At 40.6% G+C, this 144179-nt stretch overlaps 3 protein-coding genes and 1 pseudogene across 5 annotated transcripts in view; 3 read left to right on the top strand and 1 right to left on the bottom strand.

Annotated features, from left to right (window-relative positions):
• Nucleotides 1-7976, top strand: part of PTGR1 (prostaglandin reductase 1) — a 23003-nt gene extending 15027 nt beyond the window's left edge. Inside the window, exons 8-10 of the mRNA XM_081104046.1 lie at nt 96-204; nt 4233-4348; nt 7570-7976. Coding sequence (XP_080960172.1) covers nt 96-204; nt 4233-4348; nt 7570-7680 — 336 coding nt within the window. The 3' untranslated portion in view covers nt 7681-7976. The remainder of the gene's footprint in view (nt 1-95; nt 205-4232; nt 4349-7569) is intronic.
• A 3591-nt stretch (nt 7977-11567) lies between these two features.
• ZNF483 (zinc finger protein 483) lies at nt 11568-24799 on the bottom strand. 2 transcript variants are annotated; one of them, XM_081102929.1, is made up of 6 exons: nt 24728-24799; nt 22499-22983; nt 20492-20574; nt 19833-19959; nt 19354-19446; nt 11568-15733 (listed from the first exon to the last, which is right to left on the bottom strand). In XM_081102929.1, exons 2-6 carry the CDS (start codon nt 22884-22886, stop codon nt 14166-14168), a joined length of 2259 nt encoding a protein of 752 aa, XP_080959055.1. In that variant the 5' UTR covers nt 22887-22983; nt 24728-24799; the 3' UTR covers nt 11568-14165. The 2 variants fall into 2 exon arrangements, with proteins under 2 accessions (XP_080959055.1, XP_080959056.1); XM_081102930.1 differs by lacking the exon at nt 24728-24799 and adding an exon at nt 24660-24701.
• A 12424-nt stretch (nt 24800-37223) lies between these two features.
• Nucleotides 37224-139223, top strand: ECPAS (Ecm29 proteasome adaptor and scaffold). The gene is made up of 49 exons (XM_081103897.1): nt 37224-37570; nt 58420-58550; nt 64786-64902; nt 69509-69627; nt 70578-70727; nt 73848-74016; nt 76587-76726; nt 82093-82174; nt 84300-84419; nt 85717-85802; nt 86040-86118; nt 88187-88236; nt 89265-89331; nt 89421-89543; nt 90379-90482; nt 90901-91024; nt 92281-92361; nt 93441-93666; nt 94066-94157; nt 95826-95960; nt 96702-96864; nt 97562-97734; nt 99612-99713; nt 102558-102681; nt 104858-105003; nt 105448-105502; nt 106176-106290; nt 106966-107034; nt 108276-108393; nt 108685-108852; nt 111437-111516; nt 112130-112235; nt 113502-113549; nt 114257-114378; nt 115863-116013; nt 117757-117822; nt 119009-119098; nt 120411-120477; nt 121025-121116; nt 121195-121261; nt 123371-123562; nt 124182-124390; nt 125135-125178; nt 125275-125467; nt 128122-128260; nt 133645-133750; nt 133945-134033; nt 137313-137384; nt 138939-139223. Exons 1-49 carry the CDS (start codon nt 37531-37533, stop codon nt 139076-139078), a joined length of 5541 nt encoding a protein of 1846 aa, XP_080960023.1. The 5' UTR covers nt 37224-37530; the 3' UTR covers nt 139079-139223.
• On the top strand, nt 52521-58212 carry LOC308528408 (phosphatidylinositol-glycan biosynthesis class W protein-like; annotated as a pseudogene). The gene is made up of 5 exons: nt 52521-52635; nt 55497-56111; nt 56574-56752; nt 56911-57525; nt 58202-58212. The product of its transcript is annotated as a phosphatidylinositol-glycan biosynthesis class W protein-like (transcript).
• Nucleotides 139224-144179: the final 4956 nt, after the last annotated feature.

The raw sequence follows: 144179 nt of genomic DNA, 5'->3' as shown, positions 1-144179 counted from the left end.
GTGAAATGATGATTTTAAATGAATGATTTTCCTGAATCTTCTAGTGTTTAGATTAAGGTTGTTATTTTTTGTTTCTTTGTTTTTGTCCTGTTTAGGTAGGTGGAGAATTTTCAAACATTGTTATCCCCCAAATGAAGAAATTTGGAAGAATTGCTATATGTGGGGCCATCTCTACATACAATAGTACTCGCCCAATTCCCCCAGGTAATGAGCTTATGCACATGGTCAAAGCTGTAGGAAGACTAGACAAGGAGAAGATTCACATATATGGCATCGGATATTAATAAGATGTTAGTGACTATCAAAATATTTAAAAGACTTTGTGGTATTCTTGATGAAATAGTATTTATCAGCTAACATAGAGAAATAACAGGATCTGAACATATGGAACAAACATTATTATTATTATTATTATTATTAAATATATTTTTATTGATTTCAGAGAGGAAGGTAGAAGGAGAGATAGAAGCATCAATGATGAGAGAGAATCATTGATTGGCTGCCTCCTGCACACCCTCTACTGGGGAGGGAGCCGGCAACCTGGGCATGTGTCCTGACCAGGAATTGACCGTGACCTCCTTGTTCATAGATTGACAGTCACTGAACCACGCCGGCCGGGCCAAACACACGTTATTAAAAGTTTTAGTTTTTACCTATTTCCTGAAAAAATGTAAAAAGACAGCCATGATTTGATTTAGAAAGAGAACATCTTGGTCTGGGTGGTAAAATGTCAGGGTTCTTCAGGATCTTCAGGATATTGCTGGAGGTGTGGGTATGGGTAGAAGGTGACTTGAGGTGGGTGAAGGGGAAAACAGGTTGCCATTTCCTTCAGACAGTCATGGGCAGTGCTTCCTAGAGCAGCTGGCCACCCTGGCCTCACCAAACTGACAATTTCCTCTAAAAGGCAAAGGAGCATGCATGTCCCTCCCTCCATTCCTTGATGGTCCACGTTTAGTTTCTCCTGTGCCCTGCCATGCCTTCCGTCCCCCACTTCCTCACTCTCTTATGCTGAGAGAGCCCCTCCCACCTCCATGCCTATAAAGGTCTACAAATAGTGTCAATTAGAGAACTGGATTCATTAGGTCCCCATCTCTGAGAGATGTACAGGCCTCCCATTTTACGCATGGGGAATAAATGGCTGAGAGGACCAGAGACTCCTCAAATCCTATTATCAACACACTCAAAACAAAGACAGGTTTTCTGAACAATGCATACAGCATCCTTTTCTGCTACAACAATTCTGTGTTGTTGGTGAGATTACAGGTTTACTGTGGTCAAAACAAAAGGAGAAAGAACAAGAAAGAATCTTCTAGATTATCATCATGATCTACGCAACCATACATAAACATTCTATGATAAGCTTGACTCCTGGGAATGAAACCGTACACCTCTGCTAGTTAACAACATGCAACTTGCCCTGAGACAGGTGGGCGAGAGTGAAAGGGGCCATGGAAGGACAACCTATATATTCCCTCTTGAGCTGTGAAAAATCAAAGACACTACCTTCTCCAAGAAGGAAACTCCAGGTTCACTCGGCAGTCTTATTGGTAGGGACCTTTTCCCCCCTATATTTTCCTAATTGATGCTTAGCTAGAATCATGAGACATCTGCCTGCCAACTGAGCAAAGCTCCAGGATGTATTTCTTGACCACAGTCCAGATTGTCCAATTAGGACTCACAGGTGGGGAATGTCCAGCCTGAGAAATCATTTGGTCTGGCCCTGCCAAGGCATTAGGGATGAGTTAATTAAATGTTTGCCCAAATATAGCAGGCTAATTTTTAAATTGGCAATTGTTTATGGAGATGATGTTATAAATATCCACATGGCCCTTGGCAGAAAAGAGTTTCCCCACCTTGATAGGTGTAGCCAAATATTTTAGATAGAGTAACTTGATCTAGTTCTTTTTTGCAATTACTCTTTGGAAGTTCAGCTGCTCAGATAGGTCTTTGAGATGTCAGCTGGCCTTGTCCATTCCATTTCAATCAGATGGGATTCTGCCCTGCTTCTGATTTTCAGAAATTCTAACATATTTCACTATTAGGATAGCTCAGAGGCAAGTAACTGTTTCTCCTAACTTTAAACTTTTTTTTTTTTAATTATTACCCAAGGATATTTTTTTCCCATTGATTTTTTAGAAGAGAGTGGAAGGAAGAAAGGGGAGGAGAGGAGAGAGAAATATCGATGTGAGAGAAACACATCAATTGGTTGCCTCCTGCTTACACCCCAACCAGAGCCAGGTTGGAACCTGCAACCAAGGTACATGCCCGGAACCAAACCCAAGACCCTTTGGTCTACGGCTGACATTCTAACCACTGAGCAAACCAGCCAGGGCTATTTTTTGTTCTCAATAAAGAAACCCACATTCCCACCAGAGTGGACAAGCCCAGAAATGGTATTTCATCCTCTTCCAAATGAGGATTCCAACCCATAACCCAAAAAGAACTATATAGTTGGTGGGGGTCTTTTGAAGAAGCACCCTTTCTGTGACATCAATCTAGAATTTGGGTGTATCACTCTCTTACGTCACCCTGGTGTCTCACTCATTTTGCATCAGTGTTTTTTAGTTCAGGATGAAGCCCTATTTTTTCTGACTGCTAATATTACTTTCTTCAGAGTAGTAAGTGGGAACTTTTAGGCTTGAGTGATGGCATTTATCAAAGATGCTGAAATAGACCGTTGCTTCTAACTGAACCTGACTTCCTGGAACTTGCAAGACTATACTCAGGTGTCATTCCGTCAGTGTCTGGTACTTAAGATCCTCGGGAAAAGAAACCTTTGCTCTCTCACACAGAACAGCACTGTCTTACAGGCCTCAGGGTAGCCTTGTGCGTTTTCTAGGCCAGGGGTCGGCAAACTCATTAGTCAACAGAGCCAAATACCAACAGTACGACGATTGAAATTTCTTTTGAGAGCAAAATTTTTTCAACTTAAACTATATAGGTAGGTACATTGTTATTAACTTAATTAGGGTACTCCTAAGGCTTAGGAAGAGCCACACTCAAGGGGCCAAAGAGCCACATGTGGCTCGCGAGCCGCAGTTTGCCGACCATGGTTCTAGGCTGGTGGTTCTCAAAGTGTGAGCCCAGGACCAGCAGCATCGCCGTCTCCTGGGAACGTATTAGAAATACAAATTCTTGGCGCCTATTCCATAGCCACAATCAGAGGTTGGGGGAGGGACCCAGCAATTTGACAAGCCCTGCACCTGATTCTGATACACACCGAAGTGTGAGACCCCACTGTTCAGGCTAACTCTTGGTTCCTGAAATGGCGGGGACAAAGGCAGGCATGGGAGCTGTTGAGCCTGTCTCTTTTGTTGGCTCTTAGTCCAGGCGTGGACACTAGTTGTTTTGCATCTCCTCTGAGTACAGAACAGAAGGAGATGGCTTTATGCCATAGAATGACTGCATTAAGCCACCAAGAAGAACCGCTAAGTACTGGGAATGTGAGGGTATTCATTTTTGAGTGGTGCAGAAATGTGTCCATCTTCAGGACCTCTTTCCATTCTATAGAACTGTTTGGGAAGTTTGGGGTGGGCCTTGCTTCTGGCATGTCCAGAATGACCATTCTCTGGCTTCGTGACCTGTGCGAGGACTCCACGTGTGTTTCCTATTGCTGCTGTAACAAATGACCACAAACTTGGTGGCTTAAACCAACACAAATTTATTGTCTTATAGTTCTGGAGGTCAGAAGTCTAAGATGAGTCAGCAGGGCTGTGTTCCCTCTGAAGGCTCCAGAAGAGAGTCTGTTTCTTTGCCTTTTCTAGCTCTAGAGGCTGCCTGCATTTCCTGGCTCCTGGCCCCTTCCTCCATCTTCAAAGCCAACAGCCTAAAATCATCAAAATCTCTCTTTCTCTCTGATCTCTGCTTCCATCATCACATTTTTTCCCGGACTTTGAGTTTTTTTCATCCTCCTTTCCCTTATAAGGACCCTTGTGCTTATTCTGGGCCCACCTATATACTACCCCAAAATTCCCCCACCTCAAGTTCTTAATCATATCTGCAAAGTCCCTTTTGCTCTGTAAGGTAACATCTTCACAGGGTTCTGGGAATTAGGATGTGGACATCTCGGGGCCATTATTCTGCCTACCACAGAGTTGACTGGTGGGCAGCGCTGTGGGTCAGAAAAGAGTGAAGGAAATGGAAGGGGGAGCAGTAAGAGAACAGTCAGTACTTGTTTTCACCATGACCATCTTCCTGGATCCTGTCGCCCCAATGTGCCCTGTTCTTCACAGGTCCCTCCCCAGAGGCCATTATCTATAAGGAACTCCGCATGGAAGGGTTCCTCGTCAGCCGCTGGAAAAATGACCACCAGAAGGCTCTGAACGAATTGATGAAATGGGTCTCAGAGGTAAGGGGCTCCAGAGCCACTCCCTCCAATTGTACACCAGATCCCATTCCCCTGTGATGCTGTAGATACATCTTCACATACATCTCGCTGCTCCCTATTTCATTGCAAAATACCCGCAAGTGTTGTCTGCAGTTCCTCTCTTTCCGTTCTTTCTTAGATCCACACATCAGGCTTTTGCACTGGTCACTGGGTCTCTTTTCTTCTCTGTCCGTCCCTTAGTTAGCTCATCCAGGCTCGTGGTTTTGTTTGTTTGTTTGTTTGTTTTTTGTGGGGTTTTGTTGTTGTTGTTAATCATTACCTGAGGGTATTTTCCCATTGAGGATATTTTCCCATCTCCCACCATGAGAATATTACCTCTATGCAGAGAGTGGAAGGGAGAGAAAGAGACAGAGAGAGAAACATCAATGTGAGAGAGACACAAGGACTGGTTGCCTTTGCCTTCACACACGCCCCAACTAGAGCCAGGAATCGAGCCTGCAACTAAGGTATATGCCCTTGACCGGAATCGACGCTCTTTCCACTGAGCCAAACCGGCTAGAGCCAGGCTCACGGTTTTACATGTAGGTAGGCTGACAGTTCCTGAATGTCTGTCTCCTGCCTGCACTTCTCCCGAGCTCTAGACTGCTTGACAGCTGCACTTGAATGTGGGATACACACCTTCGACTTAACATGTCGAAAACGAACTATGTTTTGATCTTTCCTGCCAAACTTGCCCCCTTGATAGACCTCACCGTCTCAGTTATGGCAGCTTTACCCTGCCAGTTGCTCAGTCCAAAAACCTTGAAGTCATCTTTGATTCCTTTCTTTCTCTCATTCATATCCATGTCTCACCTGTTGCAAAATTCTGGTGGCTCACATACAGAATCTGACCACTCCTCCCACCTCCTTTGCTACCGCCCTGGTCCAGGCCACCACTTGTCTAGGATGTTGTGTCAGCTTCCATCTGGTGTCCCCCCTTTGTGCCCTAACAGACAATTCCCAACACAGCAGCCAGAGTGATCTTTTAAAGCACAAATCAAGCCATGTCATTCTTATGCTCAAAACCCTGCAGAAGGCCCCATTTCACTTAGAATAAAACTTACAAGGCTATCAGCCATCTAGCCCCCATCACCTCTCTAATTTCATTTCTTAGTGTTTCCTCACTTTGCTCATCTACGCAATCCCTCCCCTTACCTCTCTAACCCTCTGTAACTAACTGCTCAATTCTCGCACCTCCTTTAAATCTTTGCTAAAAACTGCCTTCTGAATGAACTTCCACAGTGACCCTATTTTAAAAGGTAATCCCCCTTCATTCTTGCGCCTCCTTTTCGTTTACCCATACAATTATCAACTTTCAATGTGACTTATATTACAATTCACTTCTTTAATTACTGCCCGTCTCCCACCATGAGAATATAACCTCTATGCAGACAGCAGTGTTCATGTATTTTGTTTGCTGATGTATCCTTAGCACCTAGAGTGTCTGCATCAATGTAGGCATTAGATGAATATTGCCGAATGGACAAGGGGCATATATTTGTGCCATAGCACTCCAGGTCCTACAGTAGAGCCTTCTGACAGCCATGCCTTTAGACGAGGAAGAGGCCAGCCAATCCTTGTCCTGTGCTGTGATCATTTTCCCGCCATGTAGAATGTTAGTCAATAGAGATCTGAATAAACAAGGTACATTATTTTACCTTTTAGAGGGGGAAAGTGCTATCACACTTCCTAATTCCTGGCTTTACGATCATCCCCCAATTCAAAGAAATAAATTGCTTCTCTGGCAACCATTGGAGGTTGGCATTTTTCCCAGCTAACACTTGTAGTGCTGGGCTGGGCTCATTCCAGGAAGCTGGGAAGTGCGAAATTATTTTTAAGTTCCCCGTGTGTAGCGGCTTTATCCCTGTTGGTGAAATTGAATCTAGCGCTACCTCAGTCACAGCTGACAGCAAGAAACCACCGCGCTGATGCCCCTAATGCGACCCTCTAACAAAGTCAACTAATTATAGTTTTAAGTAACTAGTGAATGAGCCTAATTTCTCATCTACATTTTTTCCTCATCTCTCCCTTTTAAAATATTTTATTTTAGAATAATTTTAGATTTACAGAAAAATCAGAGTTCCCATATAACCTATTATTAACATTTAATATTAGTATTCATCCTCTACTTTTAACATTTATTTATTTATTTATTTATTTAAATATATTTCCATCTATTTCAGAGAGGATGGGAGAGGGAGAGAGAACCATCGATTAGCTGCCTCTTGCACGCCCCCTACCAGGGATCGAGCCGCAACCCAGGCATATGTCCCTGACCAGAATCAAACCTGTGACCCCTCAGTCCGCAGGCTGACACTCTATCCACCGAGCCAAGCTGGCCAGGGCTACTTTCAACCTTTAAACCGGATTATAGCTTTCAACTCTTTCCAGGTTCTTTGCCTCTTCAAGAGCATGAATGAGCTTGGACTTTCTAGTCAAGGGTGCAATTCCCAGTTTTCCTACTTAATAGTTGAGTGACCTCAAGCAAATGGTCCCTCCGTAAGTCCATAAAGGGTGCTACACTATCACTGGAATACATTAGGGTAAAAATGGTATCAGTAACTCAGGTCTCTACATAAGACCCCTTAAAAAATCTTAAAAATGTGAATTAGTCCCACTCAGTAGCCTGTGTCTTGTAGGAGAAAGAGAATGAAAATCCTTCCTCACTAAATGAACCCTTCCCTCCCAGATTCCTAAATGAATGTTAAGCACACATTAACAGAACCTTGGCTGGAAGAGAAGAGAGATCATCAGAGTGCCATGATACTTACATTTCCTGAACAGTTTCTGCCTCCTCAGGGTTCAAAGAAAAGCAATGAAGCTATGTCTTAGGAAGGATGAGCGCAGATCACACCCTAAAGGGTGCACCTTTCTCCAGCTACTTTCACCTCTTCTGAGATCATTACATTATAAAACTTTTCATGTAACTTAGAGATTGCTTAAGCCCTTCCTTGTGACATTTCTCCTATTGCTGGGCTGTGATCTGGTGCCTGTTATGAAATGCCTATTGTACTTTGTAATCTGTCACATACACTGTGTGTGTGGATCATGCCCCAAGGTGACGCAAGTTCAGAGTGGAGGGATTTCCAGCTATCGTTCCCAGTGTCCTGTGATGTACCTGATAAATTTGTTGCTACAATGAGCAGAGTATATCATTTAGAATATGATATTAATCTATTACATTTGTTGTTGTTTTGATGCAGGGTAAAATCCAGTACCAGGAATACGTCACTGAAGGATTTGAGAACATGCCAGCTGCATTTATGGGAATGCTGAAAGGAGATAATTTGGGGAAAACAATAGTGAAAGCATGAAAAAAAATGACACATAGAACCTAGGAATCATTTGATTACTTAATTTCTTTTTAACCATTTAGTAAAAATGTATGCTGCCCTCTTTATCTAATAAATAGTGGTTGTTGCCCTAACTGGTTTGGCTCGGTGGATAGAGCGTCGGCCTGCGGACTCAAGGGTCCCAGGTTCGATTCTGGTCAAGGGCATGTACCTTGGTTGCGGGCACATACCCAGTAGGGAGTGTGCAGGAGGCAGCTGATCGATGTTTCTCTCTCATCGATGTTTCTAACTCTCTATCCCTCTCCCTTCCTCTCTGTAAAAAAATCAATAAAATATGTATAAAAAAATAGTGTTGTGATGAGTTTGATCTACCTAATAAAGTACATGTAAATAGTATGTGATTAGCAATAGAGAATGGACATTTCATAGTGAACAGCAGCCAGTCACCGCACATCAGATAACGCTCCAGTTCTTGCTTTCCCTGCTTCAGGGACCTTGGAGGTGGTATGTTCCAGATGGCCTCGCTACAAGTATTGGAAAGCAATAAATGTTGGAAGGCTGCCAAGGAAATAAGCTTTTATTGAATTAAGCTACTTTGATTTTGGGGATCTCTGTGGCTAGCATTGCTTACCCGAACTCTGTACTGTCCAATATGGTAGCCATTTAAGACTACTGAGAACTGGAAATACGGATAGTACTACATTTCAAGATTTTAAAAAACAACAACAAAGCACAGTTAATATTTCTCCATTTAACACAACTTTATTGTTTTGGTAGAACTACAATTCATTGTAACTTGTGTAGCATAGGACATGATTGTTGTAATACTTGTACAGGAATGTGCATTATTTCTAGCATTACAGATAAACACTTCACAATCTAGCCAGTAGTAACAGACAGATTCAGTTCAGATAACTTTTCTATGCACTGAAGTAACATCACAATGTCTTTACGTGCATATTTTACGTACACAGCACAAGTTAAGGTACACCTATGCAGACAGCACAAGTTTTAGCAATACCGATGTAAATCATAATCGTAAACTGAGACACTTACTACTTTAATTCTAATTAAATTGTTTTCTAGTTTAAAAATACAGAAAAATATTTAATTTTTAAATGAAGGCAGATTACTAAGCAGAATTCAGTGCAATACAGAAGCTAGTACTACAACTAGTACAGTTAAAAAAGAGTGGAAGAGGGCATAGTACACATTCAATGATGAAAGGCAACTGCAATTTACTGCAGGCATAGCAAATGGAAAAGCTATTTGCTGTATACCGAAGTGTTAAAGATACCATACTAGACAATATTTAAGACAATACCTAATATTAGTCACTTTTCAGCAACAATCTAGTGAGTTCGATAAGTACACTCCTAAGTCAAGAAAGAATCCAAGAAATTAGTCATATGAGATGAGAACTAAATTTCCAACAAAATATTAACTTTTTAACAGGATTTGAGTTTGTAAATTTAGCCAGCTCTAAAATAGTATGAATTCTCACACACAAACAAAAAGAATCTTAGATGGAGAGATGATGAAAAGAAATTATTTTAGGTTGATTTAGTCAGAAGTTTATGAGGAAGAGACTTAAAAAGATACTTATAAATACTGAAAACTTCAATCCTTTAAATAATTTTGCTCATAGAATACAAGAAGTTTCTGATGATATCAAAGACCAATTGATTCAAAATTTGAAAAATTGCAAGAATTTATCTTCAGCTTTAAATGAGTTTTGTATCAAAAGACACAGCCCCGTGAAAACTTTGGGTATATTCCATCTCAAAGAACATCCAAATTTACAAAGAAATGTCAATTCACTACCTAAAGATTCACTCAGAACAGAAATTTTTGACAATTTTCCATCTATCAAAGAAGAATTTCAGCTAGAGATAGAAAAATTTGTTTCCATTGTAAGAGGAACTCTAGCTATATAAAGTCAAAAGACCAGCCATATTGGCATTTTAAAGCAAGAGAATGGTGTTTACCTCTTTGCTTTGTTCCACTGTCTCATACTGAATATATTTGTGCTCAGTTTTTTGAAGCAGACTCCAAAAAAGGAGTTATAATGCTAAGATTCTTCAGTATATTGGTGGAAATGCTATACAATAATAATTGCCAGTTTATGGGACTGTACTGAAACTATGGAACTCCGAAAAGAAAACATGGGGGTGGGGGTGGAGATTTCATGACATTGGATTTGAGAATGATTTCTTGGACATGACACCAAAAGCACAGGAGAAAAATAAGCAAAAATGGCAAATGGGACTACATCAAACTTAAAACCTTCTGTGCAACAAAGGAAATAGCGCCAAGAAAATGCAAAATGTTCCAATGGAACCAATGGAATGGGAGAAGACACTCAAAAATCATAAATAAGGGGATGATATCTAGAATAAATAAAAACAGCTGAAATTCAAAAACAAAAGCTTGATTAAATAATGGGCAAAGGACTTAGACAATTCCCTTAAGATATTCACATGGTTAACAAGCATATAAAAAGATTTTCAACATCACTAATCATCAGGGAAGTGCAAATCAAGAACACATCTGTTAGAATGGCCACTATCAAAAATATAGAAAATAATATGGGTTGCTAGGATGCAAAGAAACCCTTCTGCATTGTTGGTAAGAATGTAAAATGGTGCAGCTGCTATGGAAAACAGCATGGAGGTTCCTCAAAAAGTTAAAAATTGAATTACCAAATAATTCAGCAATCCCACTTCTGGGAATATATCCAAAAGACTGATAATAGATTTTGAAGAGATATTTGCACACCCAAATTCATAGCAGCATTATTTACAATAGCCAAGAGGTAGATGCAACCTAAATGTGTACTGATGGATGAATGCATAAAAAAAAAAAAATGTAGTGTATCCCTAGTCGGTTTAGCTCAGTGGATAGAGTGTCAACCTGCCGACTGAAGGGTCCCAGGTCCGGGTTGCAGACTCAATCCCTGGTGGCGGGCCTGCAGGAGGCATGCAGGAGGCAGCCAATCAATGATTCTCTCTCATCATTGAGGTTTCTACCTCTCCCTCCCTCTCCCTTCTTCTCTGAAATCAATAAAAATGGTTTTTTTTTTAAAGTGGTTTCAACATACAATGGAATATTACTCAGTCTTAAAAAAGGAAATCCTATCATACACTACAAGGATGAAACTTGAGGACATACAGCCAATTCCACTTCAAGAACTGAAAGCAGGGATTCAAATAGGTATTTGTACACCACTGTTCATATCAGTGTTATTAAAAATAGCCAAAATAGTAGAAATAACTAAATGTTTACCAAAAGAAGAATGGGTGAACAAAAAACTGTATATACATACAATGGAATCTTATTCAGCCTTAAAAAGGAATGAAATTCTGACACATATTACATGAACCTTAAAAACATGTTAAGTGCAACAAGCCAGGCACAAAAGAACAAATATTGATGAATCTATTTATATGAGGTACCTAGAAGAGTCAAATTCATAAGAAACAGAAAGTAGAATAGTGGTTCCTGGGGGCTTGGGAGAGGGAAGAGTGGGGAGTTACTGGTAAATGAGTAGAGTTTCAGTTTGGGATGATGGAAAACTTCTGGAGGTGAATATGACGACTGCACAACAATGTGAATGTATTTTATGCCACTGAACAGTACACCCAGAAAGGATTAAAAAGGTCTTTTTCACATTCTGTATTTTGACCACATTAAAAACAATTCTAAAATAAGTTAAGAAAGGAAACTCATTGACAGGAGAAGCCTCGTCTTGTGGTGTGACTTTAAAGAAATGCCTTCAATAGAAAGCCATTAAAACCTTTTTTAAAGCAAGGTCGTCATTTTAAAGTAAACATCCTGAACAAGCCTCTTCTCAAGAACTTTACACATTTAATTCTTTCTGTAAGTTACTTTTTTTTTTTTTTACAGAAAAACAAGCTAGGGTTTAGATAAACAAACTAGGTTTTATATCACTAAAAGAAAAACTAACAAGGGTTTATATCTTTTCAGAGAAAAACCAGGGTTTTTATCTTTAAAAACACACACAAATAAACCAAAAAAACAACAACAACCCTAAACCAGGTAAATGATTCTCATAAGCCATAGTCCTTTAGGGCTAAATGTCTCTGGTTGGTCTCTTTAGCAATAAGTATGCAGATCAATTTATCACACAGCAGTATTTGAACTACAAGCTTTGGGGGAGGGCACAAGGAAGAAACCAAACATTATCCAGAGGTAGCAATGCACACCTAAACCCACTAAATCACAGCAAATACTGCTGCATCTCAGATGAGCATGTGGATCTCTTTGCTTTGATAAGTTGAAAGGTTTTTGCTTTAGCTCTGTTTTTATACACACTGCCTCCAATTTCAACTTTAGCAGCTCTGCACCACTGCTGAGTCAGTGGGGCTCCTCTAGAACCTCATGACCTGAGACCCAAATCTAACCGACTTAGGGTTTTTATTTCCCTGTTAACCCATTGTACGCCACAAGCATCTGTAGACACAAGTGGTGGACCTTCCCCTACACGCCACCTGTGTCTATAAAAAAAAAAATGTTTTCCCTAAGTGGCAGCCCTGACCAACTTTAAAATAATTTTTTGTGAGAATTTTCAGCTGAAAATATTCAAGAACACCCGAATTGTGAGTAACATATTTATTTTTATAATATTCATTGCAAATTTATTCTTTAAATTAAATTTAAAACGTGGCATGTGGGGATGGTTTCCGTTTTGGACACATGGTAGTTAACTGGCTACGTTAGGAACTATTATTCAGACTCCACCAATGAAATTAGTAAGGAATAATCCACTAATATCTGTATTCTTCATTCCTTTCAGGTCTAATTTCACAACAGAAAACTTAAGTGAAAATTTGTTATAATTTCTACATTCCTTTTCTCAATTTTATTTACTATCAATGGAGTCTCTTTTGATGATAGAATATGTATTCTCCAAATGGTAGGGAATCAGAATATCAAATTCCTACTGTGGGCAAGTCAGGTTGCGTGACTGAGAGAACTTGGCAAGTAGAAGAATAGATTCGCTACCTAAAGGTGGACGCGGCTGGCCCAAACAACCTTTCTTATGAAATAAGGCCTTAGTGTTGTCATCCCTTACATTCTTCAAGACTAGCCTTTTTTAAGTATGAAATTTCCTATTTTAAACAATGATGGCAACTAATCACACACACACACACACACACACACACACACACGCTTACCATGCAGACCAACTATGACATCTCAAGGGCCCAACTTTAGCTTGTGACCTTTGCCATACAGAATATTTATACTCTACTGACAGGAAGCTGTACTTAGTACAGGCAAAAATTAAAAAAATAAAACTATTTTGCAAAAGGCAACCCGTTCAGAATAGCTGTTTCCAGCACCCGTTTCCTCTCACCCTCACCACCCCCAATCTATTTTCCTAAGATTGTAACTCTCATGTCTGAGATGGCTCAGGTGCCTGTCCCTAGACCCCAATCCTCTCAGCCAATGCTCAAAGGAAAAACAAGTTAGGTGTTTTGTTCAATTAAAACATTCCCTGAAGGCAATCTTGTTTCAGCTTCACTGACTTGTTCCTGTTTACAGTGTTCTAGCATCAAGTATTCAAGGCATCCCGTATTCAAAAAGGGTACTATATTCTCACTGCCAGAAGTTTAGTATCCTAAATCATTTTCTACGACAGAAACTTGAAAATTCCAATGAATCAAAAATATTTAACTTATGCCCTAGCTGGTCTGGCTCAGTGGATAGAGTGTTGGTCTGCGGACCAAAGGGTTCTGGGTTCGATTCCCATCAAGAGCACGTACTTAGGTTGCAGGCTCCTCCACAGCCTGAGCCCTGGTCAGGGCACATGCAGGAGGCAACCAGTCGATGTGTTTCTCTCACATGGATGTTTCTCTCTGTTTTTCCCTCTCTCTTCCACTCTCCCTAAAAATCAATGGAAAAATATCCTCGGGTGAGGATTAACAAAATAAATAAATAAATAATTTTAACTTATGTCTACAGCTTCAGAAAATATAAGGTACAAAAAACAACAACCCCAACTTAGAAATTATTAGTTCCAACCCTTCATTCTATCAGTTCAAAAACAAATTCAGAAAGGTTATATAGTAGATTGGTTGGAAACTGGGACAGAACCCAGGTTATCTGACTCCAACCAAGTTTTCTATTACACTACATGGGAGTGGAGGGGGAAAGTAGAAGAGAGGGAAATCTTCTGAAATGGTTAAAAAGGTAGGTTCTGGGTACCCCCTCCCCTGCTATTTAAATTCATATTTGACCTTTTACAATAATTTCACATCTCGTACTATTTTCACTTTCCACATGACTTTTCCAGCCCTAACTACTATCTCCCAAAAATTAACATTCTTACAAAGAAGGATGAATGGGGGAAAGTCTATTTTTCCTAGCTGCCAACCCATCAAAGTTGCAGCTACTAATCAATGTGGTGGCAATTTATATCCAGGTTTCTAATAAGGAACAGTTTTGATTAACTTTCCTCCCACCTTGCTATAGTTCAAGAATTACTCTCCAGAGTGAAATCCCCGATGTCTGATGAGGCCTGAATTACTTTTGAATGTCTTCTTACATTCCTTACATTCATATTCTTTCCTTCCAGTATGAATTTTTAGGTGCTCTACAAGGATTGAGCTTCTACTAAAGGTTGCTCCACAATAGTCACATTCATAGGGTTTCTCTCCAGTATGAGTTCGATAATGTTCATTAAGAGATGAGCTCTGACTGAAGGATTTTCCACATTCTTTACATTTATAAGGTTTCACACCAGTATGAATTCGCTGATGACGACTAAGGAGAGAATGGGTAGGGAAGGCTTTCTCACACTGACTACATTTGTAGGGTTTTTCTCCTGAATGAAGTCGCTGATGATAAATTACAGATGTAAAATGGCTGAAAGTCATTCCACAATCATTACACAGGTATGGTTTTTCTCCAGTATGAATTCTCTGATGTCGGGTAAGGCAAGAATTCTGTCTAAAGGCTTTTCCACATTCAGTACATTTATAGGGTTTCTCTCCAGTATGAATTCTCTGATGCTTGGAAAGGGATGAGCTATGACTAAAGGATTTGCCACAGTCATTACATGTATAGGGTTTTTCTCCAGTATGAATTCGCTGATGTTGAATAAGAGATGAATTGTCACTAAAGGGTCTCCCACATTCTTTACATTTATAGGGTTTTTCTCCAGTATGAATTCGCTGATGTTTAATGAGGTGGGCAGTTAGGGTGAAACCTTTTCCACAATCATCACATTTGAAGGGTTTCTCTCCACTATGAGCTCTACGACGGGGTGTGAAGGATACACTCTTACTGAAAGCTTTCCCACAATCATAGCACATAGAGGGTTTTCCACCAAGGTAAAGTTTCTGCTGTTTGCTCAGTGTGGTACTATAATCAAAGGATTTTCCACATCTGCTACATTTAGGGGATTTTTCTCCAGTCTCTGTTCCCTCATCTTTATTCGAGGTTGTATCCTGGTATTTACTTTTCCGACATTTCTCACATATAGGGGTTTTTCTTCTCTTAACAAGGGATAAGCTTTGAGTGAAGTCTATCCCACAGTTACTGCACTTCTGGGGCTTGGTACCCATATAAATTTTCGGATGTTTCTGATGTTTAGTAAGAGATGAAGAGTGACTTAAGATTTTCCTGCCTTCCTTACGTTTCCGTGGCTTCTCTCCAGTGTGCTCTTTGCGGTTCATAACAAGGTCTGAATGAAAACTAAAGCGTTTCTTGCATTCATTATACTTCCGAGATTTCTTCCGTAAGTAGACTCTCAGATGCTTAACTAAATCCGAAGTTTCCTTGGCATTACTTGCAGAGGGGCCCTTTTCTGAGTCAAATTCCTCACCCTGACTGCCTCTCCCATGAGTTTTCTTTTGTGTGCCTGCTACTTGCGAACATTCCTTATTGCTACGGCCCTTCTCTAATCTGCCACGTTTGGAGGATTCTCCCATTAAGCCATAATCACCACACATTACGTACCTATCTATTGTTTTTTCTAAAGTCGATTCGTCCATAAGAACATCTTGATTTTGAACAGATTCCTCCAATTCACCTCTAGGTTCACACTCTAAAAGAAATAACACAGAATATTTCCTGTTTGCAATAAAGGAAGGTGCTGTATTTGGGACTAAAATAGGAATAGGGGCAGTAATGACTATGAGGATTATGACTTGGACAATTCTCAAATACACTCTATAAAACAAGGAAGGGAAAGTGATATAAAGAACATAGGTAAACATAGGGGTTAGGAAAAATATTGAGGAAGATGAAAAGTTTGTGCTTTATCGTTAGAAATGCAAGTTTTAACCTCCATTTCAAATTTTGAAAACAGGCTCAAACTTATTCTTCCTGTACCCAATATTCCTTTTTCAAACAATAATAATATTAGTGCAAACATTTATTGAATACTTACCAAATGCCAGGTCAAATATCAAACACTTTACTTGTATTTCACTTAATCTTCACAACAGCTCTGTGAAATAAACCCTATTATTATCTCTGTCTTGTGAATGTGACAAGTAGGTACATAGACTATAAGTAGCTTGCCCAAGGCCACATGTATTATAAGTGGCAGTGCCAGATTTTTAACCTAGTCTGACACTAAAGCCCAGGCTTTTGATCCCTATACTATGTTATTTCTTCTCAAAGCAGTCAAATAGTACTAAGTTTATAGGTATGCTATGCAATAACACCTATGCTAGACTTTCAAAGGTAACCACAATCTGGCCCTATCAACCTATGGATCCTTTAATCAGGCATCCATTTACTGTCCCTAATATACTACAGCATTTTCAATCCTATTCTTTTATTTTTTAAAAGAAATTTTACTGATTTTTAAAGAGAGAGGAAAGAAGAAGAAGAGAAAGAGAGAGAGAAACATCGATGTGAGAGGGAAACAATGATCAGCTGCCTCCTGCACACTCCCTACCAGGGATGGAGCCACAACACAGGCATGTATCCTGATCGGAAATTGAACAGGTAACCTTTTATGCATGGGATGATGCCCAGCCAACTGAACCACACCAGCTAGGGCTCAATTCTATTCTTTTAGTGTTAACATTTCACACTACTTAGAATGTAATTCCACGGTACCTTCACTCTCACAAATAGATAAATTTGACAGGGTCTAGGGTTCAAGTCGCACAATCTCCACAGGGCCTTTTCTAGTACTATACTCTTTATATCCTTCTCCAAACTTTGAATTCATTTATTAACCATATCATCATCCTGACTCTTAATTATGAGATTACACTGTCACTTTTATAAAATTGTAAACAGAAAACTATAAAACACAAAATTCTACTACCCCAAAATTAACTATTATTAATAACTCTGTGTATTTTCTTCTAGAAATTGCTCTATATTTTAGATAGAAAAATATGCATAATATGTAGGCTTACTTTTCTTATTCAAAATTCTTTCCCATCTCATTGGTCAGTCTTCATAAAAATAATTTTAATCAGTTACATAACAACTAATTCTATATTATATTTATGTGTTAATATAACATATATTAGCTTATTAACTTTGAATGTTTATCAAACGATTAATATTTCCTCAAAAGAGGAATCATAAAAATAGAATTATTGAACTAAAGGGTAGAAAAGTTATACTATCACATGAAGTATGACGAGCAGAAGTACCTCAGTACTCATCTCCAGTCAAATGATCTTTCTTTAAATCTTTGTGAATGATTTATAAAAAATAGTATTGCTGCTTTAAATGTGTATTTCATCATTGCTCAGCTGGTTGGGCACTGTACTGTGCAGAGGGGTTAAAGGTTTATTCCCAGTCAGGTCACATGCCCAGGTTGATGGCTTGATCTTAGGTAGGGGGTGTGCAGGAGGCAGCCAATTGATGTTTTGCTCTCACATTGATGTTTCTCTCTTTCTCTCTCCCTTCCTCTCTTTCCAAAAATCAATTTTAAAAAATCTTAAAAAGAAAAATATGCATACTTCATTCTTGACCAGTGACTTAGAGCATTATTTTCATGTCTATAGCTATTTAAACTTTAATTTTCTCGGTTATTTTTAATTTTATCAGCTATCTGCTCAAATTCTTTGCTCATGTTTCCAATAGACTCAGTGTTTCTTAGTGTTTTACATGAGCTTTTAATAAATTATGGCTATTGACTCTGCTTTGCCTGTCAAAAACTTTTTTCCTCCGGTCTGTTATAAAATGACTTTTAGACAAGTTGTACATTTAAATGATGCTTCTTTTATATAAGAGGGAAGGACATATATTTGTACCAATATAGACTTTTACCTGCTAGATTTTTAGAATACAAAACATTTTTAGAATCCATTTTTGGAATTACTCTCCCAAATGCTATTTAAACATAAGGCAATTGCTGTCCTTATGGAAACAGCCAATAGGTTGTCTAAAATGAATGGTTAAGAAGATGGAATAGCACAAAGTGAGTCTTTTTTTTTCTTTAACATAAACTAAGGTATTGATATATAAGTAATTATTTTTTAAGTGTAAAATAGGATTATACTATACATGATGTCCTCTGGATAAATTCACATTGATCCTTCAAGATTCAATTCAGCCCTAACTGGTTTGACTCAGTGGATAGAGCGTCGGCCTGCGGACTGAAGGGTCCCAGGTTCGATTCCAGTCAAGGGCATGTACCTTGGTTGCGGGCACATCCCCAGTAGGGGGTATGCAGGAGGCAACTGATCGATGTTTCTCTCTCATCGATGTTTCTAACTCTCTGTTCCTCTCCCTTCCTCTCCGTAAAAAATCAATAAAATATATATTTTTTAAAAAGATTCAATTCAGCCGAAACCAGTTTGGCTCAGTGGATAGAGCGTCGGCCTGCGGACTGAAGGGTCCCGGGTTCGATTCCGGTCAGGGGCATGTACCTGGGTTGCGAGCACATCCCCAGTGGGAGATGTGCAGGAGGCAGCTGATCGATGTTTCTCTCTCATCGATGTTTCTAGCTCTCTATCTCTCTCCCTTCCTCTCTGTAAAAAATCAATAAAATATTAAAAAAAAAAGATTCAATTCAAATGTTAATTAAGCTGTTGCTCCTAATAGTTTTCCACTGTTCCTTATACTTGCCATTATAGCATAAATCCCATTACGAAGTTTTTGTTTTGCCATCTGTATCTATCGTGTCCATAAAAATGCCCTTTTCAGGTCTTTTCTGTGGCACTTAACTGGCAGCTAACAACAGCTGCTGCTGCTCTATGAATCCACCACGGCATTCATGCCTCGGCCACTTTCCCACAGCTGGTCACAGTCAATGACAAGTAGAGCAGGGATACTCAGGCCCATTTCTGTGAGACACAGGACTCTGAGAGGAGACTTGCCAGAACTTCCTTAAACTGCATTTTTGTCTCAGACTCTTCCTACCCACCCTTCCTTCCCTCTCCTTTCCAGGCGTTATACCTACATCACACTCTGACCTCACTCCCAGCCTCTTCCAGAGCCTACCCCGTTTTTCACTGCAATTTTTCCTAATAAGTCTCTGGCAAAGCTAATCATGTCTTGGCATCTACTTCTCAGAGAACCCAAACTAACAATCTGTTAAAATGAACATTCCAGGAAGACAACGTGTATATTCTAATCGTCATTCTATTTTAATTTAGCAAGATGGCCCACCCAACATTTCAAAAGGTCTTCCCAAATGACTTGGCAAGCAACTGGTTTAATTTCCTTGTCTACTTTTCACCAACTCACCTGGTATGGAGCCTTCTGAGACTTCTTTTTCCAGAAGCCCTGGTTCAACCCACGGTAGCTGGGAAATCACATCTAATTTGGTAACTGGAAAGCCTGCTCATAGAGAAAAAAAACAAAACACGAAAAATGTCTGTTTTCCACAGAACAAAGTCAGTCAGCATCCACACACAGAGTCTGGTTCTCCAAGGAAGAGAAGATACTGTCAAATACAGACAGCAATACTGAAATTTGAAGAGAACATGGGGGAGGTTTGGTCTTGATGAGGGCAAAATGATTCTCAACATTTCCAATTCAATGAAGCAAAGACTCTTTTTTGGAGAAAACTCAGCGGAAAAGTACATTTTCAGGACCTATTTTTAGGGTTAATCATATCATTCCTGCATGCCCAGCCAAAACAGTAGCAATTGTCTTTTTTCAAAAATAGTGGCCAAAAAGATACCCAGGGTTGATGCTAAATCATAAAGAGAAGGTGTCTTTACCCAGAAATTCTAGGTGCCTACAGTTCTCCAGTAGCACTTCCTTATATATCTCCTTTTGAAAAGGTTCCAGCTTCCTCCACTCTCCTCTGGAAAAATTCACAGCTATATCCTTGAATGTCATGGGTTCCTAGAACACCAAACACAGTCTTTTTGCATTGGATTATTCCTAAAGAGATCCTAAGATTTCAGAAAATATAAACTATTAGTTTTGGTAGTATTTAAATTTCTAAGGATTCCAAAGCAAGCTATCAATACTTACCTATTTCTTTCTTATCGTACTACACTGGCTAAAATATTCAGAAAATACTCATTAATAGCAGTAAGCTTAAAACATTCTTATCTTTTTTGTGGGCATTGTAAGAGCTGCTTTTGATTTTCCAGCTGGGGATGTTTTTTATCATGTTAGGAAATATATTTGTATTTTCACCTGGCTAACTGTATCAGGAATAACTGTTAAATTTTAGCCAATATTTGTTTTTATTAGAGTCAACCTTGTGACAAATTCTCCAGACTGAAAAAAAAAAAAAGAATGTGAAGAATAACTTTGAAGAATGACAACAGGAGACTGTCTTACTTACTCTATCTAGTATTTTTATACCACTCAGTAGGAGGTCAGTAAGTATTCACTTAAGAATGAAAACCAGTGAAAGGAAACTTACCCCGGACTCAGTACTTGGAAGGACAGAAACCGTTGTATCTTCTTCAGGGTTCTCCTCTTGGGAAATAACAGAATCTTGAGAAACTGGAAGGGAAGAAAAAAATACAGTCCAGGCTTTCAAATGAATTCCTCAGACTAGAAATTCCTATATATGTCTCTGGAGAAAAAGGTCATAAGAAACAGAAAAAGTTTTCTCCTACTCTTTAAAACAGAAAAGAGAGCCACAGATATAGATTCCCATTAAAACCCAAGCTTACCCCCTTAGCCTGTAAAATGTCCTTTCAATTCCTAAGATCACAAAAAACTGATTTCATTTATTCTATACACCCACAGTTTAATGTATTGTTTGCATAATTTAAAATATTTACAAGATGCATTAAGGTAAAACCACATATTATGTATTAACTTGTTTTCTTCATAGTCCTTCCCTTGCACAAGAGTCACTCATTAAATGAAAGCACCAAGCTGGTCTCAAGAACTGACTCCAGCTCTGAAATCACCATCAGATTCCTGCAGACAGAATCAGGAATTTGAACCTATGAACTGAATGTGTTAAATACCCCAAGATGTAGCCCTAGTTTGGCTCCGTAGAGAGAGTGTCAGCCTGTGGACTGAAGTGTCCCGGGTTCTATTACAGCCAAGGGAATATGCCCAGGGCTGTGGGCTCGCTTCCCAGTAGGGGGTGTGCAGGAGGCAGCTGATCTATGATTCTCTCTCATCATTGATGTTTCTAGCTCTCTCCCTCTCCTTTCTTCTCTGAAATCAATAAAAATAATAAATACCCCCGAGATATTAACAGCTTCTAATAAGGGCAAAGTGGCTTTTCTTTTAAATCATATTTTACTTTCTTATGAAAAGTATTTTAGGCAGTTTATTGATTAGATAATCAATGGAAGTTAGGAATCAGAATTATGCAATCGAAGAGAAAAAAAGGGATTGTTATAAGGAAACTGCTCATTCATGAACTGAATGCTAGAGCAATCAATTCATGAACTTCTTGATTGCAGGGGCTCCACACAGAGGCCCCAGTTTTGTGGAAGCACCGGCTGCAGTGACAGACAAGTCGGAGAGGAGTCAGGAAGCCCAAATTTTGGATACACCAATGAGCTGTGTGACCACAAATTAAGTCTGTGGAGATAAACACCCATCTATCTCAGAACTCCTGGTAGAATACAAACTGTCACCCATATGTACTGAGAGCCTTATGGTAAATAATATACATAAATATTTGGAATATTTGTAGCATAGAGAGGGATTTTATACAAGTTGAACCACATGCTCTCAAAAGGGCTAGCCACCCTAGAAGTCTTTTCATCAATATTTTACAATGATGTAATCATGTTGTAATTCGTAGTGTACATTGTATACACTAGTATATAATGTGTAATAATGTGATTATGAAAATGTCAGCTGTTCCCAAAGGCTATGGAATTGTACTATCCAACAGGGTAGTTGCTGGCCACATATGGCTATTTAAGTTTAAATTTAATTAAAAACTCAATTCCTTATTTGCACCAGCTTGAAGTGCAAAAACAGTGCAGAACACACGTCCATCATCACAGATACTGGACAGCACCATTCTAGGAACGTGCTGCTGCACACACTGGAGTTAGAAGTTAAGGCCTGGCTGGCTGTTATGGTTGTGGCTCCAAACATTTCCAGGTAAAGTTTTTCTCTCCTGCGTTCTAAAGTCCCCCCTTGCTCAAGGGAAAGAACTTACTGTTTCTTGAGCATCCACCATGTACTATACTTGCCCTATTTATTCCTCACAACACTATAGATAAGATGGTATCCCCTTGTTACAGCTAAAAGAATTTAAAGTTCTGAGAGGTTATGTAGCTTCCCCAAGATCACACAGTAAAAGACAGGGAATTCAAACCCAATCCCACCTCCAAACTTAGTCTTATATTAGCCTCCTCTTTAGCAATATATTGCTATCTTTTGGGGAGTTCACTCTCATAAGCTAAGGAGATCTTTCCCACTTCCTCCCTCCATCTATAAATCTCACCTTCCTTTCCTTCAAGTGTTCGGGTCAAATCCTCTATTAAGGTCACCACTTTCTCACTATTCTCAGGACGTTGTGATTTTACCCAAATCCTGATCTCCCCGGGCAAAATGGACAGGAATTGCTCAAACACCAAAAGCTCTAAAATCTGTTCTTTCGTGTGGATGTCTGGCCTCAGCCACTGAAGGCAGAGCTCCCAGAGCCGATTCAGGGCTTTTCTGGGTCCAGCCTCTTCTGAGTAACAAAACCACCGGAACCTCTGTCTGAGAGACTCGGGGTCAGGAGTGTTTCCTCCCAGGATAGCGTCTTCCTCCCCAGGTGTATCCATTCTCAGGTCCTTGTTTTGTTCATCTGAAGCCAGAGTGTGAGGCTCTGAGGAGACGGCCGTCATCTTGTTCACGGGTATTACTGCTTGCCGTCTGTGTCACCAGCAGGAACTCAGTCCCCTTAGACTCCAATTGGATATCAGTACAGTCCACCAACAGGCACTACAAATAGCAAATATCAAGGGTTCAGTTTATGGTCTTGTAGGAACTGTCAAGAAATATAAAATATTAAATAAGTGAAACGAATCATTAATCCTAAAAACATTGTTCTTGGTTTGGTTCATAGATACAGATATATAGATATAGTTATACAGATATATATTCTCAGAGGCCTAAGACAGCCTTGCCCAGCTACTATATAAAAAGCATAATTTTCTTTGTAGATGAAAAGCCGAGGAGTTACTTAAGGGTAATTAAAGGTCCCCTCGAGAAAAACAGTTTCTACAGACTCAATACTCCTCATAAGCAAAAGTGATCAGAAAAGGCTCAGGGCTACAGGAAGAAACAGTCGCAAACCTATTCATCAACTCCCGCCCTCTCTCAGGGAATGGCCACACATTTCCACCAGTTGCTCAACTCAGAAGCCTGATTTCATACTTGCCTATTAAATTTCTCACATAATCAATATCCCAATTCTGGCAGCTTTAATTCCTAAGAACCTCACCATTCTATCCTACTGAAACTACCTAAGGAGAGGCTTCTCCAATCCAGTATCACACTGTAGCCTAAGCAAAATAAGATCCCTCCTCAACTGTCTCCAGATAAAATAGAAACGCAGAGGTCAGGCATGATGATCTAGAGACCCTGTCCGCATGACCTCGCCTCTTGAGCTCTACCTAGTGCCCTTGATGGACACTGCAAGAAAGAAAAAAAAAAAGTATCTCCTCCCATCAAAAAAAAAAAAAAAAGCATCTCCCATTCCCTTCTATCCTTTGCACTAGCGCCATTCCTTCTCCTTGGAATGCTCTCTTCTTTCCCTCTGCAAGCAAAGGTTTTCCATTCTTTAAAACTGTCACCTTTCTATCCTTTCATCTGTCCCCTCTGGGTGAAGCTTTCTCTAAACCACAGGTGCTTTTCTGCAGAGCCTGTCCTGCGCGCCGCATGCATTCTTTTCATTCTACAAAGAACGGATCGTCAATGAGCTGGGAACGGGGCGCTCGGGAGGCAGGCAGGATAGGTCACACAGGGACCCCACCCCCACAGAGCACCCAGCCTGAGATGTGCTACCGCGCAGCCAGTGCCAGAACACCCTCCTCCTACTGCCACTATGGTACCAGCAATTACCCACCTCCGAGCACACAACCCGGCACACGGTAGGTATGACGTCACCTATTCCTCGGCCAAATATTAGGTGCCTACTACGAACCCGGCGCCTTGCTGGGCATCTGGGGGCTCTGCGGCGACTAAGACACTCCTCTAGGTCTCCAGGGAGCTTACAACAGAAGCACCGAGAAAATGTGACGCAGGCAGAAATAAGTTCTCCAATGGGGGTGGTGGTGGGGAGGGGGAACAGGTGGGGGTTTGCCTCATCGGGAGCCTTGGCAACGCTGAAGACATTTTGGTTGGCACGACTGGGGAGGAGGGATGCTACAGGTACCTAGCGGGTAGAGCCAGGGATGCTGCTAAACATCCTGCCATACAAGGGACAGCCGTCCTCCCGCCACGCACACATAACGAGGAATCTGCCCGCTGAAAATGCAAAAGTACCTCAATTGCTAGACCCCGGGAGCAGGGAGGGGATGGGGGAGAGCTCCGTAATTTAGGAGGGTGGCCACCTCCCACCGGAGCTGCGGGATTGGGAGCGCAATATCCCAATATCCCTCGGCACCCACCCCTACCCAAGTGCATCCTCGGAGCCGGCGACCTGGTGGTGGCCCCCAAATGAGGGGCCCTGGGCAAGCACTACCTGCATCAGGACCAGCAGCCAAGACCAGCGCTACCGCAATGAGCTTCCAGAAGCTGGTCCTGCAGTAGCTGCGCGCGCAAGCCGGCGGGGGACCACTGCGCCTGCGCACGGGCGCAGAACTACGATTCCCGGGGTGCGCTCCTCTCGCTGTGCGAAGCCCTGCGCTTTCCATAGGCTCCCACCCGGGCCTGTTGCGCGCGATCATTGGGAAGCGGCCGGTGGGCTCGGCCGCAGAATTATTGCTGCGCCAGAGGCCTAAAGGCCTAGAACATTCTGAGGTTTTCAGATCTATGATGTTCTGTCTCCTTGGTAACCTCAAACCGTGTCGCCCCCCTCCCCTCCCTGTCCATCTCAAATCGAGGCTGGGAAAACCCACCGCAGAAGCGTATTAGTGATGCATTCAATGCAAGCCACGATTCATGCTGCAACTTGAACTAAACAAACATTAATTTTATGACTTTCAACCTGCCGCCATGGTCCAAAACACCATCATGCTTCGCCTGAATTATTGCAATAGCTTCTTGATTTCACTCTTCTTCACAGCACAGCCAAAGAGATGCTTAAAAAGCGCCCCTCCTCTGCCTGAAACCCTGCAAAGGCTTCCCATTTCACTCAGAGTAAAAAAATCACATTTTTACGGAGGCCTATAAGGCCCATGGAATCCGGCCACCCATGACTTCCCTGACATCTTCCCCCACTTCCCTGCTCCAGTCACAATGGCCTCCTCACTCTCCTCTCCCTCCAACCTGCCTGGCACTCCTGGCGGACATGCTCCTCACAGAGGTAGCAGTATGTTTCACACTGCTGATCCTTCCTATCTTCTCTCAGTGACGCTCTCCCACCACTAGCCCTATATTGCAACCCCACCCCTTCTCACTCCGGTTTCCCCTTCTAACAGATCATATACTAGTCATTGTCTTATTTGTTTGCTACTCATTGTCTGTCTTCTTCACTAGAATATCAGTTCTACAAGATAAGGATTTTTTTTATCTGGTTTGTTCCATGGAAGTACAGTCCCCCAAGTCCTAGAACAGTGCCTGACACATAGTAGGTGCTGAATAAATATTTGGTGCCTTTCTGGGACCAAATTACTAGGGGCTGAGGAACTCTAGAGCAGCGGTTCTCAACCTGTGGGTCGCGACCCCTTTGGGGGTCGAACGACCCTTTCACAGGGGTCGCCTAAGACCATTGGAAAACACATATATAATTACATATTGTTTTTGTGATTAATCACTATGCTTTAACGATGTTCAATTTGTAACAATGAAAATACATCCTGCATATCAGATATTTACATGACGATTCATAACAGTAGCAAAATTACAGTTAGGAAGTAGCAACGAAAATAATTTTATGGTTGGGCGTCACCACAACATGAGGAACTGTATTAAAGGGTCGAGGCATTAGGAAGGTTGAGAACCACTGCTCTAGAGGATTATTTGGAGGGTCCTAATAACTAGATGGCTTTTGGAGGGGTGGAATGAGGAGAAAAAGATTGAAGGAGCAGGATGGGACAGACCAAGCTCAACTGAAGCCGCTGGGTTTGTCTCAAGCTGCGGAGACAGGGCTGCCTCAGTCAAGAAGCAGCTACACCAGTCCCAGGTCTGAATGCATATTCTTCTCCACCTACCTCTGCTTGGGTGGCTGAAAATGGAGAGACATCAGCGAGTAGCTGGGGAAAGTAGAGGAACATGAAATGAAATCGGCTCATTAGTTTAACTGGGCAGGTCAGAGAAACGGTCGTGGTTCTCAAACTTCAGTGTACCTTACAATTACATGGTATTCTTCATTTGAATACAAATTTTGAGACCCTCCTCCCATACAACCTGTTGCAGGTGATCCTTGACTACACTTTGAGACACACTGCATTAGTTGAAATATTCTGTAATTAAATGATGTGCTACATATGAATAAATTACCAGGAAAGAATGAACCCTTCTTGGAACTGGTGGCCAAACTGTACAGTTTTATTCAAAGCAACCATCATGGTAAAGAGTGGTGGATTGTGCATCAGTAAGGAAAGAGCAAACGACAAAACAAATTAATAAGCTGGTGGGATCTCTAACCAGGATAAATAGACTTAGGAATACTTTAAGCAAATAAATGGGCTTCTTGCTTGTTTGTTGTTGGGTTTTGTTTTTTGTTTTTTTTGGGTTTTTATAGCGGTTTTGGCTGGCTTCCGTACGGAAAATAGATGGGAAAGAGGTAAGGCTGGAGACAAAGTTGATGCACTATGTGGCAAATTATATTTTGTAAAGATGGCTGCACCGATATATCCATATCCCATCTGGATATATATTCTTACAATGTGATGTTAAAGTCCTTCCATTGAGAGGAGGTGTCGATGTTTCCTCCCGCTTGATCCTGGGCTGACCTCTGGAACTACCTGAGCCAATAGAATGCAATAGAAGTGACACTGCCTGGCTTCTAAGATTGGGGACATTCATGTAACTAGCATCCAGCATCCCAGAAGCCCCACTTGCTCTTTACTCTCTTTCAGTCACCTCCCGAGGGTGACTGAAACAGAACAGAATGGTTTTGTTTTCATACCCTAGAACCTGATTCTAGAGTCTACATAACGCGAATCATATATCTCCTCTTTGTATATAGCTTCTTTCATTCACATTATATCTGTGAGATTTATCAGTATTGTGGCATGTGGTTATAAATCAATGAAAATCATTTTTGTTTTCATTGCTACACAGTATTCCCCTGTGGCCTGTTATTTCTATTAAAATTTCTCTTATTCACAATTCCTTGCCCAGCATCTGTTTGTTCCCCTATACACAGGTGGGGAGGAAGTGTGTGTATGTGTTTGTGTGTGTGTGTGTGTGTGTGTGTGTGTGTGTGTGTGTGTGAGAAGGGACCAATCTGTCTAGTTTTCCTGCCTTTCTTCAAGAATCACCCACTTTAGCCCTAACTGGTTTGGCTCAGTGGATAGAGCGTCAGCCTGCAGACTGAAGGGTCCCAGGTTCGATTCCGGTCAAGGGCATGTACCTTGGTTGTGTGCACATCTCCAGCGGGAGGTGTGCAGGAGGCAGCTGATCGATGTTTCTCTCTCATCGATGTTTCTAACTCTCTATCCCTTTCCCTTCCTGTCTGTAAAAAATCAATAATATATATATTTTTTAAAAAAGAAGGGCCACCCACTTTAAAACAAACTGAAGAGCCAAGGTCCTGCCTGCTTCTCCTCACCCATGTTGTACAGAAATGACACGCAGGGCAGGGAAGGGTCCTGCCCAAGGTCACTCGGCTGGTAAATTGGCAGCGAACTAGCTTTGAGGAGAAGCCTTCTAGGAGGGGGAAGCACATCTTCCCCCATAGTTGGAGGGAGGAGGACAGCCTAGGAGTTCAGGAGAGGAGTTTTAAAAATTGTTGTTTAAATGCCAAACTCTATCCAAAAGAAATATTAGATGAAAGAGGAGTTTTCCTGACTGAAGCCCTGTGTTTCCCACCAGGCAGCCTTGGAGATGTCTCCTTAGGACCCTGAAGGCTTCTGAACTCCTACAGTTTGAGTTGCCTCAAGGACACCAAGTCCCCACCTCCTAGTGCCTCTGGCCCTGGCTCAGCTGAGACCACCAAGTATATAATGAGGGGGTAGGGATGGGCAAAAATGGGTGAAGGTGGTCAAAAGGTGCAAACTCCCATTTATGAGATACTAGAGACCCAGTGCATGAAATTTGTGTGGGTGGAAGGGGTGTCCCTCAGCCCAGCCTGCACCCTCTCCAATCCAGTACTCCTCGGAGGATGTCCGATTGCCAGGATCGGGCCTAAACTGGCAGTCGGTCATCCCTCTCACAATCCAGGACCTCTGGCTTCTAACCACTCACCTGCCTGCCTGCCTGATCGCCCCTAACTGCCCCTGCTTGCCGGCCTGGGCGCCCCCTAACTGCCCCCCCCCCCCCCCCGCTGGCCTGGTCACCCCCTAACTCCTCCCTGCCGGCCTGATTGCCCCTAACCGCCTCTGCCATGGCCCCTGCCACCGTGACTTTGTCTGGAAGTAAGATATCTGGAAGATGTCTGGTAAACCCAGTCTAATTAGCGTATTACCCTTTTATTAGTATAGATTACTATAATCTATAACCTGGGGATGTAATGGACAGCATGGTGATTATAGTTAGTACTGGATTATATGAAAGTTACTAATGTTACTGGAAAGGAGACCTGGCCCTTAGCGGGTCTGCCTAGGGCCAGCTGGTAGTGTGTGGGTTCTTGACTTCATGCAGGGAATATTTCACAACACAAGTGCAGGTGAATTTTAGAGGATGTTTTTAAAGCTGAGACAGTAAAACAAGAAAGGGCTGGGGAAATGACCCTGGCTGGTCTGCTTTGGCTCACTGAGCCAGAGAAAAGGGGCCTTGGGGATAGGTTCAGGGGGTTTGTCTGGGGCGAACTGCCGCTGCCCATTGCTGCCCTGGCTGCAAGCCTAGTTGGCAAATGGCACTAATTGAATTTCTGCCATCTGTCTCCCTGAGTAGGGCGATTTAAGCTATTACCTGTTGGATGGGGAGAAGTGCAAATCAGTTACTCTGAAATGTCCCCGGTTTAGGGAAGATAGGATTCACGAGGTGGCTGCAAACTGCTTGGCATTTAGAATTTCTAGATGGCTGCAAACTGCTGTTTAACTATCTCTCTTAATTTCTGTATTCTGCTTGTCCTGGCTTACATCACAAGAAAAATCAAATTGTTAACTATGTGGTGATGGATATTAATTAAACTTATTGTAACTATTCTGCAACACACACATATATAGTATACCTAAAACTTACACAATAGTATACATCAATTATGTTTCCATGAAAAAACATATATATATATACCTCACTGGTAAACTTTGAGAGTAACACTTGAGCTTTATCAGGATAAAGTGAGAAGCCAGAATGCAAAGGATTAAAGACTGTTTACCGTAAGATTCCTTAAAGAAAATAGACTAAGGCAAGGTAAGAGGGGAAGTGACAGAACAGAGCCATTTTAAGGAGAATGAACATTTGCTATTTAGACTAGTGGGATGGGGTTGCTATTGTCTTATTGTTTGTCTTATTGTCCAACTTTCCCTTCCCCCCATTTCTATTAATAGTCCCAACTCCCCACTGCAAGGTGGACAAGTGATCCAAAGTAAATCAATCAACTCTTCAGTCCCGGGATTTTAATCTTGACATTGCCAAAGAAATCAAACCTGGTTTTGTGTTTGGATCAGAGATATCAGAGGTGACTTTAATTTCTACAGCTCACTGAGAGTCATTCCAAATACTCTTGATCTTACAAAAGGAACTGGGGGGTGGGGGGCGGAGAACAAACTTTCCTCTACCCTCAAGGTTCTTCTGGCTGGGCTAATAATCATACAGATGTGAGGCAGATTAGCAAGAGAAAAGAACCAAATTTAATACCCGTACGCATGGGAACCTCACATACAAGAGCGACTCAGAGATTCTTCATGAGAAGAGGCTCAGAGACAGAAAGGGAACACGGGTACATAAGACACCGTGAGCTAGGGATGACGTGAGGTGGTTTGGGGGTTTTAAAAGGTCATTGTAATGCAGGGTGATAAGAAGAGCAGACCTTTAGTCAATAGAAATTTGCCTTGCCCTATACATAGATCAAAAGAAGGTACCTCTCATAATCTCTTATGGACAAGGCCTCTAATTAAAATTCTTCTAGGTAGTTAAGGGGGTGGGGTGAGATGGACACAGAAGCTTCTCTTGAGCCTGCAGCTAAAGTTGCCTTTAGCTCAAAACAATCTGCATACCACAGAGGCACATCTTAGGGTGACTCATTCTGGACCCGCACAGAACCCATACACTATATATTGTGAATTCATTTATTGCATAAATAAGATAATTTAATTACTTAAGACAGGGATCTCTTATTCCTTATTAAAATTAAATAAGCTATAATTTTAATCACAAGAAATAGAACATGCAAATATTTAAGATTTAATCATGACCTTTGCCCCTTAAGAATTCATTGATTCATTGTGCTCCTCTGGTCATCAGAATGTAAAATTTTTCTCATCATCTCTTTTCGTTGTTATTGAGAATGGTAGACCAACAGAGTACTTTGGATTTCCAGAGAATTTGTGTCAGCAAGATGGTTTACCTCTCACCTACCATTTCAACCTATAGTTTCTTTTAATTTTAACCAAGTGTAAATCAAAGTTTGGAGCTTATAATTCTTATTCTACAACATTCAGAAATGAAAGACTCTGTTGTTGCGGAATCATCTGTTGCAATTCCCTGGGGAATCTTTAAGTTCCTGGTGCAGAGTTCTTGGAAGCTGCTCGCTTCCTATCCTTCCAGAAACCTACTTGTTTCATTTTTCTTGTTTCTGTGAACTACTCCAGTACTCTTCTATAAATATTTTTGCACGTACATGAGTTGATTTCTGTGCTAGGAATCAGAGAAACCCTAACTGATACAACTTAGTGATGATCTACAAGAATGAGTAAAAGTGAGGGAGAAAGAAGATAGAATTACAGGCTACTCCCAGGTCTCTGATTTGGTCAACTGGATGTTGGTTCACATACTCTGAGGGATGCAGGAAGTGGATTTGAGAAGGAAGATAAGTTCAGTTGGGGATACATTGAGCTTGAAGCTCATGTAGGACATCTAGGTGGAAATGTCCAAGAGGCTTGACTGGAGAGAGACATTACAGTCATTTGGTAATTGAAGATGAGGGAGTGGGATTGCAAAGCAAGAACAGATAGAGTGAGAAGTGGTGTGAGGCTAAAAAACCCAAAGGACTTAAAGGGGTGGCAGAAAAAGACAAGGCAGTGAAGGTAACTGATAAGCAGAAAAGAGTTAGGAGAAAGTGGCATAAGGAAAACCAAAGGAAAACAGAGAGTTTTGAAAGGGAGGATTTAGTCAATTGTTCAAACAAGACAGAGATGAAAAAGTGTTTACCAGAGTTTGCAGTTGGTTGTTCCTCACCCGATTAGTTTCAGGGGAGTCCAGTAGGTTGAGGAAAGAATTAAGGTGCCCCTTAAATATGAGAGTAAAAGAGGACCTGGGTAGTTTTTTTTGTTTGTTTTGTTTTGTTTGTTTGTTTTAATGACAAACTAGGTACAGAATAGGATAAGGAGGAAGAACACTGAAGATGAACTGTTCTGGAGCAAGGGTCCTCTGAGACACATGGACATTTTTTTAGGATACATGGGCATGGATAGTATTTATTATTAAGAGAATCAATCTCTAGATCATTCATATTCTTTCTTCAGATTGCGTTGGCTAAGGACACCTCCTGTTTCACAATGGTCCTCTCTCTTTACGAAGGCAAGCCTGTCTCTCAGCCATCTCCAGTCCAGCTGTGGTTGATCGCCTCCAGAGGAAGTACGCCAGGACAAGGGGACAATTTGATATGTTAAATTAGGTAACAAGGAAGTGAATTTCAATTGGGTATCTTTTTTATTTTTATGCAAAAAAAAACAAACCCTGTCCTTTTCATTAAGGAGATACATTGCCAATAAAATTTTACTTTTTATGTTAATACCTCTCAAAAATTGTAACATAAAAATATGCTAATCATTAGTTGAAGCCTTCAAAGAAGTTGTAATATATTTATGTTGTTTTGATAAATTGTGTATTTTTAATTATGATTACTCAATCATAATAATTTTAAAAGAACCATGAAAATATTTATAAATATTCTAATACGTATACATATATTTTGAAGAAAAGAATAAAGTAAAAGGTAATACTTTCAAGGTTAAAACTATATTGCATTGGTATACAATTATTATGGGGGATGGAAAGATTGCCTCATCCTCTGAAATGTAAGGTGGAGTAATATATTGTACCAGGTCAGCTTTTTGTTTTCTTTCCAGTGATATTTGGGAGTGAAAAATAAAGTGAATAGTGAGGTTCGCCTAAGGTTGGGAATTGATTGGCACTGTCTGTGAGAACCCAAGGAAAGAAGGTGCCAGTAAGAATTCATTGCCGCCCTGGCCAGTTTGGCTCAGTGGATGGAGCATTGGCCTGCAGACTGAAGGGTCCTGGGTTTGATTCTGGCCAAGAGCACATTTCCGGGTTGTGGGCTCGATCTCCAGTGGGGGTCATGCAGGAGGCAGCCTATCAATGATTCTCTCTCATCATTGATGTTTCTATCTCTCTCTCCCTCTTCCTTCCTCTCTGAAATCAATTATATATATAATTTTTAAAAAATTTTTATTATTTTTTTTTAATTCATTGCCATCTTTGGGATTTTGGCTAAAAATGGAGTAAGTGGTATCAGAAGAGGACACACAGACCAGGAAGCAGTCAAATGGTTGATGATCTAAAATGTACTCTAAATCCACAAGAATGAGGGTACAATGGAAGGATTCTATATATTGTGATCAGAGACTGATGTTTCTGAGTCTGATTTTTAGAATGTTTTGAGTCATAATATGATTTTACTAGAGGCCCAGTGCACAGATTGGTGTACTGGTGGTGTCCCTTGGCTTGGCCCATGCGGAATCAGGATCCCAAATTGTGAGAGGAAGGTTCTCAGGTGATGCACCCCAGAATTGGGCTCCCTCCTTTCTGGTTCCTGATGCATCACGGAGAACTGCAGCTTCCAAGTCACCACAGCTGCCAAGTCACCGCAGCTGCCAAGTCACCGCAGCTTGGTAGCTCCTGTGTTGAGTGTCTGCCCCCTGGAGGTCATTGTGCATCATAGCTACAGGTTGGATCATCGCTTAGGCTTTTATATATATATAGATATGCAGTGATATACTCTTTAACCAATAACTGACTGAAAAGAGCAAAGATGAACCATTATTGTTGTGAGCTCTGTTGGTAGACTGGACCCAGTCTCTAACCCTTTCAGCAACCAATATAAATACCATATGAGGCTTATTTATATAGAATTTTGGCTTGTTTGGAACTTTTTGGGAATGGATAATTGAATCATTTGGGATAGCTGGATTTTCTAGATAGAATTGTTTATTATAACCATTTTAGATGAAAAGCTTGGTAAAATATACTTCATACTCCTTTGTTTTCTGATGCTGATATACTAACATAATTTTACTATTTCTTGATGTCACGACTAAAGCCATGGACATCAATTATTCAAGTGAAATAATTTCAGGGCCTATGGGGTGGACAGTGCTTTTTGTACTATATAAATAACCCCAGCATGCGTTGCTTTTTGAATTCGTATAGTTTCTTTTCATAGTTTTCCTGTTTCTTATTTCTTAGGGTGTCTGTTAGCACTTCTGTCATCCAATGGTACCTGCCCAGAAGAGCACTCTTTGATATTCTGCTTCTAATCTCCTTAGACTATGGAAAGATTATTTACCTTATTAGAACTGTGGATACATTAAGTGTGATGAGGGCCTACAAAAGGGGGAAGGGGACTTTTAAGGAGTAAAAGGCACATTTTTAGTTCTTTGATTTTGTGATATCTTATTTTGGTTTCTCAATGGTCTCTTCTCTATCCCCTGTTCATTCCCTCTCTTCCTCTAATGCCTTCTTGTCTGTTTTTGAAAGTTGAAGTAAATTCTAGATAGGAAGGATCTCAAGGCCACTACTCAAAACAAAAGTGTGTATGTAGTAAGAAGATGAAGCTATGCCCAGCTGGTGTGGCTCAGTGGTTGACTATTGACCTATGAACCAGGAGGTCATGGTTTGATTCCCAGTCAGGGCATATCCTGGGTTGTGGCCTCAATCCCCAGTGTGGGGCATGTAGGGGGCAGCTGATCAATGATTCTCTCTCATCACTGATGTTTCTATCTCTCTCTCCCTCTCCCTTCTTCTCTAAAATCAATAAAAATAAAGATGAAGCTATGTAATGGGAAAAATAAACTATAGTTTGAAGGGAGAAGCAACTATTAAAAAAAACTAGAAATATAGTAAAGCCACTAGAATTGTAACCACCATTGTAAGCTGCTATTAACTATGATATATAATAAGTTGTTTCTGCCTGACAATTTCACATATACACATAGAAATGTATGACTTCATAAAGATATATGTATAAGAAAGTTTTACAGTAGCCTTGCTTGCAATAGTAAAAAATTGTAGACAACCTAAATACTCATTTGTAGGGGAACAATAAAATACATTAGGTCATGTATTTATTATGCAGCCATTTAAAAGAAGGAGGTAGCTCTGACATACAGATCATAGTGGTTAAGAGTGGACTCTGGATCCACACTGCCAGGGTTCAAATACTCTCTCCACCACTTTCCAGTTGTGGCACTTTTTTTTTTTTTTAAACTGATTTCAGAGAAGAGAGATAGAAACATTAATGGCGAGACTCATTAATTGGCTGCCTCCTGCAGGCCCCTTACTGAGGACTGAGCAGGCAACCTGGCAACCCAGGCTTGACTGGGAATCTAAATGAACTGTGACCTCCTGGTTCATAGGTTGACACTCAACCATTGAGCCACACCAGCCGGGCAGCCAGGTGTGGCGCTTTCGATATGTTCTTCAACCAGCTGTGTCATAAAAATCCCTACTTCATAAGATTGTTATGAAGATTAAATGAATTCATCCAAGTAAAACACTTTAAACAGCACCTGGCACATTAGTATTAGCTACTGTTACCATTACTGATAGGAAAGGACAACTGTGATATATCGTTTGGTGAAAAGATAAAGTTTCATAATATGTATAGTATGATTTCATTTTTGACAAAACAAAAATCTGTGTACACACGTATATAATTTGCGCACACATGGTCTCTGGAATTTCTATGTAGGAGGAACTTATGAGTTGCTAGCTGGTTTTGTCTGGAAGTAAACTTGCCTAACTTTTTTTCAAAACATAGTTTCTCTACTTTTTTTTTTTTTTTTAATGACTTTAGAAGGATCTATTGGAGGTTATGGAAAGTCAAAGTCTCCCCCAACCAGTACTTGGTGCAGCCACTTTATATATTCATAGAAATGGTCAGAAAAGGTTGTGTGCACCACTTTTAATAGGAATTATTTCTAGGGATGAGGGGATGGTGGGCAGGGAGGTAGGGGACAACCTTTACTTTATACACTTCAATATTGTATTCTTTGAAAATAGTTCGTTGTGTATTGACTGTCAACAAACGAAAGCGCCAAAATATCCTCAAAAACAAACAAACAAAAAAAGGCACTGGTTAATTTAATGTACTATGAAGTCATGAACACGAAGTGTGGTGGTGCACAGCTCTTTGAATTAACATGGAAGAACGTGTATGGGGGGAACTATTGATGCAGAACTTTATAGCGATTGCGAATCCCCTCCCCACCCAAGGCGTATTTGGGGCTGCACACACCTGTGTGCAGAGACAAGCCCTGCAGGCTGTGCACTCACCTGTACCTGCTCACCATAGTTTTCTCTGCGAAGTGGGGTGAGGGAAAGGGCTTTCACGTTTTTTTATGATATTCCAACTTTCTGGACATTCACTAGGGCTTTATAGATGTCCGCCCTTAGGAACAAATGCAATGTTACCCCATTTACAATCTTGATTTCTCACTCTTATTAAAAAAATGTATCTGATCTTGTACCTAATTTGTTACGACAGTACCATCACTTAAAAGCACTGCAATTATGCAACCCCTTAATTTGAATTCCATTTTGCAAGCGTTTTTTTTTTTTTTTTTTTTTCCCCCCAAGTACATGACCTCACAGACAAACTGAAGGGATACAGTGAAAATCGGTAGATCAAAAGTAAACCACTAGGGTCACCAAAAGGAACGTAGGTATGACAATCAACACATTTTAAAACGCAGCTCATAGAGACATCTATACGCTTGAATTTGAACTTTAAAAAATCGGTTCACTGAGCTCTCAGTAGGGCTCAGTGATTTCCCTTCTCTCGGTAGCCCTCGCTCCCAAAAGCACCCGAAACCTACACCTGATCGCGCCCACGGGGGGCAAGGGGCCCGGGGCGCCCGGTCCGGGGCGGCTGGCGGCTGGCGGCGCCGGGCTCGCTCGGGACTGAGTCAGCGCCCGGCGCCGGGGCCGAGAAGTTCGGCGGGAGGCGCAGGGCGGGGCTTCCTCCCGCCGACTCCGAGCCCGGCTCCCCTTGCCCGAGTCCGTCCACGTCTCTTGCTCGGACGGGCGTGTTTCTCCGGGTCGGGGCCGGCACCGTGACAGCCGCCGCGCTCTCGGAAGGCAGCTTCGGCCCCGCGGCGAGGAGCTGCCCCCGCCCGAGTCCCGGGCCCGCGCTCGGAGGAGCCCCTCGCGGGTGGGCAGCGAGCGGTCCTCGGGCCGAGTCCGCCGAACGCCTCGCTCCGGGGGCCGAGCGCCGCATCCCCGGCATGGAGACCGGCTCGGACTCAGGTCAGAGGCCCGCGCGGCCGGCCCCGCTGCAGGCTGCGCGGGGCGGCGGGGACAGGCCGCCGTGCAGGCCGCCGCGTGCCGGGTCCGCGCGGGGAGCGCTCCCGGGCCGGCTCCGGCGCGCGGGGCGGGCGGCGGCAGGTGGGCAGGACGAGCCGCGAGCGAGCGAGCGAGGGCGGGCGGCGCGCGGCGGGCCCGGCGGGGGGGCCGCTGGGAGGATGGCTCAGCTCTTTCTAAATATAAAACCGGCGTGAGTTGGGCGAGCGCGGCGCGAGCCTCCGAGCCGCCGCGCGGGCCGGGCGCACCGGACTCGGCCGACGGACGGCGGCGGCTCCGCAGGGGCGCGAGGCGGCGAGAGCGCCCGAGTCGCGACCTCGCGGGGGACGGCGAGAGCGCCGCGCGCGGGCAGGAGGAGGGCGCAGGCGGCGGGCGGGCCTCGTGGGCGCCGCGCGGCCCGCACCGAGCGACCTGAGGCGGCTCCGGGTCGCTGCCGCCCCGCGAGCCGCGAGCCCCCCGCGCCGCCGGGCCACGCGCTCCCCCTCCGGCCCCTCCCTCCCGCCGCGGCGCAACATGGCTGCGGCCGCCGCCTCCGCCTCCCAGGACGAGCTGAGTAAGTGCCACGGCGAGCCTGCGGCCGCAAGCCGGGACCGGGGCCGGGGCCGGGGCCGCGCGGGGCCGGAGGCCGGAGGGCGGGCGGGCGAGGGCTGAGCCTCGGGCCGGTGGGCAGGCGGGCGGATCGGCGGACAGGGGGCTGGGGTGCCCGGGCCTGGGCGGGCGGGCGGGGCGCCGGACGCGGCCGCCGGCGTTTGTAGGCCTCAGGTTTGCACCGTCACGTTGCGAAATTGAAACCGGAGCCCCAGGCGGAGCCACCTCTGCCCGCGATCCGCCCTGCCTCGGGGGGTGGGGGAGCCAGCCCCCTGCCCGCGGTCACCTGGGCCGGCGGACCGGCCCGAGCCCCGGGGTGACGGGTGGCGTCCGCCTGTCCCGTCTGACCCCGCTGTGCCCCGCTCCCCGACCCCAACTGTGGAGCGAGTCGTAGCCATCGCGCTTTCAGATGGGGGAGAAGATGCCTATCTGTGAAACCCCGGGAACCCGCGGAGAGGCCCGGGGCCGGCGGTGACCCTCAGGCGGAGCAGGAAGGACGGGAGAGCGGCGAGGGCGGCGGCGCCGGCCGCCCGAGAGACGGCGGGGTGACAGCGCCTGCAGAGGGGAGCGCCAGTGCACGCGCGACCTTAAACGTTGCCTTTTCCAGGGGACGGCGGTCGCGGTTCCGGAGAGCGGTGGTCACCCTGAACCCCAGGCCGCCACGCCCGCCGCCCGGGCTCGCCCCGATGCCTTGTGGGAAGTGTAGTCCCGGGCCGTGCAGGCCCACGCGGGGGGCATTCACATGGACGGTGTCTAGGACGTGTCAGAACATTTCTGACGGCATCGGGGGTGGTGAGATGAGTGCTTTGGGATTGTTTGCCTCCTCAGTGCCGCCCTTCAGTGAATGACAAAAATGAGGTGTTATGTAGGGGGATGCCTGTGAGTGTTACCTGGAATGAAGCCCGGGGGGGGGGGGGGGGCGGGGGGATGGTGTCCCCAGCTTTGCGAAGTTCCTGCTGTTTTAGCCCCTTCTGGATTTTCCACGTGAAAGTCGTGATAAACACAGTTTCTGTTTCTTTGGTGCCTGGCAGGGTAAAGGTTCTTTTATGTGCATGATCTCATGTTTGCTCTCAGAACAAGCTGATTGAAGCAGGGAGGTAGGAACTATCCTTATTTTAAAGAGGAGGCAGGTTTAGAGGGGTTACGTTCCTTGGTGTTTTAGCACAGAACTGGTGTAGCAAGGAGTAGGGTTTGCTCATTTTGAAGCTGAGATAAACGGTCGGTGTGACCCTGGGCAGGACGGAGAGGCCGAGGGGACAAGGTCTCATGCTTAGAGGTAGACCAGGGGCTGAGAGCCACTGAGTTGCTTGCTTGTCTGTCAGTTCCGAGCTGGAGCGCCTCCAGGCCTTCTGGGGAGATTAGTTTCCTGATTTTTTTTCTTCCATTTTTTGTTATTGTGGTAAAATACACATAACAGAATTTACCATCATAACCATTAAGTATACAATTCAGTAATATTAAGTACATTCATGTTGTTCTGCAAACATCACCAGACTCTTCAGAACTCTCTTTATCTTGCAAAACTGAAATTCCATATACATATTAGACCCTAACTCAGTGGTTCTCAACCTTGGCTGCACATTAGAATCACCTGGGAATCTTGTTAAAATCCTGATTTCTGGGCCTCATTCTCCGGAAATTATTTTTGTTACTAATGATGAGGCCCAGAAATCAGGATTTTAACAAGATTCCCAGGTGATTCTAATGTGCAGCCAAGGTTGAGAACCACTTGGCTGCACATTAGGGCCTAACTCCTCTCAGCCCCTGCAACCACCATTCTACTTTTTGTCTCTGATTTTGACTACCCTATGTATCTCATGTAAGTGGAGTCAGACAGGATTTGCCTTTCTGTGACTTGCTTATTTCACTTAGCATAAAGTCCTCAAGGTTCATCCATGTGATGGCATGTGACAGAATTTTCTTCCCTTTTAAGGCTGAATGATATTCCACTGTATGTATATGTCACATTTTCTCATCCATTTCATGCCAGTGGAAACTTGGGTTGCTTGTATGTTTAATGAATAATGCTGCTATGAACATAGGTATACAAATAACTCTGAAATCCTGTTTTCAGTTCTTTTGGGTATTTACCCCAAAGTGGGGTTGTTGGATCATATGGTAATTCTATTTTAAAAAATACATATATTTTTTATTTCAGAGAGGAAGAGAGAGAGAGAGAGAGAGAGAGAGAGAGAGAGAGAGAGAGAAAGAGCAATGATGAGAGAGAATCATTGATCGGCTGCCTCCTGCAGGCCCCACATTGTGGAATGAACCCGCAACCTGGGCATGTGCCCTGACCTGGAGTCAACGGTAACCTCCTGGTTCATCCTGGTTCATAGGTTGATGCTCAACCACTGAGCCACAGTGGCTGGCCAGGCATATCTTTAAATTTTTGAGGAACCATCATACTGTTTTCCACAGTGGCTGTACCATTTTGTGTTCCCACCATCAATTTACAACGGTTCCAGTTTTTCCATGTCCTTACCAACACTTTATTTCTGTATTTTTTAAAAAAAATCCTCACCTGAGTATGTCTTTTTATTGATTTTGAGAGAGAGAGAGAGAGAGAGAGAGAGAGAGAGAGAGAGAGAGAAAGAGAAAGAGAAAGAAAGAAACATCTATCGGTTGCCTATCATAAGCACCCTACCCGGGATTGAAACTGCAACCTGGGTATGTGCCCTGACTGGGAAACAAATCAGAGACCTTGCTGTGCATGGGACAGTGCTCAATCACCCACCGAGCAGGGCAGGTCTCTATTTTTTATGGGTATAAGGGGTCTGACATTAAAAATTTTGATATTGCATGATATTTATTCCTATTGTACCAATAAACACGTTAAAATCTGAAGTACTAGTTGGAATGGGGAACAAAATTAGAAGAAGTGGATATCATTTTAGTCTTTTAAAAATTTTTTGATTTTAAAGGGAGGAAGGGGGAGAAAGAGAGAGAAACATCAATGTGAGAAACATCTGCACACGCCCCGCTCAGGGATGAAACCCGCAACCTGGATATGTGCCCTTACTGGTAGCAGAAACTTACTTCCACCTTTCCGTGTATCAGATGATGCTCTCCAACCACTGAACCACACTGTCCAGGGCAGAGTGGATATCATTTTAAAGTGGCTGATGTATTTGTACTTTAGATACCTGTTAAAGTGCTGATAGTATTTCTAGTTAAGGAATTTTTTGGCTTTAGCAGCAGCTACTGGAAAAGTTAAGAACAAACAGTTCCAATCCTGCTTTTCCAGTGTTTGGTTGAATTATCAATCATCGACCACAGATGTCTGTTGACTTGATTTCTGTATTTCTTCAGGAAAGATTAAACACTTGGCAGTTGGCACCTTAGAATAATTTAACTTGAAGTCACACACATATATACTATCTAAGAAATTTCAAATAAACTTTTAGTTTCAGAATGGCTATAATAAAAGGATAGATGGCTGGCACAAAGGTGCTTTTTTAAATTCTGCCATAAAAAAGGAGCTAAGTATCTGAATATTTACTGGCTATTGTTTCTGACTAGTAGATGATGATAAAAGCAAACTACAACATGCCAGCATTGTTTTTCCCTAATAGCTTATTGTAAAAATCTTCAAATATACAGAAAAGTTGAAAATGAGTATTCATATACCCCTGCTTAGATTCTACATTTGATATTATACTAGCCTTATCACATGTCTGTCTGTCCATCTTTCAATCTGTGTTTTACAATTTTATTTTAATTTTTTTTACTAAAAAAGGTTGTGGTAAGATACACATACCATAAAATTAGTCATCTTAACTATTTTTTTTTAGTGTACAGTTCAGTGGCATTATGAATCCATTTTTTGATGCATTTCAATGTAAATTGGAGGCATCAGTACACTTCCTCCTAAATATTTCAGCACTAGCATTGTTGTGCTTTGTATATATTCTTTCAGTTGTCAAAATAATCTTAAGAGGTAGGTAAAAATTATCGCTGTTTTATGGAATGGAAAACAGGCTTTAGGTTCCCAAGCTCCCACAGCTAGTCAGCGGTAGAGTTGGATCTCAGGTGTGTCAGACGCCAGTTGCGCTCATAACCAGCCTTCAGGCTGAATTACTTCTGTGCACCACAGTTAGAGTGTTCGTGTTGATGAAAAGATCAAGGCAGATGCTTTGCTAAATTCTCTGCGAAATGTTACTTTAATTCATCTATTTGACTGCTATTTAACATTGCTGTAGGGGTACAAAAGAATTATAATACTGTTGAGAAGAAAGGAGGAATCCATATAAATAATATAACTAAGTACCCAAATGTATTATAATGCTAAACAGATCTGTAGTTCCCAGGTCTGTTATTTAGAGATGTACAGCTGATAATACAGTTTTCATTTTTTATCTTTACATTTGAAGTGATATACATGCCATAAGTTTAAATTAAATCTACCCCTGCTTTCAAATGTATTTGCCACCACACTTTTCAGGATCTCCTGAGAAGCAGGATTAGGATTGTCTTATTTTACTTTATTTTTTGGAGTAGTATCATTGATGTTATGAGGGTTGGCAAAAGTTATGATCCTGAGTTGTGATTTGTTAGAATTTGTTTTCACAAATATCATTAATTGTCACTTTGAGTCAGGTATTGTAATAGAATAATAGTAAAGCTGATGTTTGAAGGCTTAACCATGTGTTCTGATCACTTTGTACATGTGAACTGATAGAAGCCATGCAGCAGTGTTCCCTGTGAATTTGGTGCTGTTATTTTCTCAGTGGTGGAGCTTCCCTCATTTTACAGAGTTATGGCTTGAACTCAGATTCTCCGATTCCTACGTTTGTTATTTCTGCTCTACCACTGTATTTACTCTATCCAAAAGGGAAAATATACAGTTTATAACAAGATCAACATGGCTCTCCCTTCCATATCTTGCTAGCTTCTGGAATAAATCTGTAGTGTGTAAAATGTGGCAACATTCTGATGTATATTGAATAGAACATAGATTTTGAGGTAAGAAGCCAAAATAAAGAGAACAGTTAGTTTGACAAAGGCAGTTCTGAAATCTAGTTTGTGAATTACTTAAGGTTATTGTCTGTAGTTTTCTTTCTCTATGTAACTATTTGGAATGAAATGAAATTCAGCGCAGGGCATGTGGGCTAGTTGTTCTCGTACATGCCAGTTCATGGAAAAGTTGACAATGTAGTTATGTTTTAGTAGTGGGTATGGAGATTTCTGACAGAGAAGGAAGCACTTGAGACTTTTCACCTGGTCAACTTTCAGTGATTTCATATTCTGGGCTTTATAATTATAAGGCATCCTCAGTATCTTAAGACACACTGATACTACGAGTATTCAATTTGACCATTTGACACAGCCATGGGAAACTTCAGTTGCAAAAGTTGGTCAGATAATCAACATGTCAAATACCTTCTGAGAGAGTCTCTCTGCCAGTGCCAGGAATCCTAGTGCCTTTTAGAGGATGAGCCATGGGATTCTGTGGGCATTCTGAGATGGTACCTTTAATGACAGCCATATATGCAATTGAACTGATCTTTGGCAAAAAGCTAAAGCAAGCCTGTATCATTTAAATTTTGGTTACTTAACCAAATAGGAATGTTAAAATGGAAAATAATATTTCTGTGTGTGGTTGTTTTTTTTTTACCAACTTCCAATCTTTCAATTTCATCCTATTGTTTTTCTTTATGCTTTCAGTAAAATGTAATTCTATATAATAAAAAGGCTAATATCCAAATTATCCCCTCAACTGGGAGTTCAACCACCAGGCAGGGCGGCCAGCCAACCACACTTAGCTGCTCCACCCCCCTCCCCCCTCTTCCCCCCTCCTCCTCCGAGATAGGGGGCAGGGTCGGCCTGCCAACTGCCCATAGCCCCTCCCCTGGCCAGCTCACCTGATCGCCCGATTGGGGCAGGCCAGCCGGATCCCACCCATGCAGGAATTCATGCACCAGGTCTCTAGTATTTATAAAGGCCAATGTCTGTGATAATTGTTGGCATTAGGGCATTCGACCTTGTTCAGAAGATGTTAAAGTTGTAGTCACTGCCAGTAGCTCAGATGGTCTGATTTTGCTACAGATTAGTGGTTGCCAACCTTTCAGACCTCATAGACTACCAGTGGTCCACGGACCACAGGTTGGCGACCGCTGCTCCAAAGGTTTTCTTAAACCAGCGGTTGCTAACCTTTTTGGACCTCACTGACCGCCAGTGGTCTGCGGATCATCGGTTGGCGACCCTGTTCCAGATGGTCTGATCCAATCTCTGTTTTCAGGTCTGACCAGTCTCTGCCATGATACTTGCCATCTTATATGGCTTGTTTTCCCCACATGTTTATTAGTTCAGTTAGCAGACTTTAAAACTGAGTGACAAACTTAATGGTCCTTGCCCTAGCCGGCTCGGCTCAGTGGATAGAGCGTCGGCCTGCGGACTGAAGGGTCCCAGGTTCGATTCCGGCCAAAGGCACATGCCTGGGTTGCGGGCTCAATCCCCAGTGGGGGTGTGCAGGAGGCAGCCAATCAATGATTCTCTCTCATCATTGATATTTTTATCTCTCTCTCCTTCACCCTTCCTCTCTGAAACCAATAAAGAAAAAAAAAAACCCCCAAAACCTTAATGGTCCTGTCCTCAGAGGCCTTAGAATTCAATACAGAGATAGATTTATATGTAAATATAAATAATGTGAAGTATGATATGAAAAATGCCTAACAGTTCTTTGGAAACGGCAAAAAGTGATACTAGTATTCCATTCTAAGGGAACAGTAGCTTGAGCTAAGACAGAGGTTGGAAAATAATGTGTCTTTTCGAGAAAGTTTGAGTAAGTCTGATATACTGGAATGGGGGTGCTATGGCTGCATGAAGGGGAAGGAGATATGATTTGGAGTTTGAGACTTGGCCCTTTCTGCCTTTTACAATTTGGGATGTTGGGCAAATTATCTTACCTTTGTAAGTCTCAGTTTCTTTATCATAAAATTGGGATAATAAGAAATACTAGTCTCATAGTGCTGTTAGGATTAATGTATGTCAAAATGCACTGCATAAACAATTAAGCTCTGTATAAATTATTGCTATTTTTAGGGGGGAACAGTAGGAGATGAAGCTGGGAAGATAGGTTGAGGCCAGTTCATATAGGAATGCCAACGCAACTAGTTTGGACTTTGTTCTGTAGACAGTAGAGAACCATCAAAGGCTTTTAAGCAGGGGTTGTAACATGAGTAGATTTGTTTTATAAGGATAACAGGTGGCAGTGGTGTAACATTGATTACAAAGATCCAGAGAACAGGAGCAGCAAAGACTAATTAATTAGGAGGGTATCACAGTGGCCAGGGAAAAGAAATTTATGGTTTGAATTGGCAAGGAGGTAATATAATCTAGAGTCTCTAAAATAGGCAGAAATTACTGGCTAAGTAGATGAGGGTTATTCAGGAGAGGAAGGAGTTAGAGATACTTCCAAGAATCTACCTGAGAGGTGAGAGGGGTGGGGAGAGTGTAGTCTCTAGACCAGGGGTGGACAAACTTTTTGACTCGAGGGCCACAATGGGTTCTTTAAACTGGACCGGAGGGCCGGGACAAAAGCATGGATGGAGTGTTTGTGTGAACTAATATAAATTCAAAGTAAACATCATTACATAAAAGGGTACGGTCTTTTTTTTTTTTTAGTTTTATTCATTTCAAACGGGCCGGATCCAGCCCATGGGCTGTAGTTTGCCCACGGCTGCTCTAGACAGATGTAGGGAGGTGGGAGTAGAAAATAGAACAGGTTTGTGTCCAACAAATGAATTATTTGTTAAATTAATGATTGAATAATTGAGGCACCCATGTTGAGTTGTTTAGGGAGACTGTTTTGGATAGAGGCTAAAACTGTCGGGCATTGAAGTCAGAGCTGGCTTTGAAACCTGGCTCTGCCACTTTGTAGTTAATATCCTAAATAAGGTACTTCTGGGTCTTGGTTTCCTCATCTGTAAAATGGGAAAATAACAAAACCTATTTTACAGGGTTGTTATAAGAATGGTAAGAGAATGCATGCTAAGAACTTGGCACAGTGCTAGGCAAGTGGATTGTAAATGTGTGAGAACTTTAGTTTTGAAGTTTGGGGAAGAGTAGGGATGATGGTGGAGTCATGGGAAAGGACAGATTGTCCAAAAGACAGCTAGCTGTCTGGGGGCTATGTATATGTAGGGGTGAGAAAAAGACAAAGAAGAACCAAGGAAGGGGATTAGGAGTGCTGAGAGAGGGCAAAGGTTCCCAGAGTTATGACTGTTACATTCTCAGTTAAAATGTGCTACTAACATGTGTGCCTACATACTAATATTTTTCTTACAAAATTATTGTATATTTCAGATACTTTTAATTTTAATGCAAGGTTTTGTATGTTTATAATATACACATATGCACATATATGATAAAATATATGTTGCATTGATATTAGAGTTTTTAGTCTTCAGTGAATAATTACCAGTGTATTTTTAAATTATTAGCATATCCTACATAGTAAATTTTATTTATAGAGTATATTTCTTATTCTTTCTCCAATTTGGTAATCACTATGGGGCATCAGTTAGGGGATCTTAGCATAGAAATGAAAAGTACTTTTAAAAAAAGAATGGTATCTATGTCCTGGTTGGGTAGCTCAGTTGGTTAGAGTATCATCCTGATATGCCAAGGTTGCCGGTTCTATCCCAGGTTAGGGCACATATAAGAATCAACCAATGAATGCATAAATAAGTGGAACAACAAATCCATGTTTCTCTTTCCCTCCCTCCCTCCCTCTCTCCTTTCTTCTCTCTTTAAAATCGATAAATAAAAATCAAAATAATAAAAAAAAATGGTAGCTGTGAATATAAATCTTTTAATTGTTTTTTTTTCTGGTGTTCTAAATAATAGATTCTTTATACAATTGCATATGTACGAGTGGATGAACATACCCTTGGTGATCCAGAGGATTTTTGTCAAGACTGGATAAACCATGTATCACATTGATTGTAGAGGTTAGTAGATTTAGTTCTTTAGGATGTATGCATTTTTTTTGTAGCAGAATTTAAAAATGCATTGGTTATCAAGCAACAGTTACCCTTCTAGGTCTTCATGGGCTTTTCTCCTTTTCTAGCTATCCTGAGAGAATCAGTTTAGTTCATGTTAGTTTCTGAGGACCTGAAGTTCTATTCTCTGCTTTCACGTAAACATAAGTTCGAAAAGTTAGCAAGAAAGAGAAAAAGATAAAACTTCAAGATGTTACTTTGGAGCGTGCACAAGGAAAAGACTGAGTGTTAAGTTTACAAGTAGCATTGTCTGCCACAACCACAAAAAATGATTTTACTTGCTCCAGGAATGTCATCATGGAATTAATTGTTTTGTTTGTGAAAAGAGGTATTGACTGAGGTATTGACAGAGGTATTATTCTGGTAATTGGATAGTGCTAATTCTGCCATTTTGACATGCACTGTGATGGGAAAGCCACTTGATTCTACTTCATCCTGAGACTGAACAAGAGTATGGTATTAGTTTCACTCTTGGATGATATTGGATGGTCCTTTGATTGAAACTCTGTAAGTTCAGATTGTAATTCTCAGATGTCATGGGCTGAATATACTATGAGTGTCTGGGATTTTGTAGCTTCAATCCAAAGGTGCATTTTGTTGCTATCTTTTAATTTAACTATTGGGTTCCTCCTCCTCTAGTACATTCTGTTTTTCAGTATGTATATTGCTGATGGTGATGTATGATGCCTTAATTCATTTAGGTAGAATTTTGAGGGATGCAATGAATGGAATATTTTATAAACCAAAGTTCAGCATTGGAACAACTTTTGTTATTTTACATATCTTCATTCCATCACAGAAAAATGGAAAATTGGGCTGTTGAAGGAATTGTTTAGAAGATAAATGAGGAGGACATTGTTTATTCGCTCTTAGATTCTTTCTTTCTTAAAAGAACATTCTAGAGTTTACACATCAAAATGAGCACTGTCCTAAGTAATTAGCTGGATCTTAACTATCATATTTGACTTTTATGCAGTCTGAACTCTTGCATAGTATATATTACCTCCTCTGAGCCAGCTTTCATAGCTAATCTCTCTGCTCATCAGTTTACTAACACTGATTTCTAACTGGGTATCTGCCAGCTACTGTCTCTGAGGGAAAGGGCCTCCTTGGGAGGTGGGAATGTTTGTGGACCTCAGTGCATCTGGGGTCTGGCACTTATTCATTAAACTTAGGATACAGATGTGGGCTGCTGTCTCCTCACTTGGCCCAACCCTGCCTAGCTAGCCCTATGACTTCTTCCCTTCCTCTGTGTGTGTGTGTTAGGGGAGGAGGGGACAGTACAGGATGGGGTGTGTGAGCAGGGAGGAGTGGCCTTGCTGTGGGCTATGCTGGGTTGGTTGGGAGGAGGCTTAAAGTAGCCTGACATCATATGTAGATGGTTAGGATTTCTGAAGTGGCAGGAGAAGCAAGGCTCCCCTTCCTTGCTTAGAATAGTCACTAGTGTATCCTGATGCAGGGGTTCATATTGGAGTATCTGCCTGGGCCCTGGGAATATCTGCCTGGGCACAGGAAGATGGCCTGTCGATTGCCATATTTCTGGATGATGGGTGCCAGCAGGGACTGTGTTAGGAATCTCTTGCTCAGGACTTCATTGCCTGCGAGGGTTATTTGCCACCCCCTTGGACTGCCCTGGCTAGAAGGAGGCAACTCCCGCAGAAACTGTGATGGGTTGTCTCTTTCTTGGAATGGATCCTCTCCCCACCTCTGACTTAATATATTTGTTAGTGCTAGACTTCCTGACATTCCCCTTTATAAGTTCATTTGCATTTATGGAGTTCCTTTTAAAAAGGTGGGGGAGGGAGCAATCCTGTATTTAAGAAGGAAGGAGTAGCCCTGGCTGGTATGGCTCAGTTGCATGCCTACTGTACACCACCAAAAGGGGTAGTGGTTTCAGGGCACATACCCAGATTGTGGGTTTAATTTCTGGTTGGGGTGTGTAAAGGAGGCAACCGATTGATGTTTCTCACATTGATGTTTCTCTCTCTAAAATCAATAAAAATATATTCCTGGCGAGGATTAAAAACAACAACAACAACAAAAATCTTAAAAAACAACAACAAAACTAAGGAGTAGAGATTACAATTCTAAGCATTAATTCCTCAAGAAGTATCCTGTTGACCTCATTTGGATTTTTCTAAGTATTAGAGTGGCATTTAGTAAATTGAAATGGTAGAGGAATCAATAGATATGTGGATTTTAACTTTTTCAGTTAGTACCTAGTTAGGTTTATAATTCACAGGATTTATTTACCAGTAAAGTTTGGGTATTACATACAAAACCTAGATGCCAGCTAGAACTTCCTTATTCTTCATAGTTTCAGCCTCAAACTCATAATTGCAGAATATTGTCAAAATTCAGAGGTATTTATCCTTCTTCCATCACATCTAATTTTTATGAATTTCCTATAATTTACTTTACTTTATGCTTTTCTTACCTTCTGGGCTTCCTTCTAAAAATGGTGTTTTGGAACCACCCAGGTCAGCTTGGACAGGAAACTCCCTGTCTCACTGGTATGCACACACGATCCCCTTTTCCAAGCATTTCAGGAATTTAGTTAACTCTCAGAGATGTGGTGAGTCATGGGGCAAGGCCTTGCTGTGGAGCCTTGATTTTCCTCCCGTTCACTGATCCGTCTTCCCTCCATCTCCTTTTCTTTTCTTATCTCCTCTGTGCAGTAACTATCGCACCTTTCCTGATTTGGAGCAGAACAGTTCTGCCACACAATTGGACCTTCTGGAATTTTTCTCATTATCCTGTTTCTCCTTCCCTTCATCTTCTTTCTATAAAAAGAATCCTAAGCACTTGTCATAGGAATAAAAAACATACAATCCCTTTTCTAAGAGGTTCTGATGTCAGGTATTATAAATTATGTCAATGAAAGAAATATTCAAACCAGTAGAGAATTTTTGTGAGTTTGAGCTAAACTGATGACACTTGCCAGGAAGAAAATCTCAACAGATTGAGAAAATGCTCCAGAAAATGGCAGTTTTGCATCTTATTTTATATATTACAATTAGAAGATGTTAATGGGTTACATGAAATTCATTGGTGATTCGCCCAGTCCTGCCCCACTGGCCACCTTCTAATTAATTACTTTCAATGTGCACTAATCGGTGCACCGGCCTCTAGTGTTGTGGGCAAAAAGACAATAAACAGGCTTAATTAAGGTGAAAGTTGACCTTTGCCAGGGAAGATTCTAGCCTAGGATATTAAATACCCACCATAAATTGCTTTAAGTTAAGTTTTAATTTCAGATCATGCTAAGTTATTTTAGGTCTCTGAGTTTGTAAGTCCGCCATACAGCCTTCCCTGAGCTTGTCAGGTTTAGTATGTGGCCCCTTTTCGTCCAGTTGCCTTGCTGTAGATGTTAACTGTATAAACTTCTTTTTTTTTTTCTGTATGCCTGTATAAACTTCTAAGTAGCTTTTCTAATGCAGAGGAAGTAAGATTTCATGTATTCAATAGGTATTTGAGCAACTACTCTCTGCAAGACACTGAGTTAAATGCTGGGATACCAAGAAATTTGTGTCACTCTTTCTCAACCCGGGAACTCTAGAGATGGATGGAGGGAGTCAGGTGGAGTCAGATTCAAGTCACACCTCAAAGAGTTGTTATGGCTAGTGAAGGGCAAATTGGGCAGTTACATAATGTACACATAAGTGGCAGGAGAGATGTAGAAAGGTCTGGGGGAGTGTATAGTGCCAGAATGGGATGTGTAAGTGTGGAACATTTTGGATTTGAGCTGGACTTTGAATAGGGAGGATTTGGATGTGTGGAGATGGAGAGATGGTTGGGAGAGTATTCCCAGTTGAGGGACTGGTTAACGAAAAGAATTGGGCTGGGAGAACATACAGTGCTCTTAATAAGCTGTTGCAATTTGGATGACAGTTGGGGAATGAAAGGGATGAATGGTTGAGAAAGTCCCTTGAGGCTAGAACAGGGGTGGGCAAACTTTTTGACTCAATGGGTTCTTAAACTGGACAAGAGGGCCGGAACAAAAGCATGGATGGAGTATTTGTGTGAACTAATATAAATTCAAAGTAAACATCATTACATAAAAGGGTACGGTCTTTTTTTTTTTAGTTTTATTCATTTCAAACGGGCCGGATTCGGCCCGCGGGCCGTAGTTTGCCCACGGCTGGGCTAGAATCTTAGAACGGACTTCCTTTCTGATCCTAGGCATGTGTTGACTGCTTAATTTTTAATGTATTTTTATGGAAGTACGTTTCTTGCCCAGCTGATGTGGCTTAGTGGTTGAGCATCTACCCATGAACCAGGAGGTCATGGTTTGATTCCTAGACAGGGCACATGCCCAGGTTGCGGGCTCCATCCCCAGGAGGGTGTGTGCAGGAGGCTGGTGATCGACGATTCTCTCTCATTGATGTTTCTATCTCTCTGTCCCTCTCCCTTCCTCTCTCTGGAATCAGTTTTTTAAAAATTTTATTTTTCCCCCCGGTCAAGTCCTTCCATTTGTACTTGGACCCAGTTGTGAGCTGGCTTAAGCAAAAATGGGGCATTTACTACAAAGGAATCAAGGAGTCTATGGAAACAGAGGGGCCTTTTCCAAAGAGGAGAGGTTTGGAATGAAGGACTGGAAGTCATCCAGTTCTGCCAACCTCTCTCTGCACCTCCATGCTATTGTTTCTGCAGACCAGTTTCTCCGATTTTGTGCTCCATAGGGTAGGCTGAGGATGCTCATGTTGTTTCTTTCCTGGCATACTCTTATTAAGTATAGGCACTCAGGGAGGCTTGACTCTTTGGTCCCAATTCTGAACCTGAGGAATGGATGAATTGAGTGAGGGACCCATTCTGGCAACATTGGCTGTGGCCAGGGTACAAAGTCATGTGGTACATAGTTGTCTAGTAAAGCTTAGAATCTCTCCCATATTCTCATCTCAACCTTACTATAATCAGCATACTAGAAAGAACATTGGGTCTGGAGTTGGACTGCCTGAAGTTTGAATCCTAGCCCTGCCACTTACTACCCTTGTAATCTTGGTCAACATTCTTAATGAATCCTAAGCTCTCTTTCCTCATCTGTTAAGTTGGAGCTAGTATTACCTACTTCAAAAAATAGTACTTTAGAGGTAGATAGGTGCTGTGTATTTGGAGGGTAAAGACCTCTTTCTAAGTTTAACTTACAAGTCTGTGTCTTGTTAGCTTGGACACCTTTGGCAAGTCAGATCCGGAGCCCCAGTTTTTCATGCATAAATTCAGACAATAGCTGCCCACTTCGCGTTTTTTTTTTTTTGAGACTTAAAAGGCCATGTGAAACTGCCTTGCGAGCGTAAATACATTATACATTATGTGTGAATCAGAGGAAAATAAATACCATTGGGGAGAATATTTCTTTGTGGAATTGTTCTATTATAGTCTAGTGTAATTCTGTGGTAACTTGACAGATCTTCCTCAAAATAATCCTGTAGGTTTAGGCTATTAATTGCTTTATGATGCAGTAGGCAGTGGTCTAGGCATTTTCAGCTTTCCCTTTTAATCTCAGCTTACAATTAAGGCTTCTAACTTGATTTGTAATTTAAAATTTATTTTCATAATTCAGAAAAAATGTTCTTTGTAGAAGATTTTTAAAAAATCTGAAACCTGTTGTTATCAGTGGAAGTGGAGTTCTTGGGGTGCTGTGAGGATAAGAATTTCCTGAGGCCCCCACGAGAGAATGGGGTTTCAGGGAAAGCTTTATTGATGATGTAAAATTAAAGGGGTTCTCCTAAGGTCCATCTCTGTCCATCTTGCCATGGAAGAAGTCCCATCCTATCTTCAGCAGGGCCAGAATTAAGGCCACTGCTATAGTTTCTGCTCCAAGTTCAAGTCCAATTCAGTTCAGCATCCTGTGTATGAAGTCCCCATGTCCCATGTCCCATGATCCATGGCCATGTGACTATTTAAGGCCACATGGCTATACGCCCATGTGCTTCCCTGCTCTCTCTCCATAGCCATGTGGCCTTAAGCAGCAAGAGAGAGCAAGAACAAGAGTGCGAACAAGAACAAGAGAGAGCACAAGAAAGATGTAACTCTTGGGGGTTTTTAACCAGGAGCTTAGATTTTGTGCCCTTTTGATGGGTCCACTCTCTAGCCAATCCATTGTTTCTGAGACTAGACTGACAGGCAAGCACCTTCCCTATATCACCTTGACTTCACTGCACATGCATCCACCTCCCCTTTTGTTCAATCCCTTCTTCCAGTGGTTTGCAGGGAATGGACCAGTGGTTGGTTCCCTGAGGAGTGTGAAGCTGTAGCTTACTGATGAAGCTTTTGAGATGACCATCTATATATATATAAAAGCCTAAGCGACCATTATGATCGGAACAACCGGTCCACCAGTCACTATGATGCACACTGACCACCAGGGGGCAGATGCTCAATGCAGGAGCTGCCCCCTGGTGGTCAGTGCGCTCCTACAGCCAACCTCCTGTGTCCCCTCCCCCAGGGCCCCGATTGGGGCAGCACTAGGCCAACCTCCTGCAGTTCCTCTCTCCGGCCGGCTAGACCCCTCTCTCCCCACTGATGGCCCCGATCACCGGCCAGGCTGAGGGATCCCACCCATGCACAAATTCATGCACCGGGCCTTTAGTGCTTATAATGTTGGGCCCCCTCTTTGCTCTCTTTCTATTATTAATATTAACTGGCTAATTCGGATGATAACACTGTCACCCTGAAATATAACTGTTTTCTCTTTTTAAATCACACAAGTTATGAATGTTCATGAAGTAAATTAGTGATGACATAGAATAAAACAAATAAGCAAAAAAAACAACAAAAAGAATCCTGAAATTCCACCATATGGGGATATTCAATACCTTATAGTCCTTTTCCTATTCTTTTTGACAGTGTATGCTTTTCTTGCATACTTCCCAAGGAGTGTTTTGATGTTCAGGTTGTCATGAAAAGGTGACATCTCTAAAAAAACTGATTTATTGCTTTTACTTTATGTTGTTTTTTCCCCTTAAGTGATAATGTGAATGAAATACTAGTATTTGCCTTTTATAATCCTGTGAGAAAATAGCCTTTCCTCCTTAACTTGGAAGTCAAAGTTATATATTTTTTGGAGAGATCTGGAGAGTGAGCGATTTCTGTGGATAGTTTTACTTCTCAGGAATAATTTTCAGAAAAATCAGTGGCTAATCCTTAACCTTGGTTGGTTGGTTGTTTCTTCTTTGGGAGGGTAGAAGAAGAAGGTTTCTTCTTTCACTTTAGATAGGGAAACTAAAGAGGTGAACAATATGAGTTAGAGAATTATGTAATGAAATTAAATGAGTATATTTATTTTTAGTAGTTTTTTTGCTACATGAATGTAATAGTTGACATAATCTAATCTGGATTTTGTTGTTGTTTTGGAATTTAAGAATCTCAGTGGTTTAAAAAACATTTTTTTTTTAATTGACTTCGGAAAGGAAGGGAGAGGGAGAGAGAGAAACATAAATGATGAGAGAGAATCATTGATCAGCTGCCTCCTGCATGCCCTCTCTAGGGGATCGAGCCCACAACTCCAGGCATGTGCCTTGACTGAGAATAGAACTGTGACCTCCTGGTTCATGGGTCGATGTTCAACCACTGGGCCAAACTGGCCGGGCAGGAATCTCTTTTTTGGTACAAGTTTCAAAATAAATGTTTTTACTTGAGTTGGGTGATAGTTACATAGTAGGTGTTTATAATAATTCATTAAACTATATGTTTTGTACATTTTTCTAAATGTTTAATTTCACAATGAAAAGGATTATAAACCCCCACAAAAGAACAGGTTTCCTATATCCTTCTATGTGCCTCCCCCTAATAAAAAATTCCAGCTGGATTAAGGACTTGAATGCAGAAAGCAAAATCCTAAGAAAACATAGATAAATATGTGTCAGAGTCTCCAAGACCACCCCAAGGCTCAGTGATTTGCTAGGAGGATTCATGGGACTCGGCATATAGTTGTACTCATGGCTAAGATTTATCATAGGGAAAGGACACAAAGCAAAATCAGCAAAGGAAAAGGTACATGGAGGTGAAGTCCAGAGGAAACCAGGTGCAAGCTTTTTCAGAGTCCTCTCCCAGTGGAGTCACACAGGCCACACATTAATTCCTCCAGCAATGAGTCATGACAACACATTTGAAACGTTGTCTTCAGATACTCAGTAGAGACTCAGTGCTGAGGGGTTTTATTCGGTGCTCGTCACATTGGCACTTTCTGCCTAACACATACCAAAAGTCCAGTTTCCCAAAAGGAAAGCAGGTGTTCAGCATAAACCATATTGTTTGTATAAACAGTTTAGACACAGTGAGTCACTCTTATCAGTTCTGGAAATGGTGGGAACTGTCCTGAAATCCAAGTTTCCAGATGCCAGCTGAGGGCCAGCCTTGGCAAGTGAAGACTTCATAGCAGTCTCATGCTTGCTATGTTAATTCCTTTCTGCAGAATATAACATTTTTTTATAATCCTGGAGTGAAAGGGCATTCAAATTTTTTGAAGTATGTTTTTATTGATTTTTTGGCGGGGGGGGGGGGGGGAGATAGGGATATAGAAACATTGATAAGAGAGAAACACAAGGATCAGCTGACTCCTGCATGTCCCACACTGGGAATCAAGCCCGAAACCTGGGCATGTGCCCTCAATGGGAATCAAACTGGTGACCTCCTGGTTCACGGGTTGACACTCAATCACTGAGCAACACCGTCCAGGCGAAAAAGGCATTTTTAAGCATGACTAGAAACTCAGAAGCCATAAAAGGAAGGAATGGTAAATTTATATTTTAAGAACTTAGAAATGAAAAGAAAGAGCTATGGAGTCAAAAGGCATTGTAGGAGGAAATAATTTGTAATGTATGGGATAAAAGGGGGAGATTTTCCAATATACAGTGTAGTGGGAGCTGGGATTCCTGACCAATGTAGTCAGCTCTCTGCTGGGGGCGCTGAGGCCAGCCAGACATGGCAGGAAGAAGAAAAATAAGTCTCAAAAGCAGATGAAGGAAGCTTTTGTCACTAACCACAATGGAACCAGCGTGCTGGAAGCTACCCTGGGCTTGTGCTTGCCTGTGCTCTGTATCCTGTGCAGAGGGCTCCTGCTCTTTCTCTCACAGCACTTGTGGTCTTCGCTTACCGAGAACTGGTTTCTTCAGTGACTTTGTCTGCCTAATGGTTTCCCAGTGACCACTTTGACCATTTGTCTTCATTTATCTTCCTTGAGCACCTTGCTGTAATTATCTCTGGGGTAGGGCTATTCTATCAAATATACTGCTGGAGAACTTGCTATGCCAGAATGCCTGCCCAGAAAATCCTTAAAAAATTTTTAAAAGTTAGTCTAGAATCAGAATACATTTCAGCCACCTCTTATTTCTGTGTAACTAACAGTGCATTTACTGCTGTTGCCATTTTGGTTGTGGACTTTCCAGTTTTTCCCAAGAAGATTTGTCAAAACTGAGCTCTCTGGGACAGGAACAATGGATTTTAGAGTAGGAGGCTTTGTTTTAGGGACTACAATGGATTGTCCAGAGATTAGGAGAAAATGTATGGAAGGATCCAGATTTTCTTTATTTACAAGGTGATTGTAGTCTAGTCACTAGTCTTCCTAGGAATAGGACTATTAATCATTATAAAATCTACTAGAGGCCTGGTGCATGATATTTGTGCACTTGGCGGGGGGGGGGGGTGGTCCCCTCAGCCTGACCTGTGGCCTCTCACAGTCCGGCACCCCCTGCTCCTTAGCGCCAGGTTCGCAGCTCCTTAGCACCAGGTTTGCCTGGTTTGCTGCTCCTTAGCAATGCTGCGGAGGTGGGAGAGGCTCCCGCCAGCTGTGAGCCTGGCTTCTGGCTGAGCGGCGCTCCCCCTGTGGGAGCGCACTGACTACCAGGGGGCAGCTCTTGCATTGAGCATCTACCCCCTGGTGGTCAGTGCGTGTCATAGTGACTGGTCATTCTGGTTGTTCCACCATAACGATCATTTAGGCTTTTATTATATAGAAGAAGGTAGGCTACCAGGAAAATTTAACTGAGTATGAAGTTCACTGGAACTTCTTCTTTACCTTATTAGTTGTGAAATTGATAATATCACTGCTTTTGATTCTGCCCCCCCAAAAATAAATCCTGGATTGTGGCCATCAACATTACTGTATTATATCAGCTAGCCCTTGAGTGTACCCCATTGAAAAGGTTAATTAAAAAAAAATCTTTATTGTTGAAAGTATTACATATGTCCCCCTTTTTTTCCCAGTGACCTCTTCTAACCTGCCTCCACCTCCCACCCTAGGCCTTCACCACCTTATTGTCTGTGTCCATGGGTTATGCATATATGCATACAAGTTCAAAAGGTTAATTTTGTATGACACTGATGGCAGTTGCACAAGGGTTGGTTTATTAAATGCCAACCGAGAGTGAATAATGTCTACCTTGGGATGTGACAGTACACATGGCTGGTGTACAAACAGGGTCATGTGTGCTTAAAAAAGATCACATGTCAAAGACTGGATAAAAGTAGCATATTGTATTCTACTAACAGCTGTTGACCTTTTTGTATCTCTAAAAAATTCAGGTATACATGTAAAAGTAGCATCTCGAAGAATGGCTTTTTGTATTTGGATAGTTGCTTCTAGCCTGGTCCTTCTTAGTAGTTTATTACTGGGTGATACAATTTTGAGTTTTGTCAAATTTTAATTCAAGGGGCTCTAGTACTGTGTGATTAGAAACATATCTAGTCTTTTGCTACAAATAGAAAGTTTTTAGAATCTCTAGTCTCTGAAGCTGAAAGAAAGAAACCCAGTCTTCGTTTAATCACAATTATAAACAGAAACCAGTTCATTTTTTTTTTTTTGCTATCAAATATAACAACTGGCCTAATTAACCTGTTGGTACATATATTGCACGGCAGTACCTCTGGGCCTTATTTGTGCTCAATCTCTGTGTGTTTACCAACTGTTTAATTATATGTATGTGCTACATTTGCAAGATAAGACTAAAATGTTGGTGATCAGTAGGGGTTGGATGTGTGTATTTGAACTATTAATGAGGAAGAATAAACATTAAATGTGAAGAAAATGGGCTTTTGGCAATCCAGTGTTAATTCTATTTTATTATGAAATTAAGAGTTTCAACTTTTCTATAACTGTAGTGGGGCTTCATATTTTAATGTATCTCTGCACTTTGTAAAACAAAGCAATGGAAAAGAAACAAAGCCTTGTGACTTGTTAGAATATTAAATTTCAGTATTTTAAAGAAACGTGTTTATAGTTGTGACACTGGAAGATTGGAGGGTGGGGAGGAGGGTTTTTACTTTCTATTTTATATCACCTTATACCATTCTCTTTTTTATTGTATATATTTTATAATATTACATTAAAAATAATGTGAGTTGTGGGGAAAAAATGTTATTACCCAATATACTTGGTATATTGTGCCTGGTATCTGATTAAAGGTCTGCCTTGCTCTGCTACGTAGGACTAGAAGATTTCTTTAAAAAATTTCAAAATTTTGATTAGGCCAGCTGTTATACTGTATTTGATGGCAAAAAAAATCTTTCTGTAACAAAATTCTTTAGGAAAATGGAATAACTTTGTATGTAGGAGCTAATTTTGTTATTCCTGGCTTTGTTTTCCTTTCTTCTAGATGTTAAATGACTGGGAAAGTTGTAAGAGTATAACTAGCTAGTAGCCCTTTTCAGTGTCATTCCATAGCTGTGTCAAAATTATCTACATATAAGGCTAGCTATGTTAAAGTCCTGACTGAAGGATCTGTAGTACAATAAAGGATTAAGCCATAAGGACAATTACTCTTGGTTGTGTTTGACTTGCTAAATTCTCCTTTTTTTACTTTTTATATTATAGATCAGCTTGAACGGGTCTTTTTACGACTTGGCCATGCTGAAACAGATGAACAGTTACAGAATATTATATCTAAATTCCTTCCTCCTGTTTTGCTCAAGCTGTCTAGCACCCAAGAAGGAGTACGCAAAAAGGTAAGCATGTTGGCACAGTTGGGTGAATTAAATGGTGAATAAATAGATATATATTATGAAGTATATTTTCCTTTCCCATTATTGAAATCTAGGTTCATGATTCTAATTATGGTCTTTCAAAATGGAGACCACCTTACATGATTTAAAAATAGCTTTTGTATGCTTAGCACAGCTGCATTTAGCACCAACTATATACAGTTGGCATCAGTGCCAGATGATATAATTGAGATAATTATTCTGAAATGTATGGAGGCTTGATCTAAAATTCATGCCTTTGGGTTTTTTTTGTTTTTTTTTTTGTTTTTTAATCCTCACCCGAGGATATTTTTTCCATTGATTTTTAGAGAGAGTAGAGGAGAGAGGGAAAGACAGAGAGAAATATTGATGTGAGAGAAACACATCGATTGGTTGCCTCCTGCTTGAGCTCCACCCAGGGCCCATCTGAAAGGAGCCTGCAACTGAGGTACAAGGTATATGCCCTTGACCAGAATCAAACCTGGGACCCTTCCGTCTGCAAGCCAATGCTCTATCCACTAAGCCAAACTGGCTAGTGCTCATGCCTTTGATTCCAGTATGAAAGTTGATGGTCGCGGGGCAAAAATATTCTTTAATCATTGGCTGAGTGTGAATATAATCTTAATTAAAAATTAGCAAAATAAAAATTTTTGAAAGTGCGATGTTGTATAGCTCGTTTTAAGATTCTGTAAAGTCCTGTTACCAAAAGCTGGATAACTGTCACATAAAGATTTTCTTTTTTTTTACATCTTTGCCTGAGGATATGTTTATTTGTTTTGAGAGAGAGAGAGAAAACATCAACGTGTACATGCCCTGACCAGGAATTGAATCTTCAACTTTTTGGTGTAGGACATTTCAATCAACTGAGCCACCTGGCCAGGGCCAGAATTTTCTTTTTTAACCTAAATGTTTTCATGGAACATTTACCCCCTTCATTTTTAAATATTTCATTCATCTTCTGGTTGTACTAGACCTTCGAGCCTTTGATCTGGTTTCATCTCTTGGGCTACTCTGATTGATTGGCAATGGCATTTGGCAATGCCTGCCCTGAGAGGGAATCTGAGCTCTGTCCTGACTTGGGTTCATTGGAGAAAGAGTATCTTTAAGAATGTCTGTTATGTTTGCAGGAAGGAGTAGGGCATTCTTGTTATATATTTGACATGCCTGTTGTTAATAGGGTCTTGCTGAGATAAATATGTATTTGATAATGTCACTATTCTATTTAAAACTCTTCTATGGCATTCTATTACACTCAGGATAGCAAAGTATAAAAAGACCTACATGAATTGGTTTGTGCTTACTTATTTAGCCTCATTAGTTTTGTCATTCATTTGGCAGATATTTACTGAATGCCTTCTGTATGGCAGGTGGTAAGGATATGTTAGTGAATGAAAGAAACATCTAGTTGGGGATACCGGTATTAAATAATCAGGCATAGAGCATCTAGTTGTAAACTGTAGTAAATGTTAAGATGGAATAGGATTCTATGCAAGAATATATTTGGGGCATAAGGTACACCTCTAGGTGTGTGTGTGGGCAGTAGCCAGGCAGAGAGATGAGGGAGACCAGTAAAGACAGAGATGGCCTGTACAGAGGCTCTGAGCTAAAGCAAAGTGTGAAGCCTTCAGGGAGCTGAAGAAGGCCACACTGATGCACACAGTGCACAAGAAGGCAGGCGCCAGGGAAAGGAAACAGGGATGCCAGTAGGCAGCGATTGGAAAGGTCATGGATAAATAGTTTTAATATGTGAAATTTTGAAATCAGTGAAACTAACAATTAATTTGTATTGCCTCTCAATTATGTAATTTTGGGGTTTTTATCAATTGCATAATGCATATTAGATTTAACCAGGATATCCTGTAAGGTAGCTGGGAATTTGTGGATAAATTGAGTGAAAGAGAAATTGAAGTGTTTTTTTGTTTGTTTTGTTTTTAAATATATTTTATTCATTTTTCACAGAGAGGAAGGGAGAGAGATAGAGAGTTGGAAACATCGAAGAGAGAGAAACATCGATCAGCTGCCTCCTGCACACCCGCCACTGGGGATGTGTCCGCAACCAAGGCACATGCCCTTAGTTGGAATCGAACCTGGGATCTTTCAGTCCGCAGGCTGATCCTCTATCCACTGAGCCAAACCGGTCAGGGCAAAAGAGAAATTGAAGTTTTAGATTTCTACTGACATATCATTAGAGTATATTTCCTATTTTAAGGAAAATGAAGTTTGTTATGTAGAATTCTACTCTACACCTAACTTTGTATATTCAGACTCATTGGGATAGCTAAAAATTAAAGACTGACTGTAGCAAGTGTTGACAAGAATGTGAGCAACTGGAAATCTTAGACTGTTGGTAGGAGTGTAAATTAATATTATTATCACTTTGGAAAATTGTTTGGAGCGTTCTAAAATTTATCATATGCGTATTCCATGACTAAGCATTTTCAAGCCTGAATTAATATACAACGTGTGTGTACATAGGTGTACCAAAAGGCATATGTAACAATGTTCATAGCAGCATTATTCATGATAGCCCAAACTGGAAAATAACCTAATGTCAATCAATAGGAAAATAGATAAATTGTGCTATTTTTCCACTAGAGCAGCCGTGGGCAAACTACGGCCTGTGGGCCGGATCCGGCCCGTTTGAAATGAATAAAACTAAAAACAAAACAAAACAATACCGTACCCTTTTATGTAATGATGTTTACTTTGAATTTATATTAGTTCACACAGACACTCCATCCATGCTTTTGTTCCAGCCCTCCGGTCCAGTTTAAGAACCCATTGTGGCCCTCGAGTCAAAAAGTTTGCCCACCCCTGCCCTAGAGCAATATAAGTGAACTAATGATATGAGCAACATCATGGATGAATCTCAAATACAGTGTAGAATGAAAAATGTTCAGACACATGAGTTCATTTTATATGTTTCATTTATAGTAAATTAAGAAATGGTGGTAGAATGGTGTTGTGGTTCTGGTAGTTACATAGGTGTGTTTATTTTGTGAAAATTTATTGAGCCTTATATTGGCAGTTGTGTACTTTAGCTATATGTTATACTTCAATTAAAAAGTTGGCCCCTGGCCCTGGTTGGGTTGCTCAGTTGGTGGGAGCATTGTCCCATACACCAAGTGTTGCAGGTTCAATTCCTAGTCAGGGCACATACCTATGCTGAGGGTTTGATCACTGGTCGGGGAGCGTGTGGAAGGCAACTCATTGACATTTCTCTCCCTCCTTTCCTCTCTCTAAAAAAAATAAAATAAAAAATCAATAAAAATAAGTTGGCCCTGGCAGGGTAGTTCAGTGGGTGGTTAGAGCTTCATCCCGATATGCCAAATTTGTGGGTTCAATCCCCCAGTCAGGGCATTTACAGAAATCAACCAATGAATGCATAAATCAGTGTAACAACAAATCGATGTCTCTCCCTCTCTCCTTCTCTCCCTCTTCCCCCTCCCCTCCCTCCTTCCCTCCATCCTTCCCCTCTCCCCCCTTCCTCAAAAAAAAAAAAGTTCGTTAATAAATAAATAAAAATTAATGTGTAGTGAGGAGAACTGATATCGCCAAAATAATATATACCTGAGGTTTGTAATTCTATAGACTCACTGCAGAAGTTAATTGTTATCGATTTAGCCCAAACTGATTCAGCTGATTTCTTGATTTTTTAAAATCTATTTATTGATTTTTTTTACAGAGAGGAAGGGAGAGGGCTAGAGAGTTAGAAACATTGATGAGAGAGAAACATCAATCAGCGACCTCCTGCACATCCCCCACGGGGGTTGTGCCTGCAACCAAGGCACATGCCCTTGGCTGGAATCGAACCCGGGACCATTCAGTCCGCAGGCTGACGCTCTATCCACTGAGCCAAACCGGTCAGGGCTGATTTCTTGATTTTTTTATGGGTTTATAGAGAACTCTAGACTGTAGACAACCAAATTATGAAATTAATATTTAAGGAGATAAAATTGGTTGAAGAAAAATAAGTAGTTAATTCATTTAAAACAAAAAGTCCTGCCCTATCCGGTTTGGCTCAGTGGATAGAGCGTTGGCTTGCAAACTGAAAGGTCCCAGGTTTGATTCCAGTCAAGGGCACATGCCCGGGTTGTGGGCTCGATGCCTGGGTTGTAGGTTTGATCCCCTGTGGGGGACTTGCAGGAGGCAGCCAATCCATGATTCTCTCTCTCATCATGGATGTCTCTCTCTCTCTCTCTCTCCCTCTTCCTTCCTCTCTGAAATCAATAAAAATATATTTTAAAAAAAGTCCTTAAAAATAAAGCATGTAACTGTGCACACAGTTGTTTATCACTATCATCAATAATTTTCCAACCATCTTTCTAAGAATCAACTTAGATTCATTAGATTGCCAGAAGAGGGCTATTTCCTTTGTATCCTTATGATTCTTTTCCCTGTCATCAGCTGTATCCATAGATCTGGACCAGGTAAGAAGTTTGGAGGGAGTGTGCATGGTAATGCACACTTGTAGGTTTCTTTAGGGTATCAGCAGTCCTAAGGATGTCTCATCCTGACAGGCTCGTTAGTTTAGATGAGTTGAACTCAATTATCAGCATTTGAAGAAGTTAAATATATGGACCTTTGAGTCAAATCTTAACTATGTCACTTGCTGGTTCATATCCTTGGATAAGTTACTTCTTCCCTGAGCCTCTGTTTCCTCACCTGTAAAATGGGAATGACAGTATCACATCTCTGGTTATTGTAAGCATCAGATGAGATAAGGAATGTAAAATGCTTTGCACAAGTTTTTCTGTGCTCCTCTCTTAGCAGGATAGTCTCACTTTTATGGTAAGGTTGGGGCCATTTGACATGAGCCTCTGTTATCTTTTTTTCTATCTTTGGAAATTGACGAACTCTTTTTCTCCTGTCTTTCCCACTTAAGGGAGAGGAAGCTGGTCATTACTTAAAACTCTTCAGTAGAATCAGATGATCTTCAGAATAAAGTAAAAATTCCTCAGTGTTTTACCCAATACCTTATATAATTCGGGCCCTTATCTTACCACTCTGTGTTTCAGTCAGATGCAGTGTGTAATGTCATTTTCAACCTGTGTGCCTCCTATTAACTGATTCTGTGCTTGGAAATTTATCTGATTTTCAGGAGTGGTGTTCTTGTCCTTTTTCTCTGAGGTGCTTGACCTGGCAGGTCTTTCTCTTCTGGAAACCCAATGTGTATTTCTTGTGTACATTTCTCTTTTTTTGTAGTATTCGTGGTGTGTCTTAGTCAGCTTGGGTAACAATACCATAGGCTAGGTGACTTACACAACAAACATTTGTTCCTCACAATTCTGGAGGATAGAAGTCTGAGATCAGGATGCCAGCATGGTCAGTTTCTTCGTGCATGAACTCTCCATGATTTATAGAAGGTGGCCTTCTTGCTGTATCCTTATGTGGCAAAGAGAGAGAGGACTCTAATTTCTTTGTCTGTTTATTACGATATCAACCCCATCATGGTGGCTCAAGCCCATGATTCCATCCAAACCTAATTACCTCCCCAGATCATCACACTGGGGTTTAGTCTTCAACATGTGAATTTTAGGGAGACAGACATTTAGTCCATGGCATTGTGTGTCTCACTCATTTGTTCACAGGTGTTCTGGGGGACTGTGCCTCAGTAGAGGCCCATCTCAACTTTGATTAACCAAAGCACAGTGTAAAAATAAATTCATTAGTAAAATTCTGGTGCATGGAGCCCTGGCTTGTGTGGCTCAGTTGATTGGAGCATCATTCTGTACACTAAAAGGTTGTGGGTTTGGTTCTTGGTCAGAGCACATACCCAGGTTTCAGGTTTGCTCCCCAGTCAGGGCAGATGTGGGAGGTGGCCAATCGATGTTTCTCTCTCACATAGATGTTTCTCTCTCTCTCTCTCTCTCTCTCTCTCTCTCTCTTATTCTCTCTCTCTCTCTCTCTCTGTTTCTCATTCTCTCTTGCTCTCTCACTCTCTGTCTCTATCCCCCTTCCTCTCTCTAAAATCAGTGAAAAGGAAAAAAAAAATAAAGCTAATGAAACTACTATTGTAAAAAATTCTGATGCATGGATTCTTGGGGGGATATTTTATACTCCCTTTCTGGGATGTAAAATTTAATTTTAAAGACAACAAAGTAGCCACTATTTATCAAATAAGTACTTTCTGAGAAATTAATTTGTTTTGTATTTCTCAGATAAGTCTGAGAAATGAATTATGATCAGTAATTTCAATTTATATCTCTCTGTATTTTAGGTAATGGAACTGTTGGTCCATTTGAATAAGCGTATAAAAAGCCGCCCTAAAATACAACTCCCCATAGAGACACTGTTGGTTCAATACCAGGACCCTGCTGCAGTTTCCTTTGTCACAGTGAGTGTTATCTTGGAATATTTTCTGACTTACTGTAATTTTCTTTCATAACATTTATTAGATGTCATCAATATATTGGCAACTTAGAATTTTACTGTAGACTATTTCTAAATGAAGCATGGGATGTTTCCTTTAAATGACAGTCTAACCACTGAGTATTGATCTAGAGGAACCGTTACCAGGATCGTGCACGGGCTTTTACGTTGGGCAAAGGAATGTTGGTGAAATGACTTGCCAGATATTTTGATCTATAAAATAATGATTTGATTCATAGTAAAAGATTATATGAGGCCAATCTGAATAGAGAGAAGGGTTATGTAGCATAGGCATGAATAAAAGATAATAGAAGAAGAAAAAAGGGTAAAATGGTAAGAAGAGATACAAAGGCTGAGTTTTAAAAACATCTATGTTTCTGATATCTATAATAATAAAAGCGTAATATGCTAATTAGACTGGATGTCTTTTGGACGATCTTCCAGACAAAGCCAGGGCTGCAGCCCTAGGATCCAGGCAGCTGCTGTGCTTTCGAGGGAGGGATGGAGGCAGCTGCGAAGGCCTACTCTTGCACGAATTTTGTGCATCTGGCCTCTAGTCTATATATGTAAAGAGGTAATATGCTTGTTGGTCCTAATGGTGTCCCAGTCATGACTGTTCAACAGGCAACGCATGCATAGGAGTTGGTGGGTGGGGACAGGGATAGGGACTTGCGCCACTGGGACATGAGGCTGTTGCTGGGGGTGCCCCCCCCTCCCCCCGGGTGGAGGTGCGCGCAGGACTGCTGTGCCACCCGGCCCGGAGGGGGGGATCAGGACGGGGGCCGCCCCCCGGGTTGAGGTGTGCTCAGGCCTGCTGCGCTGTCTGGCCAGCAGGGGCGGTGTCAGGACAGGGGCGGGGCCTCGGCGGAGAGCTCTCAGCACTCCTATGCTGGGGTCTGAAGGCATGGAGAGGAAGGGAGAGCAGATAGGCAGTTAGGGGGATCAGGCCAGGAGGGGAAAGCAGATAGGCAGTTAGTTGGATCAGGCCAGGAGTGGAGAGCATATAGGCAGTTAGGGGGATCAGGCCAGGAGGGGAGAGCAGTTAGGGCCATCAGGCCGGCAGGGGAGTAGTTAGGGGCATCAGGCAGGCAGGAGAACAGTTAGGGGCATCAGACAGGCAGGCAGGTGAGCACTTAGGAGCCAGTGGTTCTGGATTGTAAGAGGGATCCCAGATTGGAGAGCACGCAGGCCAGGCTGAGGGATGCCCCCCTCCCCCCCCGTGCACGAATTTTGTGCATCAGTCCTCTAGTTTAATCTAATAATAGACAAACATGGTAATTGACCATACCTCCACTATACTTCCCATTGGCTAATCAGCAGGATATGCAAATTAACCCAACCAAGATGGTGGCCGGCAGCCACGCAGCTGAAGTGAGCAGGAGGCTTGCTTGCTCCAGTGATGGAGGAAGCCAAGGTTCCCCGCCTGCCGTGGCCCGGCTCTGAGCTCCACTCTAAGCAACAAAGTTGCAATTATAGAAGCTAAACAAACCCCAGAGGCCTGCTTTCAGTAGGCCGTGGCCTGGGAGCTGGAGTGGCAACAAAGTTTCAATTATAGAAGGTAAATAAATTCCATAATTAAAAAAGAAAAAAGAAAAAAAGGAGAGGTTGGGAGCTTCAGTCGCCAGCTTGGCCAGCCTGAAAACAGCCCTCAGTCCCTCATCCAGACTGGCCAGGCACCTCAGTGGGGACCCCTACCCTGAAGGGGGTGTGGGCAGCCTGAAAACAGTCATCAGCCCCTCATCCAGGCTGGCCAGGCACCCCAGTGGGGACCCCCACCCTAAAGGGGGTGCGGGCAGCCTGAAAATAGCCATCAGCCCCTCATCCAGGCTGGCCAGGCACCCCAGTGGGGACCCCCACCCTGAAGGGGGTGTGACCAGCTGCAAACAGCCATCAGCCCCTCACCAAAGCTGGCCAGGCACCCAAGCAGGACCCCCACCCTGATCCGGGACACCCTTCAGGGCAAACCAGCCGCCCCCACCCGTGCACCAGGCCTCTATCCTATATAGTAAAAGGGTAATATGCAAACTGACCCTAACAGCAGAAAGACTGGGAATGACTGGTCACTATGACACACACTGACCACCAGGGGGCAGACGCTCAATGCAGGAGCTGCCCTCTGGTGGTCAGGGCGCTTTCACACGGGAGGAGCTCTGCTCAGCCACAAGCCAGGCTGATGGCTGCCAGTACAGCGGTGGTGGTGGGAGCCTCTCCTGCCTCCTCAGCAGCGCTAAGGATGTCCGACTGCAGTTTAGGCCTGCTCCTCGCTGGCAAGTGGACATCCCCCGAGGGCTGCCGGGCTGCCAGAGGGATGTCTGATTGACATCTTAGGCCCAATCCCCTGGGGAGTGGGCCTAAGCCAGCAGGTGGTCATCCCCTGAGGGGTCCCAGACTGCGAGAGGGCACAGGCTGGGCTGAGGGACCCCCTTCCCCCCCGAGTACACAAATTTTTGTGCACTGGGCCTCTAGTGTGTGTGTGTGTGTGTGTATGTATGTGTGTATATATATATATATATATATATGTGTGTGTGTGTATATATATATATATATATATATATATATATATATATATATAAAAGCCTAAGCAAAGGTTACAACCGAATGACCAGAACAACCAGTTGACTCAAGCGCACTGACCACCAGGGGGCAGATGCTCAACGCAGAAGTTGCCCCCTGGTGGTCAGTGTGTTCCCACAGCGGGAGTGCTGTTTAGCCAGAAGCCAGGCTCACGGATGGTGAGTGTACCTGTGGCAGTGGGAACCTCTCCCACGTCTGTGGCAGTGCTACCGAGCAGCAGCAGCAGTGGCAGCAGTGGCAGCAGGTGCAGCAGGTGCAGCAGGGCTGGGATGAGCGGCAACGGAGCTGCGTCTGGCCCCGGCTGGGGCTCCTTCCCGGCCGCCTGCCACTACGGCACTGCTGCATCTCTCGGGGGGATGTCAGAATGCCGGTTTTGGCCCGAAACCGGAAGTACGACATTCCCCTGAGGGGTCCTGGATTGTGAGAGGGCACAGGCCAGGTGGAGGGACCCCACCTGTGCACGAATCTGTGCACTGGGCCTCTAGTATAATATATTCAGAAAGATATCCTTTTAAAATGATTAAACAGATTGGTAAGAAATACTCCTCTTGCCAAAACCGGTTTAGCTCAGTGGATAGAGCGTCGCCCTGCGGACTGAAAGGTCCCAGGTTCGATTCCAGTCAAGGGCATGTGCCTGGGTTGCGGGCACATCCCCAGTAGGAGATGTGCAGGAGGCAGCTGATCGATGTTTCTCTCTCATCGATGTTTCTAACTCTCTGTCTCTCTCCTTTCCTCTCTGTAAAAAATCAATGAAATATATTAAAAAAAGAAAAAAAGAAATACTCCTCTTGAATTGTTGTCTTCATGAAAATTAAATATAAAACAATATTGTGTGATGAAAGGTGATGTTTTTTCATAGGCCCTTGTAGTTTCTAGCATTGAGGCAGAATCTAACATCTGGATTTCAGACTTTTGGAGCCACCTACTGGTCTAGACCTCTTGTCTGTGCCTGCTCTGGACATACAGCTCCATTACAGATATTCCTGTTTTTAAGCACAAAGGAACATTTTGAGCCAATAAAATTGCCAAATAGGAATGGCTTTAAGGGAAAGGGATAACCTTATTGAAGGGATTAAGAACTAGAAGTTAGCAGTTATAAAATAGTCACGGGAATATAGTCAATAATATTGTAATTACTGTGTATGTTGCCAAGTGGGTACTTTAAATATTAGGGGGACCACTTTGTAAAGTATATGATTGTCTGTCTAGCCACTATGCTACACCTGAAACTAATACAAAAATCTTGAATGTAAACTAAAATTGAAAAAAAAAGGGATAACCTTAAGAAGTCAGTTTTAAAGTGAAGAATCCTTCAGAAAAGCAGATCTTTATATTATGTTGTAAATCCAGATATGCATTTATGGGTTTGCTTAAAATGAGGCATTCACACGGATTATAGTGATGCAAGCATACTGACAACTCTCAGCTTTCCTTGGTTCATCACCATTGGTTAGTTGTGAATGAGGAACTAGAGTACTGCAATATACTAAAGTTGGTTTAGTAATAGAGCAGTTGAGAAAGGGCAGCCTAGTTTAACACGTGGCCTCTTCTTAGCTTGAAGGGATTAATGCAACAAACTGGGAGATCTGATGCTAATGTGTAGGATGTAGGTTTAGATAGGTCAAATGTTACTTGATTCTTTTCAGTGAAAGTAATTGCTTATATGAGTACTTCCCCCCCACCCCCAGCTTTATTGAGGCATACTTAACAAATAAAATTGTATATATTTATAATATACAAGGTGATAATTTGATATATATATTCATTGGTTAGGTGTTGCTCTCTCACATGAGGCCCATCTTAAAGCAAGCATTTTGAATATGTGGGGCTGCCATCATCCTGAAATACAATAGTTGGTTAAGCTGAAATAAACGTGTGATAACATATGGAAGGAGGATGCAATTTCTTTGTTATAACTCCCTAAGTTATCAATATGTTTATGTTGAAATCCTAGGTTATTTCCTTTGCACTCACTTGCTTTTCTCACGTTGCTTTAGAATTTTACTATAATTTATGTTAAGATGGGCTATCCTCGCCTACCAGTGGAGAAACAATGTGAACTGGCCCCTACACTTCTTACTGCAATGGAAGGGAAGCCTCAGCCACAGCAGGATAGGTATGCTTTCCTCAATTATGTTACCTCAACTCACCATTATTGTTCTGTTGATACTATTATAAAACTTCTTAATGTGAGCATATTGAAAAATGTGCAGAGCAAACAACATTTTTCCCAATCTAAATACATTTTTTTGGTCAGTGATTTTGAAGCAACTAATTTTCTGTGACTGAAAAAATTAGTTATAAAATACTTTTCATCAAAACATATCTATCTTGGAGGCTATAAAGTTTGAGAGCAGTTTTCTTAAGGGACAGATCACTTGTTTGTATTAATATAGGAATTGGAGATGTGAAAAGGTTTAGACAACATCCTTCATTTCTAGGCTTAGCCCAGAGTTCTGTATTGTAGTCGTGTAGTGGTGAGACTCATCATGAAATTGTGGAGGGAGGAGGGAGTTAAATAATGTTTTCAGCTCATTTTTCATGTGTTTTAAGAATAGCAATCGGTGTTGTGAAAGAAGGAATTATTGAAGTTGTGTTACTTAAATTCACACTGGAAATTTTATTATATTTCAAATATTGACATGATGGATTTTTAATTTCTTTAGCTTTAGAATAACTTTATTTTAATTAACTGTGGAAAGGAAAAAAAATTTATCAAAAGGACATGTTATAAGTTAAACTTTACCTAAGGTTTAATATAAAATCTCTTGTGCTGACAGATATTAGCACTGAGCCCATATTGTGTACATTTTTTTCAGAGACCACGTGCTTCTGGTGATGAGCCAGATGGGCTAAATGCCAATTAACACTCAATATACTGAACTTTCAGTAAGAAGGAAATCTAGGCCAGTCCCTAGATTAGGACTTTGTACGCTAGTGGTATTGGAATGAGTGGCCCTTGCTACAATTGCCACTTTTTGTTATGGGATATTTGTTTTGTCTATTATTTCATGTATAAAAACCATGTTTTTTAAGTAGTTGCATTAAATGTGATTGTTTTTTCAGCTTAATGCATCTTTTAATACCAACCCTTTTTCACATGAAATACCCTGTTGAATCATCAAAATCAGCTTCTCCGTTTAATCTTGCTGAGAAACCAAAGACTGTGCAGCTGCTTTTGGACTTCATGCTAGATGTCCTTCTGATGCCTTATGGGTAAGTTAAAGAAATGAAAACAAAACACAGCAACCTTGCTCATGACTGCTTTTACCTGTGTGGAGGTAACTATTCGCCTTCACTTGAAAATGGATAAATCTCAGTGTTTTGCTGTAGCCCTGACCTCTCTGAATTCCAGCCCCACTGCTTATTGACCTTAGAGGTGTGGAATTGCTGTTGTGATTTCAGATTCAGCCTGTTCAAGCTGAAATCAGTCTTTCCCCATAAAATAGTTCCTCTTCTTTATTGCCTGTGATGACTATGTGATACACTGTGTTGGTTCTCTTTGCCATGTAGGCATACAATTATGAATTGCCTCCAGCTTTTCTCTTCCTGGTTGCTACAATGTCAGTACCTCCTCCCTCTCCTTGAGGTACCCTGGGACCATTCCCTCTAGCAGCCATCTAGTATTGGCTCTTTCCAACTCTTGTCATCACTTTCTCACCGGCTACTCTTCAAAACTTTCTACACTGCCATAGTTTCCTGATGTTTAAAACACACCTTAAATTCCTTGGGCTGTGTTTTCCAGTCATACATGCACTCATGTATTCATACACTCTTTTCTCTTTTTAATTCTCACCTGAGGACATGTTTTTATTTATTTGAGAGAGAGAGAGAGAGAGAGAGAGAGAGAGAGAGAGAGAGAGAGAGAGAGAAACATCGATGTGAGAGAGTAACATTGATTGCCTCCCTTACACGCCTGACCAGGGATTGAACTCCCATCCTTTTGGTGTACGGGGTGACACTGCAATCAACTAAGCCACCCAGCCAAGGCTTCATGCACTCTTATGTGTCCAGGCCTTTCTATGATTTAAGAGAATACGGTTCTTTGCTTAGAATGCTTCCCCATGAACAAAGGAAGAAAAGAAGAAGGAAATGCTGAAAGAAACAACAGCCAAAAATCTACTTTGAAAAAGCATCTCAAAGTAGCTGAGATGTCAACTATGTTTATCAGTAATCAACCATCTCTACGCATTGCCATTTTGTGTTCTTATTGCATAGTTGACATGTCCATTTTCTCTAATAGATTGGGAGCTCCTCAAAGTCAAGAGCTGGCCCCTGTCCTGGTCTGGTCCCTGGCTTAGTGCCCTAATTATGATCTGCTTCAGCTTATTTTCTAGGTTGTCCTGCTGCCAGATAATTTTCTCAAATACTGGTTTCATTATGTTTCTTTCCTGATTAAAACTACAACATACACTCTAAGCTTGACATGTGGGTCTAAGAGTGCATGCTGTATGGCTTCTTTCCTCTCCAGTTTGCTCTCCTCCTACCCCTCTAGTTTAGTGGCTTTATTTTCTAGACCTTCAGAGACTTCTACTAACCTCTACCTGTCACTTCCATTACCTCTGTCATATCATTTCCTATGTCATCTGACAACATGTCAGATTGTGACATGTGTTGTCTTATTGTCTCAACTTGCTACAGAGCAGAGACTCAATCTTACCCCTCCTGGTATTCCTCTCTCTTGTATTTAGGATGATGTTTTGTACAACGTTAGCTGTTCAGTAATTATTGATTGATTTACTTGCTGCCACCAGTCTTGCTATAATTTAGAAATAAATGAAAATTTCCTTTTATATTTGTTATATCAGGAGGCAGTCAGATTTGGCAGGTGATGATGGCTTTGGTAAATAAACTGTGAAATCCAAATTTAACTTAGTTACATAATGTACCAAGCCAGTGATTCCTCACATTTTTCTTACCATTGAGAGTTTGCCTAGTTTGTATAAAAATAGTGATTCCTTAACAGTTTTTTTTGTAATTTAAAAAGATGAATTTAGGAATTGAATGAATATGGCATGTAAGTAATATAGTATAATTTACTATGCCATCAAGCTCTGAATGTTTTCTTTAGTTTTTATTGTAATAGGTATTTTATTTAGTATTAGGTCTGATGATTTGTCAGCATATACTTTTAGAGTCTGATGGAACTTGAATTAATTTTCACATAGAAATTTTGTAGATGAGGTATACCAATTCAATTGGATCAAAATGAATTTACCAGAAATCTCATTTTTTTAAACTTTAATATTTTATTGATTTTTTTACAGAGAGGAAGGGAGAGAGATAGAGAGTTAAAAACACTGATGAGAGAGAAACATCAATCAGCTGCCTCCTGCACATCTCCTATTGGGGATGTGCCCGCAACCCAGGTACATGCCCTTGACTGGAATCGAACCTGGGACCTTTCAGTCCGCAGGCCGACGCTCTGTCCACTGAGCCAAACCGGTTTCGGCAGAAATCTCATTTTTTTTTTTAAATTTTTTATTTATTGCTTAAAGTATTACAAAGGGTATTACATATGTGTCCATTTTATCCCCCAGCCCTAGACAGTCCCCTAGCCTCCCCTATCCCCCAGTGTCTTATGTCCATTGGTTATGCTTATATGCATGCATACAAGTCCTTTAGTTGATCTCTTACCCCCCTACCTCCTGCCCCCCAACCCTCCCCGAGAAATCTCATTTTTAATCTATAGAAGCTAAAAATGAAATAGGATGATAAATTAAATAAATAATAGCCGTGAAGGGCTTTGAATATACAGTGGAAAAGCTGATTCTCTTTTCCTCTTTGAGCTTTTTGATCTTTTTTATTTTGGGAACATTGTGTGCTTGTGAGCTAAGTGGTTTTAGTGGGTTTTGTAATGCAGGGACATAAGGAGTTCAAGGAGAATTGAAGGTGAATTGCAACTTAACAGCAATAGAAATGACTGTTAAAATATTCTCTGCTTTGAGTACAGAGCAATATTATCCCCCCCCCCCCCGAAGTCAACAAACATTTCTCTGTATTTGTCAACTAAAAACTCAAAATGCAGTGGGTCCACAGTGGCTCTTAGAACAATAGTTTATAGATTGAGAATGAACAAAATATATTTATTGTTGGTAACTACTATAGTTTATGTGTAACTAAGTTGAACAGATGTACTCTTCTGGTCAATTTGCTGAAGATGTAGTACCTTTTTTAGATACCTTTAACATTTTTCTTAATGATGAAATTTTACTTTTAAGTGTTTATTCTTCTAGCAGAATTCTGTGAGAGGAAGGTATATAAGTGAGTGTATTATATATGCATTGTTTGTATGTGTTTTAATAGAGAGGGGTAAAATTTCTATTTCCTTTCCAGATATGTGTTAAATGAATCCCAGAGCCGCCAAAATTCATCTTCAGCACAGGGTTCTTCTTCAAATAGTGGGGGAAGTTCTGGCATACCACAGCCTCCCCCAGGAATGAGCTTTTATGCAGCTAAACGAGTTATTGGTGATAACCCATGGACACCTGAACAGTTGGAACAGGTATCACATACTGTTTATTCATAAAGCAGCTTACCCCTGAACATGCGCCCCTGTGAAGTCCATGAAGGCATGTGCCACACAGTGTGTTCAGGCTCTCTATTGAAACGTGTTTGAAGGAGTAGTTGATGTGATTTGTTCTCTTCATCATGTCAGTTACTTGTTAAAGCCCCAGGGAAAGGGAGGAGTGGGATTTCTTCAGCGTTTCTAATATTGCTTACATATTTCAAGTATGAAATACAGCCCACTTATGAATTGAGTATATTTAACTTCTTTTACTGTAGTTTTAAATTATGGGTTTAATAATTATTTAGCTGCTTTGCTGCAGTTAAAATACAAATTATCCTACATTATTTAGTGTTTTTACGGCTGTACATTTTGTGTAAAGTGAGGAACCTGTACTGAGAAGTGACAATATGGGAGAAAGCATGACTCGCTTTTATATTTCTTCCTGGGAATTTAAAAAAATGGCATTAAGAATTTTATTCTGGATTTAAACAGGACACAGATGTTCTCTGAGCAGCTTTTTAAAAAGATGGTGCTCTACAGAGAAGGTGCCTCACTGTGTCTGTGTCATCAGGCACCTCAGGGAAGAACAGATGAGATCAGTATGTAATTATTTTGGAATTCAAGCAATCTGGGTTCGTCTTCCAAGCCTTTCTTTATCTCCATGGCAGTCTAAGTGATTTGATCCTTTTCTTTTTGGGGGATGTGAGTGACCACTGGTCAAAACAGTGTTCCAATGAGAAGGGAAAAGGCAAGTGGGACATTCTTGCCACTCAAATTTATAGAATGATTTGTTCAGTGAGGGCTATGTTAAATTAGACTTACTTCCTCATGTTTTATGGATTTTTTTTGTTCTCCTTAAGCCATGATGTAAGTAAGAAATAAAGGTAAATACTAACAGAAGCTACTCTTTATTGAGTGAACTATGTGACAGCACTATACTGATGAGTACTTTGAATGCATTATCTCATTTAATCCTCACAGCAACCCAACGAGGTATAAAATTTATTACTTCCATTGGTAAAAGGTTTTGAGATTCACCACAGTCTCACTTCTAGGACTAGGCTTTGAATCTAGGTCTGTGTGAGGGCTAAAGCTGTAAGTGGTGGAGAACAATTGTTAATGTTAAGTAGCAGTCTGATGTTAGTCATTCTTTGCTCATTTCTAAGGTTTTCTGTATGCCTTTTGTCATCTTCATAATCTAGGGTTGAAAGGAACAGTTTAGATGCAAGGATGAAAGCTGTCTTCCTCTAATTTTTAAATCTCTTTTGTTTTACATATTTTCTTCCAGATAAACAGCTTTTATTTTGATAAAAATAATGATAATCTAAAGATTCAGTTAGTCCAGAACATAATAAAGAGAAATTAAAAATTACTTGGAATCCGGCCACCTACTTTGTCATGCTCTGTGTGTGTACACACAAATACAGTTTTACACTATACATTGTTACATACCATATAATACATTATTTGTAGTTCACATTTTTTATTTAACACTATATCAAGTTTTTTAAAAATGCCATCCCTTTTATTCTCTGTATACAATTTAATTACATGTAAGCCACGTGGTCTTCTATTGATGGACGTTAGTATTGTTTCTAGTTTCCTTTAAACATTTTTTGTGTGCTTGACTCTCATACCTGTCCTTTTTATGGCTTAAGTAAATGTTTGACTCTTCTGTTGTAGCTCTTATTACAAGTAAGTTATATTGAACCGGAGGAGGGAAGGCAGGCATTTTTATGATGTTTATATACCTTTTTAAATTGCATCCTTTGTCATTTAATACTTTTAAATTGTATCAATCCTATTTAATATGCATAAGAACTATTATGTAACTGATTTCTTCAGGTAAAGATAAAGTTTTACTTACCAGTATATTTATTTTTAGTGAGACTCATAGCTATTTTACATTACACGAAGTTCTAAGCAGAATCTCTTTAGTCTGGGTTTCATTTTAGCCACTTATTTACATTGAATACTGTTTGAATAGAAATTCACTTGCATTGACTAGAGTACATTTCAAATCAGATTGTTTTCAGGATGTCAGTATATTGAGGATAAGAATTAATATTTTTAACAATACAGTGGAACTCAAGGAATGTGAGTTTAGTTCCTTTTGAAATGTCATATCCATGAAGAACTGTATTTCGAATAAACCACCATACTTACCTGGAGGCTCAGAATTTGGACTTCAGTTCAAGGTTTTGTCATTTTAGAGAGGCTGTGTATACTAGTAGGAAGACTGTGTATCATAATTGTCTTGGAATCTGAAAGACTTGGGTTTGAATCCTGCCTTAATCACTCGCTAACTGTGTGTCTTAATCTCTTAAGCCTTGCCTCACTTTCCTCATCTGAAAAATGGGTATAATAATGCCTCATAGATTGTGAGGATTAAATGAAATCATGACTATATATGGTTTAGTACAGTCCCTGGCTAAATAGGAGCTGTTACTGTTGTTACTATTAATCCTTGGTTTATGGCCATACTGATAATGTTAAACAGTATTTTTGGTTGGTGTTCTTTGTTTCTCTGATCACTGTTTCGCCTTCCCTCCATTTATCCACAGTGCAAATTGGGTATAGTGAAATTCATAGAAGCTGAGCAGGTGCCTGAACTCGAGGCTGTTCTCCACCTGGTGGTTGCTTCTAGTGACACTCGCCACAGTGTGGCAACGGCAGCAGACCTAGAATTGAAAAGCAAGCAAAGGTAAACTACATCTCTTTTATTTTTTAATTTTATTTTTATTTTTTAAAATATATTTTTACTGATTTCAGAGAGAAAGGGAGAGGGAAAGAGAGAAACATCAATGATGAGAAAGAATCATTGATTGGCTGCCTTCTGCATGCCCTTTACTGGGGACTAAGCCCGCAACCCAGGCATATGCCCTTGATCAGAATCAAACCTGGGATCCTTCATTCTGCAGGCTGATGCTCTGTCCACTGAGCAAAACAAGCCAGGGCTAAACTACGTCTCTTTTAAACTCTCAGAATTGGGAAGAGGCTAGATTTCTAAATTGCTCAGCATGTATTTGTTCTTTTAGGATTTTATGTAATGAAACATTCAGTTTATGAGATTATGAAATACAACTAATTTGTAATAAGGACAGCTTGCTTACGAGCAGAATTCTGTACCAGACAAAGAAGAAAAGTTGTTTGGAGAAGTAGTTTAAAACTGGAAGGGGTTAGGAATATTATGATAAGAAGGGAGATCTTTGGCTAGGTAATGAATTTAAAGAACTGGTGTGTATCTATATGGAATATTATATATCTGCCAGGTAATTATCTATAACTAGAGGCCCGGTGCACAAACTTTGTGCACGGGGTGGAGGGTGTGCCCTTCAGGACACAGCTGCGGCGGTTGTGAGGGCGGAGGGCAGGCAGCAGTGGTGGGGTAATGGGGGCAGTGCCTTCTCCTGATTGGCTGGGTCGCCTCCTGCAGGGGGAGGCCAGACTGTGGCTTAGGCCCACTCCCAGGAGCAGGCCTAAACTGTCAGTAGGACATTCCCTGAGGGCTCCCGGACTGTGAGAGGGGACAGGCCAGGCTGACGGACACTCCCCCTTCTTCCCGCCCAGTGCACGAATTTTCATGCACCAGGCCTCTATAAAAATAATAAAGCAGCATGGAAATTGCCTCCAAGTACTGGCAAATTAATAAAGCAGAATACAAAATGTTATATGCACTGATTTAAAAAATGACATGTGCAAAGAAAAAAAATTGAAGATGGTTGAAAAAAATCAAATTATGAAATAGTTCTTTTCTAAATTTATTTTTATGCTTAGTATAATAACATGCTAAAAGACAGTTGAATGTGGATAAGGATATAAAGCTTTATAAAGGTTCCATGCATTGTAGTTTTCTCTTTCCTAAGAAACCAGACAAGTAGGTGTAACAGGATAAGGAAATTAACACATTGTTTGTGGGTAGTTTTTATCACGCGCTAACAGGTGGCGCCGGCCATTTTTGCTAATTTTTTGTGCAAATGGCAACGTTCAGTAAAATTACGATAACTTTAGTTTACGTATTTATACATTACCCGCATTCTACTGCTAGTCTATAAAAAACGTATTAATACGTGTCCCACGCTCTACTACACTATTAAAACGTATAAATACGTTTCCTGCATACAATGTGTTAACTTCATTGTGTCTATAGTTTGTTGAAATGTAAGCTAACTATATCTGTGTGGTGGTGGTGGTTGGGAATGGCTTACCACTAAGGGGCATGTGAAATAGGATGCAGGAGGAGTGCCTCTTGGCTGATTCTCTGAATTTGGAAGGCTCACTTAACCTTGCCAGACCTTGGACTCTGTGAAATAAGAAAGTTGGACTAGAATGTTCTTCACATTCTCCCCAAGTCTAAAATTTCTTCATGCTGCTTATAACTATATCTTCCTGATATCTCTTTCAAGAAATTTATTTGGTTTCGAAGTATCAAAATACTTTCCTTTAAAACTTTCCATTGTGTTTGAACTGGCTCCATTCTTTACACCATATGGTAGATTGGATTGTTGGAAATACAGATATATTAAATATTAGTTTTGGTTTTGTCTATTAAGTGTATGCATTTTTCCATAAAATAATATAACATTGTTAAGAGGTAACAAGTAAGTTGAGAACATTATGTGCCGGGGTTCAGCCCCAGCAGGTCCAGGGGTCCCCAAAGGTGTGGACGGAGTTGGCGAAGAAAAAAGGACACGGAGACAGCGTTCAGTTGATCAGCAGCCTAGCCAGGATCTCCAGCCAAGTTCTGGTCTCGATCTCCAGAGAGGTTCTGCTGTTTATTGTCTTGTTACATCTGTATTTATCCCAGTTGATTTTAATCCTGTCAATTTCTATTACAAAGGTTAGGGCGTTTCTTATCTCCATTAGGGAGTAAAGATTATGTAGCTTAAGCATGATTGTTTGTAGTGATTAACTACCCGCCTGGCACTTAGTTAAGGAGTTTCATCCCCTCCCTGACTTCAGGGAAAAATTCCTACCTGGGGAAACAACCTTTCTAGGAGAGGCATCCCCTCCCTGACTTCAGGGAAAAATTCCTACCTGGGGAAACAACCTTTCTCGGAGAGGTGACCTTGGTTAAAACACATAGTGCCAAGAAGGTGAGCAAACATATTAAGAACAGTATGCCATATATGCCAGGTCCCTTGAAACAGCAAGCATGGACCGGCTCCTGGCAAATTCCCCCTTTTTTATTTTTTTAAAAGCGGGCATTAAAAAGAAAAACCCGAAATGCTCTCTTGAATCCATTTTAAGAGTAGGATTGGCGCTTTCCGCTATTACCTGAGTCCTGATCTATCACCCCAGGGAGAGCTTGCCAATCCTGCACTTTCCCGGGGTGGAAAGGATGCAGTGGGGTTAAGGATAAGGCTCCTTGGGCCTACCTCCTCCCATGCCTTTACATTTACCTTTCCTTCCTCAGAAAAGCATGGACATACTTCTTGTATAAAACGTTCTGTCTGACTGGGAGTAACCTTAATTCCTCTGCTAGCCAGCATATGTGTTAAAAGATCAATACAGAGTCTTTTTTCTTTAGGCTCAGTATGGCACGTCTTCTTAATCTAAAGATCAATACAGAGTCTTCTTTCTTTGGACTCAGTATGGCACATCTTCTCAATCTAAGTTCTGTACTATCCACCTTCTTACCCTACTTATCCTCTATAGGGGGGTTTGCAGCACCCTGGTGGAGTCCTATCCATCCCGAATGTGGGGGTTCTCAATGGGGGGGCTTACCTAGGGGAATCCTGTTCCAGGGGTTCCCAAAGGTGTGGACGGAGTCGGCAAAGACTATCCACCTTCTTCCTACGGTGGAGTCCTATCCATCCTGAGAGTGGGGCTTACCTAGGGGTCCCTGTTCGGGCGCCATATGCTGGGGTCCAACCCCAGCGGGTCCAGGGGTCCCCAAAGGTGTGGACGGAGTCGGCGAAGAAGGAATGACCCGGAGACGGAGTTCAGTTGATCAGCAGCCTAGCCAGGAACTCCAGCCAGGATCTCCAGCCAAGTTCTGGTCTGGATCTCCAGAGAGGTTCTACTTAGGATCTCCAGCCAGGTTCTGTGTCCATGTTCTCTTGCTAGGTTCTCCAGATTCTCCAGCCAGGTTCTGTAGCCATGTTCCCTCGCTAGGTTCTCCAGCCAGGTTCTGTCCAGGTTCTCCAGCCAGGTTCAGTCAGCAGGTTCTAGTCAGGTTCTCTTGCCAATTTCTGTAGTCAGGTTCAGTCCAGGATCTTTTGCCATGTTCTCTCGCTAGGTTCTGTCTCTAGGTTCTGAGGCCAGTTTCTGTCCAGGATCTTTTGCCATGTTCTCTCCAGCGAAGTTCTTCTGTCTCTAGAGAACGTTCTGTGTAGGTTCTGTGCCTAGGTTCTGTCTCTCTCTCTCTGTCTTGTTACATCTGTATTTATACCAGTTGATTCAATCCTATCAATCTCTATTACAAAGGTTAGGGCGTTTCTTATCTCCATTCCAGGGAGTAAAGATTATGTAGCTTAAGCATGATTATTCGTAGTTAAAGTGATTAATTTCCCGCCTGGCACTTAGTTAAGGGATTTTATTCCCTCCCTAACTTCAGGGGAAAATCCCTACTTGGGGAAACAACCTTTCTCAGAGAGGCGACCTTGGTTAAAACACATAGTGCCAAGAAGGTGAGCAAACATATTAAGAACAGTATGCCATATATGCCAGGTCCCTTGAAACAGCAAGGATGGACCGGCTCCCGGCAATTATGTAATATTATTTCATTTTGTTTAACAAATATTCCAAAGTATCTCTTCAAGTGATGCATCTATTGACCTATTTTTTAAAATCTACCTATGTGCCATACTCACCCACCTATTTTACTTGCATAGTAAAGAAGTCTAGAAAAAGATATGTAGCAAAGTTAGTGGTTACTGAAAAGGAGTAGAGGAGGGATACGGTGCAGATTGTAAGAAATTTTATTTTCTATGTTTCTGAATTTTTACAACAAACATTTACTCAGGAAACTAAAGCTAGAAAGATGCCAAGAAAAAGTAAAAGAAACAGTGAAAATTATCCCTATAGTTAACCATTGTTTCTACTTATTTTTTAGTATTTTGTCAAAAATCTCTAAACCTACAGTATTATAAAAGGGAAACAACAGTGGAGCTTGAGGATTAGTTAGTAGTCATCAGCTGAGGAAAGATGTAGATAAACAATAACTAAGTTATAATTACAGAATGAGTTTGAAGAAGTGGAATTGTGGCTATCCAAAGAAGAGGCAGACTGACAAACTATGACAGAAGAGATGGATTAGAAAAACGTTCAAAGCAGCAGGATAATTTGTGTTTGCACAAATAGAGCATATCTTGAAAGCAGAACCAATAACCAAAGGCGGAAGATAGTGTAGTTAAATCTTGCTAATCAAGTGGAATGCAAGATTGCATTATTAATTAGGTTTATAAAATGAGTGGGAGCTGCTGCAGAGGGTGGGTGCCAATCACTAATCACATGATACTCTAATTCACCTTATTGTGGGGCCCAAGTAGGAATTTGTCTTAGTGCCTAAAGGATTAGATGCTAAACCTGCAAGTGTGTGCTGGTAAATAAAGAAGAGGATGCTGGAAATTACAGTGGCACAATATTTGAGAAATGCAATGGGCTGCAAGCTTCCTAGGATTGTGTCTATGAATGGGTAAAAAATTTTTTGGTCACCTCTTCATTACTTTTGAATTTCCTTGAGAGGAATTTCCAAGTGGTTAAACAGAAATCCATGCTCCGGGGCTCTGTGAACAAGGATAGTATAGCTCTGCTGTGTTGGAACTGCTCCATGGCACGCTCCCTGAGGGTGAACACAGTTTAGTGTTTTGTGCTGCAGTACCAGATCGGACCATTGGAACTGATCTGCTGATCAAAGTGGAAAAAGTGAATTTTTTTCTTCTGTTTAAAAACTTTGATGAAATTAATCCCCTTCCTTTTCTTCTTTTATAATGTCAGGTGCCCATTTCATTTGAGTGTTTTTAACTTTTTGTTTTTGGTAATAAATATTGGGGCTATCATTTTTTGAAATCATTGAAGTAGGAGAAAAATAATAATTTTAACAAGTTGTGTTAAAACTTTCTGTAGCTTGATTGACTGGAATAATCCTGCCATCATTAATAAGATGTACAAAGTATACCTTGGCGATATACCACTGAAGACAAAAGAGGTGGGTTGTTTTTATGTTTCCTCACATCCTCATAAAAAGTACTTTGTTACATGAGCTCTATGTAGTTGAACATTTTTTCCTATTTTTATTTAAGCTGAACCTGTGCTGTAGGAAATAATAGTTTTAAGCCATGCTAGTCTAGGTAGAGTAAAATTTCCTGGAGACTTAGTTTACCTGATCTGGTGTTTTCAATTCAAGTGCTTAAATAATGTCTGGATTAGGAGTCAATAAACTTTTCTTTGTCAGTATTTTAGGCTTTGCTGGCCATGTGGTTGTGAGGCTGCCACTACTCAACTCTGACATAGGTGAAAGCAGTCGTAGGCCACACACAACTTAAGGAGCATGACTGTGTGCCAATAAAACTTTAGGGACACTGAAATTGGATTTCATGTAATTTTTACATATTATGAAATATTATTTTGATTTTTAAAAAATCACTTGAAAATGTAAAAACTACTCTGAACTCACAGGCCTTATTAAGACAGATGGTGGGCCAGATTTGGCCCATGGGCTGTACTTTGTTGAACCCTGGTCTAGAATCTAGAGCAATAGGTAGGTTCTTTTGAACCCTTGAAGTAAAATGTTTGCTTAATAACGTAAGTTGTGTCTGAAAGTGTTCCAAGTCCAAACCCAGACAGGGATTATTTGTTTGCTTATTTTTAAACTATAAAGAGTTGTTTTAAAAATTAGCTCTAGTTAGATTCAGTTGAGTATGATGTCGCAAAAAGAACAATTAATTGGGAATTGGGATGGGCCCCCCTACCCCCAGTAGCTGCCATAATAAATGTACTGTAGAGGAGAGATTTGACTAATTACAGAACTTCTCTGGGCCTCATGTACTTTGTGTAAAAATGAAGGGGTTGGATTAGATCAGTGATTCTCAGAGTGTGGTCCATGTACCCTTATTGGGTTACAGAGAGATTTTTAGGGGTCCACGAAGGCAAGCATTTACTGCTTTTTAAAAATTTTACTGTGTTGATATTTGAACTGATGCTGCAAAAGCAATGGTAGGTGCAGTTGCTGGCGTCCTAGCATGAATCAAAGCTATGTCACTAAATATTAGCAGACATTCTATTCACTGTCAGTATGCATGTAAAAAAAGAAAAAAGAAAAAGAGAACAAATCTCAGCTATACTTAAGAATATCTTGATGAAGCAGTAAATATTATTTTATCTGAAGAGTAGATGAGAGAACTGTGGGTGTTGAAACACATGCTTGTCAGATATTTCTCTAAAATGAAAAAAAAAAGAGACTTCAAGAAAAACAACATGATTTATTGGCACTGATAAAAATTGAGCTTTTAAGCAAAAACTGAATTTTGGAAAATGTGTATTCATTAGAATGAGCTTGACAGTTTGTGAGAACTTCCTGACTTTTCTGATGAGATTGGTGGTGGTGTTTTCCTTTCTGGATGTCTTATAATGCAACATACGCTTACAGTAAGTGAGCCAGTATTTTCCAGATGACCTCTGATGTTACAGAAGCATACAAGGGTGCTTAGATAGACCACAGAGGCTTAGTATAACCGTATACAAAAGTTCAAGGATTTCAAGTCCAAGGTGTTCAAGCTCACCTTTAACAAGTGATTACTTATCAGGTTTTGGTGTAGTATCAGAGTATCCACAATTACCTGAAAAGTCTAAAATTATCCCCACTTTTCCATCCACATTTGTGTGAAGCTGTTTTTTAAAATATTATTTAAAACAACATATCACAACAGATTTAATACAGAAGATCAAAGAATCCAGCCCTCTTCTGTTAAGGTAGACAGTGAAGAAATTTATAAAAAATGTTAAATAATGCCACTCTCAGTATAGTCTTTTGTTTTGGAAAATACATTTTTCTTAAAAATGTTATTTATGAAAATATATACTAGTAATAGATTTATTAATACTATTTTTAAGTGAATAAGTATTTAAAGTAATCTCAATTTTAACTTTAATTTATTAAATATTGATGGGCATTCCAATATAAACAAAGGCTCTTTGATGACTTCAGTAATTTTTTGAGTGTAAAAGGCATTTTGAAACAAGATTGAGATCACTGGTTTAGATGCTCTCTCATGATTTTTTTTCAGTATAGTAATTTTGAAATGGTGATTTATAATCCAAGATATTTTTGACAGGGAGCAGTTCTGAAGCCAGAGCTGAAAAGGGACCCCGTCAGTACGAGAGTCAAGTTAAAGATTGTCCCCCATCTTCTTCGTTCCAGACAAGCTGCAGAAACGTTCCCAGCTAACATTCAGGTAATTTGTTCTTTCCAGAGAAAACAGCCTGTTTACAACTTTTATGTATCTTTACTTAGAGAAAGAAGTGCATTAATGGATCTTCAGGAGGTAGGTTGATGTAGGCTTCTTAGCATCTCTCCTTCGGAAGGCTTATTTGTTTAAGTGGCTACTACTTCCTTCTATCTAGATGATAAAACTTTTGTTCCCAGTATCCCTAATATTTGACTAATGTCAAGTACCTGTTGTATGTCTCCAGAGAAACATAAAATTACCAGAGCTGCTTCCATTTCACTTTCCAAGTACTGTTTCCCAGACAGTGTCTTGATAATTTTGGTTTCAGAAAATTTGGTTGTGGTAACACTACATTGTATAATAAGCAGCAAGAATTTTGTACCAAAATATTCATAGCCATCCTGTAGGTATACACTTTATTTGTAGTTTTTTTATGTCTTTAAAATAGGCCCTAAATTTTTGTACATTCAAAGACAAACTCATTGTCCATCACCTGTAAACAGTCTTCCTTTTTTCAATATTCCCATTCCTAATGACGGATTACTATTCTACATAGTTGGCCCTACCCCTTTCTTCTCCATCTGTCAATCACAGGATCCTTTAAAGGTAGCTTCCTCTTACCAGACACCAATAGTTTTAACTAGACACGTTACCTCATCTTGATTTTGAACATATGAAAGAAACTCGCACAATTCTTTGCATATGTGTGCAGCATGAATTTTCTTTTTCTTTTTTTTTTGATATATTTTATTGATTTTTTACAGAGAGGAAGGGAGAGGGATAGAGAGTTACAAACTTCAATGAGAGAGCAACATTGATTAGCTGCCTCCTGCACACCCCCCACTGGGGATATGCTGGCAACCAAGGTACACGCCCGTTACCGGAATCGAACCTGGGACCCTTCAGTCCCTAGGCCGACGCTCTATCCACTGAGCCAAACCAGGCAGGGCATGAATTTTATTTCCCCACAAAACCTTAGTGTTGTAATTAATCCGTGTGGAGTGGCAGGGTGGTGGCCCACGGCAGCGTGAACTCTGTGTGACTTCCTAGTGGTAGGCCCCAAAGTTTTTCAGACTTGTCAGATCAGCCATCATGTTTGTCACTCCACAGACTATTGATTGGAATTACCGATTAGCTTCCTAAGTCTGTCAGCTAAAACGTGTGCATATATTAAAAAAACTGCATTCATGTTGGAAGAGCAAGGTGTAGTGCAAAAGATGTGCTGTTGGATCCTAATAGTTGAGAATAGTCAATTACTATTCTTATTAATTGTTGTTCTTGACCACTAGTTTCTTTCTCATAGGTGGTGTATGATGGACTCTTTGGTACAAATACAAATTCAAAATTAAGAACATTATCTCTGCAATTTGTGCATCACATTTGTATAACGTAAGTTTTTCAAACTATTTGACTATAAAGTTTTTTTAAACTGTTGGAGTGATCAAATGATTAAAGTATGTCTTATCTAGAAAGAAATCAGGTTTGCTAATCTTTTAAAAATTTCAGATTTTAATAGATTATTTTAATTTATTTCAGTTGTTTCTAATTATTTTAAGTATCTGAAAAGATATGTAATTATGAGAGTCTTATCTTGCTTTGTGTATGTGTGCTATTTTTTTTTTAAAGTTGCCCAGAAATCAAGATTAAGCCATTAGGCCCAATGCTTTTGAATGGCCTCACCAAGCTAATCAATGAGTATAAAGAAGTAAGTAACTTATCTCAAATTTTGTTAACATTTTATATTTTAAAATATTTTCTATTATAAACTTTCCTGGTCTTCTACATGTTGGTTTAGTTAGTTATAGGTTGATATTATTCCATCGTTTCTTAACTTTTTACTTGAAGTGGTGCAAATTGCAGAAATTACTGGAATCTTTTTAGTTTTCTTTTGGAAATAAGTGTTAAAAACTGATATGAATCAGTTTTTATGAAAAAAGTCATCACTTTTTTAAATAACATTTTAAAAAACAAAGACATTTTATTCTGTTTTTAGGCACTGTGTAAAAATGGAGTGAAAATAATTAAATTTTATTATTTATTTATTTATTTTTAAAAAATATATTTATTGACTTTTTACAGAGAGGAAGGGAGAGGGATAGAGAGTTAGAAACATCAATGAGAGAGAAACATCGATCAGCTGCCTCCTGCACACTCCCCACTAGAGATGTGCCCACAACCAGGATACATGCCCTTGACCTGAATCAAACCCGGGACCCTTGAGTCCACAGGCCGACGCTCTATCCACTGAGCCAAACCGGTTAGGGCTAAATTTTATTTTATGATTAATTTCTATATGGTTGTTTTGGATTTGCTTATATATTGAGAAACAGTGTTAATTCTTAGGGTCTGAGATATTACTGATTCAGAATTCCGTTAAAACATGCATTCAGTAAATTTTTGATTCCTTAAGCTAAGTCAGATGAGGACTCTTTGGATTGTAGCATTTCAAATCCCATTATTATTAGTCCATGCAATATCACTCTTATCATCTCCAGTATTTCAGGGGAATTTACTTAAAAAATAAAGTCTCAAGAACTCCAGTTAGCATTATCTTCCTAAGTCTTAGTTAAGCATGAATGCATGTTTGCAATAGTTTAGTGATTGAGATTTTGCCACTTGGAGTCAGAATTGAGTTCAAATCCTACTTTTGTTTTTTTGGTGAGTTACTTGCTTTTTTGGACCTTTGATTTTTATTAGAAAAATGAAAATAATACCATTTAGTTGGGTTATCGTGAACATTAAATGAAATATGCACATAAATTATTCAGCACAATGAAGGCACCTTAGTAGATGTTATTATTAGCTAAAAGCTGTTAGTTGTGCAGTTATAACGCAGTTGAGCTATGGGGGCAGTGTTGGGCCTGGCTGTCCTGTCTGCTATTGAAAGTGCTTGTGTGGTTTTTAAGGCCTAGGAACCAGATTATTTTTATGGCATACATAGTCAGATGCTTTGGATGGTTGGTAGATATAAAAATGCTTTGGGGCTTTTTAGGAGAATTTGTGTATTTAAAAATAGATTAGAGAGGCCAGATAAACCACAGGGCCCTAATCTCCTTACTTGCAGGTGACACCTGCATGTCTTCCCAATGATGAATCCATAAAGTTGAATCCATGAGAGTGGTCATGCAGGTGTAGGAGAGTGAATCTTATGTTAAATGTACAAACTTCAGCTCACACAAATGTTATTTTTTCTTAGTAATCAGACAGACAATTGGTTTCCATTAAACCATGTAAAATATTTTTGAGGAGGCAACCTCACTAACATACTTGATGACTATGATCCCTTTAATTTTTTATAGTGGAAGACATGAAAAGTGCAGATTTTAAAGGAATCGCTCACTGCAATTTTGGGTGAAAAAGGGAGGATCTTAGCTTGTTTGATCAGTGGTGAATTTTCTAATAAGTTAATAAACTTTTTCTAACGTGTTAAAGATAAATTTTGGTGTTTGCAGGTTACATAGTGTTGAAAAGAGCCTAAACTTAGTACTAGCTAAGAAACCTTTTTATATATAACCACTGCATTTTCTTTTGGGAGTGAGTTGGGGATAAAAGGTTTTATTTGTTTTTCCCTTTAATTAGTGTGATGAATTCTGGGTTTAGACTTGTTCTGTTTGTTTTGTTTGGATGCTAATATCATGCAGTTAGGCAGAGTGAGACCAGGTTTACCAAGGAATAAAGTAATGCATGTAATTGCAGCAAAAGGTTTTGCCGTTTACTGTGTTGTTGTGTTTTTTTTTGTCTGTTTTTGTTCTTTTTTTCTTCTTAATTTCAAGGACCCTAAGCTACTGTCAATGGCATATTCAGCTGTTGGAAAACTCTCCAGGTGAGTAAACTCTTTTTCAGTGAGAGATATCCTGTTGTATACTAAGAAAAGTTATGTGGCATTTAATAATGGATGGAGAGTAAGTTTGTGTGATTCTGAAAGGAAATGCATTTAATGGCCATAGGTTGTTTAGAAATGTCTTCCTTGTAGCAGGAAAATTATATGATAAATTTTAATTTGCACTTAAAGATATGTTACCATGTTAAATAGTAGTCTTGAAATGAATTTTGAACTGGATTGTGTCATGATGGGTTACATTTTCTTGTATGCTAGAAACATTCGACCTCAGGTGTTCTTGTTGCTATGTACTATTAGTCTTTATAATCCCCATAAACAAGGTTTGCTAGTGATTTTCTTTTCTGATAGTGTTATATTAGGATTCCAAGTGGCCTGGTTTCCAAAGATGGATTTTTTTCTTCTGCTTAGTATGCTTTCCTCCTTCTAGTTCCTCCTGGTTTCCTTTCCTTCACTATATTTCTAAGCAGGGAGGTAGAGGTCAGCATCCTCAGTGGCCCTAGGTGCTCCTTTTAGTCCTGATGCATGTTCTGCTTTGGCCTGTGTAGACTAGGTCTTGCTTTTCTTTCTATGCAGGGAAGGGAACTTCAGGGCTCAGAAAACCACCTGAGATCAGCTGATACAGCGCAGGCTTGTCAGCACACCTTGTCCATTGTCTGTTGGCATGAAGTAACAAAGCCCCTTATCACACTAGCCTTTAGTTTAAATAGCAATTTAGTCTTAATTTTCTATTTTCTTTATATTAAAATCAGAAATATTAACTGAATGCATGGAATATAATGAAGAAAATATCTGGATAATGTGTCTATTCATCAAGGGTTACTTGGATTAGACAGCTGAAGTATTAACTTTTTATTTATAAAAATATTTGGCTCTGTGGGTAGGTAAACTAATGATGCTGACATGATGTCCAGAGATGAAATTGCAGGCTCAGGAAAATTTGTATTTAATTTTATTTTCTTCCATGTCATGGAAACTTATGGTAGTAAAGGTAGTCTTGTATTCTCTTACAGTCGAATGCCCCATTTGTTCACTAAGGATATAGCTCTCGTGCAGCAGCTCTTTGAGGCCTTGTGCAAGGTAGGGAAACACCTGGCCAGTAATGCTTCCTGCTTAAATGCTCACCTGGAAACCCAATAAGGAGGGAAACACTTTTCATTATTGTTTAGGAAGAGCCCGAGACTCGACTTGCTATTCAAGAAGCATTATCTATGATGGTTGGAGCTTACAGTACTTTGGAAGGAGCACAGAGAACTCTCATGGAGGCACTTGTGGCTTCATACTTGATAAAGGTAGGTCCAACTATGTGAACTCTAATGGTTGGTAGTATATGCATCTTACTTTAAAAAAAATATATATGTTTATTGATTTCAGAGAGTAAGGGAGAGGGAGAGATAGAGACATCAATGATGAGAGAGACAAAATTAATTGGCTGGGAATTGAGCCAGCGTCCTAGGCATGTGCCCTGACCAGGAATCGAACCATGACCTCCCGTTTCATAGGTTGATGTTCAACCACTGAGCCACACCAGCTGAGCTAGATTCTTTTTCTGGTTGAACTTTGTATTCATAGATTATTAGTCTATTTAAGTTAACTTAATATACTTATGTAATTGAAACTTTGCTTTGGAGCCAGTTTTAACTTTAGAACTAATCTGAAAAAGCATGAGATATTTTGCTTCAAATTTTTAGGGATTCCAAGTAAACTCTATATTCCCTGCAAAATATCTAAATTTGACTCATGTGACTTTGAGTTTGAGAGTTAGAGAAACAGGTTGTAGCCAGAAAATCACGGTGACCTTGGTCCCAAGGTTGGGCTGAGGACGTGCATCTATAGAGAGAAAGTCTCTGGCTGTGGTCTTTGTAGGTTTTCCTGCTTTATTTGGAAGGTCCTCTTAGATCATAGAAGTACTTTTTAAGTAATATCACTGTCTAAAGACTTTTAAGCAACATGGTCAAAGATTTTGCACAATTGCTTTGTCTTGATTTTATTTATTTAGACATTTATTGAAATAGCAAATTAACTTTTGATTATATATAATTAATATGACTTATCCTGACTAGAATGAGTTGTTGGTAATTATTTTTAATCTGTGGGTGTTTTTGCGTGTGTTTGTATGTCATATAGCCTGAAGTTCAAGTTCGACAGGTGGCTGTGAAATTTGCCAGCACAGTGTTTCCCTCAGATCATATACCCTCCAGATATTTGCTCTTACTAGCTGCAGGAGATCCGTAAGTTTTTAAAGGTGTTAATTTTGAATTTGGGTTCATTTTAAATTTATTTAAGCATTACTAAAATTATGTTTAAAATGTTGGTCTATGGAGTTTAGAAGCAATTTATTAAAGAGTTAAAAGTATGTCCCTTGGTATGATATAAATCTGTAGTCATAGCCTGTCTCTCTCTCTTTTTTTTTTGTGTGTGTGTGGGTAAAATTCAAAGATGCAAGCCACATGACTCTTCAGATCTCAAGAAATTGCCCCAAAGAAGTAATTTCTTATAATGTATCTTATGACCCTGCTTAGATAGCCAAGAATATATTTAAGGCATTTTCTCAAAACCTCAGCTGCCAAATACAATTGCTGTTCTTTGTCTTCAAATTATTATTCTGCAATTGGTAAGATTGATTTTTTATTCTTGTTTGTCTGAAAGACGGGAAGAAGTTCATGGAGAAGCACAACGAGTATTAAGGTGTCTTCCTGGTAAAAACAGAAAAGAAAGTGCTTCTAAGCAGATGCCTTCTTTCCCAGAAATGGTATATTATATCCAAGAAAAGGTAAGGCATTGGACTTCAGATAATTAGTTTGAGTTATATAATGGATGATGAAATTAAACATACATATTTTAGTGACACCTTTAAAATGTTATCATCACTAAGTGTTGAATAGTAGTAACAGTTCTAACAATGTCAATATTTACAATAAGAGGAAGGTACAGAATGAAGAGAAAAAAATTTATTTTCAAATGTAATTGATCTCTTTTGACCAAATCTACATTGATTGCAATTTCTTTTATCTTCTTCAACACTTCGGCTGTATTTGAAATTTGTTCCCTTGGTATGACATGCTTCAAAATACATCTCCTTTTTATTTTTAATGACATTACTTGAGGCATCATAAGTTTAAGAATGATGCAGGGAGCAGTTCAGATTTTTTCCACTGTGATCATAAGAGAACATCACATCTGCTTTTGCAAGTCATCTGTTTTGGCAGTGTTCTCTGTTGATAGATCAGAGAGTATTGGCAGCCCTGACCCCCAGCCCTTATCCTATTCTGCTGTTTATATCAGTGTTTCTTTGAGTATGATGAGGAGGGGGGGAGGGGGTGTACTCCAGCACACTCTGCCTCGACTGGTGGTCCTAGCTTTGTGCTCAGACAGTCATCTGAAGGGAGTTGGCGGGTGAGTACTAAGCGTCCATGGTTCTTTTCTCCATCGCACAGTCCTGCTTGTGGTCAGAAGATGCTCTTGTGTGCACATTTTCTTCCTGCTTCAGTTGTTAATAAAGAGTTGGCATGCAGTGGCCTGGGGTGGCTGTGTCAGTAGATGCCTGGAGTAGGTTTATTCTTTTTATTATTTATTTATTTAAAATATGTTTTATGGATTTTTTTGCAGAGAGGAAGGGAGAGGGATAGAGAGTTAGAAACATCAATGAGAGAGAAACATTGATCAGCTGCCTCCTGCACAATCCCTACTGGGGATGTGCCCGCAACCAAGGTACATGCCCTTGACCGGAATTGAACCTGGGACCCTTGAGTACGCAGGCTGACGCTATATCCACTGAGCCAAACTGGTTAGGGCAGGTTTATTCTTTTAAAAACAAACCAGTAAAAACATGAAGAAAATGCAACACACCTGTTATTTAGAGTGAGGGACATGAATAGTCAGCATGATTAATGGAAAAATGTTTTGACTAGAAAGAACCAGTTTCAAACAGTAATGCAGCTTGAAGTACAGTTATTTTCAAACTGAGGAAGGACATGTGCTCCATTTTTCAATAATTTTTCAGTGTTTGTTTTGGGCTTATTTTGTTAGGCTTCCCATCGAATGAAAACTCCAGCCAAGTACATGACTGGGACCACTGTCCTTCCATTTAATCCAGCAGCCTTTGGAGAGGTAGGATTGGCATATATTTCTATTTTGTGTTCTCTGAATATTCTAAAAGATAATGTCACACCCAAAGAGATGTCTGCAAATATTTTGTGTTCTAGATAAATTTATATTGTGGTGTCATTGTTCTTCATAGTTGTTTATTAGAAAAACAGTAATGGTAATTGGAATTATTTTAATTCATAGTGGAGTTGATAAATATATTTATCTCAGCTGAGATTCTCTTTGTGAAAGAACTGGATGCTCCACATTGATTACTCTTAAGATTTTACAGCAAATAGATTTGAATTTTAAAGCCAACAATATGTTGAAGTTGTTTGGATTATCTAGTTTTGAAGATTGGAGAGTGAGATTCACTTGTCATATTTACTAAGGGAAATTCTGTTGTTTAGGTCACTGACTTGCATTAATTAAATGACGAGAATAGGATTCCTCACAATGAAATTGCTGCCTGTCCTATCTTAGCTGTCAAGGAACGAGCTTCCAGAGGACTCCCGAGCAGCCAGTTTATATCAGAGGTTTTTATGGTGTCGTATTTGCTCTTCTGGAGATGATTGGAACCCGTTTTCTCAAATTCTTGTGTTAGTGGAGATTAAACACAACTTGACTTCCACAGGATTAGGTTATTTACCCCAGGTTTCTGCTCATTCTTTCTCTCTCTCTCTCTCTCTCTCTCTCTCTCTCTCCCTCTCTCTCTCTCCCCCTCTCCCCCTCTCCCCCTCTCCCCCCTCTCTTCTTCTCCCCCTCCCCCCCCATCTCTCCCTCACTCTCTCCCTCCCGCACATACACACAAACACATACACAGAGTATTGTAATTTTTTTAGACTTTAGGAGTTGAGTTTGCATTTTAACTATGTTAAATGCCACTAAAGAACACTCTTTGGATTTATAAAAGCTTATTAGGTAAATTTTACTCCATTATGGTAATTTCAGTTAACATATTGGGTCATGTTTTTCAGTTTCTGTGGGCATTTTTGAATGGCTTTATGAAGAAGGTAGAGGAGTCCAATCTGTCACTTGAAGAATATCCTCCCACGTTGATTTTTGGAGAAACTTACCTGGTATTCTTCTTTCTTCTGTTTTAGATAGTTCTTTACTTACGAATGTGCCTAGCTCACAGTGCGGGAGTGGTGCCCACCTCTCAGAGTTTGGCAGATATGCAAGATCATGCCCCAGCCATTGGACGCTATATAAGAACTTTAATGTCAGGCAACCAGGCAACATCCTCATCATCTTCTTCCAAGAGCGGAGAAACCAACCCTGTTCAGATCTACATCGGCCTGCTTCAGCAGCTGCTAGCGGGTGTTGGAGGTAGGAGGTTGTGATGCTGAGGACAAAGATTATAGCACTTGAGAAAAAAATCGAATTTTAACCTCAGCTAAGAATTTATAGCAAAATTACTTTTTCTCTTCACTACTGTGACTGAACATTAGTCTTTGTTTCTTTTTCTAAACTTATCTGATTCATCCTTGATGCATTGTTTCTCTTTTCAGAAGTAAATGGTGATAATAGATAATATTTTTACTTTGGAAGTGGGTGTGAAAAACAGGCCAGCTTAGTATAGATAACCAGTCTGTGAATATGCTGTATTGTCACACACTAGGTTAATTTTTCTTTTGTAGAACTAGGGACTGCCTCCTAAAGGAATTTAGTGATTCCTGATGTTTATCACTTCTCTTGAAATTAAAATGGTTCTGAATTCTTACTTAGGTTTGCCAGTCATGTACTGTCTCCTGGAAGCTGTCTCAGTGTATCCAGAAAAGCTGGCTACCAAGTTTGTAGACAAAACAGAATGGATAAAGGTATACCCTGTGCATGTATCTTTCTCTTTGAGTCTGCATATTTTAAGACTCATGATTTTATCTTCATGTCTGTGTTCCTATGACCAGTTCTGTCTTTAGGTCATTTTGAAAACTCTTTCATCGTCAAACACTTACTGAGAAACATGTAGGTTGTTGTATCTCAATGATCCATCTGGTGAGAGTGATAGATGAATTGAGAGTCATATGAGTACAAAATAATGATTTTTCTGTCTTTTAAAGTTTAACAGATTTATCTAGTTTAAGAAAAAATATGTAAAATGTCTCCCACCTACCCAAATCCTCCAACTTCCTGTCCCTTCCTATCTACCTGACAAATATACATGGTCATCACTTAATTATAGGTGGTGTACCTTCTAGAGTTTACTTAGGCATATATACACCAATAAAAATAAGCATTTTTTATTTTTATTCCTTCTTTTACACAAGGTAGCGCAGTTGTCACTTGTTTTATACCTTACTTGTTTTACCTTCCACTGCAACATGGAGGTATTCCTACGTAACTACAGAGAATGCATCCTCTTTAACAGCTTCATTGTTTTCCCCTGTATGAATGTACCATAATTTATATTAAATCCTTACTGATGGCCATTTAAGGTACTTCCAGTCTGCTGTAATGAACAGTTGCCATTTTGAAAATGAGGAAGTATGTTTTTTAATGGGTCCCGCAGAAGTGGAGTTGAGTACATGCATTTTAACAATTTTGACAGTGCACATCCATATGAGTGGTATCAATTTACACTCTCACCAGCTGTGTTGGAGAATGTTTTCATCCCATCATCACAATAAAAGAATTGCCAGGTTTAGAAATAAATACAAGATGCTCAGGTAAATTTGAATTTCGGTTAAACAGTGAATAATTTTCCTAGTATGGGTATGACCCATAGAGTTTTTGTGCTGTATAATTTCAACTTGAGTTATGGTTAAATGTACAGATTATCTTTTTCTGTGTGAAAGCATGAATGGAATTGACCAAGAGGTATGAGTTTTATACTTCTGGAAAATCTGCTCTCATGAAATTTCTTCTCGTTTAAAAGGTTTTTATTCTTTGTGAATATTTGCTGATTTTAAAATGATGTTAGTGTTTTTGACATTTGATCTTGTAGATCAGGCGCCATCAAGCTCTAGTCCATGTGCCAAATCTGTTGTGTTTTTATATGGCCTACAGGCTAAGAATGGTTTTTACATTTTTAAATGGTTAAAAAACACACACACAGAAACAAATAACACTTCCTGACATGAGATTTGAATAACACTTCCTGACATGAGACTTGGAATGTCCATAAAGCTGATTTGAAACACAGATACCCCTGTTTATTGTCTGTGGCTGCTTTTGCACTGCAGTGGCAGGATGGGGTTATGACAGAGACCACATGGCCCACAAAGCCTGTTTGGCCCTTTACAGAAAACATTTATTGACCTCTGTTTTAGATCATATGTGTCTTAGTTCCACCTCTTTATACTGTCTGTCTTTGATGAAAATGCATAGATTTTGGTATATAATTCAACTTTCATTTCACTTTGAAATACCTTGTGTTTTTATGTCCAATAGATTGAACAATTTAATGTATCACTTATTTTAATCTTAAATGTTAGATGTTTTCAGCAGGAAGATATATATATAAATATTTATTTTTCTATACCACTTAGAGCCTGATGAACAGCAGTAAAGAAGAGATGCGTGAACTGGCAGCGTTGTTTTATTCTGTGGTGGTATCCACAGTGTCGGGAAACGAGTTGAAGTTGATGATAGAACAGCTTATAAAGACTACAAAAAATAATCATGTATGTTACCAGTATGGTCTTCATTCTTTTTTGGTGGGAGATAGTGGAATTTTACAAAACATATCTAGTATATTTTTAGTTCTTGCATTCTCATTTGTAAAATGAACTTTTATGATTGTAAAGTTTAAATGAGATAATTGAATCAGTTCATTCAACAAACGAGTGCTTTGTGTCTGATTGGCACTGTTTTAGGTGCTAGGAATGAAATGGGGAGTAAATACATATGCTGCTGCCTATCATTGTGCCTCTTCTATCAGTAAATACCACATGCTTTCAAATATTTTATTGCTTACTTTGTGTTTGGAGGTTTGAGCAATTAGAAGTAGGATCTGTTTATTGTATTTGGTTGGCAATAGGAAGAAATTATTCTTGAAAATTATGATAGTGTAGTTGTATAAGTTACCTAAGTGCTATAAGCTAGAAGAAAGTTTGGGTGCTATAGGAACATGCAAGAGAGTCACCTCACCCAAAGTTGGAGTGGGAGTGGGATTAGGGAATCTAAATCTTGAAGTTAATCAAGACTTCGCTTAACTTCTTGGAATTGATCTGTGTTAGAAACTCAAAGTTTCTCTTGTTCCCTAAACCTGATTCTTTAGCATCCAGTAGAACCTCAAAGATCACTTTATTCTTTGGCCTTATGTTTTGTTGGGGAGATGACTAATAAACACACAGTTATTTCAGTGTATTCTTGCACATGTAAGAGAGAGACAGAGACATATGCTATTGTGTTGTTAAACTCAGAGCCCAGAGATACAGCACGGATCCGTGCTCGCATTGGGATTCACCATAGGAAGATATTTGGCTAAAAAGAAAATGGGAATGGCAGAGCAACAAGACCTGGAGACAAATGCTGCTTTCCTGCCTGAACAAGAGGAACTCATTCAGAGCGCCACAGAGACAATAGGTAGTTAATGTGTTTATGCTGATTGGGATGTCACAATTTTTGCATTAGGTTAAAATTAAATATAGCATTTTGATTTCTTTTTTTAAAAATATATTTTTATTGATTTCAGATAGAGGAAGGGAGAGGGAGAGAGAGAGATTGAAACATCAATGATGAGAAAGAATCATTGATTGGCTACCTCCTGCACATCCCCTACTGGGGATCGAGCCCACAACCCAGGCATGTGCCCCCTGACCCGAATCAGACCCGAGACCCTTCAATCCACAGGCGGACATTCTATCCATTGAGTCAAACTGGATAGGACCATTTTTATTTCTTTTTACAGTAGTGAACTTTAAAGGCACAAGCCTTTGTGTAAACCTTACTCGATGCTAAATAAACTCTGTGTTTTAATAACAAAACTACCTTCTTTTGTCTTTACTGTATGTTTTACAACATGATTCTATTATGGGAAAAACTTCAAACATTAAAAAAAGACACTGCTTTATGCCCTGTTCCTACTGTTTTTTTTTATCTGTTTATATACTTATATGTATAGCCCCTTTCTGTGTTTACTAAGTAAACATTAATGAATTAAATAGAGGATACTACAGACTTTGATTTTGTTTTACTGTCTTTAAAAAAATCTTGAATACATTTCTTTGATTTACAAGGATAATAGTATTTTCTTCTCAGTTTTGTCTAAATGTGTTTACAGGATCATTTTTGGACAGTACATCGCCCCTCCTGGCAATTGCTGCTTGTACAGCCCTGGGTGAAATTGGCAGAAATGGTCCTCTCCCAATCCCCAGTGAGGGATCTGGCTTTACCAAGCAACATCTTGTGGAAAGCTTACTAAATAGAATACCCTCCAGTAAAGAAACAAATAAGGTAAGTCTCTTTCTTTATTCCTTCCTTTCTGAAATTTACATATGAATTGTAATTAGGATGGCATTGCAGCTGGAAGAGGATTTAATATGAAAAGGAATGAGAGGAAAGTCTAGGTGAGTTAGGGATGATTTGGCATAACCTTCGTGTGTGCACCATCTGACCCAGTTACTCCAATGTAGGCAATAACTACGAAGATTTAGATACAGTGTTAAGTGCATCAGTTCTTTTGTCAGACAAAAGGTGGATAATAAAGTATTAAATAATTTGATGATTTTTGTTATTTTAGACCAAATCTAAGTCTTAACCACTTGTAGTGAGTTTGGTTTAAAGAAGACTGGGCATTAGTAAGCAGTGCGAGTAATCTGTGAGGGAAAGGACATTTATAGTTTCTTAGTTTTAGGTAAAAATTTTCATGGACTTTAAGACATTTCCTTTGTGGTCAAAGCACCTCAGTGTTGAAGTATGAGATGATTTAACGGGCAGAAGAATCAGTTTACTATAAGTTTAATAAATATGTAATCTTATTCTTGGTGTAGCTACTGGTTAAATCTTTGGGAAGATTACACAGTGTAGTTTTTTAAAATATATTTTTATTGATTTCAGAGAGGAAGGGAGAGGGAGAGAGAGATAGAAACATCAATGATGAGAAAAAATCATTGATCGGCTGCCTCCTGCACCTACTAGAGATTGAGCCTGCAACCCAGACATGTGCCCTTGACTGGAATTGAACCTGGGACTCTTCAGTCCTCAGGCCGATGCTCTATCCACTGAGCCAACCAGCTAGGGCCACAATGTAGATTTTACTTGTCATTATTAACTAGTGGCCTGGTACACAAAATTTGTGCACTTTGGAGGGGGGTGTCCCTGAGCCCGGCCTGCGTGTTCTTGCAGTCCAGGAGCTCTCAGGCAATGTCCGACTGAAGGCTTAGACCTGGCAGTCAGACATCCTTAGTGCTGCGGTGGAGTCAGGAGAGGGTCCCGCCACTGCTGCTGCGCTTGCCAGCCATGAGCCTGGCTTCTGGCTGAGTGGTGCTCCCCCTGTGGGAGCACGTTGACCACCAGGGGGCAGCTCCTGTGTTGAGCATCTGCCCCCTGGTGGTCAGTGCACGTAATAGTGACCGGTCGTTCTGCTGTTTGGTTGATTTGCATATTCAGCTTTTATTATATAGGATTACCAACCACTGTTGAGCACTTGTAATGTGCCAGGTATTTGCTAAGTGCTTTGCATACATTAATTAATTGAATCCTCCAAAAGGTCTAGTGAAGTAGGTACAGTTGTCATCTGTGTTTTCCAGATGAAGAAACAGAGTCATAGAGAGGTGAAGTGACTTGCCTAAGGTCACATACCTATAAAGGCTAAAGAAATATTCAGGATGTATGATTTGATCTTAGGTCCTTTTTAAAAAAAAAACAAAAACAAAAAAACCTTTTTTTATTTTTGAAACTATTACAGATATCTCCCCCTCCCCTTTACTCCACTCCTCCCAGTCCCTACTCACTCCCCCATGTCGTCACTACCCTATTGCTTGTGTCCATGGACTATGCATATAAGTATATATAAGTTCTTTGGTTTATCTCTTTGGGCCCAGAACCTACATTTATAACTGTTATGGTTTGAAGGATGATAATCCTAGTTAAAGGCTTTCTTTTTTCTTCTTTTGCATCTATGGACCCTTAATGGACTCAGTTTGGTGTTTTTTTCCCTCCAATGTCTTACAGATATAATTCTGTAAAATTGGAGACTATAAAAACACCCATGTATGCACTGCTGCATTATTATTTAGACAGACTGCCCCCTTCCTGCCTTCTCATTTTGGAAACACTCTTCTGGGATAAAGCTGTTAAATGCTTTAAAAAATAATTCTCTTTTATTCTAGATGAAAGAACGAGCAATCCAAACACTGGGATATTTTCCAGTTGGGGATGGAGATTTTCCTCATCAGAAACTCCTCTTGCAAGGTCTGATGGATTCTGTGGAGGTATATATATTGCTTTCTGATTATTAGTCATTCAAACACAAGGCATGCTGTGAGATTTTAAATTAAACTTGTATTTATTTATTCACCAAGTACTTATTGAGTGCCAGCCTTGGGCTCATCACGATGATTGGCATAGCATTGACTAAATCACTTATGTGGGAAAGTCCTTTTCTCATAATTTTTGAGTAAAGCATGGTGCAGTGTGGGTAGGAGGGAAATCTACCCAGTTGCTTAGATGTGGGGAGTGGGTGCTGCTATTCCAGTTGCTCTTGCGTCTGATGACTTAGCTCTGTCCTCCAGTGTAGTGAGGACCTGCCATTTGACAGCTGCTGGCCCAGTGTGATGAGGGTCTAAGTGCAGCCCTATCTGGCCCCTGATCCAGCCTCAATTCTTGTCACTCACTCACATTTGTATACACTAGCCTCTGCTTCCTTTGCCCTTAGCTTTTGAAAGGCCCATACTTCTTTCTTGGGTTGTTGCTGTGCCCCTTGAAAAGCCTGCCCTGACCCTTCAAGCTAGAGTACATAGGTTCTTCAGTTATCTATGCTGTCATGACCCTCCATTCTTCTTCACAGCATTTATCACTGTCTCTAATTGCTCACTAGACTGAAGGCAAAGTCTGTTTTGCTCCTCATTATAAAACAACACAAAAGTAAAGAGATAATATAATGAGTCCCCATGTGCCTATTTTTACTTCTTTTATTTATTTCTTTATTTCTGGACTACTTAAGGCATTATAGATAGCATATCATTCATAAATGGAGTTAAGGGTTTTGTTTTTGTTTGTAATGCCAGCTTTGTTGTTACTAACAATTGGAAGCATGTAGAAAATAGGCACATTAAACGAACCCCTAATATAGGATTCTCTGTGTTGAAATACCTTTTTCTCAGGGATAGAAGCCCTTAAATCCTTTTTTCTCAGAATAGGAATCGTGATACCAGCATTTGACACCTCATTTGGTTGATTGAGCTTAGGAATGGCTAAACTGTTGTCGTAGGTATGCCTTGTAAAGCTCTCCACAAAGGTTAATATTCCCATATCACTCCTACTTTCTGTTCTTTATTATCTTATTTCTTCATTTTTCCATTTCTTTCAATTCATGGTATACAATACCAAAAGGAACTGAGATCCAGTTTTGTGCTAAGTCAGTGCTCGTAATTGTGCCAAAATTTCAAAATCAAATTAAAAAATTCCTGAAAAGAATTTTTCTAACATTTGATTTTTGAAATAATTTCAAACTAACAGCGTAGTTGTAAGGATAGTATGAAGAACTTCTTTATACCCTTTATCCAGGGTTACCAATTTTAACATTTTACCACATATATTTTATTATTCTATATTTTTTTAAGAAACCATTTAGAATAACTTGTAGATATCATGTAACTTATGATTGAAAAGAGTTGTTAGTAAATTATAGTGGTTGCTATTGTAGTGCAGTTATTACAAATCAGGTATCCACCAGAAGTTTTCTGTACATTCACCTCATTTAATCCTTCCAGCCTGATGAGGTGGGTGTTATGCTCATCTATATATATAAAAGCCTAAGCGACCGAATGACCGGTCGACCAGTCACTATGACGCACACTGACCACCAGGGGGCAGACACTCAATGCAGGAGCTGCCCCCTGGTGGTCAGTGCACTCCAACAGTGGGAGTGCTGTGCTGCTCAGCTGACCCATCCATCCTGGCAGCCCACCCGGTGGCAGCCACTCCCTCCCTCAGTAGTCCTGCAGGTCCAATCTCTGGAGAATGGGCCAGGCACCAATGGACTGGCGCCACCAGCATGATCCTGACAGCTCTGCTGGCTTCCTGGAACTCGGCCTTGGGCACCGTGGTCGCTTCCCCTCCCTAGACTCAGCAAGGAAAAAACGATATAGAAGTGGCTGCCAGGTGGTTCCCAACAACTGGTGCAAGTGTCAGCAGGACAGATTTGGATCCTGTGCTGGCAAGGGTATCCCATTGCCCACTCGGAGGGCTGATCGTGTCCCAGCCCATTCCCCCCCGCCAACCCTGTGATGGGTGCCAGATGCAGGGCTCATGGCTGGCAAGTACTGCCTCTCCCAGTCAGGACTGACGGCGTGACCCCGAGGCAGATGGAGAGGGGCCAGGATGAACGGGAGCTGCAGGCAGGAGTGGCAGGTGGTGTTGGACTGCCAGTTTTGGCCCAATCCCCGCAGGCCATGCCGAGGGACCCCACCCATGCACGAATTTGTGCATCGGGCCTCTAGTATTACATATAACCAGTTGAGGCTCAATTTAAATAAGAGTAGGAAGCTGGTGAGAGACAGCTAGAATTTGCACTGAGATCTGTGTGGCTTCTAAGTCCATGCCCTTCCCCCCAGGTTAATGGTATCATGCTTCCAAAGATTAAAAATCATTCTCGCCCTGGCCAGTTTGGCTCGGTGGATAGAGCGTCGGCCTGCGGACTGAAGGGTCTCAGGTTCGATTCCGGTCAAGGTCATGTACCTTGGTTGCGGGCACATCCCCAGTGGGGGGTGTGCAAGAGGCAGCTGATCGATGTTTCTCTCTCATCGATGTTTCTAACTCTCTATTCCTCTCCCTTCCTCTCTGTAAAAAATCAATAAAATATACTTTAAAAAAAAATCATTGTGTCATGGTTCCCTACGGAGGGTGAGGAGAGGAGTGCAACATGGACTTGGAAAAAGATCTCTAAGTCATCTTACCTTTTCTATTCCTTCACTTTACCTCACTTTTGAACCACCTGTGTTAGCTGAAAGCAGTCCAGGCAAAAGAGAGAAATGGTATTCAGTAGCCTTTCCATAAAATGAATGCTACTGGGAAATGTTCTCTCTGATTCATGGCATTTGTTTCCTTCATTGCAGGCCAAGCAGATTGAACTTCAGTTCACTATCGGTGAGGCCATTACCAGTGCTGCAATAGGAACCAGCTCCGTGGCTGCCCGGGATGCCTGGCTGGTGACTGAGGAAGAGTACTCCCCTCCTGCTGGTACCAAATATTCAGCAAATTGATCTGTAATCCCCAAGTAACCCTTTTCTGTTCTTTTTATCCACATTTGAAGCTAAAGAAAAACGTATACATTCTATTTTAACTCTTCTTTACATACTTATATCTGTCTTAGTTTGGTTTAGTCAAGAGAAATAGTTGGTTAAAGGAGAGTGAGCATGTCATGAATGAGAACTCCTTTTTTAGTCTTTTGGCAAGCAAGCAGGGAGTTAGGTGTGGGTACCTTGTGCTCTTTTCATGAGGATTGGTGTATTTTGCCAGTTTTATAAGTGTAGGCATAGCAGTTTCCCAATGATGTATCTATCCCCTAACCCTTTATCACATAACTAGAGGCCCGGTGAACCCTTTATCACATAACTAGAGGCCCGGTGCATGAATTTGTGCATGGGTGGGGTCCCTAGGCCTGGACAGCGATCAGGGCCGATCAGGGGGGCTGGGCGGCCCAGGGGAAGGGACCATGGGAGGTTGGCTGGCCACGGGGAGGGAACATAGGAGGTTGGTCAGCTGGAGGGAGGGGCTGCAAGAGGTTGGCCGGCGGGGGGAGGGACTGTGGGAGGTTGGCTTTTGGAGTGCACTGACCACCAGGGGGCAGCTCCTGTGTTGAGTGTCTGCCCCCTGGTGGTCAGTGCACATCATAGCAACTGGTTGGCTGGTTGTTGGGTCGTTCGGTCATTTGGTCGTTAGGTTGTTAGGTCATTGGGTCGCTTAGGCTTTTATATATATAGATGAGGCTTCAATGTCTTCTGCTCACCCTCCAGCTGCCTCTGTGCTAGAAGAAGGGAGTTATTACTTACGCTGGGGAAGGCTGTGGAAGATAGATTTTTGTAGAGTGGTGGTGGGAGGGAGCAGGGAAAATTGCCTCACTGGCTCTTGTTCCTCCACACTCCTCCTGGTCTGTGTTGGAATGCCCCAAGTCACTTGCAGGTGAGCTGGGGCTAATGACTTCATGGACAGACCTAGAAGACAATTGGATGTATGAGTGTGGAATGTTGAAGAGTTCCAGGTTGGAAATCTGGGAGGGTCGTGTAGAGATAGTAGTTGAGGCCATGAACTTCAACATGATCACCAAGGGAGTGAGTAGAAAAGAGCTCAACAAAAGAGCCCTGGGTTCCCCAGAGTTTCAGGCTTTGGTAGTTTAGAATAAGCCAGGGAAGGACAGGTAAAAAGGAGCACTCTGAAAAGGCGTCCTGGAAGTGAAGTAAAGAAAATCTATGAACAGGCGTGTGGTGGGGATCAACTGGGGCATATATACTGCTGATAGATCAGTTAAGCTGAGAAGCAAAAAGTCATCATTGAAGTTAGCAACAGGACGGTTATTGTTGACTTTTACGAGTAATTTCTCTGGAGTGGAGAAGGTAAAAGCCTCATTTTTGAGTGGGTTCAGGAAAAAAATAAGAGGAGAGAAATATAGAGCATGAGTACAGATAACTATTTTGAAATGTTTTGATGTAAAGCAGTGGTTCTCGACTAGGAGAGGGAGCTTTTGCCCCACAAGGGACATTTGGAAATGTCCGGGCCCTGGAGAGCGTCAGTGCGCTGGTCTCCAGTAGGTGGAGGCCCCGGATGCTGCTAAACCTTATAGTGCACAGGACCGCGCCCGCAACAAACTGTCCCACCCCCAGTGGCAGTGGTGTTGAGGGTGAGGGACCCTGAGGAAGTAAAGGAAAGGAGAAAAGTAGTAGAACAGCTGGAGAGGAGAGTGAAGTCAAAAGAGGTTGGTTTGTGTGTTAGTTTCTAGATGGGGGATGGGAACGATATAATGGAGAAAGAAAAAGGGCTGAGACAGGAGAGTGGGGATAATTTTTTTCTAAATATTTTTTTTTAAAGAGAAGTTTTAGGTTCACAACAAAATTAATAGGAAGGTAAGGATGTTTCCTGTATACCCACTGCCTCTACACATGCAGAATTTCCTCCATTATGGGGATACTTTTTCATTCTAAGGGACTAAACTTGAGTACCTTTGAAAGGTTATTTAGCTTATGCTAGGTTTTGACATGAATGATTATCAGTTCCTTCAGCAATTTATTTAAACACCTTAGTCACGTAAATTTTAATATTACAGGATTATTATATTGAGTAAATTGATTAAAATTTAACTTTTTCAGGAAACTCTTTGGTTATTTTAATTTCTTTTCATCATTCTTTGTTTCCCCCACAGGAGCCAAAGTGAATGATGTGGTTCCCTGGGTGTTGGATGTGATTTTAAATAAACATATCACCAGCCCTAATCCACACGTGAGGCAGGCAGCCTGCATCTGGCTCCTTTCCCTTGTGAGGAAGCTGAGTACCCATAGAGAAGTGAAGGTAAGCCATGCTGTAAATGCGATCAGCTCTACTGGGGAAGCCGCTATGAAATCTTAATAATTGAAGGGTAGTAGGAAGGAAAGTGTAAGAAGGTGAGGCAATCTGAGGTAAGGGCCATTAACCGATAACAGATATTTTGACATAAACTGTACGTGAAGGAATGAAGGATGGCAGCTGATACCTATTGGCTGGAAGATGATTCTAAACGGGAAGGCACACAACCAGAATGGTGAGGATGCGGCGGCTCAGACTGTGTGCATTAGACTACCTGTAGGCGGTCCCACCTTCAGTAGTTTGGCCACCCTCCTAGAGGAGAGCATTGCAGGGCTCGAGACTGCCGTGGGTCCTCAGATCTTACAGGTGTTGTGTATCCTGAGAGGAAGATTCTTATTCTCCTAGAGAGGAGGAGTTTCACTTTTCTCAGTGCCTCTTTTCTTCTTTCAGTCTCATCTTAAAGAAATTCAGAGCGCATTTGTGTCCGTTTTGTCAGAAAATGATGGTAGGTTATTGGTAAATATTTGATTTCCAAACATCATTAAACTTATATTTCAAATTTTGAAAAAAAATCTATTAGTGAAATAGGGGTACAGGAAACTTGATTCTTATTTACTTATTTTCTAATTAAATCATGTTCTTCAGTTTTGCATTTAAAAATGGAGCTGATGCCGTCTTTAACATTAGCCCTTCTACTAAATAATAGCTTTCTTCTACTTCTGATTCCTTTCCTCTTTATGATCTAGGCCAGGAGAGAGCGAATGTATATGTGATGGGCATTTAAATAGTAGCTTCACTTTATAACTTGTTTTAAACATATGGTCTTGTGTTGACTTTTGATTAAAAACAATTGGATGTGGGAATACTGGAATTCCGCGAGGTGTCAGCCTCTCACGTGTGTGACTTGGGTCCATTGATCCTCTGAGGCCCAGCAGTCTTGACTTGGTTTGTGGGTTGGATTTACTGTGAATGTAGTCCTCAGTACAGGGACTTTTTGGGGCCATGTCCACTGAGGTGGTTTAGTACATGTTTAATAAAATAGGCAGATTGATTCTAGTCTCATATCTTTACTTTGATATCCCTTTGGATTAATGCTACAAGTTTTTAAAAATTTCAACTTAATGGCCAGTAGACAAATTTTTCTTAAAGTAATAATATTTTGTCTGATTTTTGTGTAGAACTTAGCCAAGATGTTGCTTCAAAAGGCCTTGGGTTGGTGTATGAACTGGGCAATGAACAAGATCAACAGGAATTGGTTTCTACACTCGTAGAAACACTTATGACTGGCAAAAGGTACAGTGAACTTGAAAATTTCAGGTTTGAACGCATAAGACAAGTTTTGCACATACTAAGAACATGCTTGGAAGAAGGAAAATTCAACTTTTTATATTTCTGTTTGTTAAGTCTTTTCTAAATGGAAAGTCAGTGATTGCTATGCTGTGGATAGCAGCTTAATTAGTGTCTAGAAAGTAAACTAAACTACTATTTGGAAACATGCCAGTAGGTCAGATTTTGAAAACTGAATGATCTCAGGATAGTTAAAGCATTGGGTTACAAAAACACTATAATTACTGTTGGCTAAATGAAAACGATGACATGGCAAGGATGCTTGCACATCACTCAGAGTCTGATCTGTGAAGAGTATGAGAGAGGATATCCTTCTCGTAATTTAATTGGTTGCTGCTTTATATTTTTTCCTTGTAGGAAGGGTAGTTTTTAATATAAGACAGCATTTAATTCAGTGTATGTATATGGGATGCTCTTTTATATTGGAGTCTATTTATTTATTCTAGACTTCACTTTATAAAACTCTCAGGCTGATGGAAAGGAATAGTTGACTGTTACATCTTGTACTTGGTAGCTACTTGACGGAATTTTATCAGTTTGGGAATAAAATGTATCACTTAGTTGAATGCTGGTATGAAAAATTTGAGTCTAATATAAATTTTTAATGTTGTTTTGGTTTAGAATTAAACATGAAGTTTCTGGAGAGACAGTGGTATTTCAAGGGGGAGGTCTTGGCAAAACACCTGATGGGTAAGTGTGTCCAATCCATGGATCAGTTCTGTAGACATCTTCAGTTTGGTAAATAGAGCACTCATGAAATTTATTTCCACCCTCCTAGACAATGTGTGTTAGTGGAAGGAGAAAACTTCTATGGAGAAAAACCTAATGTTGTAGGTTGGGTTTCCTGGGAAACCGCCTCTGAGATGGAGATTTGTATGCTGGAGGTTTACTGAAGAACGTCTGGGGCCATCACCCGGGGAGCGGGGCGTGGGGGGGAGCGTGAGGAAGCAGGGTAGGGCCGGCACTGAAGCAGATATGACCTCGCCAGGAGCTCTGGCGCTGGCCTTGGGGGGCCCTTTAGACTTTTCCTGCTTTGAGGATCCAGGCTTTACAACCCTTCATTCAGCCTGACCTTGAATTGAAGGAGGTTCTGTCAGCTCCCAGCCAGTGAATCCTGCAGGGGGAGGAAACTCTGGCTGCATAGTTGGGGATCCACTGCACTTGGTTTGGGAGGTTGGGGGGTGGGACTGGGAGAATTTGACTTGGTCTGTGTCTTGAAGCTCACCAATTTAGCATTTCAAATAATTCCTAGAGCCCTCCCTCTTTTATCTTATATTATTCCATTGTGGCTACACTGTTGCTTTTACTCTAAAAATGCTCAGGGAAAATTGCAGATTTGGCTGTGTGCTGCCTGCAGCATTAGAAAGCAGCATTGGCTCTTGCTGAGGTGCTCCCTTAGCTCATTGCTTTCAGTGGAGAGTTGTTCCCATTTACTTACTCTCCCTGGTTATTAAAAAGTACTTGCTTTTCACAAAGTAACTAACCCAAGTGATCAGGTATTTGAGCAAATATTATTTGTTCAGAGGAAAATGAACAGGAATCAAGATGTTATTACCAAGCTGTGTGCTCTAGCTGGAAAAGTCTTTGGGAAGACGAAAGTTATCTTCAAGTCAGTCTCATGATGGTGAGAGAGATTCATGCACAATATAGTGAAGGGTCACCGAGCTGCCTCCCAAAGTGGTGAGAGCTTTACCTCCATGTGAGTTGCAGGGGTGCTGAGGTCATTTAACAGGCATTGGCGATATTGGATTAGGTGACTCTTTATATTCTCTTCCATCTGGTTCTCTGCCCTCTGCAGTGATGAGGTAATGCAATATTGGAAATTTAGTAAAAACATAATTTTAAGATGTCCTAGTAATATTGGTAATGTAATTTTCATTAGGTCAGAGATAGAGCAATACATTATTATATACTTTCTGTTTGTTTTCAAGACAGGGCCTTTCTACTTACAAGGAGCTTTGTTCTCTGGCCAGTGATCTTAGTCAGCCAGACCTGGTGTATAAATTTATGAATTTGGCAAACCATCATGCAATGTGGAACTCAAGGAAGGTAAGTTACGATCACTGGACAGTTTATTTTTTTCCCCCTGCAATGCCAAATCTGTTAAATTGGTGGGCAGTGACAATTGATATGCAGTATGTTTTATGAAAGTCTGTGACTAGAGAGAGCCAGACCACCACATGGCTGCTGTTATTGATTGGTAAAGCTGGGACACCCAATAAAATCAGGCTCAATTCAGGGGCAAGTTTGGGAGGGAGAATTTTGTGATCTTCATATATTGAATATGTTAATATTTTACTGCAGCAGATGTATCTGATCCACTTTATCGTATCTTTTCAGGGTGCTGCTTTTGGTTTTAATGTAATTGCTACCAAAGCTGGAGAACAGCTGGCTCCTTTTCTGCCTCAGCTAGTTCCTCGTCTCTATCGTTACCAGTTTGATCCCAACCTTGGCATCAGACAGGCCATGACAAGTATTTGGAATGCATTGGTCACTGACAAAACAACAGTAAGTATCTCTGACTTCTTGTCTAAGATTAAGTACAGGATTTGAACCCAGTGCCCATCTTCCTTTCTTACTTTTTATACTTATTTATTTAAACAAATACAAATTTTTTTTATTTCTTGTTTGCTTTCTTCTTTCAAAGTATCGAATATACTCATGACAACATTTATTTAAGTTGCAAAAATGGAAATAATCTAAATGTCCACTGGGTGGCCGGGTAAAAAAATGATGGTATATTCATACAAGTGGAATACTACATATCCATAGGTTCTGTTGATGCAATGGAGAACAGGCCATGGTTCCCACATTCAGGGAGTTGACTTAGTTGAGGAGATAGACAAGGAAGCAGACCACTGTGTGTGGTCTTTCTCTCTCAGTTTTCTGTCATCTGGCTGCTTCTCATATTCTGTTCCACTCCTAGATATTAGGACTTCTCCACTCCAGGCTTGCCTCTGAGTACCTTTTACTCTCTCAGCTTTATCATTCTAGATGAGCTCATCACTTCAAGGGCATTTATTGTGATGATTCCCAATCTTAATATTTTTGGCCCAGACAAGACTTGTGCTCCTGACTTGCATATCTTATTGCTGCTTGACATCTTAAGTTGGGTGTTATTTCACAATACCTTAGACATAGCATGTCTAGAATAGGGCTTGGAGAAAAACAGTGTTCTGCCCTGGCTGGTGTGGCTTAGTTGGGAAAGGTTGCCGGTTCGATTTCCTGTCAGGGCACATACCCAGGTTTCAGGTTTGATCCCTGGTCAGGATGCTAATGGGAGGCAACCAGTCGATTTTTTTCTTTCTCTCTCCCTCTCCCTTCCTCTCTTTATAAAAATCAATAAAAATATATTTTAAAACAACCTTCCCTATCTGTTCTCAGTGTTCATCCATTTACCCAAGCCAGCAAACTTGCTGTCATCCTTAATTTTGTCTGTCTTACCCCCATCCCTATTTGAATCCACTGGCACATTCTGTTGATTCTGCTTCTAGAGTGTTCCTTGAATCCATTCTCTTCCTTTCTTTAGTTTTTCCTTGTGAACAGGTTGTCATCTTTCTCTTTGCCTTCCTTCATTTAATTATCATTAGTAAAAGTGATTTTTTAAAAAATGGAAACTGGTTTGTGCCGTTTTGGGTTAAAATCCTTTAGTGACTTCATAGTTCATTTTAAATAAATTCCATGATCCTTATTACAGTCCCTGCACATGATGTGGCCCTTTCCTCTCCCTTCAGTCTGATAATAGGTTGAGTGTGTTTCTTTTCATGGTGGTAGGTACTTAGGGGTCAGCTCGAAGGATTGATGAGTTTCATTTGCTCTATGAGATTATTTGGTACCATTGGGCAGTCAAGATCTAATAGGCCAGTTGGCTTTATAGATCTGAGTTCAGGGCATGAGGCCTAAGCTCTGAGTGAGTATCATCTTTGTATGAGTGAAAGTGAAGCCACAAGTGTGGATGAGATCCCTGTGGAGAATGTTTAGAGAAGTGGACATTGAAAGATATCCTGTTGCTAAATCTTAGGTGAGCTATTTACTTCTCTTGGTTTTCTTACATATAAGTGAGGTTAAAAAAACCTCTACAAGAGTGGAGGTGGAGAAGCTGTAAGTTTTGAGGTTCTCTGGATCAGCACAGAATCAGTCTGGCATCAGTTTGTATTACCAAATTGATGTGTATATCAAAACAAAACAGGCTTAAGAGATTAAATTCATCTTTGATTCTGAGTATTTATAGCACTTCTTTCTGTGCTAGACTCTGTGCAAAGTACCAGGGACGCAAAGACAACTGAGACACTGCCCCTGCCCTCAGGGTCTCAGTGTGATGGAGCAGCACAGCTGGGAGGACTGATCTGTGCGTGAGAAGGTACTGTGGGGACAGAGGTAGAGTAGGCCAGTCTTCTCTGTGAAGGTGTTGCCTGATTTGAATCTTGAAGGACAAGTGTGAGTTAGTTAAGCAAGTAGGGGATGGAAGGTAGAGTAGTATGTGCCAAGAACTGGAGGTGAGATGGAATATGAGACGTTTGGCATTAGATGGGTCACAGAGGGTTTTATATTTATGTCCAGGTGATTGGACTTTATTCTCATGCACTAAGGAAATAAGAGGATCAAGTTTGCATTTTAAAATGCTCAGTCCAACAGCTTTTAGTAACTGAAGTGGGGAAAGAATTGTAGGCTAAGAGGCCTAGAGACATACTTACTAGGCTGTTACATACAGAAACATGGTCAGGCCTGGCAGGTCTGGTTCAGTAGTTGAGCATCGACCTATGAATCTGGAGGTCATGGTTCCATTTCTAGTCAGCGTACATACCTGGGTTGCGGGCTTAATCTCCAGTAGCGGGGTGCAGGAGGCAGCTGATCCATTATTCTCTCTCATCATTGATGTTTCTCTCTCTCTCTCTCTCTCTCTCTCTCTCTCTCTCTCCCCCCCCCCTCTCCCTCTCTCCCTCTCTCCCTCTCTCCCTCTCTCTCGCCCTCGCCCTCTCTGAAATAAAAAATATATATTTTAAAAAAAACCCCATGGTCAGGTGGTTAGAGATGAATAATTTGATTATTGATAGAATTCACATTTTTTATTTTATCCTTTTGCTTTCCCTAGGTGGATAAGTACTTGAAGGAAATTCTTCAAGATTTGATAAAGAACCTTACCAGCAGTATGTGGCGAGTTCGAGAATCCAGGTACAATTTTTGGAAATAACAAGACTAGTTAAATGCAACTGAATTTTTCTCTTGACATTTTTAAGTTTTATACTTTGGGCCAAAGGAGTAAATTAAAGCTTCTTTAAAAATATATTTCTGGTTGGGTTAGGCAGTTATTGATATTTAACTATTTAACTCTGGTCAGTGGTTTTCTTAAGATGTCTTAGTTTTTATAAGTATGAAATTAAAGAAGTAGTAGATCATTTGTTAAATTGGTAGACATCAAGATATATTTATATACTCTCATGACTTTGTTAGGGGAGGTTTTATGTACACATGTTAATTTATATTTATTAAGTGCCTGCTATATGCTTGGCAGAGTGCTAAGTACACTGGTAAGTAAAAAATGATGTATCATCTCGAAGAAATTGTATTATAGTTGTGGGAAACAGACATTGGATGACTGTAAATGCCATATGTCTGTGGTATATTTGAGTCACCAAAGAGAAACTGGTCATTGCTGTCTTGAGGTGGGGTAGAGTAAGGACTAGAAATACAGGCAGAATGCATATTCTTTTTTGATACGAATGTTTCAGAGTAAAATTTTGAGCTTTCTTGATCATGTATTTGAAACCAAATTGTTTATTTTCAGCTGTTTAGCTCTGAATGACTTACTGAGAGGAAGACCCCTAGATGACATCATTGATAAACTTCCAGAAATTTGGGAAACTCTTTTTAGAGTACAAGATGACATAAAGGTAAAATCTGCCTTTATTTATAGATAGCTTAAACTGAAATTATTAAAATATGTATAATTATATATTTAAAAATTCAATATCCAGACTATTTTTTTTTTAATATATTTTATTGGTTTTTTACAGAGAGGAATGGAGAGAGATAGAGAGTTAGAAACATCGATGAGAGAGAAACATCGATCAGCTGCCTCCTGCACATCTCCCACCGGGGATGTGCCCGCAACCCAGGTACATGCCCTTGACCGGAATCGAACCTGGGACCTTTCAGTCCGCAGGCTGACGCTCTATCCACTGAGCCAAACCGGTTTCGGCCAGACTATTTTTAAAGACTGCAAGTTCTTCCCATATTTCCTGGGAAATCTAAATTTTAGATATTTTGATATTTTACCATTAAAATTAGGCATTTCAGCCTGGCTTGTGTGGCTCAGTAGTGGAGCATCGACCCATGACCCAGATATAAACTGAATTGACTTTTTAAAAAAGATGGCCATTGCTTGAGCTTCTTTTAATAGAGATCTCATGATGCTATTGATTAGGGACAAATAAGAGTTTAGAAGTGATCCAGAATAACTCTACTTTGATAAGTTTCATAAATTGGATCAGCCATTCCCAAATGGCATGACCAGTTCCTCTGCATTTTTCCTGGGAAATCTAAATGTTAGATATTTTGATATTTTACCATTAAAATTAGGCATTTCAGCCTGACTTGTGTGGCTCAGTAGTGGAGCATCGACCCATGACCCAGGAGGTCACTGTTCAAATCCTGGTCACATGCCTGGGTTGTGGGCTCAATCCCCAGTAGAGGGCATGCAGGAGGTAGCCGATCAGTGATCCTCTTTCATCATTGATGTTTAATTCTTCTCCTCCTCTCCCTTTCTTTCTTTTAAATCAATAAAAACATGTTTATTTTTAAAAAAGGCATTTCAGTTTTGCCTTTCTTTCTGTCTATTCATTAGAGATATTTTAAAAGTTTTTTAGAATCCTCATAGAGATCTTTAAGTTTGTTTTTATAATATATTTAGTTTCTAAACTGTTATATTTAATAGCCATATTGTTGTAAGGTCAAAATAGATCATACCTAATTTTTTAAAAAAAGTATATATGGCATGGAAATATGTTTCTTGATGGGCAAAGAGCCTAAAGAGGCACTGTTCTTTGCCTAGAATTGAAGTAGGACTTTTCACACTAACCTGTGTAGACCTAGAGGCAGTTATTATGCATTGTGGAAGGAAACTAACTTTTATGATGCCAAACTTTTCTCTTTTTTAGGAATCTGTACGAAAAGCAGCAGAACTAGCTCTGAAAACCCTGAGCAAGGTAAGAATTCTTATCTTATATGGGGGGATGAAATGGGGCAGGGTTCTAGTGACTTAGCAGAACCATAATAATGACTTATTTTTTATCAGATAAAATGACATTTAATTGCAGTGCAATTGGTATCATGTTATAGTTCACTGTTCTTACAATGAATGTGAAGCTGGGTGCTATTACACTAGAACACCTATTAGTATATCTCGCTGGTCTTTTTAAATGGTGACCTTTTTTTGGTCTTTATATAAAGTCTGACTTTTATTTGACCGTGAAGAGCATGTTACTCATTTAGATTAAGCAACATCTGTCTTTTCTCTTTACTATTGCTGTGTTTATATGTTAATCTGCCTTTCATTTTTATGAGGTTGGCAAGCTCTTTGAAACTAGTTTCCCACTTGAACTTGATTTTATGGTATATCAGAGATTAATACATTCTGGGTCATGTTGTTAAATATTTTCTTAGAAATTTTCTCATTTTATCTTTAGTGGTTTCCTATTTCACAAATTGGAAGGCCAAAGCTTAGAAAATAAAGTACATTACCAAATTTTCCATTTAGTTATTGCAGACATAGGACTCAATCCCAGTTCTCCTTCTTTTTCTTTCTGTAGTGTCATAGACAGTGGATTCACTCATCCTTTTCTATGGATGTGGGAAGTAGGAAGTGTTGGGTGAGAGGTCAGTTTCACTAATTTCCATACTCTTTGTGTGTGAGGTTTGTGTGAAAATGTGTGACCCTGCCAAAGGAGCAGCTGGCCAGAGAACCATCGCTGCCCTTCTGCCTTGCCTTCTGGACAAAGGAATGATGAGTCCTGTGACAGAAGTTCGAGCCCTCAGGTGTGAATCAGTTGATGAAATGAATATACTGGATTTACTTAGTTCTGTGAATGTTTCGATTTGAAAGTGTGGAAAATGAGATGAGGAAAACCCAAGGTAACCCAAGAAAGAGCATTTATTAAAAAGCCTAGAATATATTTGCAAAAACATTCTCTTGGGAACCTTGCTTTTGACCAGCATTTTGCCATTTGGCCTCACCCTTGAGAAGAGTGTTTTTAAAAAATTTTCATTGGCCTCTGTGCCCAGCAAGCACATTTTCCTGTTAGGCCATGAGTCCTTGGGAGCTTGCTTGCTGGTTGTACCATCTAGTAATATTGCAGAGCTTACTAGTTTTAAAATAAACTTTACCACTTACAGTAATTAAATATTAAAAGAATACACTCACTCACATTTAGATACATATGGCCATTTTAAGTTGAAATTAACAGAATGATTCTAGTTTGTATTTTTTGGTTTATTTTTAAACTAGAGTACTATTTAGGAACTTTATTCCATTTTTATTTCACTCTTAAAATTGGACCAAATTGATAGTACCGGCAGTATTTCATAGTTGATGAGGCAAAGTTCTTTTAGGAGTGATAAAATTAGGATGTCATCATTTTGCTGTCCTCGGTGAAATAATCTAGGTATTGATTTTTTGTGGCTTCCAAATCCACTGGTAAAAGGCTGATGGGGAACTTTATAATGGATGGTTCAGTCTAACCAAACTGGAATTCACCATCACTCTTAACAGCACAAACAAGGAGCAGACATGTGCCTGTGATGTGCTGGGACAGGACACGTAAACAACACCTATGAAAGATTCTGTTTTTAAAAAATTGAACCTGAACTTGATTGAGCCTGCAGATCTACGTAAGAGACAGAGGAACATGTTAAGTGACACCATTAGGATATAGTCAATGCGGACAAATAAATTATTTAGAAACAGAGAAGGGAAGTCACTATTAAAAAGATTCAAGAACTGTAGCAAATTGCCACGTGTGGATGGGCCCTGGGTTCGATTTCAACAAACTTAAACACAGTTGTGAAACAGGGGAGTTTGGATATTAGGTGATATGAAAAAAATTATTAATATTTTTGAGTGTGAATTGCTGTTTTGATTAAGATTAAAGTGTCCTTGCCTGTTTGTGATACATACTGAAGTTTAGTTAGAGAATATGCTTCAAAATAATACAGTGGCAGGGGAAAGAGTATGTCTGTGTGTATTATGGTAGAGGTGTAAATGAAGTAAAGTTGGCCAAAGATTGCCAATTGTTGATCTGGGTGGAGAATACATAGAATTTAACTTACAATTTTCTCTACTTTCATATATGTGTGAAAATATGTATAATATAAAGTAAAAGCAAAAAATAGTGTAAGACCAGGATCTATAACCAACTGAGTATATTCTTAAATGCAATGCACTGCAAAACATCCCCATGATTAGATTTGTAGGGCTTATTATTAGTATTGTTAAAAGGACTGTGTTTTCTGTGTGTCTGTAGCATTAACACTCTTGTGAAGATCAGCAAAAGTGCAGGAGCCATGTTGAAACCACATGCACCAAAACTCATCCCAGCTCTGCTAGAATCCTTAAGTGTATTGGAACCCCAGGTTCTCAATTATTTGAGTCTCCGGGCTACAGACCAAGAAAAGGTGAGTTGACAACACAGGTGTTTAGGTAAGTGTCGTGAAAGAGGAGCCCTGTGAAGGTCTGGGGCCCACCTGAACAGTCCTTCCATTGTCCTTAGACAAACTGCATGCCTTGAATGGTACTTTCACCACTCTTGATACAGCTCAGTCACTGTAACCACAGGGATGCCCTTTTTCAGGGTGGGTAGGGAAAGGGCTCATATGCTGTTCTGTGAGTCAGATGAAAATGACACTTCCATCCAAAAAATGCATTAACATTTATTTAACACAGTTTTTGTCCATTTTTTTTATTTTTTTAGGGGTTGGGTCTATACTCTCAGAATCCTTTTATGGGTCACTCACTCCTACCCTACAAGTAAAGAGAATTTGTATCTAGACTTTGGCATAGTCTAAAATTACTCTGCTTTTTAGATATACTGAGATTTTAAAAAATTAGAGTTTCTAAATATTACAGATGAAACATATTTATTATGAAAAATGAAAACTATACAAAGAATATAAAGTAATTCCCGGGAGTCTTCTTTCCCCTACGAGCACAGTATTATTTCCTGAGGAGTACCCACTGTTGACAGTTTCCTGTGTCTTAAAATTCTTTTGTAGTCATAGGCTATAAAACCAAACATACTAATCTTAAAATAGAATCAGACTGTGAATGTTGTTCTGCAGCTTGCTTTTTGTAATTAACAAGATACCATGTTTGTAGATATCAATCTATTAACATTCTTTTTAATTCATGCCTAGTATTCCACAATGAGACGATTTTGAATTTTTGTAGGAGAGATTTTGTGGCATCAAACATTATGAATGTTCTATTTCCTCCATATCTTAAAGCCAACATTGAATGATATCAGTCTGATAAGCAAGGATCATTGTTCTAATTTACACTTTCTGATTATTAGTGTTGTCCATTTTCTTTTCATACTATATTAGCTATTTTTTATTTTTTCTATGAATTGTGTGTTTCTATTCCATGCCTGTTTTTGTACTTGACTTACTTATGTTTTTCCATTTGTCTTTATTTATTAGGACAGAGTGCCATGTAGATTGTAAATGTTTTTTCTCAGTTGACTATTTGATTTTTAACTTGCCTATGCTATGTAATAACTTACTGTCTTTTCCCTGGATCTCTAATATTGTTGTTTCTTCTCCATTCTTTTAGCAGTAGTCTTGCCCCTTCCCAACCTTATAGGTGTTGAGAATTAGGAAATATAAATTCTATTCCAGACTTTTCAGCTTTGGGCAAGTCACTGCCTTATTTTTCTTATTTATTATGTCCAGATAGTGTTAACCTCTCCTACAGCATAGCTATTAGACTAAAATGCCACTGTAAATGAGAAGGCCCTTTACAAAGTTCAAGCAATAAATGTATGAATTTTCTTGTTGCTTAGACACATTTTTTAAAAACCTTAGGTGGAAATTTACTTAGTCTATTCCTTTACTTAGTGGATGGAGAACCTGAGGCTCAAGTAGGCTGGATGACTTGCTCAGAGCCTTACATGTTAATTTCTGAGGGCTGTTAATTTCTAAATATTGTCTGAATTTCTCACCTGTAGTGAGATGCTGCCTCTACAGGTAAATGGTTGAATGTAGGTCAAAAGGAATTAGAATTGGACTTATGTTTGACTTTGTTATATATATTATCTTTCAAAAGAGTCTTCAATTTGGCATAAAGCCCTTTTATGGGAGTGTGTGGAGGTTCTTCTTTGTTAAGTGAATGTGCTGAGTGACTTCAGTTTCTGTTCTCAGGCTGCGATGGATAGTGCTCGACTCAGTGCTGCCAAATCCTCTCCCATGATGGAAACAATCAACATGGTCAGTGCCTAATGTAATGAGAGAGTTTAAGTGTGTTTGCTTACCTTAGAGTGTAATTGTTCAAAGTTTCTAGGTTACATTAAATGAAATAGAAATTTAAGGGAGAGTCAAACAGCTATTGTGACTTCAGTTTTTTCTTAGTATAGTTCTTTCTTCTTTTGTATTACTAAATGGAATAAATGATTTTTCAAATACTAGAATCCATTAGTCCAGAGTTGTATTATACGAGAACAATATTATTAAAATATTTCTGTGTAGATCTAGGTATCCTTTGGCCTACTTAGCAAGATTCAGATTTTTGTTGCTACCTGAGCATTGTCTTTGGGAAGACCTGGGGCGGTGTAGGTGGGACATATTCAGTGAAGCAGGCAGCATAAAGGCAGGGGAAGAGACCTGAGCAGTATTGATCGTTTTTTTTTAGTCATAGGAAGGGATTTGCAAAAAAGAACTGCTTAGCACCGAAGTTCTAAGTTCCTGGATTCTTAGATTAGGAGTCGCTAAAGTCACTAAAGCTGTCTCTGTTGTGCATACCCTGGAGTGGTTAACCCAGAGCTCATGAGCGACTGGAAATTATTTTGCTAAGCAGATCACAAGCCTGGACAGAAGGAGATATTTTTTACAGTTTACTGAGAGACTGGCCAAAGTTTGGTCTAAGGATGTTACTTCTTAATTGGATTATTGGGAGAAAAAGAAAACTTAAATAGGAATAGTTAGCAAACACCTTATAGATGTGCTCTTTAATAACAGAATATACTTCATTGCATTGTAAAAAATATAGTGAAGCAAATCTGCTAAGAAATCAACTTTAATAAGATGGATTGGTAGGGCAGACCCACTGAAGACCAGTTTTAATGTAGGTCCTGATACTAAACATGGCTGACAGAGGAAGTAGGTCCAGCAAGGTCCTTTTTTGTTGGATAATCATTATTAATTTTCTCCTTTAGAAAGTCAGTGTTTTTCATTATTTCTGTTTTGTTTATAATGCTGAACCACCGATGAATGGTTTTTGTTTACAGTACAATGATGGTTTTTACATTGAAATTGGAGCAAAATCAAACTAGCGATTTTTCAACTTTATGTCAAATTTAGTGGGTACATATTTGATTGACATGGGCAGTTTTTAATTGAAGGTGTGGTATGGGCTTTATTGTCTAAGGTTAACTTTATATTTATTCTTTTCCAAAAGTGCCTGCAATATCTTGATGTGTCGGTGCTGGGTGAGCTAGTTCCTAGATTATGTGAACTGATCAGAAGTGGTGTAGGTCTTGGAACTAAGGTACGTAAGTGTATTTTTCACAAGAGTAATTCTCATTTGTTTAGGCCACAAAAATATAATAGCCACATGTTGAAATTCATTTTTTTTTTATAAAACCCAATATTCTAGGTTAGCCAGTTTGTTTTTATGGTTGCATTAATAAATTAAGACATGTAACTAATTTAGGAAATGGCATGTGACTTAATATTGTCCTTTTTAGTGGAGTCATTTCTGTCCCCTAGGTGCTGTGTACATGCCCTCTGAGTTCTCATTCATTATCACTTATTAATGGGAATGCTCATCCATTAATAAGTTATCAGGTGTGGTTGTTTTTAGGTGGGGATTAGCATTTTCACAGCACTCAGCAGGTGTTTGGATAGGAAAATGTCTTTCCAAGATTTTTCAAAGATCAGACCCTACCCCCACACTCTAAAAACAAGCAAGTCACATTTTTTTTTCCTCCTGACAAAATTATCACTTGTTTGCCTTTTAAAACTTGAGCATTTATAGATCAGGGGCAAGTTAAAATTTGTCCTAAGCTTACCACCCAGAGATCATTGCTGTTAATATTTCCAAGTGTTTCCTTCCAGCTGCTTATTCTTGCATGTGTCTTCCACAGTGTCCTCTTTAATGGTCATCTGATATTCTGCTGTGTGGCTGTCACATCATTTCTTTCTTTCTTTATTTGTACATTTCTTTTAATCCATCAAGGAACATCTGATTTGTTTTCAGCTTTTTTGATATTAAACAAAGCATGTTATGAATGTCTTGGGACACATGTGAAGCTATTTCTTATGGTTAAATTTCTAGAACTGGAAATGTTAGAACAAGGTTGGACAAGATGACATATGTTGCCCTCCCAAAATATTGAATCAGTTTTCTTTCTTTTTTGGAAAAAAAAAAATTTTTTGTTATTGATTTTTAGAGAGAGAGGAAGGGAAAGGGGCAGAGAGAAAGAAACATCGATGAGAGAGAAACATCGATCGGCTACCTCCTGCACACCTCCTACGGGGATTGAGCTCGCAACCTGGGCATATGCCTTGACCGGGAATTGAACTGGCAACCTCCTGGTAGATGATGTTCAAACAACTGAGCCACACTGGCCAGGGCCAGTTGCAGTGTATGAGAGCACCCATTTTCCTCATGGAGGTGTTGAAAAAAAATCTCTGCATGGCTAATTTAAAATAAGAGTTTTCCTCTTTCCAGATTGATTCATGGAGGGGCTGTTAGACTTTGTATATTTTATTTTTAAATCTTCGAAACCCACCTAAAACAAAGGGTTTCAGAGCGCTGTGACCATCAAATTTAGACCTTTGCCTTTGTAACCCTGTAGGGAGGCTGTGCCAGTGTCATTGTGTCATTAACTACTCAGTGTCCCCAGGACCTAACACCTTACTCAGGTGAGTTTGTCAAAACTGTGCGTAGTGATATTTTTCTATGGTCATGTCTTGTGTGACAAGATTTAAAAAAAATAATTATTATTATCATTCCGACATGCTTGTGATCCTGTATACTTTTTCTCCCTCTTCCTTTATCTCTTTGTTTGCAGGAGTAAAGGATGATCAATTTTAGCAAGTTTTATAAGTGTTTGATTATTTCTCAGTGGTATAAGAAGGTGAAAGTATCTGTCATCCTGTAGAGTTTGTTTACTGTATAGCTCATTATACATCAGCAATTTTCTCGTTTTACATTGGCCCCTAGGCGGGCCTAATGAACTTTTTGTACCTAGCTTTCATTTTTTCAACTTCCTTCACAATATTTTAGACACAGATGAATTTTAAATTTTATATCAGGCAAATGGACATTACAAATATAATATACAAGGGCTCTAAACTACCCTGGAATAAATCAGGTATTAATTGCAGGGTTAAGTTTGTTTTGGTTCTGGGGACAGAGCAAACCATTTGGTCAACCAAGTGCCAGATTTTTCTCCTTTATTTCTGATAGGTAAACTTATGAGTGCTTTACTTAGTGGCCTGACAGATCGAAACAGTGTAATTCAGAAATCCTGTGCATTTGCTATGGGCCATTTAGTTCGGGTGAGTTGAATTTCTTACCTAGTTAAGTAATTATACTTAGATAATTATACAGAAATGACAGTATTGTTTCTTTTTCAGACCTCACGGGATAGCAGCACCGAGAAACTCCTGCAGAAGCTCAATAGCTGGTATATGGAGAAAGATGGTACCTTTTAAATATTTATATTATTTTAAATTCAGATGTTAACAACCTAATCTGATTTTATGTGCTTTGCTAAGAACATTTCTTTTTTTTTTTTTTAATTAAATCTTTATTGTTCAGATTATTACATTTGTTCCTCTTTTTTCCCCCCCATAACTCCCCTCCTCCCAGTTCCCGCCCCACCCTCCGCCCTCACTCCCCACCCACTGTCCTCATCCATAGGTGCACGATTTTTGTCCAGTCTCTTCCCGCATCTCCCACATCCCTTTCCCCCCCAAGAATAGTCAGTCCATTCCCTTTCTATGTCCCTGATTCTATTATAATCAACAGTTCATTCTGTTCATCGGATTATTTATTCACTTGATTCTTAGATTCACTTGTTGATAGATGCATATTTGTTGTTCATAATTTGTATCTTTACCTTTTTCTTCCTCTTCCTCTTCTTAAAGGATACCTTTCAGCATTTCATATAATCCTGGTTTGGTGGTGATGAACTCCTTTAGCTTTTCCTTATCTGTGAAGCTCTTTATCTGACCTTCAATTCTGAATGATAGCTTTGCTGGATAAAGTAATCTTGGTTGTAGGTTCTTGGTGTTCATCACTTTGAATATTTCTTGCCACTCCCTTCTGGCCTGCAAAGTTTCTGTTGAGAAATCAGCTGACAGTCGTATGGGTATTCCCTTGTAGGTAACTGAGTTTCTTTCTCTTGCTGTTTTTAAGATTCTCTCTTTATCTTTTGCTCTTGGCATTTTAATTATGATGTGTCTTGGTGTGGTCCTCTTTGGATTCCTTTTGTTTGGGGTTCTCCGCGCTTCTTGGACCTGTAAGTCCATTTCTTTCACCAGGTGAGGGAAGTTTTCTGTCATTATTTCTTCAAATAGGTTTTCAATATCTTGCTCTCTCTCATCTTCTGGCACCCCTATAATTCTGATGTTGGTACGCTTGAAACTGTCCCAGAGGCTCCTTACACTATCCTCGCATTTTTGGATTCTTTTTTCATTTTGCTTTTCCGGTTGGGTGTTTTTTGCTTCCTCGCATTTCAAATCATTGACTTGATTCTTGCGCTCCTCTGTTCTGCTGTCGGGAGTCTGTATAATATTCTTTATTTCAGTCAGTGTATGCTTAATTTCTAGTTGGTTCCCCAATATAACATCGAGGGTCTCATTAGTTTTCTTGTAGATCTCATTAAGTTTATCGGCGGCTTCTAAACAGTTCTTGAGAGACCTTAAAAGTGTGGTTCTGAACTCTATATCTTCCATTGACAATTTTGTCCTGTTTCTTTGTCTCCGCATTTTGTTATGCTTCCTTGGTGCACCCCCTAGTGGTCTTTGTTCGTGGTCTTATAGTTAAATTTTGATTGTTGTAGCTAATTCCAGGGAGGGTTTTACCTCCAGGCCAAGTGGCTATGAGAATCAGCTGTGTCTGCAGTGAGAGAACTTCTGTCCTCTAGGGAGGTGCTAATCTGACCTTTGCCTGAGGCTATCCGGCAAATGCCTCTGTGCAGGGCTTGGGCGGGGCGGGTCGCACAGGATCAACAGGGTGGGCTGGAGAGAGCAGTTATGGCCGCTCTCAGTCCTGTCCCCAGGGGCTCTGCCTCTCTGAGTCCCAGCACCCGCTGCAAAGCTCGGAGAGAAAGCTGCACTCGCTCTGACCGAAGCCAGGCAGTCCCGCTTCTCCCGTTTGAGTCTGGGTCCCTAAAGACTCGCCTGTATCTGGAGCTCAGAGTCTGCGACTCCCTCCCGATTGAAAACGCCAACCGCACCCTCCGCCGCCAGCCCGCTCCACGCACTCCGCACCTCAGAATTTGACTTCAGCACTGCGCCTCCTCTGAGTGTCCGTATGGGTTTCTCTTTCCTCCTAGTTGTAGGACTTCCACTCAGCCAGCGTTCCAGTGGTTCTGGGTGATGTCCCTCCGTCTTTTAGTTTCACTTTTGAAGTAGTTGTTCAAAGCAGCAAACTCCGGCGTTAACCTATGCCGCCATCTTGGTTCTCCTCTGCTAAGAACATTTCTAATTGATTTTACTGTGGTCCAGATTGAGCAATAGTCTATTTAGATTAGTTACCCTTAAAAACAGTATCATAAGGATTGTGTTTTTTTCTGCTTCTCTTCAGAACCCATCTACAAGACCTCTTGTGCTTTGACTATTCATGCTATTGGACGCTACAGCCCTGACGTATTGAAGAACCATGCCAAAGAAGTTCTGCCTTTGGCATTTCTAGGCATGCATGAGATTTCTGACGAGGAGAAATCAGAAAAGGAAGAATGTAACTTATGGACTGAAGTGTGGCAGGAGAATGTACCTGGTTAGTAAACAGTACCTATGAGTTAAACCTATTTCTTAAGAATCACAGCTGGAGTTTTTACTCATATTTTTCATCATAAACTCCTGTAGCTCCTTTCCCAGGACCCTAATAGCATGTGTCCCGTTTGCTTTTGAGCCTCTGTCCCAATTGCTGAGTTCTCAAGGTTGGCACTCAGAGCTCTTCTCTTTCCTCTCTCATTGCTGCCCCCGTGCAAGAGTAGGGATGCTGCCCCAGAAGAGTAGAGTTTTATTTACTTTAATTGAGAGTGAAGAGTGATTTTATGTTGCCTTAGAGCATTATTTAGAGTAGTGCTTCTCAAACTACCCTCCCCCTTTTTTTTTACCTGGACACATGCACATCAATGGAATGAGGACTATTGGCATGGTGCCCCTCATGTACATGCCCAAGTACACGAAGTCCTGCGGTTATAGAGATATAGCACAACACCACCTGCTTTCTCTCCCTATTACGAAGTGGCATAATGTAACCATTAAGAATCACTGCTTTAGACTGTGGTTACTGACTTTTTCAGACTTAGGAAAGAAAAAGCAGTAATTTATTTTAATTTTAATTTTTTGGTCACTTAAAAGTTGCTTTAATTTTACCGTTTGTAACCTAGGTTCCTTTGGTGGCATTCGGTTATACCTGCAGGAGTTGATTGCTATTACCCAGAAGGCTTTACAGTCTCAGTCCTGGAAAATGAAAGCCCAGGGTGCAATTGCCATGGCATCAATTGCAAAACAAACCAGCTCCCTAGTACCTCCATATCTGGGAATGATACTGACCGCATTACTGCAAGGCCTCGCTGGAAGAACATGGGCAGGAAAGGTAAAGGAACCACTCACGCCCCGTTAAATCTAACGTATCCTTAAAGGGTGATGACTTCGTCTTTCATTTCTTACAAAAATTAGAATCTGGTTTTGTGAAATATCACATGGATTGTTTTTGTGAACCACATTTTCAAAGTGCAACCCATGTGTCCTGAATACTGCATAGTAATGCTGGAGATTGATTTTTTACTTATCATGTTTAGCTTTTTAAGATAAGTCTTAAACCAGTGACCTCATGCACAGATCAGGATTGGGCATATGTGAAATTGAATAGCAAGGCAGGCTGTCCAAACCTGGACCTGAGGATGCTCATCTCTGGGCCTATGAATGAGTAACAGTCATTTTTTATACAAGGGCAGTAGTAATATACTTACAGTGAGCACTCAGCAGGGAAAATGAGATTGTGGCAGCATGAAACAATCTATTTGATGCTGTAAACGTCAGTGTTGGCCAGTGCAGTACCAGAGAAGAAGAGCTGGGCTAGGAGCAGATTAGTTCTAACTCCATTGTCCACACTTCTGCCTGTGTGACCTTGGGCAAGTCAGCTCTCTAGGCTTTATGAAATGGAGAGAAAGGCAGTTGTTCTGCATCTATGGGTGTACTTATTAAACAGTAAGAGCCTAAAGATAAGATGACTCTGGTTGATTTTTATTGTCATAGTTATGAAATTGTAGTCATAGTGCAAAGAATGTAAATGACAGATATGTGTGTAATAGCATTCTCTCATTTTTCAACCCTTTAGGAAGAACTGCTAAAAGCCATTGCCTGTGTGGTGACAGCTTGCAGGTAAATGTTCTGTTAGTGAAGATGCCATTTCTTAAACTGAACCCGAGAGTGGCGGCCTTTATTAACTGTTGTGACACTTTTGTATGGGTCCTGTAGTGAAGAGCTGGAAAAGCCTGTGCCAAATCAACCCAGCACAAATGAAATTCTCCAAGCTGTTCTCAAGGAGTGCTGCAAAGAGAACCCCAAATACAAAATTGTAGCAATCAGCTGTGCAGGAGATGTCTTGAAGGCCACCAAAGAAGACAGATTCCAGGAGTTTTCTGACATTGTCATACCTCTCATCAAGAAGGTAATGACCACCTGTATCCTCTCAGGTCTGGTTTCTACTTCAAAAATGAAAAAGAAAAGATTTTTCTGTGTTCTGTTTACATATTTTATTATAGGATTAGTGTAGCTGCAAATAGCAGAAAATCATTGTCCTCATGGTCCACAGTGTAGCTACATTCCCGACAGGTGATGGCAAAGCTGAAGAAAGAATGAAGGATCAAAGTAGGCATGTGAGTGCTTTCTTAAGGAGAGTTCCTGGAAATGCTGCCTGGCATTTTCACTTCTGTCCCGTTGGCCAGTACTTAGCTGAGATCTGGCTGCAAATGCATTCTCGGTGTCCATTAGTCCTTCATGGAAGAAGGGGACACTGGTTAGCTTTATTTTATTTATTTACTAGAGGCCCGGTGACAAAAATTTGTGCACTTGCGGCGGGGGGGGGGGGGGGGGGAGGGTTCCCCTCAGTGTGGCCTGTGCCCTCTCGCAGTCTGGGACCCCTCAGGGGATGACCACCTGCTGGCTTAGGCCCACTCTGCGGGGGGATTGAGCCTAAGCTGGCAATCAGACATCCCTCTGGCAGCCCGGCAGCCCTTGGGGGATGTCCACTTACCAGCAGGGAGCAGACCTAAGCTGCAGTCGGACATCCTTAGCGCTGCTGAGGAGGCAGGAGCTGCTCCCACCACCACCACTGTACTGGCAGCCATCAGCCTGGCTTGTGGCTGAGCAGAGCTCCTCCCATGTGAGAGCGCCCTGACCACCAGAGGGCAGCTCCTGCATTGAGCGTCTGCCCCCTGGTGGTCAGTGTGTGTCATAGTGACCAGTCATTCCCAGTCTTTCTGCTGTTAGGGTCAGTTTGCATATTACCCTTTTACTATATAGGATAGAGGTCTGGTGCACGGGTAGGGGCTGGCTGGTTTGCCCTGAAGGGTGATCCGGATCAGGCTGGGGGTCTCGCTTGGGTGCCTGGCCAGCCTGGATGAGGGGCTGATGGCTGTTTTCAGGCTGGCCACACCCCCTTTAGGGTGGGGGTCCCCACTGGGGTGCCTGGCCAGTCTGGGTGAGGGGCTGAGGGCCGTTTTCAGTCTGGCCTGCGACTGAAGCTCCCAGCCTCTCCTTTTTTTATTTTTTATTCTGGGATTTATTTATCTTCTATAATTGAAACTCTGTTGCCTTCACTGGCGCTCCCAGCTCTGAGGCCGCGGCTGGCTGAAAGCAGGTATCTGGGGTTTGTTTAGCTTCGATAATTGAAACTTTGTTGCTTTTGGAGCTGTTGCTTTCGGAGCTCAGAGCCGGGCTGCGGCAGGAGGGGAACCTTGGCTTCCTCCATCACTGGAGCAAGCAAACCTCCTGCTCGCTTCAGCTGCGTGGCTGCCGGCCGCCATCTTTGTTATCAGTTAATTTGCGTATCTCACTGATTAGCCAATGGGAAGTGTAGCAGAGGTACGGTTAATTACCCTTTTTGTCTTTTATTAGATAGGACTTTAAATATATTTTTATTTATTTCAGAGAGAAGGGAGAGGGTAGAGGGAGAGATAGAAACATCAATGATGAGAGAGAATCATTGATTGGCTGCCTCCTGACTGCCCCCACTGGAGATTGAGCCAGCAACCTAGGCATATGCCCTTGCCTGGAATCGAACCTGTGACCTTTCAGTCCACAGGCTGATACTCTGTCCACTGAGCCAAACCAGCCAGGGCTGGTTAGCTTTATTTTTAAAACAAAGCAGAAAGATGAGTTTATTGCACGGGTTTCGACCTGCAAGCCAAAAAACTCTAGGCTACAGGAGTGGACATTAGAATGAATGGTCTCTGTCATACAGGGTGGGGCAAAACTGGGTTTACAGTTGTTCATATGGAAAGTAATACAATAATTAATAAGTGCTAATATAAGAATAATCTCTATGTTTTGCATACTCACAATTGTAAACACACTTTTGCCCCACCCTGTAGTTACAATAAGCTTTGCCTTTGAGCTTGTGCAGAAGTCACTCCAGCCTCCTAGTGTGAAGACAGGAAGCTCAGTATGTCACTGTTAATGGCCTCTGCCATTTAATGGGGGGCACAGAGTTTGATCCAAAACAGACTTCAGTTTCATTTGGAAAATGAAATACTTGTTTTTAAAGAAATAAGGGTATAGTTTCACTATTTTTTGTGACACATGAAATTGTTTAAATAGCATTCTTATTTCTTGTGTGGCTGCTAATTTATAGTTGTTTTCTTTGAGTAAAAAGGCTATTTAAATAATATTACCTACATAATAGATTTGGAAGACTTATATTTTAAGTTGATGATATTTCAAGCTAGCTGGATGAGTCACTTCCAACCTGTTTCCTTCTTACAGGAGTTTGGATTTAGATCATTACCAAGTTCTTTCATCTTTAATTCCATGATTCTAATGCAAGTATTTTTATGTGGTGCTCAAAATACTACATATACAGTGTTTATTTTCCACTTTGCCTCAGATTTCCTTGAAATGATTTCCTGTATTTATTAGAAGATGTAGTATCCTGTTACAAATTCTTTTTAGAAATAGGAAAACTCAGGCTAGAGAATTTAGCATTTAATTCTTGGTTAACATTTCCTACTTTGGCACCCTGATTGTTTTAATAGTAAACCTGTAACTTCGAAAAAAATTACATTTTGCTTTCCTTTTTTCTTGTTTTTTGGGGGCATGTTCTAGAACTCGCCTGAAAGCATTGGAGTCCGGACAACCAAAAATGAAGACGAGAATGAGAAGGAAAAGGAGCTGCAGCTGGAATCTCTGCTAGGAGCCTTTGAGAGCCTGGGCAAAGCCTGGCCCCGAAATATGGAGACTCAGCGTAAGCACCAGAACCTGCACTTGAAGAAGTGCTGTAACCAGAGGTTACTTATTGAGAGCAGAGATGTTCTGAGTGATAAGTTATTGTTTCTTGTACCTTCTGACTGATTAATAGAATTATCCAACACAAATTTTACTCCTACATTTTACTCCTACATTGGCACATAATCCTATTATATCAGTTTGTTAGGGTTGCTATAACAAAGTACCACAGACTAGGTGGCTTAACCAACAGAAATTCATTTTCTCACAGTTCTATTTGAGATCAGGGTGTCAACAGTGTTGCTTTCTTCTGAAACCTCTCTCAGCTTGTAAATAACGATCTACAATGCGTCCTAATCTCTTCTTATGAGAACACCAGCAATACTGGATTAAGGTCCACCCCCATGACCTGTTTAAAGATGCTGTCTCTCAGTACAGTCGTTCTGAGGTTCTTAGGATTAGGACTTAGTTATGAATTTGCGGGAACGCAATTCAGCCCTTAACACCCATGATTTACTATATATATAGTTTGACTGTAAAAAGAATTCTCTTACTCTTCTTTGTGATACTATTTGCTGAGCAATCCACAGAATATATTAGTGGGGTCTCTTCATCTTGGAAATTAATGGCCTTGTAAGTAAACAAATCTTTAATTAGCAAGTGAAATCTCTGTTTCACTGAGAACCTTGAGACTTTTTGAGAGATTTTTAGAATTGGACGTGTATTTCCAAAGGGTTAAGTAGATGAGCAAACAGTAAACCTTTTTTTTGTTGGATTAGGTTGCAGTTAGGAGTCTTTTGACTGGGCCTTGAACTTGGGAATCAGGCTCCTCTGAAGTTTGCCTTCTGTTAGTTTCTGCAGTGTTTTCCCCCAGACATCTTAATATGCTTGAATGTTATTTAAAAAGTATGTTGATTATTTGTAATTGGATATGTCTGAAATCAGATTTAAGATTGTCTCTGAGCCTTGTCATTCTTTTGTGAACTTTAAAAAGTAGATTTGCCATGTATAGGAAGGATTTTCCAAAAGATAAGTATTTATAAATGGTCTTATGTCTTGGCATTATGTTAGGGACTGCAGTGGAAGTCTACTTTTTTTTGACACCAATAGGGCTACTGATTTTTTCTTGAATAGGGTAGGAAAAGTAGGGAATTTATATAAAAACTAGTGGCCCAGTGCACAGATTCGTGCACATTGAAAGGAAATTAATTAGAAGAAAGATTCGTGTGGTAATTACGTTACTGCAAAAAATTACATGTCAAAATAGTATATATAATATAGTATAAAATTAAAACGTGTATGATAGGCAGCAGTGAGAGCTTTACATGTATCGCGCATGCACGAGTCGTTTATTTTTATTTTTATTTATTTATTTTTTTTTTTTATTTTTTTTAATTAAATCTTTATTGTTCAGATTATTACATTTGTTCCTCTTTTTTCCCCCCCATAACTCCCCTCCTCCCAGTTCCCGCCCCACCCTCCGCCCTCACTCCCCACCCACTGTCCTCATCCATAGGTGCACGATTTTTGTCCAGTCTCTTCCCGCATCTCCCACACCCCTTTCCCCCCCAAGAATAGTCAGTCCATTCCCTTTCTATGTCCCTGATTCTATTATAATCAACAGTTCATTCTGTTCATCGGATTATTTATTCACTTGATTCTTAGATTCACTTGTTGATAGATGCATATTTGTTGTTCATAATTTGTATCTTTACCTTTTTCTTCCTCTTCCTCTTCTTAAAGGATACCTTTCAGCATTTCATATAATCCTGGTTTGGTGGTGATGAACTCCTTTAGCTTTTCCTTATCTGTGAAGCTCTTTATCTGACCTTCAATTCTGAATGATAGCTTTGCTGGATAAAGTAATCTTGGTTGTAGGTTCTTGGTGTTCATCACTTTGAATATTTCTTGCCACTCCCTTCTGGCCTGCAAAGTTTCTGTTGAGAAATCAGCTGACAGTCGTATGGGTATTCCCTTGTAGGTAACTGAGTTTCTTTCTCTTGCTGTTTTTAAGATTCTCTCTTTGTCTTTTGCTCTTGGCATTTTAATTATGATGTGTCTTGGTGTGGTCCTCTTTGGATTCCTTTTGTTTGGGGTTCTCCGCGCTTCTTGGACCTGTAAGTCCATTTCTTTCACCAGGTGAGGGAAGTTTTCTGTCATTATTTCTTCAAATAGGTTTTCAATATCTTGCTCTCTCTCATCTTCTGGCACCCCTATAATTCTGATGTTGGTACGCTTGAAGCTGTCCCAGAGGCTCCTTACACTATCCTCGCATTTTTGGATTCTTTTTTCATTTTGCTTTTCCGGTTGGGTGTTTTTTGCTTCCTCGCATTTCAAATCATTGACTTGATTCTTGCGCTCCTCTGTTCTGCTGCCGGGAGTCTGTATAATATTCTTTATTTCAGTCAGTGTATGCTTAATTTCTAGTTGGTTCCCCAATATAACATCGAGGGTCTCATTAGTTTTCTTGTAGATCTCATTAAGTTTATCGGCGGCTTCTAAACAGTTCTTGAGAGACCTTAAAAGTGTGGTTCTGAACTCTAGATCTTCCATTGACAATTTTGTCCTGTTTCTTTGTCTCTGCATTTTGTTATGCTTCCTTGGTGCACCCCCTAGTGGCCTTTGTGTGCAGTCTTGTAGCTAATTCCAGGGAGGGTTTGCCCTCCAGGCCAAGTGGCTATGAGAATCAGCTGTGTCAGCAGTGAGAGAATTTCTGTCCTCTAGGGAGGTGCTAATCTGGCGTTTGCCTGAGGCTATCCGGCAAATGCCTCTGTGCAGGGCTTGGGCGGGGCTGGTCGCACAGGATCAACAGGGTGGGCCAGAGAGAGCAGTTATGGCCGCTCTCAGTCCTGTCCCCAGGGGCTCTGCCTCTCTGAGTCCCAGCAATGGCTGCAAAGCTCGGAGGGAAAGCTGCACTCGCTCTGACCAAAGCCAGGCAGTCCCGCTTCTCCCGTTTGAGTCTGGGTCCCTAAAGACTCGCCCGGATCTGGAGCTCAGAGTCTGCGACTCCCTCCCGATTGAAAACGCCAACCGCGCCCTCCGCCGCCAGCCCGCTCCGCGCGCGCACTCCGCACCTCAGAATTTGACTTCAGCACTGCGCCTCCTCTGAGTGTCCGTATGCGTTTCTCTTTCCTCCTAGTTGTAGGACTTCCACTCAGCCAGCGTTCCAGTGGTTCTGGGTGATGTCCCTCTGTCTTTTAGTTTCACTTTTGAAGTAGTTGTTCAAAGCAGCAAACTCCGGCGTTAACCTATGCCGCCATCTTGGTTCTCCCTCTCTCCATCTTTCTTTCGAGTCGTTTATTTTTAAATGGCCGGTGCACATCAGTCGGACAGATGGATGGTTGGTGTCTTGGCCTTTTATATATATAGAAGATGATACCTACCCAAAGCAGTTTATTTAAGTGCAAGGCATAGAAATGTATATTCATTTGCCAGTTATTGAGGAGAAGGCCAAGCCTTTGATAATTGAACTGTTACACATTGACTTCTTGTACATCTTACTCACAAGGTATCATCTACAATTTCTGAGTTCTGTTTCTTTATTGTAGAAAAAGAGGCTAAAATCTCTTATGCAGCAATTCCAGTGCAGAATTCTTGTAGATTTTTGCTGCTATCTATCTTTACATATGTGAATCAAACTAAAAATAATGACTTTATTGCGTTTTATACACCTATTTCATCAGTTAGTGTACTATCCTATATAATAATAGACAAACATGGTAATTAACTGTACCTCCGACACGCTTCCCATTGGCTAATCAGGGCAATATGCAAATTAACTGCCAACCACGATGGCAGCCAGGCAGCTGAAGGGAACAGGAGGCTTGGTTGCCCCGGCGATGGAGGAAGCCAAGGTTCCCCGCCTGCCGCTGCCGGCTTCTGAGCTGCACTCTAAGAAACAATGTTGCAATTATAGAAGCTAAACAAACCCCAGAAACCTGCTTTCAGCCAGCCGGGCCTCAGAGCTGGAGCCTCAACAGTGTTTCAATTATAGAAGCCAAACAAACCCAGATACCTGCTTTCAGCAGCCGAGGTCTCAGAGCTGGAGCCAAGCTTCAGAGCTAAAGCCGGCTCTTAGTTCCAGTGACAGCCATAGAAGGTAAATAAATCCCAGAATAAAAAAAAAGAAAAGAAAAAAAGGAGAGGTTGGGAGTTTCAGTCACCCGCCAGCCTAAAAACAGCCCTCAGCCCCTCACCCAGACTGGCCAGGCACCCCAGTGGGGACTCCCACCCTGAAGTGGGTGTGACCAGCTGCAAACAGCCATCATCCCCTCATCCAGGCTGGCCAGGCACCCAGTGGGGACCCCCACCCTAAAGGGGGTGCAGGCAGCCTGAAAACAGCCATCAGCTCCTCATCCAGGCTGGCCAGGCACCTAAGCAGGACCTCCACCCTGATCCGGGACACCCTTCAGGGCAAACCAGCCGGCCCCCACCCTCTATCCTATATAGTAAAAGGGTAATATGCAAACTGACCCTAACAGCAGAAAGACTGGGAATGACTGGTCACTATGACACACACTGACCACCAGGGGGCAGACGCTCAATGTAGGAGCTGCCCTCTGGTGGTCAGGGTGCTCTCACATGGAAGGAGTTCTGCTCAGCCACAAGCCAGGCTGATGGCTGCCAGTACAGCGGTGGTGGTGGGAGCCTCTCCTGCCTCAGCAGCGCTAAGGATGTCCTACTGCAGCTTAGGCCTGCTCCCCGCTGGCATGTGGACATCCCCCGAGGGCTGCCGGGCTGCCAGAGGAATGTCTGATTGCCATCTTAGGCCCAATCCCCTGGGGAGCGGGCCTAAGCCAGCAGGTGGTCATCCCCTGAGGGGTCCCAGACTCAGAGAGGGCACAGGCTGCGCTGAGGGGATCCCCCCCACTACCACCAGTGCACAAATTTTTGTGCACCGGGCCTCTAGTAATTATATAATTGTAATTGCCAAGTGCAGTTGGCATGACTGGTTTGGCATAGAGCTGCTGTCTGTTGGTAAGCCCACAGGAGCTCCTGCCTGCAGAGTTCTGCTTTCTTATCATTCAGGATCTTCTACAGGGAAAGGGAGTGTGGTTAAGATTCAGTGTCAGTTCCTTGGAGAAGGACATTGCTTTGAAAATGAAAATTTATAAACAGTTATACAGGCCCTTCATGGGGGAAGTTCTGATCAGGGTAGTTTGTTTGGGAATTGAACACAAAGTCAGCCTGAAGTTCTGTTTGGTTTTTTTGAAATTTCATGGCTTTAACTTAAGGCATTTGTTGTTTTATTTTTTCCTCCTTTTCCCTCTTTTTTTCTGTCTCCCTATCTTCCATCGCTGCCCCTCTGTCCCTCTCCGTTTTTGTCTCTGTCCCTCACTCGCTTTGTCTTTTGCTCCTTCACACTCCCTGTCCTGCTCTGTCCCATTCTGTCTTTCTTCCCAGGTTGTTATCGGCAGGAGCTATGCAAATTGATGTGTGACCGGCTAAAACTCAGCACATGGAAAGTGCAGCTAGGAGTCCTACAGTCAATGAATGCCTTTTTTCAGGGGTAATTTGCTTCATAGTTTATTTATTTTGTCCTTTTCCCCTTAGCATTTTATATGTAATCAATGAAATTCTTTTAAATTTTAAAACTAAATGACATCATAAAGTGATACATGCAGATAGAAATTATTTGTGCCAGAAAGGTTTTGGAACATTTCTTAAAACTGGCATCTGTGTCTTGCTTTCTGATTTTTATAGATTAATGCTTTTGGAAGAAGAACATGCAGATCCTGAGGCTTTGACTGAAATTCTCCTTGAAACTTGTAAATCAATCACATATTCTTTAGGTGAGTGTGATAAACTGACATTGATAAGGGGTCCTGATTTTAAAGGTCAGGGAGCTGAGCTTCAAATATTTTCCAGCTTGTGTTAGGAACTAAGTTTATGGAAGTATTAAACTATCCTATTTAATATACTCTGTATGCCCAGACTGAAATATATTAACCTAGAACTATAATTTAGGATTTTCACTCCTAGATTACAAAAACCTTTGTGATAAGTATTTTTAAAAAAACTTCTACTTGGAAATAATTTTAAACTTACAGAAAAGTTGCAATAATAGTACATATATCCCACATATGAAATCATATGGTTCTCGACTTTTGCTGTAGTACTTATTTTGCTAGGCATTATATTCTCAAGATTCATCCATGTTGTCTAAATGGCAGTATTTCATCTTTTCTTATGGCTGAGTAGTATTCCATTATAATATGTACTACATCTTTATCGAGTCATCTGTCGAGGGATATTTCAATTATTTCCATGTGTTCACCACTATGAATAATGTTGCAATGAACATAAGGATACACACGTCTTTGCGAATAAATGTTCTCAAATTTTTCAAGTACATACCCAGAAGAGGGGTTGCTAGGTCATATGGTAACTCTATTCTTAATTTTTTGAGGAAACTCCATAGTAGCTGTACCAGTTTACATTCCCATCAGCAGTGAATGAGGGTTTCTTTTTCTCCACAACCTTTCCAACACTTATTTTACTTGTCTTGTTGATAATAGCCATTCTAACAGGTGTGACATGTAATTAATGAAGCTAAGCATATTTTCATATATCTGTAGGCCATTTGTATGTCTTTTTGGGAGAAGTGTCTTTGGATTGTTTGTTTCGTTGTTGTTGAGTTCTATGATATAAAACTGAAAGCAACAAATGAACAAACAAGACAAGTAAAAACTCATAGCTCCGGCCAGGTGGGTCATTTCGTTAGAGCATCGTTTCCATATGCCAAGGTTGTGGGTTTGATCCCTAATCAGGGCACATGTAAGAATCAACCAATGAATGTATATGTGAAACAACAAATTGATGTTCCCCCACCCCCTCTAAATCAATGCAAGAAAAAATAACTACACCAAAAAAACCCTTATAGATACAGACAACAGGATGGATGGTGGTTACCAGAGGGAAAGGAATGTGGGGGAGAGATAGTAGAGGGTAAAGGGGGTCCAATATATGGTGACTGAAGGAGATTTTACTTTGGGTGGTAAATACAATACAATATACAGATGATGTATTATAGAATTGTATACTTGAAAGCCTATATAATTTTGTTAACCAAAGTCACCCCAATAAATTTAATTTTAAAAAGCTAGCAAAAACAAACAGAAACCTGAGCTCAATGACTTGCCAGGCTTAGCTCTCACACATGGATGACACTGCCCCTGTGGTGGGAAGGTTGGGCTGCCATGAAGAGGGATGACTTTTCCATCAGCCTGTGCCTCGGTTTCCCTCCTGTCCCATGCTGAGGGGCCCAGTCAAGATATTAAATAAAAATAGTTCATATAATACCTATATATCTTTTAACCAACGTTGCCTGTTAACATTTTGCCCCATTTACTTAATCATTACTTCTATATACATATTTTTCTTGAACCATTTGAAAGTATATTGTTTATGTCACACCCCCCTTACCTCTAAATTTTTCAGTGCCTGTTCTCTTACATCACCTCAGTACAGTTACCAACTTTAGGCAGTATAATGATGCAATTTTAAAAATCAAATTCTTTATTGTTCATGTTCTAGGTTTTCCGTTGACTCAGAATGCTTTTTATAGAATTTCCCCCCTCCCCTCCATTAAGGAATTTCAGTCCAGGATCATTTATTGAATTTAGTTGTTATATCTTTTTATTCTTCTTTAATTTGGAACACTTTCTCAGCCTTTCTCTGGCCTATATGACATTGACAATTTTGAAGAAAAGTCTCCCCCTATCTTTTTTAACTGGAAGGTTTCTCATGGTGTTTGTCTCATGTCTCCTCCTGATTAGATGCAGGTCATGACCTCCCAGTTGGGATACTCCCTCCGTAAGTGACGTGCCTCCCACCACGAGGCACGCAGTCCATCTGCCCTCACTGGCGAGGTTAATTTTGATTACCTGGTCAAGGTATACTCAGTTTTCTCTACCTTCTAGTTAATGTTCCACCTCACCCCCCTCGTGTCTAATAAGCAGCCTGTGGGAAATACTTTAAGACCATTTAGACAGCCTGCTCTTCTTCACAACTGTTTGAGGAAGCAGTGTGGGGAAGACACTTCCGGCCATGCAGGCATGCTGCTCCTCTCCCGAAGGCCTAGGCCTAGCACGCATCAAGGTTTCTTCCTGGACCCGCTCTCACTGAGACGGCTTTCTAACTCCAGCCTCCCTCACATTTACCTATTGACAGTTGGCCTCCTCATAAGCAAGACCCCACCCTCTCCCTATCTCTATTATCGATACTGACTCATGGATTCCTTTTCCCCCAGTTGGTTTATAATTAATTATTTTTCTTAATTTGTTGCTCATATGGTCGCAGATTTGGCCAGTGGAGGCTCCTTCAAGCTGACTCCTGTGTCCTGTTGACAGGTCACTGTCATTCTTCCAGGCCCTTTTGTACTTTGTAACGAACAGGATGTTATAAGCTCATCTTGTGCTTTCCTTGCTGTGAGTTTGGTTGGGTTAATTTTTTCGGTAGACAATTTCACTGTGAACTAGATGCTGATCGAGAGCAGTGGTCGCCAACTGGTGGTCCATGGACCACTGGCGGTCCATGAGGTCTGGAAGGTTGGCAACAGCTGATCTAGAGTAGACGCTAAGGAAGTATGTTTTAGTTGTGTAGTGTGCTTTCGGATAAAGAACTGGCAGTTAAGAAACTCGTCTCTGCAGGGTCCCAGGCAGGTGTCTCTGATTTTGCCTTCACCCTGGGTTGTGTAATGTTCTTTGTTAATTTGAGGTCATGCAAACCTAAAGACCCTTCCTAGGTATTATGAGGAGATGCATATGTGCTTAAGTAGTGTCTTTTGAATTCCCACTGCTAAATTGGGTCCTTTAAATATTGCCATTTAGTGTGGTGATTGATATATTTGGCTGACATTTTTTTTTTAAGCAAGGAATGTGGGCACATAGCACATTTCAAGTATTTAATGATAGATAACCCGGAAAGGGAAGCTTACTTCAGAAAAGGTGTGTCTTTCCCTGAATTTGCCATTTCTTAACATCTTTCAGTAACATTAACTTAATCTTGGAGCTTTTGTTTCGAAGGCATATAAAACAAGTAATGTGCATTATATGATTTTTTTTCCTTAGAAAATAAGACATACTCGTCTGTGAGAACAGAAGCTTTATCTGTGGTAGAATTACTGCTTAAAAAGCTTGAAGGTGAGTTCCTGATAGTTCTGATTGAAAAACCAGAAAGCCAGGATATTTTATGGCATATGTTTTAGAAATTATTTTCTGTTTTTAATAAGCACATGCTCTAAATTACAAATTTATGGACATCCCAGTGGGACAGACAAAGTTAAAACCCTTAAATTTTATTAAAGTGTTTAAACTTTATGAAGCTGTAGTTATCTTAGAATAATAGTTTTTGTTTCCAGTGTGAATCCTGACTTAATCTTGGTTATTATGGCATGTGGTTGACAGTGCATAGTGTAGCTCACTGTCCACATGTAAATAAACAGAATGACACACTGAAAAGTGGAGTTGGGAAAGCATTTTAACAATTATCCACCCGAGTCATCTAATTTGATAGCATTTTTCTTAATCCTATTTTTCCTGTTTTTCTTTTTTTAACCTTTTTTTTTCTTTTTTTTTTTTTTTTAAATATATTTTATTGATCTTTCACAGAGAGGAAGGGAGAGAGATAGTTAGAAACATCGATGAGAGAGAAACATCGATCAGCTGCCTCCTGCACATCACCCACTGGGGATGTGCCCACAACCCAGGTACATGCCCTTGACTGGAATCGAACCTGGGACCCTTCAGTCCGCAGGCCGACGCTCTATCCACTGAGCTAAACCGGTTTCGGCTTTTTTTAACCTTCTTATAAAGAAGATTTCTTCTAGTGGCTGTGGTAAAAGAAAACATTTTCTCCAGTGGTGTATCTGTTACTAATTTTAAAAGGAGGCCTCTTTTTTTCTTTTCTCTTCTTTGTTTTCCCATTATTTTAACCCCAGGGAATGGGGAAGAAGAAGCAGTTTTCACCAGATCCTGTATATTTGAAATTTTTACTTATTTATTTTTGCTTAACATTTAAAGGACCACTCGTAGGGCTCCATAAAACAGGCTTTTTAGACTCAGTAACAGTCTGAGCATCAGAGAAAGTCAAAGTAAAGATCCTAAGTCTTATTTGTGAGGTTCTGCCACTTTCTAGTGATGTGATTTTGGCATGTTACCTCACCATTTAGCCTCATTTTACTCACCTAGAATACATTCATGCATATTTGGCAAATATAGTCCCAGATCGAGCCTAAACCAGCAGTCGGACATACCCCGAGGGGTCCTGGATTTGAGAGGGTGCAGGCCGACTGAGGAACCCCCTTCCCCCCTTGCACGAATTTCGTGTACTGGGGCTCTAATATCTTATAAAGAGGCTTTTTGTGTTGTTGATGATGGCCTTTTGGTCACTTTGTACTTTGCCTTGATACTTCCTACTTATCACTTTGTTTCAGCATCCCTAGATGCTTTTCATCCCACTAATACTGCAGGCAGAGGATGGGACTCCCTGATATTGTCTCAGGTTATTGTCAATAATTAGGGTTTGAGACAACTATTGAACCCGTGATCATTATATCCCAAGTTGTTATCAAGTGGTTGCTTTGCATTTATTTTGGGGATATGATATATGGAGGAAAAGCAGAACGACTAGTTTGGTTTTTTATGCTTGCTTGTTCCATGAGGAATCTTTTTTTTCTTCTTTCTCTTTCCATTCAGAGTCTAAACAGTGGGAAAGTTTGACATCTGAGTGCAGAACGCTCCTGATTGAATCTTTAGCAACTATGGAGACAGATAACCGACCTGAACTAAAGGAGAAAGCATCATTGCTGAAGAAAACACTTGAAAATTTGGAATAATTTAGAAGTGGAAGAAACAAACAAGTGCCATGTTCATTGTGATGAAATTGGTGGTATTCTTTGAAAAACCAAGTGGGAAAAGTAAAGATTAACTGTAGCATGCATCATTCCTTGGCTGAAATAAAAACAAAAAAAATGCCTTAAATTTTGTTCCTTATTAGCTTTATTTTATTTGATGTTTAAAAGTATCTGGGCTGAGTGAGCTTAATGAAACATGGATGTTTGAGGGGTGGTTGTTGGTAAAACTGATGGAAATAGTTATTAGAAGATTAAAGCTGTTACTAAAGGGATAAACAGCGTTGTAGAGAAGCTGGATAACAATCCTAGAACCGCATCTACATTGAGTGAAGTTACTTCAGGAAGGGGCTCTGTCATCACATAGGTGAACCCCCTTGCTTCACACCCAGAGACATAGGCTCTGTGCTCACGGCTTCCTTTCTGCGGCCTGGGCTAAGGCCAGGACCCCGGTGTCGGGTGACCTGCCCGGGAAATTTTCTTTTACAACCTTCTGCCAAGCAGTGCTGACCCTGACCTAACAGAGAAACAAGAACTAAACTGACATCACTGGGTTCTTGAAATTCATAAGCTGAATGTTGTCATTTGTTAGATTATTGGTTTTTAGAAAGTAATTGTTTAGCATCTTTCATTATGGGCTGAGAGGGAGAATTTGGTCCCCATGTGATAGTTCCGATTGTCCTTTAAAAAAAAAAAAAATCCTTACTTGAGGACATGTTTTTTATTGATTTTAAAGAGAGGAAGGAAGAGAGAGAGAGAGAAACATCGATTGGTTGCCTCCTGTACACACCCCGACTGAGTATTGAACCCCAAACCTCAGTATGTGGCCTGACTGGGGATTGAACCCAGGACCTTTCAGTGTACAGGACGATGCTCCTACCGAGCCACACTGGCCAGGGCTGATTGTCCTCCTTTCACGGGCAGGTGCAGGTAGGTTAGGGCAAGACGGATCATTCTGTCCGTCTATGGTTGCGTATTTTGCAAAACCCAAACCAATAATGAAATCATGACTGTTGACTTAGACCATTTATAATCTCAAAACCATAAAAGCACTGTAAAATTTTATACTCACTTTTATGCTATGAGTATGACTTTAGGATAGAAAGGAAAGCATTTTAATTTGCCACCTGGGAATAACTTGGTACTGTTCAAAGCAAATAATTACAGCTAGAGTTTCTCCCTTTCCTTCTGCTGCTCCTGCCCCTGCCTAAGGATGCAGGGTAAGGGGAAAAACAAGTGTAACGAAGGTGTTTAAGGTAAACTGAGAACACTAGCTCACCTTGGATTCCAAGCACAAAATTGGCTTATACTCAGTATTGCCCTTTACTGACATTAACACCAGGGTTAAAATTTCAGGTTTATTTTTTTTGTGGTTCCTATTGAGCAATGTATTTCAAACTTTCTTGACTGTGACCAAGAATAAAAATAACTTTTTACATTTGACCCAGAACTGTGTGTGTGTGTGTGTGTGTGTGTGTGTGTGTGAGAGAGAGAGAGAGAGAGAGAGAGAATATAAAATCGTTAACTGAAATATTTTGTGAAATAATTCAGACTCTTACTATGTGTGATACACTTTGATCCCTCCTCCACCTCTACTGTTTTAAATGCTCACTAAATTTATTTCCTGACACATAAATGGGTTGCTATTCACAGTTTGAAAAACAGTGCATAGGTAGTACCTAACCTTGGCTGTATATGCTGTGTTCTGGGGTTGCTTCTGATTGGGAAAGGGGTTTACAAAGAAAACTTAAGTGTTTGTTTCTGAAACATGTTCTTAGCTGATACTGAATATAATTGTGAGCTTTAGTAGCATCATGAGTTTTAAGGACCCTTTCGTGGACTTCTACTTGAGAAGACTTTTGCTTTAGGGAAAATCAACTTTGGATGTTTTTCAGAAAGCTTATGGCCGTGCAGTGTTTTCCTGATCAGCACTCCTCCTCCACCAAGTGCCCTCTGACTTGCATGTTCAGTCCCTGGGACGTGTTCCTAGGCAAGAATGCAGGGGAGGCCAGGTGTTATCAGAAACTAAGAGTGTAAGGGCAAGAACTGTGCTCTCGGCCCAAGTGAAATGTTAAAGCCTCATCAAATTTTATGCTTTTAAACATTTTGTTATTTAATATTGGGAATTTCCCATGGTGCTGAGAGAGGTGCTAAGATACTTGAACCTTAGTGCTAGTGAATTAATTTCTTTTAGCTTTCTAAGCACATTTCTAATTTACCAGCCAAGTCATCTGCACGAGTAATGCTGAGTCATAGTCTCCCGGTGCAGCTCGTGTGTGTGTACATATTTATGTAAAAGGGTGAAGAACAGAACGTGTGATTGTGGAGTGTTGATACTGGTGAACAAATGGAAGAAGGACCCGTGTGTGTTTGTCTTCTGCCTTCATTTTCCAAAGCTATCTGGAACAGATTTTTATAATCTACACCCTCCCCCCCCCCCCCCCCGAAATATTGTGCCACTAGTCATACAAGTGACTGATTGAGAGTCTAATGACTAAATTCCTTATTCCTGGAATAAGTACACTAGATACATCTTCATAAATCTATCGATACATGGAAAGGAGGTACCTGAAGTTTGGCGGTTGGTCAAAACAATGAAAGTAGTATAACATTGTCTTTTTGGTGACAAAGAGCAGCAGTTTCTTTAATGTTTGTGTCCAATTTCTAATTGCCGGTGTGTCTGCCTGTGATGCAGTTTACCTGCACAATAAAGCGGACTGCCACCAACCCCCATGGCTTTCCCCTGCCATCTTTTCCTTGTGTATTTACTAAGAAGAAAAAGAGAAGAAAAAAGGTGTGCCCATGTTGATCTAGAAGCAATTGCACTGTGTGAACACTGTCTGCCCCTGGCGGGAGTTTCTGCCGGCCGCCGCCACAATGTCTCCATGCTGCTTGTGAAGTACAGGGACTTCCTTTGACCTTGGCGCTCATTGTAATGTACAAACTTGTTAATGGATGTATATGTAACAGATTTTTGTATTTTATATGCGAAGTCTTCATAGAATCCTCTGCAACATGTACTGGGCTAGCTAAGCATGTGATAGTCTTATTTGAGAGGAAAATCCTACCCATGCCCAGAAGGTATGAAGTAAATAAAGCTGCATGACCAGTTCTTCTGAAGTAGTGCATTGATTTTTACTGGGTCTCTAGGAAAAGAGTTTAGCTTCCGAGGTATTTGGCTAGTTATACTGGAAAAACCAAGAGGCCCAACAGCCTGCCTCTGCTTAGCTACCTCTGCTGATGCACCATTAATTCCAGAGTGTGCTTGGAGTCTTTTTTGAGTCATTTTGGGAGAAGCCTTTATGGGCCCCTCTATATGTTTGTACTCACTTAATTCCATCATAAAATGTATAAAATCAGGGCTTTTTTTAAAAAAATTAAAATTTACAATTTTATAGATTTCAGAGAGGAAGAAGAGAGAAACATCAACAATGAGAGAGAGCCCTAGCCGGTTTGGCTCAGTGGATAGAGCGTTGGCCTGTGGACTGAAAGGTCCCAGGTTCGATTCCAGTCAAGGGCACATGCCCAGGTTGCAGGCTTGATTCCCCACAGGAGGTATGCAGGAGGCAACCGATCAATGATTCTCTCTCATCGACATTTCCATCTCTCTCTCCTTCTCCCTTCCTCTCTGAAATCAATAAAAATATATTTAAAACAAACAAAAAAAACAATGAGAGAGAATCACTGATCGGCAGCCTCCTGCACACCCCACACTGGGGATTGAGCTAACAACCCAGGCATGTGCCCTGACTGGGAATCGAACCGTGACTTCCTGGTTCATAGGTCCATGCTCAACCATCTGAGGCACACCAACGGGTGACCCTTCTATCATTAAATATGGGCCATACTTTACTGTTTAATATGTGACAAATCTAGAAATCCTATTCCCCTCCCATTCCAGAATTGCTGTTATCTTTTTTTTACTTCCTGAACTAATTCTGTAAAGTCTCAATTCTTTATTGTATGTGCTCCTGAAGCCTCTGCTCAGTTAGCTTAGTGATCAGGTAATGATTCGACAGATTTCCTTAAGTTTCCTGTACCCATAAGTTCTCCATTCTGATGACTACTGTTCCTCTAAAATCCAAAGCTCCATTGCCCAAGATTGTTGTGTTTATATGATTTTAATTGCATTTTGGGGAGTAATAGTGGGAGTAGAGAATAGCTAAGGCCAGCCAACAACCTCAAATTCCATGAGATAACACTATTTTTATAGATCCTTAGCCTTTCCTGCTATTAGGTATTTCTCATTGGCTAGTTTCTCTGTATTCTTTTTAGTCCTCAAGATTTCTGGGCCTTCTCCTGTCTTATACCCTCCTCACTCTCCTCTCTCCCAGTGTTCCAAGCCCTTCTAAAGGAGCCAGCAGTGAACTTTAAGATTTTATAATTTCATTAGTAAATAGAATAATTGAGTTATCTCTGTTATAATCTTTTCCCATTTGAATGAGCCCAGGCCCTGCTTTCACAATAGAACAGACCTCCTGAGGTGTTTTTCTAAATAAAAGCCACATAACCAGGAGATGAGATGCCACTCTTTTGAAAGGTGAAGTGGCTGAGGTTAGGTGATTTTGTTTGGTTTGGGGAGAAATGATTCTGAAAACCTTCATCGCTACCATCTTTACAAGAATTAAAATTTTTTGTTTATTGATCAAAATAATACATGTTTAGAGGTGCCCTTGTTACAGAAGACCGAAGAAATACAAGCACGCTTCCTCGAGAAAGGGAGGGACCCCGTTTACTAACACCAGTGGACTCCGGGATAATTTCCAAATCAGAGTGAAGAAACACACAGAGAGCCCGTCCGTATACATCCCGCTGGGGTCTGTGTTGCAGATACGCCCCCTGCCCCCTCGTGGCCCTGCAGGGAGGCCCCCAGGTGTCAGGCCACATGGATGGTCCGTCCTGGCACCCGCATAACCGCCCTCCCCCCGCCCCCGCCCCAGGGTAGTGCACTGTTCACAGTTCCATGGCCTCTGCATTTAGATAATAAGTTCTGCAAGACCAGTGTCCTCCTCCTCACACTGTAAGTTTTACATTTGGATTCATTTCGTTTATTGGTTATTACATTGCTGCTATAAAATTATTGTTC

Source organism: Myotis nattereri (assembly GCF_964212035.1).
Source record: "Myotis nattereri genome assembly, chromosome: 12".
Lineage (NCBI taxonomy): Eukaryota > Metazoa > Chordata > Mammalia > Chiroptera > Vespertilionidae > Myotis > Myotis nattereri.
The sequence above is the reverse complement of the archived record's forward strand: the minus strand, read 5'-3'. Positions and strand labels throughout refer to the sequence as shown.

What these genes read in the sequence shown, in the direction of transcription:
- ECPAS (XM_081103897.1), top strand. Translation starts at nt 37,531, where the DNA reads ATGGCTGCGGCCGCCGCCTCCGCCTCCCAGGACGAGCTGA. An exon ending in ATCCAGCAGCCTTTGGAGAG is followed by an intron (nt 92,362 to 93,440) that starts GTAGGATTGGCA and finishes CTTCTGTTTTAG; the next exon opens with ATAGTTCTTTACTTACGAAT. An exon ending in ACTGCTTAAAAAGCTTGAAG is followed by an intron (nt 137,385 to 138,938) that starts GTGAGTTCCTGA and finishes CTTTCCATTCAG; the next exon opens with AGTCTAAACAGTGGGAAAGT.
- ZNF483 (XM_081102929.1), bottom strand. Translation starts at nt 22,886, where the DNA reads ATGACGGCCGTCTCCTCAGAGCCTCACACTCTGGCTTCAGATGAACAA. An exon ending in AACACTTGAAGGAAAGGAAG is followed by an intron (nt 20,575 to 22,498) that starts GTGAGATTTATA and finishes CTTCCCTTCCAG; the next exon opens with TTTCTCAAGATTCTGTTATT. An exon ending in TTCCAAGTACTGAGTCCGGG is followed by an intron (nt 19,960 to 20,491) that starts GTAAGTTTCCTT and finishes TTGGTGTTCTAG; the next exon opens with GAACCCATGACATTCAAGGA.